At 52.1% G+C, this 135368-nt stretch overlaps 1 protein-coding gene across 1 annotated transcript; it reads left to right on the top strand.

Moving 5' to 3' along the window:
- Positions 1-44957: 44957 nt before the first annotated feature.
- On the top strand, positions 44958-96536 carry SIGLEC1 (sialic acid binding Ig like lectin 1). Its single transcript, XM_045019674.1, has 23 exons — positions 44958-45016; positions 45179-45350; positions 57437-57518; positions 59089-59448; positions 59695-59991; positions 63805-64071; positions 65316-65570; positions 67981-68280; positions 71343-71597; positions 72794-73096; positions 74878-75132; positions 76542-76841; positions 78168-78428; positions 80716-81018; positions 82175-82429; positions 84885-85190; positions 85651-85902; positions 87738-88046; positions 89485-89739; positions 90629-90931; positions 92363-92462; positions 94988-95060; positions 96166-96536. Exons 3-23 carry the CDS (start codon positions 57470-57472, stop codon positions 96193-96195), a joined length of 5088 nt encoding a protein of 1695 aa, XP_044875609.1. The 5' UTR covers positions 44958-45016; positions 45179-45350; positions 57437-57469; the 3' UTR covers positions 96196-96536.
- The last annotated feature ends 38832 nt before the right edge of the window (positions 96537-135368 follow it).

The following is a 135368-nucleotide window of genomic DNA, read 5'->3' as shown; positions in this document are numbered from 1 at the left end:
CGCGCCAGGGCCTCCCCGCAGCCCCTGTGCTGGAGGCCAGCGGCGGGCGGTGGGGGCTCACCGCTCCCTGCCCAGCCCTTTTCCTTCTCCGGTTGAAGGATCTGCTGGGTGCTGCTCCCTGCTCAGAGATCGGCCGGTGAGAAGAGGCTCCCAACACATCCAGTGGGGCCTGGGCAGCACGGAGACGGGTGTGCTGGAAATCGAGGGAGGGATAAAGAGGCTGAGGATCCAAAGTATCCATCCGTCCCCACCCACCTCGATCCATCCCTCTCTCTGTCCCTTCATCCCCGTGCACCTCGATCCATCCCTCCATCCCTCTATCCCTTCATCCCCATGCACCTCTATCCCCATCCCTCTCTCTGTCCCTTCATCCCCGTGCACCTCGATCCCCATCCCTCCATCCCTCTCTCTATCCCTTCATCCCCATGCACCTCGATCCATCCCTCCATCCCTCTCTCTATCCCTTCATCCCCGTGCACCTCGATCCCCATCCCTCCATCCCTCTCTCTGTCCCTTCATCCCCACACACCTCGATCCATCCCTCCATCCCTCTATCCCTTCATCCCCACGCACCTCAATCCATCCCTCCATCCGTCTCTCTATCCCTTCATCCCCATGCACTTCTATCCCCATCCCTCCATCCCTCTCTCTATCCCTTCATTCCCACACACCTCTATCCCCATCCCTCTCTCTATCCCTTCATCCCCATGCACCTCAATCCATCCCTCCATCCCTCTCTCTATCCCTTCATCCCCATGCACCTCTATCCCCATCCCTCCCTTCATCCCTCTATCCCTTCATCCCCATGCACCTCAATCCATCCCTCCATCCCTCTCTCTATCCCTTCATCCCCACACACCTCTATCCCCATCCCTCTCTCTATCCCTTCATCCCCATGCACCTCGATCCATCCCTCCATCCATCTCTCTATCCCTTCATCCCCATGCACCTCTATCCATCCCTCCATCCCTCCCTCCCTCTATCCCTTCATCCCCATGCACCTCTATCCATCCCTCCATCCATCTCTCTATCCCTTCATCCCCATGCACCTCGATCCCCATCCTCCATCCCTCTCTCTATCCCTTCATCCCCATGCACCTCGATCCATCCCTCCATCCCTCTCTCTATCCCTTCATCCCCATGCACCTCTATCCCCATCCCTCCATCCCTCCCTCTATCCCTTCGTCCCCATGCACCTCGATCCATCCCTCCATCTCTCTATCCTTTCATCCCCATGCAGTTCTATCCATCCATCCAAGGAGCTCAATCTATTTGGTTTAGCACAGAGGAGGTTACGGGGTGACTCGATCACAGTCTACAAGTATCTACGTGGGGAACAAATCTTTAACAATGGGTTCTTCAGTCCAGCAGAGAAAGGTCTGACATGAGCCAGTGGCTGGAAGTTGAAGGTAGACAAATTCAGACCGGAAATAAGGGATGCATTTTTAACGGTGAGAGTGAATAGCCATTGGAACAAGTTACCAAGGATCGTGACTCGGTTGATCACATGTTGCTGATACATATATTGAAGAGTGATGGTACCAAGACAGATCCCTGTGGAAGCCTATTGTTCAATAGATGAACGTCTGTTGGTCTGTTCCATTATACGTCTGCCAAACTTACAGCTGGTGGCAATCCGTGCAATGTGGTTCAGCAACATGCCATTTTTGACATTTTCAGAAGCAGGCCATCCTGCCAAACCATGTCTTATTCTGAGGACAGGTCCACAAAGGCGGCTGCTGTTCTGAGCCTGGGTTAGTAGCCGGCTCCGATGTAGCTCATCGGTCTGATTACCTAATCACAGGCGCATTGCCCCAGTTCAAATCCAACTTGTTCTTTCAGGGTGCAGTCCTCAGAGGTGGATGAGAGTCTCTGGAGCAGCATCCTTTCCAAGGGTGTGTACTTTACACGTAGTAATGATATCAGCTGGGAGGCTTTCTGATTCTTGGCTGCTTTCCCTGGTTTCAGGACAGTGGTGATTTTTGCCCGTTGTCCCGTTTCTTGGCCATTTGGCCAAAGGCAGGCACACTGGTAAGGAAGCAGGTCAGACAATAAGCTGACCTAGGGTTTCGGGAAGTTTTGGGAAGATGCCAGCCGCACCTGTAGTCTAGCCAAGTTGGTGCACCCTTTGGCCTTGTCTGCATCTTGTCTAGTGAACGGCTTCGACGGGTTCGACGTTGTTGGGAGGTCGGACAGGGAGCGATGCAGCTTTTTCTTCACTTTCCTTTTGTGATGACGACCTGCTTGGGCCTTGGAATTCCGGAAGGTCTGGGTGGCGATGGCGGTGGCTGGGACACGTGGCACTCTGCTTTGGGCAGGGTGAGCATCGCCCAGATTACGGAGCGGCCTCCAGGCCTTCCTGCTTGAGTGGGTGAAATCGAGGCCCTGCAAAGCTTTTATCCATCGGCGTTCAGTGATTGCAGGTGTGCAGCTGTAGCAGCAGGGTTACCTGATGTTACTCCTTTGGCAGTATCTCTCTGTATGCCACCCAGAAGGGGGCGCTGGCTTTCTGCAGTCACAGGGGATGTTCCTTTTCATGGCCACTTTGAGGAGGCTGATGCCTCTTGTAGTTGGTTACGTTTGTAGGTATTCAGCAAACCCCGGTTTCCATGCAGCCGTTGTCATAATTCCAAGATGTCTGACGGCTAGCGACGTCGCCAACCCATATGGGAGGGTTGCTCCGATTTGGTGGAGCCAGCGTGGGCTGGGTGCAACGTGGTGGCCTATAGACATTGGTGCTCATAAGTTCCCCGATTCTCGTGGTGGTGGCGAGATCGGGTCTCTGGAGCGGACATTCCAGACACAAGACGATGAGGGCATGGATGCCTGTTTTAGCCGTGTGGATGGAGAGGAAAGGCTGGATCTTAGCGGTGGTAGGCAGGACTAATTGGTAAGATTTAGACATAGCCTGGATGTGAGGATCTAGGGAAAGGACTGGCTCCAAGATAACGCCCAGTTTATGAGATAGTAGCAGAGCAAAGTCAGGAACTTTGGTGGCGTTTTACATGGTGGCCTGATTGGTTCAGCAAGGGCCCAATCCAGGAAGGTGCTGAGCACCTCTTGATGGCTAGAAGTCAATGGGAACAGCACTGAGGATGCTCCACTCCCGGTGGGGTTGGCTCCTGAATGACCTGGCTGGACTCTCTTGACAAGGGACATTTAGTCCTGGCCTGATTAGAGAAGGCGGCTGTGGTCTGTGGGCTTCATTGGCACGACATCACCTGCTCGACTCTGATGCCTTTCAGCTGTTGAACCTAGTGAACTTGTGCCGGAAACCCAGGTTTCCTGCCAGGCCTTCCAAGGAACAGCCAGCAACAGTTCCTAATGACCCCTCCCGCAGGAGGTTTGGAGACCTACCCCAGGCTGGCTCCGAGCGCGCTAGCGCACTAAAAATAGCATGCAGCTGGGGCAGTGGCAAGGGCTGGAGGGGCTCCCCCCCCCCGAGCACGTGCTAGGATCTTGGATGGCCCTGGGGGCTAGCCCCTCCCGCTCCTTGCGCTGCCATGGCTACGCTTCTGTAGCTGGTTCAGCGTCAGCGCGGGCACGTCTCCTCGCTGGCACCTTCGCCCCCGGCTAAGGTCAGTGGTTGAAATTGACAAAGACCACGTCTTTGTTGAAGATATCCTCGGACTGACTCCCAGGGCGAGCCGATAAGGACAGAATCCCAGAGTTTCCAGTGGGGATTACTGCTGATTGACTAGTATTGTTTGAATTCCCATCGCACCGAGGAGTCCCAGCCCTGGACCGGGACTCCCTAGCGCTGGGCAGAACAGGAGATGGTCCCTGTCCCAGAGAGCTTGAAATTTCAGCATAAGACAAGAGACAACATGTACATTGGCCAAACCGGACAGTCTCTACGCAAAAGAATAAATGGACACAAATGTGACACCAGGAATCATAACATTCAAAAACCAGTGGGAGAACACTTCAACCTCTCTAACCACTCAGTAACAGACTTCAAGGTGGCAATTTTGCAACAGAAAAGCTTCAAAAACAGACTCCAACTAGAAACTGCTGAACTTGAATTAATATGCAAACTAGATACAATCAACTTAGGCTTGAATAGAGACTGGGAATGGCTGAGCCATTACACACATTGAATCTATTTCCCCATGTTAAGTATCCCCACACCTTCTTGTCAAACTGTCTTAAATGGGCTATTTGATTATCACTACAAAAGTTTTTTTCTCCTGCTGACAACAGTTCATCTTAATGAATTAGCCTCTTAGAGTTGGTATGGCAACTTCCACCTTTTCATGCTCTCTGTATGTGTATACATATCTCCTCACTATATGTTCCATTCTGTGCATCCGATGAAGTGGGCTGTAGCCCACAAAAGCTCATGCTCAAATAAATGTGTTAGTCTCTAAGGTGCCACAAGTACCCCTGTTCTTTTAACAAATAGATCCAGCCCGATGGGGGAGCACAAGGAAATGATGGGACAATATCGGTCAATGGGACAGGCAGTGGTCTCTGCGCACCAGCTGTGGCAAAGGGGTTTGGAGACATCACGGCAAAGGAGGGTTTTAAGGAGGGAATTGGAAGGATTTGTGGATGTTTGTGTGGAGCAGGGGAGAAACCACGAAGGGGCTTGTTTGCAAATGTAACAAGTGGGTGATGGAGGCTGCAGCCAGGGGCTGATCGGAGGCAGGAGCAGACAGCTTGATAGCGAATGAGAGACGGGAGGTCGGCTGGGGATAGAACGCGAAGGCCCTTGAACGTGAAGACGGGCAGCTTGCACTGGATGTGACAGAGAGCGGGGAGCCAGTGGTGGGACTCAAAGAGAGCCAATGCAATGGGCTAGGAAAATGATCTTTGCAGCAGCTACAAGGGCTGAGTGGCTTCAAGGGAGGCAAGATTCCATTAGTGGAGGCTCAGAGCAAAGGACACGACTGCAGGTGAGACGGGAGAGAGGACTAGAGAGGAATGGGGTTTGCATTCCCTGGACTGCCGGGGGAGTTTGCTAAGAATTCAGGCTCTGGCAAGTTCACAAGGCATTGACCAAACTTTCAGATGGATCCCAGAACGTGCCTGTGAGTAGGAAATGACCTCGTATGTGCACACACCGATTCTGCTCCATTACTTAGGACTGCAACGTAGAACTTTAAAAAAAAAACCATCGCCAAGAAGGGTGTGTGGATTTGATGGATCAAGTTCAGGGGTGATCTTAGAGATTCAATTTACCTGCAGGATTGTGGTCACCGTCCGGGGTCTCGTTACCTGGGCAGTGCTTGGGTGACCTGTGGCTCTGAGACAGCTGGGGGGTCATTAAGGGCAGGAAGATTTCACACCCGCTCCCAGTTTTCTCCTCTGTGATTGTATCACTGACCCTGAGCTGGAGGGAGGCTTCCATCTGGAGATTACGCCTATGCTTTCTGCCCTGGCGTCTTGTCAAGAAGTGATGTAGCATCTTCCGGGAGGTGATGAAAGCCCCATAGAAATGACTTGGTGAGAGAGGAAATGCACAGGGAGAATGAAGAATTGAAGAGTGAACGCAGATCGCCAGCCTGGAAGGCTCATATCGAAGGATGCAAAGTTAAAAACCAATCAACCAATCAAACATGGTCACCCAGATGCTGACAGCCTTGTACTGACACCCCCACCCCAGTCCCATGTACTAAGTGTTTGTCAGCAGATCTCTGCATACCCCCAGTGCAGCCAGGGGCGGGACAGCGTTCAGGTATCATTGGGAGCCTGGGGCTGCTACCCTGGGTCAGACTATTGACCCACAGCCTCCTGCATCTAGCAGCGGCCAGTAGCTGATACTTCCAAGGAAGGCAAAATCCTCCATGATGCACCTACCCACTCGTGCAGTATTGAGCATGGGCCGGGAGAAGGGAACTGCTTCTCCCTGACAACTTGATGACTAGATAGATAATGGAGCCATTGCATGGGGGGAGGGGGAATGGACTAGTAAATCAATAATACAATAAAACCCATGCCCGTTTCTCATCTAGTGCTTTTCAGCTGTCAACCTTAACGCACTTTACAACCTGTTTTAAATGGCTTGATCTCTGCACACACCTGGGAGGCGGGGCAGTGCTATCATCCCCATTGTACAGGTGGGGAAACTGAGGCCGAGAGCAGGACTAAGGGACTTGCCCATGGGCACACAGGAAATCCATGGCAGAGTAAGAAATTGACCGGTGCCAGTGCCTGAACCAAAAACTGGACCATCCTCCCTCCCCGTGCAAACACTGTCCAGCCTACAGGTTGGTGGCAAACCATTCAATGCCATCACAGACTATTTGTAGCCGATGTTGTGGGGTTTGTTACCTGACTCACCGACTTTGTGTGAGTGCTGTGCGGGGATTCATGAGCTTTCGCCTTCTGGGACCATTCAATAAATAAAGCCCCCTGCCGTGCTCTACCATCCTGGGGAGCCGCCTGTAATCCACCTACATCCAGAGCATCTCGGCTCAGCAGGGCGGCAGTTCTTAGGGTCTCTGGTCAGCAGTGCTGCATTTTGGGGTGGCCACTGGTAGCAGCATCGCACTGAGTGGCCCAGGGTATGTGTGTGTCAGCAGGATTGTCTTGCAGAGCAGCTTTTGGGGGTAGCGTTGCATGAGAGCGGAGGCAGTGACGCCTCTGCTCTATAAAGGTCGGGACTCACTCTGTCTCATTTGCTAGCCGCAGAGTTTCCTGTTCCCACTATTTCCCCAGCCTTGAATGCCCCCTCAATCGCTCGTCGGCTCCACGCCCAGTCCCAGCGCTCCTGTCACCTTTCTTTTCCCTGCTTAAAACGCGTGTTGCGGGGGAAAAGGCCAAAAGGAGCAGGGAGGATTCCACGGGCTGGAAGCTCAGGGGACTGGTGGGAGTCGTGTGCTTGACCTGCCTGGCAGGTCCCTGCTGGGAGACCTGGGAAGCGCTACAGTGACTGTGGGCGTAATGCCCACATGGCTGGGCCATAAATTCCAGCCGCTGACCCCCCGAGCCAGGCTTCCTGAGCCCCAGCGCTGGGCCTCCCGCTGCCAGCGTACGTGAATTCTGAGCCCAGAGCCGAGCGGGCCGGAACCCCCTGCTTATCGGCAGCCTGGTGCCCGCCCCAGCAGCGGATATTTTTGTTTGCCAGTCTCCCCCCTTGTTCAAAGCCAGCACACAGAGTGCAGCCTGCGACACACCCGGCCTGGGCAGGGCTGTTTCTCTTCCTGTCTCACAATAGAGCCTCGTGTTTACAAGCCACACCGAATGGACTTTTGCTGAACTAGGACAAATAACCAAAGGCCAGACATTTGCATAAGAAGGTCGCCGTGACCACGGTGGGCGGGGACAGTTTTAGAGCCACATTTTTAAAGCTTCCCCTTGTTTGTAAGAATTCCTCGGCCATGTGCGTTTCTTGCACAGCCGGATTAGAACTTTGTTCCGCATTGAACAAATATTGTGCTTTTAAAAATAGTCTGGGGGCTGATTTTCTGTCCTGCGAAAGCCCGTCTATGCCATGCCCTGAGAGTGTAATGGGACTTCCCTAATATTCCCCTGGCTCTCATTTAGATCCGTCATCTGTGTCATGTTGCTGCATGCTGCTAAACAGCTGCCAAACTCCACTCCAGAGGTGGCTGCATTTCTGTGGCAGAAAAAGCACTTCTGGTGCCTGGTTTGCATATCAGCGTCACCTAGTTGGGAAGACACTGGGGCTGACGCACGAGTAAGATCAGCCCAAGACTTTTAAAATGCTGTCCATGCCCACAGCAGAGTCATTTGTGCCTCAGTTTCCTGATCTGGAAAATGAGGATTATGACACTGCCTTCCTTTGTAAAGTGGGTGAAAAGCGCCCTGGAAGCGTTGTTTATTAATACTTATCATCATCCTCCAGGCCGATGGAATTTCCCCAGCCTCCCTGCGTAAAGGCCTGAATAACAGGACTTACTTTCTCTCGCAATATCTCCCATTTATCCCTCTCTTTTTCCTCTCTGTCATTTCTTCTTTGTCTCTCCCCCACTCATCCTCCTTCTGCTTGCTCTCGTTCTCTCATTCCTCCCCCCTCGCCAGATCTGCTCCAGCCCCTCTCCTCAGGCCGGTAATAGACAACGAGGTCGCTGCAGTTCTGAAAGGCTCAGGAATGCTTTTAGGTGGCGGGGTGCCCTGGCCTTGCTATCGCTGTATTTTTGACTCCGTGGTTTAGTTCAAGGCTCCTTCGTCCTGCCGCGTGGCAGGGAGGGGCAGGGAACACATCCTCTGTCTGCCTGATGGGATCGCACACAGCCCGGAGAGGTGTGATCTGCTGGACGGGAGAGGTGGGCGAATTTAAGAGACGCGTCCTTTGCTTAGCCACTGGTATGAACCGCAGGGAAATCGGTCTGTAGCCTCCCCAGGTCCCCACGCCAGGTTCCAATGAACGGAATGGGTGATCGAGGGAGAAAGGCCGTTGGTTACTACACGGCCCCTTCTCGCAGGTGAAGAAAGCCTTGGCAGATACAGAAGCAGCAGGCAGGTCACAGGTCTCCAGCATGTTCTCCTTGGATGGTCCTGGGCTCACGTTCATCTCTGAGTTTTGGTGCTGGACTGAAGCTTCTCTCCACAGAGCACGTCCCTCTCAGACAACCTTCCCGCCTCCCCCCCATGACTCTTTCTCATGGCAAATAGTCTTTATCTGTGGCCAGTCCAGGATCTAGCTCCCCTGGTGACCGTTGAAGGAGGCGGCTCAGATATGGGGGAAGTTCTTATGCTGCGGACACAGGCCGGGGTTTGAGACCCTCCCGTTCGTTGCAAACAGTGCCCCACCCCCCAGGCAGGCAGCAAATGGGGACAGCTCGGGGGTGCTACTGAGCTGGGCTGATGCTGAAATGAAAGGGTCAGTCAGGCATGATGGAGCCAGGAAGGCCCCAGGAAATGATTTCAACCCGTACTCAGCCTGACTTCCAATCAAGCTGTTGATGTCATCAGAAGCTAGATCTGAACCAGACGCCCCCGCGGCACACTCAGCCGCCAGCCCACGGCAGATGCTGGTGCATTCACCCGTCCATACACGGTCCACTCGATCCCACCCGTGTGCAATACACTCCCTGTCCTCCATCCACTGCACGCTACCCCGGCAGATACACGGCCTGCGCTTTGGCACGTGCTCTCCTAACCCTTCTCCCTCTGTGTTCACTAGGGGGCGTGTGTGCGTCCACACTGGCTATACCCATGTGTCCCAACCCAGGCAGAGACCCGTGCATTAGCATCCCTCGATCTAGCCCGCTACAAACAACGGCCTGGACGCTGCGGCACGGGCTGGCCACCCGAGCTCAGACCCAGGTCGCCGAGAGGGTTAGACTCAGGCTGCGTTTCTAAGCCGTGTCCACACCACTAGTTTTACCACGTGAGTTGAGCGCTGCTGGCTCAAGCCTGTTTCTCTGGGCTGGGAAACACGTTCCCAACTGCAGCCTGGGGCATCCCTGGGGCTCTGACGAGGGAGGGGCCAGAGGTGGCTGCGTCTCTATTAGGGGCTCCCTCATGTCTGTCTGCCGGCCTCGGTACTTCTCCCCATGGCTTAAATGAAAGCAGGACACTGGACATTCAGGGGGCCCTGACTCCCCCCCCGCATCATTCAAGCCCTGACATCCCCATAAACATCCCCCTTTTACAGTCACACACCACTCGCTCAGCTCACGTACTGCACACGCCCACAGCCCTCTCACACAGACACACCCACTCACTCCTGACTTCCCCAGGAAATCGCCGCTGAGCTGCCTTCTTCAGTCACGGGACCTTTAATCTCCCCTGGCCACTCTGAGCGCGCTATTGTCCCCAGCACCAGCAGCATGATGCCAGCTTCCTTCCCCCGGCCTCACCTCTTCCCCTCTTGAGCCAACACTGCAACAATGGGTGTGGATGGCTGGGCATTTATCCAAGTGAGGGAGGGCTCTGAACAGACACTCGTCTGTCTTCAGCCACGTTCCCCAAGGCTGATTGGACAGACACAACTAGAGCAGCCGAACTGCTCGGCGTTCTAAAACAGGAGACAGTGTTGTCTAGTGGTTAGCTCAGGAGCATGGAAATCAGGACCGCTGGGTTCTATTCCCAGCTTCGCCTCTCACTTGCTGGGTCACCTTGGTCAAGGCACTTACCTTCTCTGAACCTCAGTTTACCCTCCTGTCAATTAATGGATTTATCCTGCGTTTAACTACATGACACAGACAATGAGAGGCTTAATGTTTATAAAGTGCTTTTGTATCCTCGGGTTACCAGTATCCAAAGGGCAGAGAGAACACATGTTGCCACTACTTAGGGTACGGAGGCTACGTTGGCTTTTTCAAAAGTTTCTGTTTTTCACAACATTTTCCATGACATTAATTGACATTTTTTATCAAAATAGTTTTAAAAAGTTTTCATTTGCAGAAAAGCTAGTTTTGAGCAGGAAACCCTGCTTTGCACTATGTGAAAAAGGTCCGTGACAATTTCTATTAAAAAAAACTGGCAACAATTCTGCGAACAAACATTCAAATCCACGTCCCTGTTTTTCAACCAGCGCCGAACGTCGCAGCGGTGCTGGATCCAGCATCGCACGGTGGGGCCAGAGCGCAGCATGGGCGGGAGGCGTCAGGGAGTAACACTGACAGCGAGTGATTAATGAGTCTGTAGCGGTGGTGGCTGGAGCTCATCAGAGCTCAGTTCCAGACACTAACATCTGGATTGTTATTAAGGTGCAAAGAAAGTAACAATTTGGGGGAGGGGTTAGCTCAGGGGCGGACAAACTTTTTGGCCTGAGGGCTGCATCGGGTTTAGTAAATTGTATGGAGGGTTGGTTAGGGGAGGGGGTCATGGCCCAGCCCCCACCTCCTATCTGCCCCCCTGCCCCAGGACTCCTGCCCCATCCGACCCACCCTGTTCCCTGACAGCCCCCTGGGACCCCTGCCCCATTCACACACTCCCTGCTCCCTGACTGCCCCCGGATCCCTACTGCCCCATCCAACCCCTCCTCTCATTCCTGACAGCCCCCCAGGACCCCTGCCCCATCCACACACCCCCGCTCCCTGTCCCCTGACCGCCCCCAGACCCCCGCCCCGACTGCCCCCCGCTGCCCCATCCAACCCCTCCACTCATTCCTGATGGCCCCCCCCAGGACCCCTGCCCCATCCACACACCCCCGCTCCCTATCCCCTGACCGCCCCCGGGCCCCCATCCCCGCCTCCCCCCGCCACTGCATCCAACCGCTCTCATTCCTGATGGCCCCTCCCGGGACCCCTGCCCCATCCAACCCCCCCTCCTTCCTGATGCCCCCCCAGGAGCCCTGCCCCCATTCAACCCCGTTCCCCCCCGATCACTCTGACCCCTATTCACACTCCCGCCCCCTGACCACCCCCCCAAACTCCCCTGTCCTCTATCCAACCCCCCCTGCTCCCTGCCCCCTTACCGCGCTGCCTGGAGCACCGGTGGCTGGTGCTGCCACAGCCGGGCCACACGGCCGCCACCGCGCAGCTCAGAGACCGGGTCAGGCCGGGCTGCACTGCCCCAGGAGCTCACAGCCCCGCACCCAGAGCCTTGCATTTTAGCAGAGCCCTTTCCTCTGTGGCCCAGGCAGCGTGGGAGACCTGGAATGTGCACTGAACAGTAAGTTATTGGAAGATGATCGAGGCTAGACAACAACCTTAGTCTTACTGGGTTTATGTTTAATGTGTGAGCTCAAGGACGGCCGCAGAGCCGGCTGAAACCCTCCCCTTCAAATCACGGTTTTTAAAATGGCCTTTTTGGATAAAACAACATTTTTTGAAAAAAAAATCTCATTTTTCTCAAAGAGTTTGGGGCTTGTGCCAAAAAAACGAACCCGATGCAGTTCTTGGCCCCAAAAGTGAAACGTTGCAGCTGCCAAAAATGGAAAGTATTGGTGGCTTCCAGGGTTTTAAGGAAACCCACTAACTTTTAGCGGGGAAAAGGGGAAAAAAAGTCATGTCCCAAACAGCTCTGCACTGATTACCCTGGAGACCTCTCTTGAACAAAAGAACAGGACCAGCACGGCCATTGGCATGGGGGCCAGCTTCTCCCAACCCAAGCCCCTTGCCATGAGATCTCAATCCTGTCCTGACGGGACCCCTTTCTAGAGGGCAGAGGAGCCTCTAACACCCATTCAATCATTGGCCTCTCTGCTGAGACTGCCAGGAGCGTGGCTGGTAGTGGTGGTCTCGTGGTGTGGATGCACGGCGACTAAGCCATGCTCGGAGAACCCACCAACTCATGTCATGCCACTATTGCCACCAGCTGTTCTTAAACCTTTGGTGTAAGACACTGATTAGCGATCAAAACTGCCTTCACCAAACAAGGACACTCCACCAAAGAAGCAGATCACATCTTTGAACAGGCGACCTAAATACCCTGAGAGAACCTGCTTCAGTACAGAAATAACGCCCCCCACAGACTGCACACCCCTAGCTGTCTCCTACCCCGCCCCCCACTGGAACCCACACAGGGGTATCATCAAACAACTACGACCCATACTCGATGGGGACCCCATCCTGAAAGAAATATTTCCTGAACCCCCCCTCTTCTGGCCTTCAAACAACTCCCCAGTCTCTCCAAGTCTCATCATAGCTCCCCACAGACCAGGACACGCCAACTCAAAGCGGCACCAGACCTTGCCAGAACAATAGATGTGAAACCTGCAGCCGCATCTTCATTGCTACAATGATCAACACCCCCCACAAAACACCTTTCAAGATCCATGGGATGCCCATCACAACATGTGGCGTACCCTATCCAGTGCACTAAATGCCCCAACAACCACTATGTGGGTGAAACCGGACAATCACTGCACTCTCGAATGAACTCTCACAGGAAATGATAAAAGACAAAAACAACCTATCGCACGAGGGCGAACACTCTTCACCAAGCGATCACTCCGTATCTGACCTCTCAGTCCTCATCTGCAAAAGGAAACCTGCACAGCACTTTCCAAAGACGAGCCTGGGAGCTTAAATTCATTACTCTGCTAGACGCTAAAAATCACAGGCTGACCAGAGACACTGGATTTATGGCTCATTACAACAATCTGTAACCCACTAACCCGCTCTTTTTGTCCTGTGACTACAGGAGTGTTAACGGACCACTTCACCTTCAGTGATCCCTTAGGATATATGCTAACTAGTTATGCTAAACTATCTGTTGGATCTTGCATTTAGCTGCGACACCCGGAGTACCTTTCCCAGACCTGACCGAGCTCGAAAGCTTGATTCTTTCACCAACACAAGTTGGTCCAACAAAAGATACATAGGTGCCAACTCTGTAGGTGCTCCGTGGCTGGAGCTCCCATGGGGGGGAAATGGTGGGGGCTGAGCACCCACCAGCAGCCCCCCTATCAGAAACTTCCCCTCCCCCCAGAGCCTCCTGCCCGCTGGCTGGGCCCTGCGGATCAGCGCCTCCCCCTCACTCCCTGCGCCTCCCGCCCACCACCATCAGCTGTTTGGCGGCATGCAGGAGGCTGGGAGGGAGTGGGGAGGAGCGAGGATGCGGCATGCTGGAGGGAGGGGGCGGAGCAGGGTGGGAAGAGGCGGGTGGGGGTGGGGTCTTGGGGGAAGGGGTGGAGTGGGGGCAGGGCCTGGGGCAGAGCCAGGGGTCGAGTGCCCCCCAGCACATTGGGAAGTCGGCGCCTGTGAAAAGAGACGACCTCCCCCACCTTGTCTCTCAGATTAGCAGCCGACAGCCGGAACTGGCCAAAGCTCCTTCTGGCCCAGGAGATGCTCATGGAAACAATTTGAAGAACAACTCCATCCCCACCAAAGCTGGGGGAGGGGGAAATCAGCTGCCAAACTCAAAGCAGCTCTTCCCCCGTCCCGGCGATGAGACCTTGCACAAAGGGACTGAAGGCAGTTTTGCAGTGGCAAAGGCTGGGGACGGGGGGAGCAGCTGAGGTTTGTTTGCTGCAGAAGGTTAACATTAGTGCTCTCATTTTTGTGTGTGGTGGTATATTACACGCACACTCTGCCTGTCATATTTCCAAGCCAGATCAGGCTGCGTGTCTGGAAAGCATTATCCGAATGGCATTATGCATTAGACATTAATGAAGAGAACATGTGAGCTCTGCTCTCCAGCGCGGAGACTTCAAAACCAGAGCTGGGCTTGCATTAAAACCTACCTCAGTTCCCTCTTGGTTCTCCGCGGCTTGAGTGACAGGTCGGTAAATATTTGCTGAACTGGTTCATCCGGAGTTCTCTCTGGAAACGAAAATAAACCCAGGGAGAGGAACAGTGTTGGGGAGATGGGTTAGGAACATCAGAATGGCGCTCACGTCTGAGACACATACAGCCTGGTGCTTTAGATTATGGGACTGGGAATCAGAACTCCTGGGTTCGCTGTCTCGGCATGTGACCTCGGCCAAGTCCCTCCGTCTCACTGTATCTGGATTTCCCTGTCTCTATCATGGAGATAATAGCACGTCCCACCTCTCAGGAGTGCAGGGAGCTCTCAGAGGGAAGCTGCTATAGAAACACAGGGGGGTTGGTATTTAACTTGGTGTCCTACCTCTGACTTCAGCCAGGGCCTTTTCCTCCTTCCAGAATGAAGTACAAAGCCCCTCTCCATGTCCCTGCTCAAAAAGGCAGCTGGACAATAATGCAACACTTCTCCCACAGGGGAGAAGAACGTTTCCTTCCTGACCCCATCTAGTTCTTAGTTTATGTCCTGAAACATGGGCCAATGGCCCTTGTAATGTTTTCCCTAAGCCCGTTATTGCAGCTACTGTTCCTTATTCACATGTCCAATCCTCTTCTGAGTCTTAATAAAATATCTGCCTCATTAATGTCCTGCAGTGGTGAGTTCCACAGGTTTATTATACTGATGTGGCAGGTGTCAGCAGATGGCGCTGTTACTCACGTTTTTCTTAGCGGGTTTTCTTCTCATAGAATCAGAGAACTGGAAGGGACCTCGAGAGGTCGTGTAGTCCAGTCCCCTGCCCTCAAGGCAGGACTAAATATTCTCTAGACCAGTGGTTCCCAAACTTCAATAACCTGTGAACCCCTTTCACTAAAATGGCAAGTCTCGTGAACCCCCTCCTAAAAATGAATATTCCCAGGGATCTTCTCCTTTACCTGAGTAGAAATGATAAAAGCAGTGATCTTGGACATATAATATTTGTTTTTATGACATTCATATTACACACTATTTATTATTATTTATCATTACAGTATTTTTATTACATTATGAAAATGGCAACACTCTTCCAAGATCTCACTGTCGTAGCTTGTATCACTTGGAAGAAGCCTGTTAGAAGACAAGGCTCCTATGTGTCATCAGGGAGTATCAGATGTGAAACAGCAGGAAGGGATTTAAGAAGCCAACTCAAAGTTCCTCCTACACAAGCATTCAGGTCTTCAGCAGTCCAGGCAAACAATGCACATTACAACAAAGTTTAAACTTGTTCTTCATAATAATTTTAAAAAACAATACTAGCTGCCTATTCAATTTTAAAAACAGCAAAAAATATCCACCTCCCTTTCCGTTTCTTATAGGGAGTCTTGAAGTGTAAATCTCCTCACGGTGATAGAGATGCTTGCTTTGATCTGCTTAGCTCTTGGGAGTCCAGGGGCTCCAGGCTGCTGGCCCCATACTGCCCAGGGTCCCTAGGGGCGGCTCTGTCCGCCATTAGGGAATTTTTTCCTGAGAACCCCATGTAGCATTTCACAAACCCCAGTTTGGGAAGCACTGATCTAGACCATCCCTGACAGGGGTTTGTCCAACCTGATCTTAAAAATCCCCAATGATGGAGATGCCACAACCTCCCTAGGCAATTTATTCCAGTGCTTAACCACCCTGACAGTTAGGAAGTTTTTTCCTAATGTCCAACCTAAACCGCCCTTCCTGCAATTTAAGCCCATTGCTTCTTGTGCTACCTCAGAGGTTAAGAAGAACAATTTTTCATCCTCCTCCTTGTAACAACCTTTTATGTACTTGAAAACGGTCATCATGTCCCCTCTCAGTCTTCTCTTCTCCAGACTAAGCAAACCCAATTTTTTCAATCTTCCCTCATCGGTCATGTTTTCTAGATCTCTAATCATTTTTGCTGCTCTTCTCTGGGCTTTCTCCAATTTGTCCACATCTTTCCTGAAATGTGGCGCCCAGAACTGGACACAATACTCCAGCTGAGGCCGTATCAGTGTGGAGCAGAGCGGAAGAATTACTTCTCGTGTCTTGCTTACAACACTCCTGCTAATACAGCCCAGAATGATGTTCGCTTTGTTTGCAACAGCGTTACACTGTTGACTCATATTTAGCTTGTGATCCACTATGACCCCCAGATCCCTTTCCGCAGTGCTCCTTCCTAGGCAGTCATTGCCCATTCTGTATGTGTGCAACTGATTGTTCCTTCCTAAGTGGAGAACTTTGCATTTGTCCTTATTGAATTTCATCCTATTTACTTCAGACCATTTCTCCAGTTTGTCCAGATCATTTTGAATTTTAGTCCTATCCTCCAAATCTTCTCGTGTCCTTTCCCACTATCATATGATATCACCCAGTCGGTAGCCCTGGCAAGATCTTCCATGGTGCATGGTTCTTCCAGGAGCTCGGTCAACCAACATCATCACATAATCATAGAAATACCAGGCTGGAAGGGACGCTGAGAAGTCATCAAGTCCAGCCCCCTGCACTGCGGCAGGACCAAGTAAACCTAGACCATCCAACTTGTTTTTAAACACTTCCAATGATGGAGACACTCCACAACCTGCTTTGGAAGCCTATTCCAGAGCTTGACAACCCTTAGAGCTAGAAAGTTTGTCCTAAATGTCCCTTGCTGCAGATTAAGCCCATTACTTCTTGTCCTACCTTCAGAGGACTTGAAGAATAATTGATCACCGTCCTCTTTATAGCCACCCGTAATATATTAACATGACATACAAGACAACAACTTAACTCTAAGGTAAAGCTACGGCACCATCTATTGGTGTAGGTGCTGTCTACACTGATCATTATAATGTCAGAAGGGACCATTGTGATTTTCTAGAATGACCTCCTGTCTAACACAGGCCATAGGACTTCCCCAAATTAATCCCTGTTTGAACTAAAGTAGAAGTGGTCAAAGCCTGGACCCTGGGATGTTCAGAGAACTTTCTACGGTTTTGATTGGACTTTCTCTGCCCTGTGCTGATTGGCGGTTTGATCCAGCCCTTCCCCTCCCTCCGTCTCTTCACCTCAGCTTCACTCTCCCCCCCAAAACTGTGGTTCTAACTTAGAGTTGGCTGCCATCCCACAGTTCACTCTGCTCATGTGTTCAACCCCATCCCCACCTGCCCTGTCTATTTAGATGGTAAATATTTATACCCTGTATGGAAGCCCCCTTCTCACCCCGATCTCCTGACACCTCTATCTCAGCAGGGCTTTTCAGTAGCAGATGAGGAGAGCAGAAGTGAATGAGATCCAAAGATCAAGGGGTTGCATCTTCATGCCCATGAGTTACCCCAGCCCAGGACTCTGGGGATGGACTGTGCCACTCCATGGGAACTGAACTGGCACTTAGAATCACAGAATCATAGAATATCAGGGTTGGAAGGGACCTCAGGAGGTATCTAGTCCAACCCCCTGCTCAAAGCAGGACCAGCCCCAACTAAATCATCCCAGCCAGGGCTTTGTCAAGCCTGACCTTAAAAACCTCTAAGGAAGGAGATTCCACCACCTCCCTAGGGAACCCATTCCAGTGCTTCACCACTCTCTGAGTGAAAAAGTTTTTCCTAATATTTGAGCCAGGCCAGGTCTCGAGGGATGGAATTTGCCCTTCCTGCCAATCTGGGTCTGTGGGACAAGGAAAATTCTCACTTCATTGCTTTGTGTTGTGGTGGCACTGGCTGCTGCAACTGAGATCAGGGCCTATTGTGCAAGGGGCTGTATGTGCACATTGAGAGAGGCCCAAGGATCTAAATAGACTTGACAGATGCAGCGTGGGAGGGAAAATTCAGAGAGAAGAATTGACTTGCCCGAGCTCACCAGCTGAGCTGGATGAGAACCCAGGGCTCCTGAGTCCCAGCCCAGTGCCTGACCCGCCACACCACACCACACTGCTTCCCCCTGGGACATTGGCCACTGTTTTGACAGACATTCCTATGGTGTTCAGCCCACAATAGCCACCAGGGAAATGGAGCCTCATGGCCCTACTTGGGGACTAGGGTAAATACGTGTCCATGTCCCATTCAGCTGGGGACAAAGAGTGCACCGCAAGCCATCGGCAGAGCCAGTAACCGTCCTTCCTCCACCAGTCACAGCCCGGCAGCCACGTGTGAATCGATTGGAAACGCGTCCCTCTTCGCTCAGCCGCACTGAACTGACCTGTGATTCTGACCAGCACGAGGTCTTCGGGGCAGCCAGTCCCTGGGGGCGGATTAGAGACCGAAAAGACCAGCACCACCGAGACAGCAAAACCAGCCCGCTGGCAAGCGCGCCGCACAGAGCGAAGGAGCAGGTCGTGTGGCAGGGCCGGTGCGAGGGGCCCCTGGGCTGCTGCCGTTTCCAGGCTAGAACTGCTGTGTTACGTCGCTGCAGAATGACTGGCGTGAAGGGCTGGTGTTTCTCCACCCAGCTGGGCTCCGTTCCTAGCCAGGCCCCAGGCTCGCTCGGGCAAGTCACTTAAACGACTTTGTGCCTCAGTTCCCCCCCACCCCGGTAAAACGAGGATAACAAGACTGGGCGCTGTCGAGCTTTTTCAATACTCAGAGTGTTATATAACTTGTAAGGCTCATTTATCTCCAGACCATCTGTCTAGTTATCCCTCTGGAACCACAGTAATTATTCCTGTTAAGTATCATCACTGCTGCAGCAGCGTCTAAGAGCTGCACTGAGGCTCGGCAATGTACAAACGCAACCCAGAAGCCAGGCCCTGCCCCAAAGACAATCTGCGATGTGAGGGACGGGTCCTCATTTATCTAATCTACCCCTCAGATAGGATTCCACTCACAGGAGATACAGCTGAGATGGGCACAGAAGGATAAGTCACCATCCTGCCCTTGCCAGCCAGATCCCAGGATGGAAAAAACAGGGTGACTGCAGGCAGGTGACCCCCCTTGTACCTGCCCAGGAGCATCTGTCCCCACCCAGGTTTGGGAAGGGCCATCCTAGGGTTTTTAACTCACTGATTGCCAGTTTAAATTAACAGGGCTCACCGCAAGCCGGCTTGCTCAGGAACAAATGCTTGCGGAGAGCTTGTACCAACACGTCAGCAAACTACCCTTACCTGGCGGTCTGTTAAGGAACAAGGGACCCCGTGGTTCCAGCCCTGGCATGGAGATTGAAGTTCAATTCTCTGCTCTGCCACAGATCGTTGTGCACGTCTCTCAGGCTCAGATCCCCAGAGGAGTTGATTCCAAAGGGAGTTAGGTGCCTGAAAATCTCTGAGTGCACTCAAAGCCTCTGTATATTGCTTGTCCCGCAGCCTGTTCCCTGTACTCCAGCCCCACGCCCCTCCATGTGGCCTTGTCACCAATCATGGGCTCCTGCAGGTCATCCAAGCTGTTCCACACGCCCTTTCTCCAGCTGCCCTTCAATGCAAAAAGATCATCTCAGCCCTCAAGGCCGGCTCCAGCTTTTTTGCCACCCCAAGCGACGAAGAAAAAAATAAAACCTGATTGAGCTGCTGCCGAAGTGCCGCCGAAGAAGAAAAAGGGGAGTGAAGGACCCGCCACCGAATTGCCGCCGAAGACCCAGACATGACGCCCCAAGAACGGATGGATGTGCCGCCCCTTGCTATTGGCCACCCCAGGCACCTGCTTCCTTCGCTGGTGCCAGGAGCCGGCCCTGTCAGCCCTGCTCCACCAGAATCCGGGTCCAGCTGGAGTCAGAACACCCAGGCTGCGAGAGTCCATAGAACCTTAACTGATGGGTCTCGGGGGGGCTGGCCCAGTGTGGAGCAAGGATCTGCCCATGTGGCTCCAGCTGCACAATCCGGGCCTGCGTCAGAGGGAACACTGCCCCTACCTCAGACAGGGAGCTCCGGAGGAACCTGTTAATAGCCAGGAAACAAGCTGCTGGCTTTGATAGAAGGCCCCGGTTTAACCCTTCCCCTGCAGCAGCGGAAACAGAGACACGTGGTCTCAATCTGTGGCTCTAACCGCTTTGCCCCAGCCTCAGCAGCACTAAACTGCCCTAAAGAGGCAGCCAGGATCCCCCTGACGGAGACTCCTTGGAGAGCCACCTGCTTCTCCAGCTCTGTGTAGAGGGAGTGGAGGATGCAGGAACAGGCCAGACAGTGCACAGTCCTTGGCCAGCACAGGGATCTGTGTGAGATTGCTGCCGTCCCATAGAGACCACTGTGCTGCTTATGCCCCCAAACCCTGTAGGCTGCTCGAAATTACGCCAGGTGGTCCCAGGCCAATCCAGAACTGACAGAGTACAGAGGTGGCTTAAAGTCACCTCCCCTGACCAGCTCTACTCAGCTACCCCCAGAATTGCAGCCAAGAGTTTAGCCAGGTGAAGAAGGGTCAGAATTGTATTAGTAGCGTCAATTTCACGCTACACGCACAGACTGACAAAAAAATAATTCCATTGATAATAAATCAAAATGCACAGATAGGCAAAGTAAGAAAAATGCTGCTTGAAAACTTGCTAGACGCCAAACGTGGTGATTTACGACTATTAACCAGGCTCGTTACAAATGAACCATCAAAGGGAGAGGCCTTGTTGATTTAAAGATATTTACTTTGCCTACTTTACGTGTGCTGTTTACTGTTACCTGAAAGTGGGCCAGCTGGTGAGCGTAGGGAGGACTAATGACCCACCAGAGTTTGGCAGAAAGCAGCACGTTTATTATACTGAGAGCTAAGCTCAAAAGAAGGGGGTGGGGGTGTCACACACACTCGCATACTCACGCTCTCAGGACAGGCACGGCACTGGAGATGTCAGGATCATTCAAGGTAAGTGTCCCACAGCGCAGCGATGGAGGGTGCGATGGAGGTAAGTCTTCCCGAGGCGCGATGGATTGCAACGTGGCGAGCCACTGGCCAGGCGGTCCAGACGAAGGGCCTTCATGGGAGGTACAAGCTTGTGAGTGCACTGCCGAGCACATGGCCCCTTCCCCTTTTAAGGGCCGGCTCCTCATGGCCTGCGACTAGAGATGACTTGGCCGCGTCTGGTTGGCCACACTCCACCTCAGGCAGTGTCCATGCATTGGGCGTGTGATCACTGCCTAATCAGAGTCCCAGACACCTTGTCTACCTTGGGAGCTTCCAGCTGCTCAAGCAGCCCCTCCACCCCACAAGCATTCCGGGAGGGGGAAAGCCTCTTCAGAGGTATTCAAAGAGGGTGAAGAGACAAAAAGGAGGGGAAAGGTGTGACAGAGCAGGGGGTTGGACTAGATACCTCCTGAGGTCCCTTCCAACCCTGAGATTCTATGATTCTATACCGAGCAGAGTCATTCTTTTAGCCAGGCTGGGTGAGGAATGGTGCCCCTAGCCTCTGTTCATCAGAGGATGGAGATGGACGGCAGGAGAGAGATCACTTGATCATTGCCTGTTAGGTTCACTCCCTCTGGGGCACCTGGCATTGGCCACTGTCGGCAGACAGGACACTGGGCTGGATGGACCTTTGGTCTGACCCAGTCTGGCCGCTCTTATAGTCTCATACAGAGCATACAGATCACTGCTGCTCCTACAACACTTACAACTGGTGTTTTAACGGGTCACAAAGCTTTAACTTTTTGAATTTCAACCTCGACTCTCATTAAGTTATTGTCTCCCCTCCCCCCATTAATTTCCAGCAACTGTGAAAATTTAAATAGCTAAAAAAGGCTGGAAAACACACCTCAGTATGATCCGTCAAAATGAACCAAAACCAAAAATCAAATTCTGCCGAGACGAAGTTTAGTGCTAGGGCGCTGACCAAGAAGTGAAACTAACAAGACCGAGACATTGAAACTGACTTTTTGCCCTGCCCTTTACGAGTCAGGCCCTTGGAAATCATGAGACTGGCTTAACAATCATAAGATTTGGAAGCTAATCAATGGGGAGGGGGGAGAGTCTTTTCATCTGCCCCCCGGTGCTGGAGCCTTTGAGGTTCATGTTTCCAAGCTTTTCTCCGCCCCCCGGAGAGCTAGAGACGAACTTTCTTTTTGAAAACAAAAGGCAAAGTGACCCGACGAACCGGCTGTAGCAGGAGCCGAGCGAACTGGACATTTATTACAATTCTTTTGGTTTCTTAGCAATCTCGGGCGCTATTAGCGAGGCAAAGAAGGCGAGAACTGTGTCTGAGACATCGCCTTGACAGCTGCCCTCCAATGGCGCTTTCAAACACGAAGCTCCTTTTAGGCAGAACATTATCCCCTGGGCTCGCTGCGGAGGGCGCGTCACTCCCGGGCGAGGAGAAATGGAGGCGGCTAAATGCCAGGAGACTGAGCCGAGCAGGGATGAGTTATTGCTCCTTGTGTCGCTGTCACAGAGGTTTAGGCTCCGGGGCTTTGAGAGCCGGGGAGATACAAGTCCCTGCTTTGCTGTGTCTCAGCTCTGCCAGCTGCATAAATGGATGTGGTGTAGCTATTAAGGCAGCTCATGTCGCAGCAAGGCTCTTTGACAATATCATGCACACTGAGTGCTTCTCGGGTGTCTTCGCTCAAGCTCACTTACTCCGCTTCAGCCTTCATGTTATTCTGAGCTATCAGCCGGAGCAGAAGGGACGGTCAGACGGGGGAGGGAGGATTTTCCAACAGAGCAGGCCTGTGCAAAGCCTGGGCACTTTTCATGTGTCCTTAGTTTGCCTTGAATGCTGGGGCTGTATGAAAGGATCAGAGCGAAACTCGGAGGAACTCCCCCAAGAAATTCAGTTCCCCCAGAGCGGCCGGCCCGGCGCCCCGGCAGAGCGAGTCTCAATAACTAGCCTGTCTGAAGAGGAAGAACCGGTTCAAGCAGTGGAGAAATGGGGCTGCTCTTGCTCTGACCAAGAGTCCCACCCCGCCCCTCACATCCATCCAGGACTGGCCCTGGTGTCACTCCCTGATCCCCTCTCTCCACCAGGTCCCCATGATCTTCTGTCCCGGAATTCACCCCAGATCTTCTGCACGGGCTGCGGAAGGAAAAGGCTTAGAGCAGAGGTGGGCAAACCACATCCGGCCCCTGAGCTCGTGTCCCGGGAGGCTCGTCCCCGGCCCCTCCCCTGCCGTCCTCCCTCCCCCGCAGCCTCAGCTCGCTCGCTCTGCTGCCGGCGCAAGGCTCTGGGCGGTGGGGCTGTGAGCTCCTGGGGTAGCGCAGCTGCAGAGCCTGGCCTGACCCAGTCTCTGTGCTGCGCCGTGGCTGCTTGTCCTGGTGCAGCCGTGCCGCCAGCCCCCAGTGCTCCAGGCAGCATGGTAAGGGAGCAGTGGGTGTTGAATAGAGGGCAGGTCAGGGGCCGGGGGTGTGGATAGGGGTGGGGGCAGTCAGAGGATGGGGAACAGGGGGGGTTCAATGGATGTGGGGGTTCCAGGGGCAGTCAGGGAGAAGGGGTGGTTGGATGGGGCAGTGGTGTGGGGGGGCAGTCAGGAAGGGGAGGAGAGGTTGGATGGGGTGGCGGGGCATCTGGGGTGGTCTGGGGACAGAGAGCGGGGGGGGTGGATGGGGCAGGGGTCCCGGGGGGGCATCAGGGGGCAAGAAGCAGGGGGGGTCAGCTAGGGGGCAGGGGCCGGGCCACACCTGGCTGTTTGGGGAGGCACAGCTCCCCCAGCCGGCTCTCCATAAAATTTCTGAAACCCGAGGCAGCCCTCAGGCCAAAATGTTTGCCTGCCCCTGCCTTAGAGGCTGGCCCCAAATACTCTGGGGGTTCAAAGCCCTTCCCTGCGTGTGAGAGGATGGATCGCACAGTAACTGCCCTGTTCTGCTCACTCCCCGTGAAGCACCTGTCATTGGCCACTGTTTCAGTTTTTTACTGAAATGAAAAGAACAAACCAAAAACCCCAGAACATTTTGACCAAAAGGAACATTTTTTTTTTTACAAAAATGCTCATGTTGGTTAAAAAGCCATTTTTCATTGAGAAAAAAAATCTTTTGACCGTATGTAATTTATATATCCAGCAGCACCCTGGCTAGGTGTGTCCAGTCCCCTCTAGTGGACCATTCCCACAGGATGACACCCTACTATTGCCAGCAGCTAATGGAGTTCCTCCCTTAGCTCAGGTGATAGAAAGAGGTACATTGGTGTTAGAGATCCTGGGGAATCCCCTCTGGTGGGGATTATTATACATACGTGTTTGTCAGGCACTTCGATAACCCCAACAATGGGCAGGGTATTGTTATGACAGGTGTCATCAGGTGGCACTGTTACACACAATATTCCAGCTTATTTTTCTTAGCATGCAAGCAAGTTTTGACACCTGGGAAGACATGCTGTGCAGTTGTTAGTTTGGGGTATATAAATGTCTACATTTTGGCAGTTGGGGGAGGGAGGGAGCTGTGTGAGCAGAAGGAGCATTTGCTACCCGCTGTGGGCTCTGATTAGAGTCAGTTCTTGAGGCAGAGCTGCTCCTGGAGAAATAGATGTTAGGCTGAGATTCCCAGGAGAAGGGATTGCCCTGCATGCTGTTTGACCAGCTCTGTTCCAGGACTAGTGTGTGTATAAATAAAGTAAGGAACGCTTAGAACATACCCAGACTCCACCTCACTGATTTCTCCTCTGCTGGGAAGTTGAGGTGGACGGCCCTGGACATCTACTACTGCTCACCAGCAGGGCAACCCTGGTATGAGAACAGGACACTGGTATCGGTAGAAAGGGCAACAATATAACTGCCTAGACAGATGGGCCCCACCTGCTTAGCATATGCCTAATGGAACCCTTGCTTCCAGCTGCCAAAAGCCCATTCCAAATCCTTGTCTATGCTCAGAGTGGCAAACCCCTGAGTGGCTGCTCTGATTTCCATTTACACCAGGCTGATTTGGGTTTCATTTAAGTCGAGTGGAATCAGGTTTAAGCTAATCTCAAATGAGCTGCTTTTAACCCCAAACCAGAGCAGCCCCACAGGGCTTGCACGGGAATGAAACTGGATTTAGAAACTCCCACCTTTAAACGGCTGCAATTCCTGGTCAGGCCCCAGAGACTCTTCCCCTGCCCTCCGAGGAGTTTGCCAGGGTGCCTTGCTTTAAAGGGTTGATTAAGCCGGTGGGTCCCGTTTGGGGCATAGGGGTTGGGAACAGCTCTGTGCTCCCTGGAAACAGCTGGCCTGAGAGGAATGAAGCTAAGATGCCTCCTTTCTCTTTCTGTCTCGCCCTGATTCTCTTGCTCTGCGTCTCTCCCCCCGCCTCTCCACTCCTTTGTTCCCGCCGAGGAGCAGGCCGTGTCTGTCTCTGGCACTGTTACAGGCCTTCAGGAGTGCAGCGACTTGAGCAATAACAAGGTGCAGGTGTAATCAATCTGCCAAGGACAAGAAAGCTTTTAGCCCTGGAAATCTCAGCTGCAGACACATTAGCCGGGCTGACGGCCTCCTGGAGGCGGATTAGGTTTCAGCTCGGTTGTTTGCATATCAGGAGCCCAGCGCTCGCCCAGTTCTGAGCCTTTATTACATGGAAAATGCTTTAACCCCCCTCCACGCGCTTTGGCAAGCGGGGGAGGTCTCGGGGGCTTTAAACAAGGGACAGGAGGGGGATTTTCCTGCTCGGAGAAAGTATGAATTCTCTTAATAAACCACCTTTTGCTCAGCCTCTGTAATGGTGCCAGATCCCACAGCTAGCTGGGAGAGAGACTGGCCAGCAGGATCATGCTACTTCCACAGGAAAAGTTAGCCCCAGAAAGGTTCCTTGTGATGAGCAAGCCGGCTTAGAGAGTGACCAAGGGCTCTGTCCCGAGGGGAAACCGAGGCTACACAACTCCCAGCAGACTGGCTGCCCCAGGCCCCATTGAGAACACGCTGCACATAGACCCAGTCAGCTAGCGAGAGATCAGACAGCAGAGCTGGGACTCGAACACAGGTTTTCTGACTCAAGACCTTGGCTCTGCGCCCAAGGGCCACCTTGCTCTTCCTAGCTAGAGGCTTGGCCAGTGTTATCCTTGTCCTCCATCCCTCCAGTGCTGCGCTAACTGCTTGTGTCTCTTCAGCCCAGGGCCTGTCTTCCAGCCCAATGGGCCCCCCATCTTGGTGGGGGCCCTCTAGGAGCGACCAGGAGCGGTGCCAGGGTTTCTGGCGCCCCAGGCAGAATTTGGGGGGCGGCATTTTGTGCGCTCCCCACAGGGGGCGCGAGAGCTTCTGGTTCCGCTCCCATCGCGCCGCCGAAGAAGGACCCTGTGCCGAAATGCCACAGGCGACAGCGGCAGTCATTGAGCTGCTCAATTGCCTGCCGCTGTTTTCCGCGGCACGTCGGCAGAAGGTTCTTCTTCGGCGGCGTGATGGGAGTGGAACCGGAAGCTCCCGCGCGCCCCGTGGGGAGCGCACAAAATGCTGCCCCCCGAATCCTGGCGCCCTATACAACCGCCTAGGGTTGCCTAATGGAAGCGCCGGCCCTGGGAGCGACTGTGATACAAATATCGAATAATAGCAGCATAGGCTGCCTCCCATCTCAAGATCTCCCAAACTTTATGTACCGTGGTCAGTCTTTTCCATCTACTAAGACCTTGCAATAGGACAGTGGGATAGAATGGACCCCTGTGTTCACACCCTACACACAACTGTAATATTTGTTGTACCAGGCATGTCTTGTAAGTTATCACAGAATCATAGAATATCAGAGTTGGAAGGGACCTCAGGAGGTATCTAGTCCAACCCCCTGCTCAAAGCAGGACCAACCCCAACTAAATCATCCCAGCCAGGGCTTTGTCAAGCCAGACCTTAAAAACCTCTAAGGAAGGAGGTTCCACCACCTCCCTAGGTAACTCATTCCAGTGCTTCACCACCCTACTAGTGAAAAAGTTTTTCCTAATATCCAACCTAAACCTCCCCCACTGCAACTTGAGACCATTGCTCCTTGTTCTGTCATCTGCCACCACTGAGAACAGTCTAGATCCATTAGTCTAGTTACCATTGGCAAACTCATAATTTGCTGGTCAGCATCATCCTGATAAAATGCGTGTGGCAACACTGTATGTAAATCAGTAAGATGTCCCTGTACGGTGGTGTTAACCCCTGTTCCAAACCCCACCGCCCTGCCCAAACTGAGGTCAGCAGACAGGTCTGTCCTACCCAAAGGAACGTGGGCTCTGCTTCATTTGCAGTTAATCAGCAAACACAGTGGCCAGAAGAAAAACAGGAGTACTTGTGGCACCGTAAAGACTAACAAATTTATTTTAGCATGAGCTTTCGTGAGCTAAAGCTCACTTCTTCGGATGCATAGAATGGAACACACAGACAGGAGATATTTATACATACAGAGAACATGAAAAGGTGGAAGTATGCATACCAACAGGCAGAGTCTAATCAATTGAGATGAGCTATCGTTAGCAGGAGGGAAAAAAACTTTTTGAAGTGATAATTAAGATGGCCCATAGAAGGTGTGAGGAGAACTTAACATAGGGAAATAGATTCAGTTGGTGTAATGACCCAACCATTCCCAGTCACTGTTTAGACCACAGTTTGCATATTAATTCAAGTTCAGCAGTTTCTCTTTAGAGTCTGTTTTTGAAGTTTTTTTGTTGCAAAATTGCCACCTTCAAGTCTGTCACTGAGTGGTTAGAGAGGTTGAAGTGTTCTCCCACTGGTTTTTGAATGTTATGATTCCTGATGTCAGATTTGTGTCCATTTATTCTTTTGCGTAGAGACTGTCCGGTTTGGCCAATGTATATGGCAGAGGGGCATTGCTGGCACATGATGGCATATATCACGTTGGTAGATGTGCAGGTGTACGAGCCCCTGATGGTGTGTCTGATGTGATTAGGTCCTGTGATGGTGTCACTTGAATGGATATGTGGACAGAGCTGGCATCGGGCTTTGTTGCAAGGATAGGTTCCTGGGTTAGTGTTTATGTTGTATGGTGTGCGGTTGCTGGTGAGTATTTGCTTCAGGTTGGGAGGCTGTCTGTAAGCGAGGACTGGCCTGTCTCCCAAGATCTGTGAGAGTGAGGGATCATCTTTAAGGATAGGTTGTAAATCTTTGATGATGCGCTGGAGAGGTTTTAGTTGGGGGCTGTAGGTGATGGCTAGTGGTGTTCTGTTATTTTCTTTTTTAGGCCTGTTCTGTAGTAGGTGGCTTCTGGGTACTCTTCTGGCTCTGTCAAGCTGTTTTTTCACTTCAGCAGGTGGGTATTGTAGGTTTAAGAATGCTTGATAGAGATCTGGTAGGTGTTTATCTCTGTCCGAGGGATTGGAGCAAATGCGGTTGTATCTTAGAGCTTGGCTGTAGACAATGGATCGTGTGGTGTGTCCGGGATGGAAGCTGGAGGCATGTAGGTAAGTATAGCGGTCAGTGGGTTTCCGGTATAGGGTGGTATTTATGTGACCATCATTTATTAGCACAGTAGTGTCTAGGAAATGGACCGCTTGTGTGGATTGGTCTAGGCTGAGGTTGATGGTGGGATGGAAATTGTTAAAATCTCGGTGGAATTCCTCGAGGGCTTCTTTTCCATGAGTCCAGATGATGAAGATGTCATCAATGTAGCGCAAGTAGAGTAGGGGTGTTAGGGAACGAGAGTTAAGGAAGCGTTGTTCTAAGTCAGCCATAAAGATGTTGGCAGAAGGGGAACAATGAAAACTCAAACTGGTGAGAAAAGTCTGCAGGGAACATCCTTCCCCACAGACTCTTTGTCTCCTAGTGCCCAGCTGGAAATGTCTTTCAAGAGAGAGGCTGAAACTCTAAAAAGGAGAGACAAACACCCCAAGGTGCACACACCCACCCCCCCATCGCATTCACTGCACCTGAAGTGACAAAGCAGGAACTCACTGGACTCTGGGAGATTGGTCCTGACCTACAGGGTTTGGTCAGCTGCTGAGGGCATGTTGCTTGAATCTGTTATTGTTTGTTAAGTTCGGTATTAGTAACCGTCTTATCGTTATTTGTCTTGTAACCATTTCTGATGTTTATGCCTCGTTACCTGTACGCACTTAAAATCCATCTCGTTATAGTTAAGAAACTTGTTTTACCTAATCCAGTGTGTTTAAACTGGTGTGTCTGAATTACTATTTGAGCTAAAGAGCTGGCATACTATTCCCTGTAAGGAATGATGGAGTTAAACTATTCTGTGCTGTCCAGGAGAAGGCTGGGCAGTACCGGGCCTACATTTCTGGGGGGAAATCTGGGACTGGGCAGGTGCAGGGGTCACTCTGCAGAATAACCCAGGCTGGTGAGAACCAGCGTGGAACCCCAGTGTGGCTGGCAGTTACGCAGACACTCAGGTTGTGGTTTGCAGGCTGCTTGGTTGTTCCGTATGAGGAGAGATGAATAAAACTGGGACTTTTCAGCTTGGAAAAGAGACAACTAAGGGGGGATATGACTGAGGTCTATAAAATCATGAGTGGTGTAGAGAAAGTAGATAAGAAAGTGTTGTTTACTACTTCTCATAACACAAGAACTAGGGGTCACCCAATGACATTAATAGGCAGCAGGTTTAAAACAAACAAAAGGAAGTATTTCTTCACACAACTCAGTCAACCTGTGGAACTCCTTGCCAGAGGAAGTTGTGAAGGCCCAGACCATAACAGGGTTAAAAAAAGACCTAGATAAGTTCATGGAGGACAGGTCCATCAATGGCTATTAGCCAGGACGGGCAGGGATGGTGTCCCCAGCCTCTGTTTGCCAGAAGCTGGGAATGGGCAACAGGGGCTGGATCACTTGATGATTCCCTGTTCTGTTCATTCCCTCTTGGGCACCTGGCATTGGCCACTGTCAGCAGACAGGATCCTGGGCTGGATGGACCTTTGGTCTGACCCAGTAGGGCCATTCTTATGTTCTTATGTTATGTGAGTGGCCCAGGTGGGAGCCACTTCAGCAAGGCATGGTCAGGCAGCCAAGGTTGCAGGACAGAGCTGACACAGCTGCTCATTTCTCTGGATTTTACCCTGGTGTGTCACAGATGGATCTTGGGTACTCTGCATGACAGGAGATTGGGGATCTCCTAGGGAAAAGGTGACCATGTGGCAAAACCCCCACCCCCGTACTGGCTTGCCTTTTGGGATGCTCCACCAGGGATGCCAAAAACTGGACTCCTTCCTCCCCCATTAGCGGTGGCCCCTCTGGGTCAGGATTGCAGGGTGGCACGAGGAAATCTGGCTCTGATACTACCCGTGACCAATGAGGGAGCGTGTATCCCAGCACCAGGCTTGTCACAAGCCCTGAATTCCCTCCAGACACCCCCGATGTGCATCTCTTTCCCAGCCCTGTGACCCCTAGAAAGTATTTCCCCTTCCCCTCTGCTTGCTCAGATTCCCCGCACAGCAAGCGCCAGCGAAGGCAAACGTGTCTGTAACAGCATCTATTTTTCCAGCGGAGGAGGAGAGATGGATTTCAGCCTGGGTCAGACGCCTCCTTCCAAGCAGAATGTTTAGCCTTCAAATTCTTACTGTAAGTGTTATACTCCCTGGATTCCTCAGCCTGTGGGCCTCTCTCATCCCCAGCCCCCCTCCTCAGCTCTGGACCCAGCCGACCGCAGATTTCCTCTCCCACTGCCGTGCGCTGGCTTCTGGGGTTATTTCTTTTAAAGGGACCCTGTCAAGATCAAACCCATATAACTCAAGAACAGCTGGATGGATTTCACTCCCAATAATTGCCCAGTGGACTGAGACCAAACAGGCAAATTCCAGCACAAAAGGAGAATGTTTGGGAGCCACAAGAGAGCCTCCTTACCTGAGGAGGTTGTGAAGGCTAGGACTATAACAATGTTTAAAAGGGGACTGGATAAATTCATGGTGGCTAAGTCCATAAATGGCTATTAGCCAGGATGGGTAAGAATGGTGTCCCTAGCCTCTGTTCGTCAGAGGATGGAGATGGATGGCAGGAGAGAGATCACTTGATCATTGCCTGTTAGGTTCACTCCCCCAGGGGCACCTGGCATTGGCCACTGTCGGTAGACAGATACTGGGCTAGATGGACCTTTGGTCTGACCCGGTACGGCCTTTCTTATGTTCTTATGTTCTTATGAGACAAGAAATCTGTATAGACCCTTAATGACAGAGGCCCAAGAAACTATACTAGTTTAATAACCCATTTTCTTGCCTATGTTATTAACAGCTCTTTAGATTATTAGTAATTATTACAGTAGTTTCTAGCCCCAACCCAGACTGGATTCTCAGTGTTGTTGGCAAAGGAAACAGTCTCATCCCCTCTTACAGATGGGGAACAGAGGCAGGGAGTTTAAGTGACTTGCCCAAGGTCCCATAGGAAGTCTGTGGCAAAGTGAGGCCTTGACCCTGGGTCTGCTGGATCCCAGCTCAGTGCCTTAACCACAAAAGAATGAATCAATGGACATGTTGCAATTTCTGCGGTTCATTTTCAGTCATTCCTAGATTTAAGGCCAGAAGGTTCCATTCTGATCATCCAGCCCGACCGCCTGCTTGATCCAGGCCAGAGACTTCACCCCGTGATCCCTGCATCCAGCCTAACATCTTGTGGCTCAACCAATGTGTCTTTGAGAAAGAGTGCTTTGCATTCCACGCCGCTTTCCCGGGAAACTAACAGAGCTGCTTGGGGAAGTGTCTTATTTCCTGCAAAAAGTGTTAAAGACAAACATGTGTTTTTCATTTTTAATCAACAACAACATGGCAGAATATTTAAAGGTGTTTGTTAAACTCAACCCGCCCTCTACCACACCAAAAAAAATCAAAACATGGTTCTGACCATAGGAAAACAGAAAATATTTTGAGGTTTGGGGTTCCAAAATCAAACACTTCTGGTGTTCCACAACTGAAAAGCTTTCAGGTTTGGAAAGTTGGATGAAACCCCAGTAAATTACCCCCAAAATGAAAATGTTCGTGACAATTTCCACTGTGTCAAAAAACCATTTGGAATCGAGAGGGTTTCGCCGGCAGTTTTTGTGACCGTCTCTTGAAAGGAACGAGAAAGCCAGTCCCGTCGGCATCAGTGCCTCGTTCTAGTCGTTTTCAGCTCTCGAGGGTGAGCGTGTCCGGAGTGGGGGGAGGGGACAGGGGCAGTCTGGCGACGGAGGGTGTCCCTTCCTTTAGCGCTGCAGATGTGAGGAGGTGAAGGAGAGTTGCAACGTTCGTTGGGCTGGGTCAGAATGAAGGCATGTTGGCAGGCTCCTGTGCTGGGCGGGAGAGAAGTTACGTTTACTCTGTGACTCGCTAGCGGAGTTCAGTCTCTGGGGGAGAGGACAAGGAGTGGATTTCAGAAGAGGAGGCATCTGGATCAAGGCGGAGGAGAGTCTGGTAATGAGGGCGCTAGTCTGGGACTTGGTAGGCCCAGGGCTGACGACATTGGGGGGAAGCCGGTACAAATTACCAGGGCCTGGCGATCCAGAAGAGGGCCTGGCGATCCAGAAGAGGGCCTGGCGATCCAGAAGAGGGCCTGGGGCCTGGCTTCGTCGGCCCTGTTTAGCCCGTCCGCCCTTGCAGGTGGGGAGGGGGCGAAAAAAAATTTTCACCAGGGCCCAAACCTGCTCTTGGTGGCCCTGGGTAGGCCTGGTTAAAACTCCCACCTCTGCCACAGTCTCCCTGTGTGACCCTGGGCTTGCTGGAGGATTCTCTGCACCTTGAAGTCTTTAAACCACCATTTGAGGACTTCAGTAGCTCAGACACAGGGCAGGGGTTTGTTACAGGAGCGGGTGGGTGAGATTCTGGGGCCTGCGTTGTGCAGGAGGCCAGACTAGAGGATCATGATGGTCCCTTCTGACCTTAAAGTCTATGAGTCTATGACTTTGCCCCACAGGTGGCTTCAGCTTCAGTCTAGGTCCCCCCCTTCTTCGGACCCACGCGCCTCCACTCGACAGCGGCACTTTTGGAGAGTCAACCCTGTTGTTGTCCAGCGACGCCCTTCGTCTTGGAGCGACACTTGCAACTACCTGTTGACTTTAGACCTTATTCCTTCAGCTGCGAGCGGGCTCGACCCAGGAGAGTCGTGCAGGAGGCTCCGTTTGTGCAGGAGAGGCCGGAGCGGGGGAGCGAGGAATCCCAGTTCACGTGTGGATAAACTGAAAAGGAATTGCTGAAGCTGGCTGCTCTCAGGCAGCGTGTTGATGTCACGTTGGTCACTCGCCTGAAGAGCCAGCTCAGCAATAACCTCCCAGCAGAATCATAGAAATCACAGAATCGTAGGGTTGGAAAGGCCCTCAGGAGGTCATCAAGTCCCGACCCCTGCACGGAAGCAGGACTAGGTATTATCTAGACCATCCCTGACACCCCTGCCCACGCCCGTTGAGTTCCGAGTGCCCAGCACTCCTGAAAATCAAGCCCCAAGCGTGTCAAGTTACGGATCCAAACCCTGAACAGCTCAGATTACCGGACACCTTTCAAAACCTGGGTCCAGGTGACTTGCCAGAGGACACTGTGTAAGAGCCACCATCAGAACTCAGGAGTCCTGCCTCCCGGCCCTGTGCTCAGATCACATCATTTTCCCTTCTCGCGAGGAGGGGAAAACCATAACACACAATGCAGCAATGGCCAAAGTGTGAAATGCCCTTTTTGGTTCAGTTTTCACCAAACAGCTTAGCAGCGATCGGACGACGAACGTAGTGAACATCAATGTAACCGGGGTAGGATCGGAGGCTAAAACAGGGAAAGAACAAGTTAAGAATTACTCAGACAAGTCTTCACTGCTCAGGGGCCAGGCCCCAGCTGTCCCTTCAGCTAATTAACCAACGAGCTTGAGCGACGCTTGGTCAGCTCGGCAGCCTCCCAGAGACCGGGATCTGCCCAGCTGCCAGCGCCAGTCGCCTGCCACCCGCAGAGCGGTTACTCACAGCTGAGTATGTCAGGTCCAGGCAGTGTGTAAGCTCTGCCTATGGGCAGCTCTGGCAAAGCATTGCAAGCTTGGTCTGCCCCTCCCACCCCCACTCTCCCAATCCTGGGCTCCCCCCACCCCCAACACCTCTGCAGATGCCCCTCAATCCATCCCACAACCCTCCTGCTCCGAAGACTGCTCCTGTCCTGGAGCCAGGAGAGCTGCCGTCACTTCTGCCCGGGCCTCAAGAGGAAGAGGCTCAAGAACCACTTTTTCTGGGCTGTCAGGACAGGTAGGTTTTGTCTAGGGATCTACCCACTTCCCGTCTCCTCAGCACCCACAGTGGGCAGCAGCGCCAGGCTGTGGTGTGCCGTGGGGTCTATGCCCTGATGGGAAGGCTACAGCCTCTCCTATCAGCTGCAGGTTCGGAGATACAGGTCCATTCCAGAGACACGCAGGTGATGAAAAGCCTTTTGCAATAAGGAGGGAGAAGCAGGGTGGAATTATCCTCCCTGCCTGTGCTGGGCTTGGGATCAGCGCACCAGGGGCCCTGATTTCTCAGCACAACTTTCCCCCAGAGAGTTGCGATTCAGCACGCCCTCCGCTCTCTCCAAAACCGTACTGCATGCAAACCTCCCAGGGTTCCTCTGCCGAGCGCACGGGAGGGCTCCCAGCCATTTGGCTGCCAAGAAAAATATTTACCCACCCTCAGAGCTCTCCAGGCTGCGCTGCCCTTCCCAGCCCCTGCGGGGTGGGGGGTGTGCGTGGCGGGGAGGTCACATTCCTACAGCTTCATTGTGAGTTTCAGCTTTGAAAAGCTCAAAACAAAAGCTTCAGAGCCACCAAGTTCCAGCTGGTTTTGTGTGGAACCCCTGGCGCAGCCCAGGTGAGCTTGGGAATCCCTGGAAAAATAAGATGTGCAGTGACATGGCTTTAAATAGCAAAGCACGTTTAGGGGAAGGAACCTAGAACCGTAGGAATGGAAAGGACCTTGAGAGGTCATCTAGTCCAGCGGCTCTCAACCTTTCCAGCCTGTCCCCCTTTCAGGAGGCTGGTTTGTCTTGTGTAGCCCCAAGTTCCACCTCACTTCAAAACGACTCGCTCACAAAATCAGACATAAAAATACCGAAGTGTCCCAGCGCATCATTGCCGACTTTCGCATTTGTAACCGTATAATTATAAAATAAATCCATTGAAATATAAGTCTTGTACTTACATTTCAGTGTATAGTACATAGAGCAGTATAAACAAGTCATTGTATGAAATTTTAGTTTGTATTGACTTTGCTGGTGCTTTTGATGTAGCCTGTTGTAAAACTAGGCAAATCTCTAGATGAGTTGATGTCCCCCTGGAAGAGCTCTGCCTGCCCCTGTACCTCTTGTTGAGAACCACTGATCTAGTCTAGTTCAGTCTCCTTGTGGCAGGACTAAGCATTATCTAGACCATCCCTGACAGGGGTTTGTCCAACCGGCTCTTAAAAACCTCCAATGAGGGAGATTCCACAACCTCCCTGGGCAATTTATTCCAGTGCTTAACCACCCTGACAGGAAGTTTTTCCTAATGTCCAACCTAAACCTCCCTTGCTGCAATTTAAGGCCATTGCTTCTTGTCCTGTCCTCAGAGGTTAAGAAGAACAATTTTTCACCCTCCTCCTTGTAACAACCTTTTATGTCAATCTGTCTGTCTATATTCACATAATTAGAGTACCGGAGCCCAGAGGCAGAGATGTGGATGCCATGGGGAAGCTGGCTGCTTGGCAATACTTTGTGGGCGTGTGTGTTGTGTGGGAGTCTGCACATCCATGAGGGTGCTTGTGTATGTTCATACACATGAGGGTGGGGGCTGTGTGTAGAGAGGTGAAGGTCCTGAAAAAAAACCCTGCAAATTTGTGGGGGGGGGGGGGGAACAATTTTTTCTGTGTTTTTACAAGGCCCCCCAAAATTGGAAATTTGGGGGGAAGCTGAAAAGAAACTGCTCTGTGAACTATTTTCTCTCCAAATGAGCAATGAAAGAGGAAGAAAAGAAGGAAAAGCTTCGGCTAGGCTGGCATTTCCAAGAATGCTTTTGTAACTGTTTCAGTTATATTAAGCTGGGAACGGGCGTCGGGATGGATCACTGGATGATTCCCTGCTCTGTTCATTCCCTCTGGGGCACCTTGTATTGGTCCCTGTCGGCAGACAGGACACTGGGCTGGATGGGCCTTTGGTCTGACCCAGGCTGGCCGCTCTTATGTTATGTGAGAGGGCTAGTTTTGACTGCAGCTACAGCACTTACTCTGTCTGATGACAAAGCACTGTTAAAGAGTCTGGTGTTGCTACTCAAAAGTTTGGCTATATACCTGCATTTACTGTTGGTCCTTAATAGAGCGCTCTGTTAACTACATTATTCGGATGCTGATTTTCCGAGCTTTTTCTCTAGAAACATGAGTTTCTTCTGTAGCTGCCTGAGAAAGTCAGGTCAGGTCTATTTACACACCATTTCGGAGCCCAAAGGATATAAACATCCATGTTTACAGCAATAGCGATGCTTCTAATTTCAAGATTTAATATTTTTTTCCTATTTGCCAGCAGGCGAAAAAGAGAAAGGCTCCAAAGTACCTTAGTGTGCAGCTGCAGCCCTATCCCTTATTATTCAAATCAACACTACAGAATGTACACTGATTTATTCCAGAAATGTGCCCCCCTGCCCCGCTCCCCCCTCCTTCCTGGGTTACTGGGGAGCAGGCACCGCTCACCTGTGTGCCCAGGCACCTGACGGAGATCCAGAGGATCCCAGTGGCGAAGTTGGATAGGTGGGAATCCTCTAGCCCACCCCCCACCCCCTTTGCCGCAGTCCCTTTACTTTTATAAAGGGAATTAACCTTGGCAGTGCCTCCACCTGGCTGGGCCCTGTACACTGGGGGGAATAAACCTGAGCTGATCTGTGCTATGGGTCTAAATCAAAAGAACCAATCTACAGCCCATGGCCTCTTGGCTGAGCATTCACACGCCTTGACTTAACTTAGAAAAACATGAGAGCAATGAAAATGTCCCAGCCACTTGGAATCAGGAGCGGGCACTTCAGTAAACCAGCCAGTAAAGGCAGTTCACAGCAGTAAATGAAACTTCACCACGGTCCCTTTACACTGTCACCAGCGTCTCTGGAGTTACACCTGAGGACAAGGGAGCGAACAACCAGCCCCAACCAAGCCATCCGCCCCTCTCCCTTCGGCAAGCCACAGGCCGGCCCCACTCCTCTGGCCACCACCAGCAAGTGGCTTGGTAATCACTGACAGCCTGGCCTGCCTTTCCCTCAGCGAGTCGGCTCTGGTGGGCTTCTCCTCTGGAGCTGGAGAACCAAGGGTCAGTCCTCCCAGAGCCCCCTCCTATTGAGCTGGCCTGGGCTTCCCCCGTTTGAACCTTCCTCCAATCCCAACATGCCTTGCAGCTGCAGCAGGGCGGGATGGCTCCAGCCCACAGCCCCTTCCTGTCTAGTGCGGGGTTTGGGCAGCCTGGCACACTCTTTCAGCTGCTTTACGGGATGTCGCTCTCTCCACTGCCAGGAGGGTGGCTGGCTGCTTTAACTAGAGCAGGATAGCGAAAGCAGCAAAGCTTTTCAGAGCAGACAAGGCCAGAGGTAAACAGCAGGGCTGGCCAGGAAGCAAGAATTCTGGGGATCCCCCATCCCTACACTGATCACTGAGCTATTAGTCATTTTCACCTGCCGGAGCTGCTGCACCTTGTATAAATAATTAGCTAGCCACTGGGCAAGGGAAAGAGAATCAGACCAAGCAGGGGGTTGAACGTGGGTCCCCGCAGTCCCTGAGCATGCCCGAGCCACCAGACTAGTGGCCATTCTTCAGGAACCTCTTCTCCCTCACTGTCGTCGACCAGAGACTCCATCCTGGACCTGAGAAACAAAAATTTCATCCAAACCTCTGGGTTTCCATAAAAGTCCCAGTTCTGACGAATCACCTTTTTCCAATGAAAGGACATTCTGCCGAAAAATTCCCGACCAGCCAGAGCCAACTGGGCCCAGACTCTCCGGATTAGACTGTGAGCGCTTTGGGGCGGAGACTGTCTTTTTGCCCTGGGTTTGTACCTAGTAACTAATACTGGGCTCTAATCGTTTTCATCGCTGGTCTGGAAACCACCTTCATTTCTGCTCTGGCCCTTTGAGACAGGGTGGCTGGAAGGGGACACAGCATCCCAGGTGAAGGCGTCCGAGTGGCCTCCAAACAGTGTCGTCGTTATTATTCTCCTTCGCTGTAAGCGATCAGGGCCTCGGGATTTGTGTCCCCCCCGAGAGGAGCCAGGTTTCTAAGCTACCAGTTATTCCCTCTTCAGCAGAGAATTCCCACAGAGGGAGGGGACCAGGTGCATTTCTGCCATGCAGGATGGAAGCTCTGGTTGATCCTTGTTCTTCTCCAGCACAGATCCCCTCCCCTGAATTCCTGAGACGCTCCCCTTATCGCCGCGGAATGCAAACCCTTCCAAAGGCCACCCAGGAATCAGCAGAAAGCAGCCCTTGCCCCGCCACCTTGCCACATCTCCCCACTGCTCTTATTGCAGCAATAGACTGGGAGTCTCCAGTAGCCGTGGTGTCTTCTCCTAAAGGGCTTCATGAATCCTTCTGCATGAACTGTCACGGCACCTCCCGTCTGTTCACAGTACCGGCACCCTGCTGCTTGCCGCGGTATCTGGGCCACTTTCTCCCGGGCTTCCCCAAACCCCAGCTTCCCAGGCTCCGGCGTAGGCAGCGTGCTGCTGGCCACCTTCGACGAAACACAGACACACCGACTCCAGCAGCAGCTAATTCAGCCCAGCCCTCCCCACATAGCATCGCTGGAGCCAGTCTCTTTCTCCTCCAGCCCCTGAGGATCCATGACTCACGGTGGGACCTTAGCCAAGCCAGTGGTAGAACTTGGGTTGTAACTCAGGGCTCTCCGCTCCCTGCTCCAGCCACCGCATCACCACCACAGCCCGCCCACCTTCCCCTGGTACATCTCTGAAGACCTGCCACCAGATGTTGCTCAGACCCAGAATCCAAAGCCCACTGGACAACAGAGAGTCTGCAGCGCATTAAAAAAACCCTGCACAAATATTCATGGGCAACATCGCAAGGCAGCACATGTTTAATGACTGGGCTAGAAATGGCACCAGGGTTTGGTTGTTGGTTTCATCTCAGTGTCTGGTATTTTCCAAGCACTGCAAGTGCGTTACCCTGGTGTAACTAATCACCCTGTTATACCTTCCTCTGCAGCATCGTGTGTGGGGCACTGTCCGAGATGGGCTACTGGAGTAGACGGCCCGTGGGTGTGAGCCAGTCTGGCAATGTCTGCGTTGCCTACTTGCATGAATTTATCACGAGTCTTGCCATATTTGGTGGGATTTTTTTCCTTAAAGCCCCAGCTCCTGGAATCAGGAGAGTTCAATGAAAGCTGAGATTCCCCCGTAAAAGGAAAAATAATTTCCTAGCCCTGCCCGTTGTGGAGCAAAGGTGGAAAATGTGATCCAAGTGCCCCTGAAGGCTCAGAAACCTGAAGGTAAATAAAGAGACCCCCAAACTCTCATTTTTTAAACCTCGTGATTTTAAGCCAGTCTTCTGATTTGTGGGGTGGGGAACGGACTCAGGATTTTGAGCACTTGGGGTTAGCAACTCTGCTATCCTCATTTTACAGATGGAGAAAGAGGCTCATGAGGAAGCAAAGTGAGTTACCCAGGGCTACCTAGCAAGTCAATGGCAGAGGAAGGACCAGCACTCAGGCCTCCCAGATCCAAGCGTGGCGTTCTAGGCCCCAGTCCCGCTCCCCATGCAGCACTGCGCTTGCAGGATCTGCATCAGGAAACCCAACGCCTGGGTTGAGGCCCAGCAGCCCAAGACGAATGGGAGCTTTGCTTCTGGGATTTAGCCACTTGCTGGAATTCCCGCCGCCTTGAATCACAGCTGCCAGTCGGTCTGTTGTGGTGCAGCGGGTGTGGTCCCCCATGTCTGGCAGGCTCTGCCCTGCCGTGTTCATTCCCTGTCCCCAGAACTTCCTCTTTGCAGCTGGAACAGTCCCTCTGGAATGTGCCCAGAGGGCTCTAGGAAGAGGAACCGGGTGCTGCTGAAGCCCGGAGGCCACTCAGGCGAGACTGTGAGCAATTCCAACTACTGTCCTTTCCTTGCGACACAGGCCACCCGACCCCGTAGTGCCCAACGGGTGCTGTCAGCAACGGAGTCGCGGGCAGTCTGGCCCAGTGGTTGGAGCAAGAGTCAGGCCTCAGTCGAAGGGTTAACCGGACTTCAGTCAGCAGGCATAGCGGAGGGTCAGAGCTGAGGACAGAGGTCAGGAAGGAGCTGGGGGCCGGAGCAGGTGCAGGCTGATGCTGGATGGAGCAAGAGCAACGCTAGAGATGGTGGAGGCAGCGACAGGCCCAGGCCCAGCTGCAGGCTAGAGAGCATTGAGCAGCCAGTATCAACCCACTGATTCCTTCAGCCCATCAGGCTGTCTGGTGCAGACAACCAGCCAGCTTCTCTCAGGGCCAGCTGTGCTCGTCGAGGCGCCAGGAGTCTGAGGCTCCTGACAGATGTGTGGGCTGCAGGACATGGCAGCGCGGGCCTGGGGCAGCTGGAGCCTCCAGGCTCGTCACCACGAGCACGAGCAGCCTCTTGGTGATTAAACGGCACAGCCAGCTAGCTGACCGCACCTGCGGTTCGATATCAAGAATGTTCACGAGACTCAGATAACCACGATCAGTGACGTCGCCGACCCCTCCCAGGCAGTGCAGCCTCCCCGTGTCTTTCCTTCACCTGACCCAGGTGTGTTTCCCAAAGGCCCCCTTAAACTAGCCACCAGGTATTTACAAAGCACCGTTTACGTCACTGTCAACGTAACTAGCCGGCTTGTGCCAGCTTTGTCTTCGGTGCCTCCCTGTACTTTCCCATCTTTTGCCTGAATATTAACTTCCAAATGTCCAGGGCAGGAAGGGGTGTTGCTGCCAACCCAGGGGAAATCTTTATCAGCCCTCGTCTTGACAGGTAAAGAGGAACTGGTCACAGAACCAAATATGAACAGTAGCTTAGGTACAAGTTAGGTACAATAGTGTTCACCACAGGCACCAGCTTCCCCTTTCCCCGGGGGGGCTCAACCCCCGCTTAGCCTCACGCCACACCCCACTCCACCCCTTCCCGCAAGCCCCACCCACGCCTGGCCTCTTCCCTCCCAGTTCCTCCCCCTCCCCCAAGTGCACCCCATCTCCACTCCTCCCCCTCCCTCCCAGCACCTACTGCACCCCCAGAGCAGCTGATTGCAGTGGGCTGGAGGGACTGCTGGGGATGGGTGCTAAGCACCCGCTAAAATGGTGTTCGCATCATACACTTAGAGTTCTGTGAGGTGTTTGACTTGGTACCGCATGACATTTTGATGAAAAAACTAGACCAATATAAAGCTAACATGGCCCACAGGAAATGGGTTAAAAGCGGGTCTCAAAATGTCACTGTAAATGGTGAATCATCATTTCGTGGCTGTGCTTCCCGAGGAGTCCTTCCGGGATCCGTTCTTGGCCCTTTGCTAGTTAACATTTTTATCAAGGACCTGGAAAAAAATATAAAATCATCACTGACAGAGTTTGCAGATAACACAAAACCTGGAGGAGTGGTAAATAACGAAGAGGGCCGGTCACTGCTTTCGAGTGATCTGGATCGCTTGGTACATTGGCACCAGCAAACAACACGCATTTTAATATAACTAAATGTAAATGTCTCCATCTGGGACCAAAGACTGACGGCCTCACTTACAGGATGGGGGGCTCGATCCTGCGGAGCAGGGACTGGGAAAGCGTTGGCGGTCATGGCAGATAATGAGCTGAACAGGAGCTGACACTGTGGCCAACAGAGCGAATGAGATCCCTGGATAGATACACAGGACTCTCCAGCAGGAGCAGAGAGGTCCTTTCCCTCTATTTGGCACTGGTGCGACCCCGGCTGGAATCCTGCATCCAGTTCTGGCGCCCACCATTCAAGAAGGACGTTGATAAATCGGAGAGAGTATTCGAAACCGTCCCTTCCACTGATAGACCCAAAGAGCTCAGGCCATTCTGCTCAACCAAAAGGAAGTTAAGGGGTGACCTGATCCAGGGCCGGCTCTAGGCACCAGCCTAGCAAGCAGGTGCCTGGGGCGACAAAGGGGAAACGTGGCCTTAGGGCGGCACTGCGGTCGCACGCCGGCGGCAGCTCCTCCGGCTCCCTCTTTGGTGGCAGCTTTTTTTTTAACTTGGCTGCTTGGGGCGGCCCTGACTTGATCACAGTCAATTAATGGAACCCTTCTGCCAAGTGGATTCAGCGGACGGGTTCAATATCTCGGGGTTCCTTTTCAACAGTACCACACAGAATCAGCTCGAGCCCCCACCCAGTAACCGGGGACATTTACACAGCACCCCGGGCGCCTCGGAGAGGCAACACTTCCCCTCTCGCAAGCACAGAGTCTGAGTGTGGAAAAGAAACTTTGAATGAAAGGAAGGAAGTCAGCTGACATTCATTAGGGAAAATGCCACAAGCAGGATTTATAAACATAAAACTGAGCAGGACGCCCACCTAGGGTGACCCGATGTCCCGATGTTATAGGGACAGTCCCGATTTTTGGGTCTTTTCTTATATAGGTTCCTATTACCCCTCACCCTGTGTCCCAATATTTCACATTTGCTGTCTGGTCACCCTGCGCCCACCCCAGAGTGCGTGGGGCAGAGCTTTCCGCCGCCTGTCCTTGAGTTCCACAACCAGAAGTTCCTTTTCTGTGCCCCTCTCGGCTCCCTCTCCACACCCCGCTCGTAGTGGGTGTCCTGGGTCAGTGCGGTCCCGGGGTTCAGAGGTGCAGCTGTGTGAGTTCCCCTCCCACCGGGGGAGGGAGAGAGGGAGGCACCTTGCTTGTTCTGCCATCCGAGTACTTGCTCTGGCGTCACCGCCCTGCTGACCAGCCGCTGCTCTGCTCCACTCCGCTGGCCGCCCTGCCAGCCGCTGTGCTGCACCCGGTCACCTCCTGCTGCCACCTGCTTCTCCACTGTGACCTCTGGGGGTCCGTCTCTCGCGGTCCCCCCAGCTCTCAGCGATTGTCAGCTCTTAGTGGGGGAACTTTGCTGAAGCAGGCTGGGAGGAAAGGCTGTCCCACACCAGGCAATTTCAGCTCCAGTGAGCACTGAGCAAAACAGGTTAAACCACGCCTGGGACTCTTAGGGCTGGTCTACACTGGGGGGGTGTCGATGTAAGATACGCAGCTTCAGCTACGGGAATAGCTGAAGTCGACGTATCTTATTTTGACTTACCTCCCGTCCTCACGGCGCGGGATCGACGGCCGTGGCTCCTCCATCGACTCCACTTCCGCCGCTCGCCCTGGTGGAGTTCCGGAGTCGAGGGGAGTGCGTTCGGGGATCGATTTATCGTGTCTAGACGAGATGCAATAAATCGATCCGGCGGGTAGTGTGGACGTACCCTTAGGTAGAGCCCACGCCTCCTGGCAGGGACACCTGTCCCTACCCCCTCTTACCCTTCACAGGGGTCTGGCATCCAAGCCCCCTACTCAGCAAATTCATTTCAGTTGAGGGCGGCCCCCTCCATCAGGACCGGCTAAGTGCAGTTCTGCTCCCCTTTACTCATACAATAAGGCGCTTCCCCAGGGTCACTTCCCCCGTTTCATCCCGGGGCTGCTGGCTTTCCTTTGGCGGTTCCTGTTATAAAGGTGCTGTCCCCGCTGAGCCAATGGTCACGCACCGCGGTTGGCTCAGGGCTCGCTGAAACCCCCCGAACCTGCTCACATTGTTCATAGAAGAGGCAGGTGGAAGGGGAGTTCCCGGAGGTGCGGTTACTCACTCTGCCTGTGCAGTACTTGATTTCAAGCCGCTTGATTCGCTCTCTGCGCTGATGGGCGGCCCGGTGGATTCCCAACGCTGCAAGCTCCTGCAAGATTTCTTTGTACACCCAATCATTTCTTGCACTCTTACTGGAGTCAAATGTCTTGCTTGTCTCGCACTCAGATTTACCAGAATTTGGCTGTGTTCCTATGGCCAGGGAGCAGTGCATTAGGGTCGGGCATCTGTCTGTCCGTGGGTATAGCTGACACAGGAAACTGATCAGTGGATTTTCCGGTGAGGGGATCGGCATGGAAAGGAAGAGTTAAATGCACAGCAGCTGTATTTGAACCAAGTGGGCTTGCTTCTGGACTGGTTCCTGGGAATCAAATGGCAAGTTTTGGGGTGGAAGGGCTCAGATACACAGGCCCAGAGGACTGTGGGACATTGGAGGAATTTCTGGACACGAGCAGGCTTGAGCTGCGTTCACACTGCAAAATGACGGGGCTTGTACCCAAGTCTTGATGGTTCTTGGTCCCACAAGAACTTGGGCTTGGACCCAGCCCTCCGGGTGGATCCTAGGATCCGGGTCCTGAAGGTTTGCAGACCCGATTCAGAAAGATTCATGTGTAGATGCTCTGGGGGGCGGGGGGGGGGGCTCAACTCTGAACCCAGGTTTATAATGCGGTGTAGAGACGCCCTCAGGGCTGCTAGACTCCCCGGCAAATGTTCTGCAAGTCCTCAGAGGCCCAGCTGGAGCAGGCAGCAGCTAGGGCACGCCTGAGAGAGCCAGCTCCAGGGGGGGCTGCAGGAGCTGCCGGGCTCCTTGCCATGGAGCTGCTAGGTGAAATTGACATTATTCTTCTGAATCAGGACAAAAGCAAATAAGAAAATACTGAGACTTGAGGGGACCCCAAATCCTGGCGTTTCGGCCAGCTCTCCTCCCGAGCGGCTCAGGTAGAGATTGGCGTTTGGCTGCAGCCTGGCTGTAGTTTGTGGTTCAGGATTGAGAGCCCCTGGAGAATGAAGATTATGAACAGGGATCAAGTTCAGACCCCAGCTGCCCTGAAATCTTGCAAGACAATCATGCAAGACTGCAGCTCAGCTGAGATCGTCCTCCCCCTCCTGCACGGGATGTTGTGCAAACACAGTGTAAGGGACAGTCCCTGCCCCAGAAAGATCACAGTCTCAACAAATGCAGAGGAATGCGGGGAACCACAGGCAGAGACAAATTAAGAGATTTATGCAAGGTCACAGAGCAGAGCAGTAACAGAACCAAAAATGGAACTTGGGTGTTCTGAATGCCAAGCCAGGGCACCGCCCACTAGACCACACTGCCGTCCTAAAGTCAGGAACAGCATCGCTCCTGGCCTCTGCGGTCCTGGGATGCAGCTTCATTCATTATCGTTTAATAAATGAATATCCTAACTCTGGATTTTCACATCAAGCTCTGGAGCCAGCAGCTTCTCCTTTTAATGCTGGTTCAGCACTCCTGGCCCGTGAAGTCAGCTGACTCAGGTTTGATTCACACCCGACGCCAAGCAGAGGAGCTGCCCAAGATGTTGTAAGTTACTTGCTACGGCTTGGGGCTTGAAAAGGGGGATTTCCCAGACACCCACCCTATTTGCACTGGATTTAGAAGTGAAGTGGAGCCATAGAGTCCAGTAGTATGTGGATTTCCTAGGGAATCCCGCAGGAGAAGTTAATGCCAATTCCCCTTCTCCAGGTATGCGAAAACCCAGCCTATTGAAGCTACGCTCTGAGGAGATGGTCATTGTCTGCCAATCAGCTGTTACCAAAGGCCAAGACCAAAGGCCTGAGCTGTATGAAGAGACAGCCGATCTGCCCAGTCTGCCCTGGTTCCGGATCTAAGTCGGATGAATGGGGAAAACCCAGGGGTAGGTTTGGAAGGACTAATACCTGCTATACCCTAGGCTGGGTTTGGGGGTGACCTTGGGGGAGCTTTCTGGCACGTGTGTGGGTTCTTTTATTGTTTCAATATGCTTTCTCTGCAGTGCTTTTACCATACGAACGAATGTGCTTGCTTAGAAGCCGTTGGGCTGTAACTTGCAGCTGTGGGCGATACGCTGAGTATAACCCTCAAAGAGAAAGCAAAGCACAGGCAGCAGTCTGGCTTGCTGGGGATATCACGGCGCAAGGCAGGGAGGTGTTCCGCTTTAAAATACCCGGTCAGAAGGGAGGGAGATGCGGAGCTCCATCCAGGAGAGGTGCCGGCTGGGAACCAGAAGCCGGAAGTGAGTGCCCTTGGTGAACCATGGAGGGGGAATACAGGCGCATCAAAGAGCAAGGAGAAACAACTGCCCCTGACCATGGAGTGACCTGCTACCCCCCAGGAAAGACCATAGGCCCAGGGGATCAGCCCCCACCTCTCTCACCAGGACCCTGTGCTGGGCATGTCATGCTCCTCTCTGACGGAGCCCAACACGCAGAATCATACCATAGGGTTAGAAGGGACCGCCAGGGTCATCTAGTCTAACCCCCATGTCTAATTCGCCCTGCCAAAAAGGCTCCTTGAATTGCAGTGACCAGGTGTATATTGAGCACTCTTCCCTTAGCCGAGTTAGTGCTTAGTAGTTTCCTGGGGCTGCAGCCATGCCGAGAGCTGGGACAGGACGGGGGTATAACTGCATCTAAGTGCGTCTGATGGAATCTAAGGAGAGGTACGTGTGTGTGAATGCAGCCACAACAGTGTCTAGGGGCCACTGACAGAGACAAGGGATGGTCCAGTGGCAAGAGGAGATTTCCTGTGTGACTTTGGGCAAGTCACTGACCGGCTCTGTGCCTCAGTTTCCCCTCTGTACAATGGGAGGAATAGCAGTGCCCTACCTCCCAGGGGGGTTGTGAGGATAAAGCCACTGAAGTGCGTGGTGCTCAGATAGTGATGGGGCTCGTTAGGAAGACCAAGAAATTTGGCATGTGCCACACGGCCAGTTCACACGCCACCCCTCCAGCCTGGAAGCTGGAACTGCCTCTGCTCAATCTCCTCTGGGCACAGCGGGGCCAGTCTGGAGCCATGCAAGCCCTGCTGTGGCCAAGGGGAGGTTGGGTGCTTGCCAAGGCCATCACACGGGTACCATCCCGATCCCTGCATTAAAATATTGCTAAATATGCAAAGGGCGAAAGTAACAAAACAGCTGACGGCATCAGCCACTTCCCCCAAACCAGAGTCATTACAAACCCAGCAAGGGGAAGTGACACGCTCTCCTGGATTCTTCTCCAGCTCTGGGATTAAATAGCTCTCCTGGAGCCAGCGTGGGCAGACGCCATCTCCTAGGTCCGGGGCTCTGGTCCTCTGGCTGGGGATTTCCGAAGGGAGCAGCTCTCTCCTGGGGACCATTCCACGAGAAGGTAACATTTCCTGCTTCTCCAGGCCATGCCTGAGACCCCTGGCTGCGGGGGATGTAGTGTCCTGAGTGGCAAAGGCAGGGGACACACCTGGGTCTCGGGGCTGGTTGCCTGGGTAAAGGGGGTTTAAAATGCGCCGTGGCCATCTTGACAGATTGGATGCTGACTGGTACCTCGCTGCCGGGGTAGATGCATAGATTCCAGGACAATACAGATCCCACCCAGAGCTGAGCTGAGGGGATGGCATTCACATCTGGATATGGCGTAGGCTCAGGTTTGGATCTGCTAGTGCAGAACTCAAACAAGATGTGATTTCCACCTCCCACCCAACCCAGACCCAGGAAACAGGCTCCCAGCCCTGATCCAGAACCAAAACCCCAGGGTTGGGATCAGACCCAGGGGTTCAAACCCAAACGGCCTCCTCCTGCCCCACCAGGGGACGGGACCAGATGTGGCGTTCCAGGCTGGAGCCAGAGCCAAAGAAAGGCGTCGATAAGACATGAGATTGTGGTTAGATGACACAGGCCTCTGGAAAGGATGTGAGGGGTGGGGCAGACATCTGGGGCGGGTAAGGGACCCCACCCCACACAGACACCTGCAGGACTACAGCACACTGGTGGGACGCGGGAAGGTCGGTGGGGAGCCCACAACCCCCCCCCCCCCCGCCAGGGGCTGGCTCAGTGAGGATGGCCCTGGATGTAGCCAGGCGAGTGGGAAGGGTCTGGTTAGCTATTGGCTTTGTACGGGGCAGGGAGATGCGCACCTTCTGGGGAGCTCGTAGAGCAAATGACACCAGGCCCAGGAGTAGAGCCTGGGGCAAGAGAGTCAGCAGCTGGGTGCCACCTTCCCCAGAGCGGAGCACGTCCCCTGGCCCCTGATACCTTGGCTGCCTCTGCAGGTCTAGGTCACGGGGGAGCAAACTTTTTGGCCCGAGGGCCACATCCGGGTGAGGAAATTGCATCCAGGGCCATGAATGAAGGGCTAGGGCAGGGGGTTGGGGTGTGGGAGGAGTGTGGGGCACAGGAAGGGGCTCAGGACAGGGGGTTGGGGTGTGGGAGGGGTGTGGGGCACAGGAAGGGGCTCAGGGCAGGGGGTTGGGGTGCAGGGAGGGGTGTGGGAGGGGGCTCAGGGCAGGGGGTTGGGGTGCAGGGACGGTTGTGGGAGGGGGTTCAGGACAGGGGATTGGGGTGAAAGAGGGGTGCAGCAGGGGATGGGGTACAGGGTGCAGGAGGGGTTTGGGGTGCGGGCTCCGGCCCAGCGCCGCTTACCTTGAGCAGCTCTGGGGTGGCAGCGGCGCACAGCAGGGTTAAGGCAGGCTCCCTGCCTGCCCTGGCCCCGCGCCGCTCCCGGAAGCAGCCAGCACCATGTCCCCATGGCCCCCGGGAGTTCCGCGTGCTGCCCTCGCCTGCGGGTACCTCCTCCGAAGCTCCCATTGGCAGCAGTTCCCCATTCCTGGCCAATGGGAGCTGTGGGGGGTGGTGCCTGCTGGCAGGGGCGGCTCTAGGCATTTTGCAGCCCCAAGCACGGCAGGCAGGCTGCCTTCAGCGGCTTGCCTGCGGGAGGTCCCCGGTCCCGCGGATTCAGCGTCGTGCCTGCGGGAGGTCCCTGTCCCGCGGATTCAGCGGCGCGCCTGCGGGAGATCCCTGTCCCGCGGATTCAGCGGGGCGCTTGCGGGAGGTCCCTGGTCCCGCGGACTCAGCGTCATGCCTGCGGGAGGTCCCCGGTCCCGCGGACTCAGCGGGGCGCCTGCGGGAGGTCCCCGGTCCCGCGGACTCAGCGGGGCGCCTGCGGGAGGTCCCCGGTCCCGCGGATTCAGCGGCGCGCCTGCGGGAGGTCCCCGGTCCCGCGGATTCAGCGTCGTGCCTGCGGGAGGTCCCTGTCCCGTGGATTCAGCGGGGCGCCTGCGGGAGGTCCCCGGTCCCGCGGACTCAGCGGGGCGCCTGCGGGAGGTCCCCGGTCCCGCGGATTCGGCGGCGCGCCTGCGGGAGGTCCCCGGTCCCGCGGATTCAGCGGGGCGCCTGCGGGAGGTCCCCGGTCCCGCGGATTCAGCGGGGCGCCTGCGGGAGGTCCCCGGTCCCGCGGATTCAGCGGCGCACCTGCGGGAGGTCCCCGGTCCAGCGGACTCAGCGGGGCGCCTGCGGGAGGTCCCCGGTCCCGCGGATTCAGCGGGGCGCCTGCGGGAGGTCCCCGGTCCCGCGGATTCAGCGGGGCGCCTGCGGGAGGTCCCCGGTCCCGCGGATTCAGCGTCGTGCCTGCGGGAGGTCCCTCTCCCGCGGATTCATCGGGGCGCCTGCGGGAGGTCCCCGGTCCCGCGGACTCAGCGGGGCACCTGCGGGAGGTTCCCAGTCCCGCGGATTCAGCGGGGCGCCTGCGGGAGGTCCCCAGTCCCGCGGATTCAGCGGGGCGCCTGCGGGAGGTCCCCGGTCCCGCGGATTCAGCGGGGCGCCTGCGGGAGGTCCCCGGTCCCGCGGATTCAGCGGGGCGCCTGCGGGAGGTCCCCGGTCCAGCGGACTCAGCGGGGCGCCTGCGGGAGGTCCCCGGTCCCGCGGATTCAGCGGGGCGCCTGCGGGAGGTCCCCGGTCCCGCGGATTCAGCGGGGCGCCTGCGGGAGGTCCCCGGTCCCGCGGATTCAGCGTCGTGCCTGCGGGAGGTCCCTGTCCCGCGGATTCAGCGGGGCGCCTGCGGGAGGTCCCCGGTCCCGCGGACTCAGCGGGGCACCTGCGGGAGGTTCCCAGTCCCGCGGATTCAGCGGGGCGCCTGCGGGAGGTCCCCGGTCCCGCGGATTCAGCGGGGCGCCTGCGGGAGGTCCCCGGTCCCGCGGATTCGGCGGGGTGCCTGCGGGAGGTCCCCGGTCCCGCGGATTCGGCGGCGTGCCTGCGGGAGGTCCCTGTCCCGCGGATTCAGCGGGGCACCTGCGGGAGGTCCCCGGTCCCGCGGATTCAGCGGGGCGCCTGCGGGAGGTCCCCGGTCCCGCGGATTCAGCGTCGTGCCTGCGGGAGGTCCCCGGTCCCGCGGATTCGGCGGCGCGCCTGCGGGAGGTCCCCGGTCCCGCGGATTCAGCGGGGCGCCTGCGGGAGGTCCCCGGTCCCGCGGATTCAGCGGGGCGCCTGCGGGAGGTCCCCGGTCCCGCGGATTCAGCGGGGCACCTGCGGGAGGTCCCCGGTCCCGCGGACTCGGCGGCGCGCCTGCGGGAGGTCCCCGGTCCCGCGGACTCGGCGGCGTGCCTGCGGGAGGTCCGCCGAAGCCGCGGGACCAGCAGACCCTCCGCAGGCAAGCCGCGGAAGGCAACCTGCCTGCCGTCCCCGCGGAAGGCAACCTTGCCTGGAGCCGCCCCTGCCTGCTGGTGTGTGAAGCGCATGGAGCCCTCTGCCCCCGGGGCTGCAGGGACATGGTGCTGGCTTCTTCTGGCAGTGGCGGGGGGCCAAGGCAGGCAGGGAGCCTGTCCTAGCCCCACTGCACCATGGGGCTGGCAATCCTGCAGGCTGGATCCAAATCCCGCAGGCCATAGTCTGCCCACCCCTGGTCTATGTGCATCCAATGACAGGCCCACTGGGCATCTTTGCCAGGACCATGGAGAGGAAGTGTCCCCAGATGCGGAAGGAAGGAGATGGGTCCTCCCCTGTCTGACTCAATATAGGATCCTGTCGAAAATCAGGCTCATCCTTCTGCCCTCTTCCAAAAAAACCAGGTTGTCTCTTTGTTGCATTGTTGAGGGCACTGCTTGGCCAGCTGGACAGTGAGACCAGGGCGGATGATTGGACAGGAGGGAGCTTGGTGAATTTAAAAGGCAATGAAACTGATTTGCTGTAATCCACCGGGGAGTGGGTGTTACAGGTGCCCCCTCCCATGCCAATAGCTAGCGGTGATGAGTGACTGCACCGGCTTAGCCTTTAGCTCATGCTTTTTAGCTCTAGACGTTCCAGGTTCAACGCCAGGTGCATCAGCCGAGAGGGCATCTGGCATCCAACTTCTATATGCAAGGTGTGACGAACCTGTGGGACTCCCTGCTGCAGGGATGGGCACTGGACAATTTTCAAATGACCTGAGTATCTGCCACCTTTAGGAAGCCAGTCTTTGGGCGACTGTAGATATGGTTTGCACCTCCCTGCTGTTCTCCCCTGGGGAGCCCTTTACTTGGTCGGTGGGAGGGGAGCTGTTGCCAGAGGGTCCCAGCTCAGGATCCAGTCTAGAGCCCATTGAGGGCATTGGGGTAGGGGGTCTTTCCAATGACTTCGCTGCGCTTTGGGTCAGGTCCTCGGTGTGACCCAGGAGACCACTGGCTAGTCATTGCCTCATAAACCACAGAGCAGCTTGGAGACTGGCTGCTCAGCCCACGACTGGCTCAGGCGTGGGGCTGAGAACCGGCAGCGCCCCCTCTCCCGAAGGAATGGGCTGCCTGGGAGCGGGTCAGTCATACTCACCTCCCCGGGGGCTCCAGGGCCATAGTGATGCATCATGGCAGACGTAGTCCAGCTGGGGAACCCATCCCATAGAGGTGAATGGGGAAGCGAGGCACCTGAACTACAACCCCCAGGATGCACTGCAACAGCATTTCCAAAATGGATGTTTTTCCAGAGCCCAGATTTTTAGTTTTCCCTGGAAAGCAGACACCCTCCCCCACACCAACACACACACTCTTCCCGCCCCGCCCAGTCTGGTTAGTTGAAAACCCCAATTTTCCATCAAAACCCAATTTTGACAGAACGTTTCCAACCAGCCCTCCTTCTTACTCCGTGCCCAGCCCTGTAGCCATGATCCCGCACTAGAACGTGGTCAGATCACCAAGACTTTGCTGGTGAACATGCCCTGTGACCTGTAACGGCCACGAGAGATCAGGGAAACCGAGGTTTCACATCCTCTCCAATCACCGCACCTCCAGCAGCATAGCAACTGCTAGCAGCGCCCTGAGCTCGGCCAGAGAGAAGAGCTCCACCTATCAAATCAGGCTCGGACCTGTGGGTTTGCATTGGCCAGTCTCTATTATGTCACAGCAGCACCAAGAGACCCTAACCCAGATCGGGGCCCATTGTGCGGGGCGCCGCACAGACTCAAACAGAGAGACAGTCCCTGCCCCAGACAGCTCATAATCTAAGGCTGTGCAGTCCAGTGGACAGAGCCTGGCTTGGAACTCAGGAGACCAGGGTTCTGTTGCTGGTCTGCTGGGTGACCTCAGGCAAGTCTGTGCCTCAGTTTCCCCATCTGTAAAATGGGAATATTGGCACTGCCCTCCTTTGTAAAGAGCCTTTAGAGCTTTGGATGAAAAGCACTATAGAAGCAAGCACTAGGTGTAAAACTAAAGAGAAGGCAGGAAGCAGAGGTCAAGGGAATTGTCCAGGGTCACACAGAACGTTATTGGCAGAACTAGGAGTAGTGCCCAGGTCTCCTGCATCTCAGACTAATCCCCTGGATCACAGCCATCAAAACTAGAGATGGGTCAGAACCAGAACCCCAGGTCGAAAAACCCCGGAACCTTGGGCATGTTCAAACCCACATCCAGATCTGAATGTCAGAAACAGCTCCTCTCACTACATACCCCAGGCCTGGGGTGTGCCTCAGAAACCTGATCCAGGATCAGGGGTGAAAGTCACTTACGGGACTTACCACTACTGCCGGAGTCCTGAGGGGGGCGTGGCCTCATCCAGAAGAGGTGGGGCCTCTCAAGATTTAAAGGCCCTGGGGCACCAGCTGTGGCTGGGAGACCCAGGGCCTTTAAATCAACCAGAGGCTCTCAGCTGAAGAGGTGGCTGGGAGCCCCCCGGGGCTCAGGGGCAAATTAAAGGGCCCGGGGCTCCGGCCGCCGGGGGGAACCCGGAGCTTTGCCGCGCTGGGGCCGGGATTTAAAGTGCTCTGGGCTGCCTGCAGCCGCGAGGAGCTCTGAGCCCTTTAAATCCCGGCCCCAGCCTGGCCGCTGGAGCCGCTGCTGGGATTTAAAGGGCTCTGTGCTGCCCTTTAATCCTGCTGTGGAAACCAGTGCGGTCCAGCATGGCATACTGGCTCTTGCCGGTACACCGGCCTGGACCGGACCGGCTTACTTTCACCTCTGTCCAGGATCCATCACTTCACACAGTGACAACAAAACTGTGAAACCAGGGCAGAAGTGCAGGAGAAACGAAACTTAGTGGGGAACCATGTGTGGAAAAGTGACCCCAGGAAACAGATGGGACATTGCAGAGAGACACGGGGATGTTAACTTCCTTCTCAGCCCTGAAGGCTTGCAGTCACCAGAGTTTAGCAGTTATTTTAGGCTCTCTGGCACACCACCAACCTGTTTTAGTTCTGTAATTTGCTGGATATCTTTGGAGCCAAGTTGGGGCAAACATGGACAGCCCTAGGACCTGAGCATGCAGTTCCCAGTGGGATGCCATGTGCTGGAGGGGATCTTCCATTGAGACTTGCTAGATCCAGGAAAGAGTGGACCATTTTGTAGATGGGAGCCCCAGGAGAACAAAGTGATAATGGGAATGGGCTCTTCCCAACCCAAGCACTGCAAGTTTGCACACTGGAGATAGCTGGGAAATGCAGACACTGTTGGGAAACAGTTGTGAAATTTGTTGCAAAAGTGTTCATCAAAATTTCACATTTTTGGAAATTTCTGGCCTGCAAAAAATAAAATAAAAAAAAAATCATGAAAATTTTCCAGAAAAAAATAATAAAAAGTGTGAAAATTGGTAACATTTTTGACCAGCTGCATTTTTCAAGCACTGGGTGGAAGCTTGCGTTCTTGTCCCCTGCAAGCGGTTAGCCTGCACAACACATAAAAGCCTTCACTGACGATCTCGGGGTCTGTCTTTGGTAGGGTCCCAGAGGGGAGGGTATTCGATGGTAGCGGCCCACAGGAGGCCATTTGCCATGTAGACTAATCTAGCTACAGGACTGATACTGCTTCCATTACCATGGCCTCTGAACATCTCACCTCCTTCCTTTCTGTATCTATCCCCACAACACAGGAAACGGGAGGCAAAGCAGGGACTTGCACCTAGCTCTCCCATGTCAGACTAACTCACCTAACTGCTAGAACATCCTTCCCCCAACAACATCTGGGTCCTGCCTCAGCCCAAGGGGCTGGACTAGACCTGTCTAGCAGACATACCAAACCCACGAAAAAACGCAGAAATCGGGCTTGTTTTTGGCTTAACTGGCTTGTGAGTTGCTTGTTGGCTTGTTTTTAGCTTGTAGCCTGTTGGGCTTGTAGCGTCTTTTTTTTGGATCAGCTTCCGGCAAGCAGAGGCAAGGGAGGGAGAGAGTCAGGGGTGCACAGCGGGCGCACCACAGTCCCAGGCTGCTGTCGGAGAAAAACACAGTTCTCACTTTCTGGTTGGGTGCAGCAAAGTCAGATACTTTATTTCGCAAGCAATTGCATAGAGGGAGAGAGTGCACTAGGACACAGGGTTTCCCCCTTCTAGGCAGGTCTCTCTACAGGTAAACAATTATAGCAGCGTTTATACCTTTTGTTACATACACTAATAAGCAACAGCTGCATTTTGTTTATACATAGGTCATCTTGGTATCTTATTTTTCTCACTTCTATTTAGACTCCAGTCTACAGTCCATATTTATCGACACAAGGTGGCAACAACTTCTCCCACAGTTCTTTACCACTCGCCTCACACACTCCTCGCTTCTACAAGTCTCACGTTATTAGGGTTACAGCTAGCCTGACTCTTGCTAAGAGACTGTCATGCATTGAAATCCCCTTCAAATCCTTGTCAGTTCTTTCTCTACTTCCACACTGCAGACCAGGAGGAATCTAGTCACACAGAGTGTTGGAGTTTTTAGGGATTGTCCTGTTTTGGCCTTGTTTTGAAATGGGATTAGCTTGATTTTTGACATATTGATTTTGACACAGTTGCCAACTTATTTACCGCATCAAAGTTGGCAACTGTGCTCTCTAGGCCCCTTCCACCCACAGCCGGCTCCAGGGGTTTTGCTGCCCCAAGCAACCAAAAAAAAAAAAAAGAAAGCCGCGATCGCGATCTGCGGCAATTCAGCGGGAGGTCCTTTGCTCTGACCGCTGAATAGCTGGACGTGCCTCCCCTCTCCGGAGTGGCCGCCCCAAGCACCTGCTTGCTAAGCTGGTGCCTGGAGCCGGCCCTGCTTCCACCCCTACATTTCTACGGTTGGACCTACAAACTTAGGAGTAACACAACAGGTGCTATTCTTCTTGCATGCACTAGGTGGTGCTCTTTTGACAGACTAACTACATACACCAGTGATACTCCGACCTCAGTGGTTCCGGAGCCAAATTAGTGATCAGCGTTGCCGAAACGATAGTGTGAATTCACTGATTCGTTTACTAGAGCGCTAGTCAGATTTAAACAGTATGCCAGGGAAACAGTTAGTGTATTATTCTGTATCTATTATTCTCACAGCAAATACATTAATAACATGCCCAAATAAATGTGTTAGTCCCTAAGGTGCCACAAGGACTCCTCGTTCTTTTTGCTGATACAGACTAACACGGCTGCTCCTCTGAAATTAATAACTTAGTGCAAGTTAATAACTTCATTGGTTAATAACATCGTAAAAGCATCCTGATTGGTTAATAACTTCGATTGGTTACTAGTTACATCACACAGTGTTTTAATATCACGTACTGCAAAGAGCCGCAGGAGACACATTGAAGAGCCTCAGGCTGAGAGTCACTGATACACAGCCTCCCCGATAGCACCCTTTATACACTGGGCTCCTACCACAGACATTTCCCATGGCATGGTTCCTGCCTAGAAGGGCTTACAGCTGGGGATCCCATCCCCACAGTATGTTCAACAGGAGAGGGCCAATAGATAGCCTCTCACCTTCTGCCCATGCTGTGGTTTCACCGAGCTTATGCTGAACGTCCATCAGATCAAAACTGGCCACTGTGGGGAAAATTTTGCTCTGGCTCCGCCAGTGTCATGGTGGAATAACTCCACTGACTCCAACAGGGCTACTCTAGATTGACACTGGATTGACACCGAGGGGTGGGTCTCTTCTCATCCACAAGGAGGCTGCTATTCAAGACTCTCTGCGATGGAATACACCGTGACTATCATCTGTCTATACTCAGTGTCCTTCCAGACTCTCAGGCTTCTCTTCACTCACAGAGGGGTTATGTCAGGTCCACCATATCCCTTATCTCCACAAAGGGCCCATCGCCACTCCCCTGCACTTCAGGGCAGTTTGGGGGTGGATGCTCATTTAATCAGCCTGGAGCTGATCTCTACACATGGCCAAACCAGAATCCTGGAGCTGAGCTGCAGGGAAATTTGGATCCAGATCTTGGATCTCATCTGTCGTTGCAATCTGCACCAACACTCCGGATCTGAACGCCTCCAAACAGGGGGCCCAATGTAATGGTGGGGCTTGCACCCAGCTCGGGGACATCCCATGACCCTCTGCTACCGAACACCACATAAACTCTCTGCATTGCCCCATCAAGCCATTGTGTAGGTCTGAGCTGGGCTCACCTGGCTGAACCCAAGTGCCCTTGCTCCCAGGCAGAGGATGCTGAGAGATGACACCTGGAAAATCCAGACATGCATTTACACTTGTACACAGGCATGCCCAGTGCCCACACGCTTTGCAGAAGATATTTGGGCCTCAGTCTTGCCAAGTTGGCTTGCAAATTTTCCTGTTAATCTGGGAGTTTTTAATCTCAGCTATGGGCTTTCTTCCTTTCCCCACAATCAGCTGTAGGTTACCACATAGTGAAGAGTTTGAAGGGATGTCTTTGACTTTTTGGGGACTGGGGGGGAGCAGCCTTCTTATCCCCTCCCCTTCCAAAAAAATAAAAAGATCTAAATATTCCCAGTGTCTGAGTCTGTGGGGCCAGGACATGGTCCCACAGCTGGAGTCCTTAACCCAGAGACATCAGAGCTTCCAAACAAGCCAAGCAGAATGGTGGTTTTGTCTAAGGTCTCTCATTGGCTGCCCAGAACTAGTGGGTTATCCAATCAAGAGTGGATCATCTCCAACCAGCAGGCAACTAGACGGGGTCTCCAACCAACACTTTCTGTAGAGGTGTCTGGTTTAACAATGCTATGGAGATAGGCTATGCTCATCCCAATGTCCCATGCCCCTGTCCCTGAACCATGGGGAACCAGGTACATGTTTTTGCAGCAGCAACCACATCACTGTACAGAATCGGGTGCACTAGCTGCACTAGTGTGAATCCGGAGTAACACCAAAGGAGTCAGCAAGTAACACCAATAACCGTGGGGTTATTTCACCGTGATACTGGTTCAGTTGAGAGCGAAGTTTATCCCATAGCAATCAAAAGCTGTTTTCATCTGATGGACGCTCAGCATAATCTAGGTGAGATGAGCAGGGTCCCGGCCCGATGCCTAGCTGTAAATGACCACCGGTCCGAGCAGAGGAGCCAAGGACTCGCTGGGCCGTGCAGACTGCACTCATCTTCCACCCTGGTTTGGGTTGCAGCACATTGGCAGGTCAATATGGAGGAAGCCTGCTCTACTGCTACTCATCCTGCCTCAGATCTTTGGTTAAACAGAGGCCTCTAGTCTGCAGGGCCTTTGACTCAGCTCCTTTCGCCAGCACAGCTTCCTTTTCCAAACACTTACTATAAAGACTAACCATCCTGCAAGAGCTTATTGCATGATCCTCTTTTCTCTTCCACCAGGATCTCCCATAACGTTATCCAGTGGGAGCTGTCATGCCCATCTTATTTCAGCTTCTCTTCCTGGCCAGTCATGCCCAGCAAGGTACGGTGCCATGTTTAATCCTAATAATAATGATCAGTGGCGTTCTATTAGCTTCTGCCTGCATGCAACACTCCCTCCACTGCCTCCCTTCAGCATGGCAAAGGGTTTGTACCATTAGGAAATGGATAGAGAATAAGACAGAAAATATCACAATGTCACTACATAAATCCATGGTACACCTGCACCTTGAATACTGCATGCAGTTCTGGTCGGCCCATCTCAAAAAAACCCCTATATTAGAATACGAAAAGGTTCAGAGAAGGGGAACAAAAATGATTAGGGGTATGGAACGGCTTCCGTATGAGGAGAGATTCAAAAGACTGGGACTGTTCAGCTTGGAAAAGAGACAACTAAGACGGGGTATGACTGAGGTCTATACAATCATGACTGGTGTGGAGAAAGTGAATAAGGAAGTGTTGTTTTCTCCTTCACATAACACAAGAACTAGGGGTCACCCAATGACATTAATAGGCAGCAGGTTTAAAACAAACGAAAGGAAGTTCTTCTTCACACAACACACAGTCAACCTGTGGAACTCATTGCCAGGGGATGTTGTGAAGCAGGGGTCAGAAAAGAACTAGATAAGTTCATGGAGGATAGGTCCATCAATGGCTATTAGCCAAGATGGGCAGGGATTCAACCCCATGCTCCGGGGGTCACTACCCTTTGTTTGACAGAACCTGGGAATGGGCGACAGGGATGGATCACTTGATTACCTGTTCTGTTCATTCCCTCTGAATACCTGGCACTGGCCACTTTCAGCAGACAGGACACTGGGCTAGATGGACCACTGGTCTGACCCAGTCTGGTTGTTCTTATGTTCTTACCCAGAGCCTGGAGGATTCTCTCTCCTAGGTTCAGGAGCAATCTCTAACCGACCCCTGTATATTCTCCCAGGGCAGTGCACGCTCCTGTTTTACACCAGTAGGAGTGGGAGTAGGATCAGACACTGAGCATTTACTGGTCCTAAGTCACGGTACAAAAACCAATTGGCCAATCCCTTGGCAGCAGGTGACATTATTTATTTGTATTTCGGTGATGCCTCGGACACAGAACACAGGCAGTGCAGCATTATCCCCATTTTACACGCAGGTAAACTGAGGCACTAAGACAGCAGCCCAAATTTCCAGCATGGCCCCTGATTTTGGATGCCCAGCTTGAGGGCCCAATTTACAGTGGTGACATGCACCAGCTGCTCGCAATAGGACAAATTCTGCTCTGGGATGACTCCACCAACTTGAATGGAGTTACCCCAGAGACCAGTTGGGTTCATTGACTTTAATGGGAATTGCATCTGGTCGGCACTTCTGAAAATCTGGGCCTAAGTGAGATGCTTAAGCCCCTTCCCCCTCTCCCCAGCTCCACACACAGACACAACAGATCAGGAGCAAGGCCAGAAGGGAAGAGAGCTCTGCCCAGGAGCCAGGCCCCGCTGGCTGGCGGAGAGGAGAGAAGCATGTTGCTGATGGAGTCAGCAGATTAGCTCTGTCCTGACTGAGGTTTCTGCTTGTGCCTTGCTCCCTCTGTCTGTTCCCCTCCCCCTCTCTCTGTTCCCCTCTGTCTAATACAGCCTTTGGCTCGTGGGGCGTCAGCTACCCCCTAAGCCTGCACAGTGTAAAGGACTCCTGCGTCCTGATACCCTGCACCTTCAGCTACCCCAGCACAGTGACCTCCACGGGCAGCATTGTGGCCATCTGGTACAAGGATTACGATAGCCAGCGCATTGTGATTTACCATTCGGCCACTCCCAGCGAGGTCGATGGCAGGTTCCAGGGCCGGACCGAGCTGCTGGGCGACCTGGCCGGGCACAACTGCACCCTGCTGCTGAGGGGCGTGAGGAGTGAGGACAGCGGCAAGTACAACTTCAGGTTCGAGATCAACCAGGGCGACCGGTGGTCAGACCTGCGTGGGGTGATGGTGACGGTTACCGGTGAGTATGGAGATGAGCTAGCCAGAGCGTGTAAAAATCACAACTACTCCACTGTGTGTCATGGGCCCTGTAGTGCTGCCAGCCACGGGTGAGTCTCCTGTAGCTCAAGTGCTTGTGCAGCAGCTGAGTTCTATCCCCACTGCTGCCATGAATGTCCAAGGGTACCGTGCCGTGATTGAGGAATAAACTGGAATCGCTATTATCCCATCGCAGATTCCCCAGAATCTCTGTTCTTTCCATCCCTAGATGCCCCCACCAGCCCAGCCATTGCTGCCCCGGAAGATCTAAGGGAGGGTATGAGAGTGAACTTCACCTGCTCCAGTCCATATGCCTGCCCATACGATGGCACCGCTCTGCAGTGGAGGGGCTACAATGCCCTGCTCTCGACCGTGACTGGGACAGTGCAACTGGACACCACTGGAGTGCTCAGCCAGCAGACCCTCGTTACCTCCTTGTCGTGGCAGGACCATTCCAAAAAACTGTTCTGCGAAGTGTCTGTTGGCTCCAAGCAGGCAAACGGGGAAATCGCTCTGAGGGTGAAATGTGAGTAGTGCTGCTTTTCAAACACTGCCCTTGCTGACTGGAGCGAGGACCAGCAGCTACGGCCTCTGTTTCTGCATTGCCCAAGTCACGTCTTTCCAGCCCACGATGCTTCCAGTTCTGCCATGTGATCTCTGACACCCGGCCAGAAATTCATGGCCAGATTCCAACGGACATCTGGCTTCCCTAAATTCTCCTCTGTGATTTTCACTGAACAAAGACTTCTTCTCGCCTTGCAGCCCTATCCTGCTCTGTGGCAGTGCTGGGTGCTGCTTCAGCAGCTGCCCTGTTCCACCCCAGAGGCAGCTGCATTCCTGTGGGGAGCGAATTGGGTCTTGTGTCTTATAGAGCCACACTTGGGGAAAAAAACCTCCTCTGGTTGATTTGATGCTGGGTGCAATTAATTGTGGATGCAAGTGAGAGGATGCAGAGGTCTGACAACCTGCAGAGTTAGACATCTGCATGCTATCGCTGGCAGAGCGCGGGAGTGGAAGGCAGGCTGCCTCTTACCACTTGGTGGTGCTACTGTCAGCTCCAGAAACGTTTCTCATTAAGGCCAACTGCCAGCTGCCCTTCTAATATCACTTCTTCCTTCTCCACCCACCACCGGCTCATGACAGCTCCCCACTTTCCTCTCAGCACGGCCCCTGTGCAGCGTGCCCAGCCCTTCCTCCCCACCCACCGTCTGCCTGGCAAACGGGACTCTCCTCCCAGCCCCGATGGGGATGCTGAGATAGCTGGTAGCCAGACCCCGCCATGTGTCGACGAACTCCAGTGATCCATGGAGCGCAGACCGCTTCCCGCACACACTTTTCAGCCCGAGAACTCTACCCAGGATGCCCTGTTCTTCTGCTCACAGACTCATGCCAGCAGCCACCTCCTGCCCATGCCATTAGCTTGACCATGGGCCAAGACCTTTCCAGCTTCTACCTGCAGAGCTGCCTCCTTTTCCGAAAGCAGAGAAGCCCCAGGCTATGCTGCCCAGGGACCGTGGTTAGGAAGCAGCCCTAAGTCCTGGATCTGGCTTCCTGACTTGCAGGGAACCATCTCTAAGGATGAGAAGCTGGTTCAGGTCCTTTTGCCCACTCAGGCTTTGGTCTCTGACACTGGCAAGGGGGCTAGCTGAGGTGGGGGGTCTTGTGCCCTGTAGGGATGTGTTGGATATACAGACTCCTAGACCCGTAGGGTGAGAAGGGACCGCAAGGGCATCTAGTCTAACCCCCTGCCAAGATGCAGGACTTGTGCAGGACAGGGATTTAAAGGCAGATGATGCCTGGGGTTACTTCAGGTTGAAGTTGCAGGAGTTGTCAGAGGCATGTATCCTGAGAAAGGGAAAACGGCTCGTAGGTAGCAGTTTTAGACCGAGCTGGATGAGCAAGCGTCTTAGAGGGGTGATTAAGAAAAAACAGAAAGCGTACAAGGAGTGGAAAATGGGAGGGATCAGCAAAGAAACCTACCTTATTGAGGTCAGGGGATGTAGGGAAGCAGTGAGAAAGGCAAAGAGCCGGGTGGAGATGGACCTAGCGAAGGGGATTAAAACCAATAGCAAAAGATTTTTTAGCCATATAAATAGGAAGAAAACCAAGAAGGAAGAAATGGGACCGCTTAAAACTTTAAACGGAGTAGAGATTAGGGATAATCTTGGAATGGCACAATATCTGAATGAATATTTTGCCTCGGTCTTTAATGAGGCTAATGAAGGGCTAAGGACTAGTGGTAGAGGGACTGATGGGAATGAAGATATGGGGGTAGACATTACGGTATCTGAGGTGGAAGCCAAACTTGAACAGCTAAACGGAAGTAAATCGGGGGGCCCGGATAATCTTCATCCTAGAATATTAAGGGAATTGGCGAGTGAAATTGCAAGCCCGTTAGCGATGATTTTTAATAAATCTCTAAACTCAGGGGTTGTACCGTTTGACTGGAGAATAGCTAATATAGTTCCTATATTCAAGAAGGGGAAAAAAAGTGACCCAGGTAACTACAGGCCTGTTAGTTTAACATCTGTAGTATGCAAAGTCATGGAAAAAATTTTAAAGGAGAGAGTGGTTACGGAGCATGAGGTCAATGGCAACTGGGACAAATTACAGCATGGTTTTACGAAAGGTAGATCATGCCAAACCAACCTGATCTCCTTCTTTGAGAAAGTAACAGATTTTTTAGACAAGGGAAATGCGGTGGATCTAATATATCTTGATTTCAGTAAGGCGTTTGATACGGTACCGCATGAGGAATTACTGGTTAAATTGGAAAAGATGGGGATCGAAATGAAAATCCAGAGGTGGATAAGGAGCTGGTTAAAGGGGAGACTGCAGAGGGTCGTATTGAAGGGGGAACTGTCGGGTTGGAGGGGGGTTACCAGTGGAGTTCCTCAAGGTTCGGTTTTGGGTCCGATTTTATTTAATCTATTTATCGCTGACCTCGGAACCAAAAGTAGGAGTGGGCTGATAAAGTTTGCGGATGACACCAAGTTGGGAGGTATTGCCAATTCGGAAAAGGATCGGGATATCCTCCAGGGAGATTTGGATGACCTTGTAAACTGGAGTATTAGTAACAGGATGAAATTCAATAGTGAGAAGTGTAAGGTTATGCATTTAGGGATGACTAACAAGAACTTTAGTTATAAGTTGGGGACGCACCAGTTGGAAGTAACGGAGGAGGAGAAGGACCTAGGAGTCCTGGTTGATCGTAGGATGACTATGAGTAGGCAATGTGATGTGGCCGTTAAAAAAGCTAATGCGGTCTTGGGATGCATTAGGCGAGGTATTTCTAGTAGAGATAAGGAGGTGCTAGTCCCGTTATATAAGGCGTTGGTGAGACCTCATTTGGAGTATTGTGTGCAGTTTTGGTCTCCCATGTTTAAGAAGGATGAACTCAAACTGGAACGGGTACAAAGAAGGGCCACTAGAATGATCCGAGGAATGGAAAGCCTGTCGTATGAAAGGAGACTTGAGGAGCTCGGTTTGTTTTCCTTAACCAAAAGAAGGATAAGAGGAGATATGATTGCACTCTTTAAATATATCAGAGGGATAAATACCAGGGAAGGAGAGGAATTATTTCAGCTCAGTGCTAATGTGGACACGAGGACAAACGGATACAAATTGTCAGTCAGGAAATTTAGGCTTGAAATTAGACGAAGGTTTCTAACCATCAGAGGAGTGCAATTCTGGAACAGCCTACCGAGGGAAACAGTGGGGGCGAAGGACCTCCATGACTTTAAGATTAAGCTGGATAAGTTTATGGAGGAGATGGTATGATAGGATAACGGGCTTAGTCAATAGGTCAATTAAGTGCCACACTGGTAATTAGTACAATGGGTCAATGATAGGATATTGTTAGCCTTTTTCTATAGGGTATAGCTGGAGAGTCTTGCCCGCATGCTCGGGGTTCAGCTGACCGCCATATTTGGGGTCGGGAAGGAATTTTCCTCCAGGGTAGATTGGCAGTGGCCCTGGAGGTTTTTCGCCTTCCTCCGAAGCATGGGGCAGGGGTCGCTTGCTTAAGGAGTGGGTGGATCGGCTTATGTGGCCTGCATCTTGCAGGAGGTCAGACTAGATGATCATAATGGTCCCTTCTGGTCTTGAATTCTATGATTCTATGATCATTTCCAAGAGACCACAGAGAGAAGAGCTGTCAGAGGGTCACGAGCAGCACGGACCAGACTGGAGACAGCGACGAACGCCTCTGAGCTAACCTGACTTCCCTAAGTTGGGACCGCTGGCTTCAGCCTCAGCCAGCGATTCCTGGCTGTGGTGGTGCCCACTGGATGCCACCTCCATTCATTGCGTGTCCTTTCTTCCGCTGACTCCCCCGCAGATTCCCCGAAAGGCGCAAAAGTGGTAATCCACCCCTCCACAAAGAACATCCGGGTGGGCGACGCTGTGTCTCTCACGTGCAGCGTGAACAGCACCTTCCCCGAGGTCACCACCTACAAGTGGTACAAGGGCGGGACCGCCTTGCGGGGGAGCCAACAGATTCTGACCCTCCAGAGCGTTGCTCGCGAAGATTATGGCCCATACCACTGTGAAGCGGAAAATTCCGTCGGCACCGGGGTGGCGGAAGCCGTTGTTCTCTATGTTTTTTGTAAGTATGGGGGACGGGGGCCTCAGATGAATCACCAGCCAATAGCACTGTAGCACCAATGCTTCATGGGGACCATGTGCAGTAAAGAAATAAAACCAGTCCTCCGTCTAGGCCAGGACGGCCAAAGGTGGATGCTTCAGCAAAACAATAACGTTCCCTCCACCCTACTGCAACTGACTGTCTGCCTCAGTATTTGTCATTAGAGCGGGCTGGGAATTCTTCAAGGAATGTTTTTTTTTAAATGCTGATTTGTCAAAACCCAAACAGTTTGGAAAGCAGGGTCGGGTTTCAAGGTCTCTCCCGACTCAAAAAATGATCAGAAAACTTTTTTGAAATTGTCAAGTTGGCCGGTTTTGACATTTTAATGTTTCCACTTTTCAAGTCAAAATGACTTTTTGTTTAGAAATGTTAGTCAATTTTGCCTAAAAAAATAGTTAAAGAAAAAAAAGGTCAAAATCAAACTGAAACATGCCATTGACCCAAACCAATTTTTTTTTGCATTCACAAAAATTTGAGATTTTGACTTTTCGTCCCACTTCTGGACAGGAACATTTTTCAGTCTCTCTGATTTATTTTATAAGATGGGAAAATGGTTTCCTACTCAGCTTGATTGATCACCCTCATGTCCGAGTGCCTCACAAGCACTACTGAATCTACCCTTTGGGATAAGGAAGTACTGCTAGCTCTGTTTTACAGATGGGGAAACTGAGGCACAGAGTGACTAAATGACTTGCCCAAACACGGCAAGTCTGCCAGTGTGGTAGAAATTGAATCCCAAAGTTCCCAAGTCCTAGTGCAGTGCTTTAATCACAAACCCAGTCTTTCTCCCCCTTCACTCTTGCATCCTGGAGAGATGGGGCGGGGAGTCTTCTTCAACCCAGAGGGTGTCCCATTCATGTCTTGAAACTCGAAGATCAGTCGCCTTTGAAATCTGGCTTCACCCCATCCTGGGCGCAGGTTATTTGCTAGGATCATGTGGGTGTCTCTCACATATTCAGTTTCCTGCCACTGCAGGGGACTGGAGCCCTGGTACATCTCCTTCCCCCCCAATCTCTGCCCGTGGCACAAAGTAATTGAGTATCCCAAGAGCTGTAACTTTTTGGTCTAATTCTGGTGGATAGGCTTGCTAGGGGGTGGCTGGGTGGTGCTTAGTGGCCTCTTCTATACAGAAGGTCAGCCTGGATGATCTGGTGGTCCCGTCTAGTCTTAATCTCTCTGACTCAATCTGCTGTCATCTCCTTCAGCTGCCGTGGTCTCGGTGAACCCTTCTGCAGAGATACAGGAAGGCGAGATGGTCACTTTGACGTGCGGCATTCCCGGCGAGGAGAACCAGAATCTCGGCTACACCTGGTACAAGAACAACGTCTGGCTCAAGGAAGGCACGGCCCGCTCCCTGGTGTTTCACGAAGTCACCAGCAGCGACACCGGCTATTATTCGTGCAAGGTGCAGAACGACAAAGGGAGTGAGATGTCCCAGGCCATCAGCCTGAGCGTGTTCTGTAAGTGTAGCACAAAACTCACACCTACTACTGCAGGGCACCTTGATCTGAGGTTTTTAAAGGGTTAAGGTATTTAAGGGGGGGTTGTGTGCTGAGCCGGGGGGAGGGAGGGGTGAGGGGGTGGGCTGCTCAGGGAGAAGAGGGGTTTAAAAAGCCAGCTCCTAAGTGACCAGAGGAGCTAGTGAACAGGGGAGTTCTACAAGGGAGTTTAGAGAGGGGGTGCGAGAGGCAGATACACCTAACAACCATTCTCTAAACTTAACCCCCCCACCCCCACCAAAGCAAACCACAAACCACAAAATCCTACAAGAGTAAAAAGAACCCGGCAGAAGCAGCTGAGTGGGGGCGGGGGAGGATATCCAGTTTACTGCACTGAATGCAGCATGTACGGTTGTGTGCAGGTGGCAAACGTGCATTCAGTGCAAACAGCTCCTGACCTTCACAGACCGAGGGCAGGCTCTGGAGACCAGAGGAGCAAAGGGAGACAGAAAGGTGAACCGAGGAGACTTTCAGGGACATGGCAGAGCGGCCCCTCCCCCAGTTTGACAGCCTCTGAGTAATACAGCAGGGGGGGAAGGGGAAATCACAGTTTTGCAGGTATGAGGAAGATAAATATTTAGGGAGTTTTGCCTTGACATGTTTGTCAGTAAAAACTGGGGAAACCGTCCCTGCTCCAGGAAATATCAGCTGCCCCAGAAATATCTGCCAGGGGATCATGGGAGGTTTGATGCAGCAAGGCTGGCAGCATTAATGGGGTTCTGGTACTTGGGTAAATGTGACCGGGTTGCTCCTTGGCTCACAACCACAGCTGTCTCCCCGGTCAGGTGCAACCGACAGAGATTACCTGCAGCAGCCTCACTCAGCAACAGCAGCAGCATCAGTGCTAGCAAATCCAAACCGATAGTCCCGGAGTCACTCTGCAGGCAGCATGTTTAGTCAGTGGCTGCGCCCAGCCAGGTCTCTCCTTCACGGAGTTTGCTCTCCCTCCCTGACCTGAGCTGGGGTCTCCCCCAGTGGTTCTCACCCTGCAGCCCGTGGGCCACCTGTGGCCCTATCAGCACAGAGCTGCAGCCAGGAGCGCCGCCAGCTTTTTTGCCACCCTAGGTGGCAGAAGGTCCCGCCCCCAAAATGCCGCCCCCCACAGAGGCGGCGGAAGGTCCCACCGCTGCGGTCGCGGCTCCCCAAATGTTAGTGCCCTAGGCGACTGCCTAGGTCACCTAATGGGTTGTGCCGGCCGTGGCTGCGGCCCATGTAACATCCTCAGGGCCATACAGGTAGTATTGCATGCGGCCCACATAACACATCATGGGCCACATAAATGGTCCACAGTGGGAAATAGGTTGAGAACCACTGGGCCCTGTCACAGTAAGATCCAGCGCCCCTGGAGGAAACGGCCGGTCAGGGCCCTGGGAAAGGGACACAGGCCCAGATTCTCAAAGGTATTTAGGCACCTAAACTAGGGTCCCCGTATGTCCCATTTTGGCCAGGACAGTCCCCTTTTTCAGCTCTGTCCTGGCCATCCCTACTTGTTTGCCAAAAGTGAGCATTTGCCCCAGCTGCAAAGCAGAGCGGAGAGCAGCGGCTGCTGCCCCGGGGCTCAGCCCCGGCCGCAGGCAGTGCGGCGCTCCAGGGGTCAGCCCCAGCCCTGGCGCATGGGGAGGCAGCTCTGGCGAGCCCCCAGCTGTCCCATTTTTACTTTAAGAAATATGGCCACCCTACCCCCAACTCCCATTGATTTCACTGGGAGTTAGGTGCCTGGTTGCCTCTGAGGATCTGGGCCACAGCTCTTTTCACCTGTAGGGTGCTGGCTGGATCCCGCCCAGGCCTGCAATGTCCAGAAGCCATTCCCACCTAACAGCTGTGTGCTGGCCTGGAGTTGGGAGTGTCATCCCAGTTATTAGTGTAGCAATGAAACCCCAGACCCGAGTTACAATGTATTGGGAAACCCAGGAAAGGGCTGTGTCTGTGAGGCCACTGAGACTTGGCAGTGTTCTTAAAGCCCCGACTACTGGAGTCAAGGGATTAAGTTAAAAAAAAAATCTCGGCTTTCTTTTCTTTTCTTTTTCTTTTTTTTCTTTTAAAGGGCAAGTTTCTAGCACTGCTAGCTGGGGAGAAAAGCTTGTAAACGTGACCTGAGTGTGCTCTAGTGACTCAAAAACTGGAAGGAATAAAAGGAACCCCAAAATTATAATATTTCTAAAATCTCCTGGATGCTATTAAAACCCAGCAGGCACATCTGTTTTCTAAAGCTAGGTGATTTTAATCTGGCCGTCACCTTTTAACCTCTTGCTCTAATCATAAAACCAGTTGTTATTCCTCCCTCCCCCCCCCCCAACTCTCCCCTGGGTTCTTCAATACCTGGCTCATCACACCACCAATGCTCTGTCATTGTCTCCCTTCCACCGCACAGATCCCCCTAGGGGCCTTGCAATCACCTTGTTCCAGGAGACGCAGGAAGGAAAGCTGGCTCTCATTCACTGCACCGTGGATAGCCACCCCCTGTCTGTGCTGGCCCTTTACCGCAACGAGGCCCTCGTCGCCACCACCAGCTCCCATGCGGCCCCCAGCCAGCGGCTCAGCATCACAGCTTCCCGCAACTCCTTGAAACTGGAGATCCGGAACGTGCTGCCGGAGGACGACGGCCGATACCAGTGCACGGCGAGCAACGCATACGGGAATGCGACTGCTGCTAAGCTGTTCCATGCCCAAAGTGAGTAAATGATTTGTGATTACCCCACGGGGTAAGGGGCTGCCACCAATCGGGTCTCCCAGGCCCCCGGACAGATTTTTGGGCATGACGCCTTCTCCGAGCATCATGTTTAATAATACCAACATTCTTCTGCCACCTTCACAATGGAAACCCTGGGCAATGGGGTCTCTCTCGTCACTCCATTTGAGGAGCATTTCACAACTGTCCACTCTGCCATAGCTGCACCATCCTTAGATTAAGGCCTTACAGAAAGGTCGGCTGACTGCTGGGGCACCCTCATGTCTGGGTGCAGCCTAGCAGGCCCTCCTCATCTATCCGCACCCCGCCAACGCCTCGTCTCATGACTCTGCCCAGCTCGCTTTACGTCTCTCCCCAGCTGGGGTAACAAACGTACAACAAAACATTCCAAATTGTCTCCCAACACAAGAGATTCCTCAGCCCCCTCGGGTGCTATTGCTCAGCTTGTCCTCGAGGCGCCGTCTTCAGCCCCACCCTGGGCTCAACAGTCCTGACAGGAAGCATGTACGCCCCTTCCTCAGGGCTGGGAGGGGAACCCTGGTCCGTTCTCCTTCCCTGCAGCCTGCACTTAGCACAGCCTCTCTGCTGGCCCCAGGCGTCTCCCTCGGTCCTCCCAGGGCCGCCTTTCTCTGCTGGAACGCCGACGCCTCAGGACTGCCTCTCCGTGCCTTGGAGGGAGTAATTCCATTCCTGCGGCTTTCTTCAGTCTGCCTCCCCCTGGCCCTTCCCAGAGAGAGGAAACACCCAACCTCCTCTAGGGACAATGTGCCTCTGGCCCCAGCTTCACTGCCCCCGGCCACCAGGTTTCCTCCTGGCTCTGGGCCCTCTGATTTTGGCTCCCAGGCTTCTCTCATCCTTTAGCCCAAGGAAACTCTCAGCTCTCTCTCACCCGGGTCTCCTCCCTTCTTCTGCTCTGTGCTCCTTCCTTTATGAGCACCTGTCTCCTCCCCAGCTGGGCTGGGTAACCAGTTACGCCTGACACCCCTCCAGAAATCACCTGGGGGCCTGTTACACCCAGTCACAGACCTACACTCAATAAAGAAGTTATGGAGATGCTATTTAACGTTCTGATACAGGCAGAGCTGGCTGACAAAACAGAACAAGTTCACTGAACATTTTGAAGTTTCAGAGTTGGTGGCACAATTGGACCCATTTTTCATATTTTTTCAAAAATTTTCATTACATATTTTTTCAACACATTTCAACATTTCATCTCTCTTCCTTCTTTTGGCCAGCCAGTGAAATCATGTGGATAATGTCCCTCCCCCCATACCTTTTCTTTTCCTTGTTTTTCCTTTTTCCACTCAGTGACTTTTCAGATCTTCTCCCGTTTCAGACCAGTTACAGAGCGGCAAAAGGGAAAAAAGAAGAGTAAAGTGGAGGGAGGGGGGGGGGGAGAAACAACCTTGCCAGTTTGCTCATCCAGTTGGATTCAGTGAGAGGGAGGGAATGAGGAGAAAGGAGAAAAACCAAAAAATCTATAGTTTCAAAATTTAAGTAATTTTTAGATTTTTGAAAACCAAAATGAAACAAACATTTCAATGAGAACAAACTGAAAAATGTAATTCCAGTTAGAAGTTTCTGCCTGAAAAATTCCATTGAAAATGACATTTTCCCACAACAAACAACAAAAACAAAAAAATCCTTTTTGACAAATCCCATTTATGCAGTGGGAAAATGTTTTGGTTATTTTTTTTTTTTGACCAGCTGTAACTATAGACAGCTCAGGGACTGCTGATTTCAGCTCACTTTTCTCCCCTCTTCTGGATTGTGCCTTGAAGAAGCTACAGCTGATTAGTAATGCAGACGCTCGGGATGAAGAGAGCGTGTTGTTCCGGTGCTGAAGTTCTGTGAAGTTTCATATAGGCCTGGTGTATCTTTACGAGGACTCTTTGTTTTTAAGCTCTCTCTGGAAGGAAATTGTTTCTTTGATTGGAGAAGCCAGGAGCCTCTCTAATAGAGCTAATCAGAAAATGTTTTTCAGGGTTTTTTTTTCCTTTTTGGAAATTTTGAGTTTTCACCAACATTTTTAGACTTCTTAGCAAAATATTGAAAATCCCAAATTTGTGACAGAAAAATTTCAACTGGAAACCAAAAATATTTCAATTTGGAAATGCAGTGATGGTACTTCATGGGAATTGTAGTTTAGGGTCCTCATATTCCCTTTCTCCTCTATAGTCCCGAATCCCAGGCCAAACCACAATTCCCATGATGCACCATGGCTTCCTTCTTGTTAAGCCACCACAGGTGCATCAAGGGACTCCCTGGTGTAGTGCATCATGGCAAATGTAGTTTGACTAGTCAGCCCATAGAGAAGAGTGCAGGCGGTATGCACCTGAACTACAACTCCCATGAAGCACTGCAGCAGTGATTCCCAAACTGCAGTGTTTCAGCTTTGAGCCAAAAGCCAAAAACTTTTCTGGTTTTGGGTGTTTGGGTTTTGTGACAAAAAGTCATTTTTTCCACACAGAAACCAGAATTCTTTTGTGGAATATTTTGTTTTGCCAAAAAAAAGCAATTTTTCTGCTGAAAAACAGTTTCAACAGGATTTTTTTCAACCCCCCTTCCTCCTTTGGGCCAGCTATCCCAATGTGGTAGGAGAGGCTGAAAGCCATCCTGCCAGTCTTATAAATGGCCTGCATTCCTCCTCTCCCGCCCTCCCCCAAACCGGACACAGTAAAAAAGAACAGCAAACAATAAAGACCCTCAACCTATCCCCTTTCCCAAGCCCATAATACTGCGGTATAGGCAAACCCAAACAAGAGCAGGGCGCTGACTCTCCACGCAGCAGCTGGACTAGAGGCTTGATTTCATGTCCCTGGCTTCATTACATCTCGCCGTACATCACGGGACTCACACAGCCCTTAGCACCAAAGCATATATTTGGCTTGGCAACATGGGCCAGTGTCCAGCGGGGACTACGGAGGCTGCTCAGGCTCACACAGCTCATGTGAGGCCCAGCGGGCAAACCTTGGGTCACTGCCCTACCATGACAAAGATTTAACTCCCCTGCTTCACTGTGTTTCCTTCCCTCCCTCGTTCAGTGGCGAGAGTGTTGATCAGTCCCTCCCCGGAGGTGCGCGAAGGAGATGCAGTCACCCTGACGTGCGTCGCCACCCGAAGCGCAGAGGAAGGGACCAGCTACACCTGGTATAAGAACGCCAGGTGGCTGAAGGAGAGCTCCGAGAACACCCTGGTCCTCCCAGCTGCGAGCAGCAGGGACGCCGGCGCTTTCCAGTGTAAGGCCCAGAATAAGAGAGGCAGCAGCACCTCTCCGGCTGTCACCCTGCGGGTGCTGTGTAAGTATGACCTCCCTTCCACAGGTCCCGGGATAAGGCACAAGGGGGAATTCTTTGTGATTAGGGAACTGGCTAATCCTTAGATCAGCTGGGGGACATCTTGGGGAGGCCACAATTCACATACTAATGGCCAAGTTCTGCCCTCAGCTGCCCCATCGTGAAACTAAAGTGATCCCTGAATCAATGAAGTGACTCCAGATTTACACCAGAGTGACTCCAGATTTACACAAGCCGGTCTGAGAGCAGAATCTGGCCCTGAGAGCCTTTATTAAAGTAAGATGCAAGTCAGTTAATCGGATCAATCTGGCAATACCGTCCTGGTCCTGCAGCTGATGCGACGTAGCTAGCCTCCAGGACCCAGCAACTTTCTAGCTGAGTTCACAATCCAGATTCCACAGCAGGGTGCTAAACTGGTGTGGTGCTGGTGGAGTTATCATCTTGCAGGTGAGATGTAGAGTAGAACTAGTATCCTGACCATTCATGGTCAGGAAAAACAGGCCCAGGCTGGCATTCTTCATAAGAGTATTAACTCTGGTGCCAGGCCCAAATTCCGCCTGCAGTAACTGCTGTTCGTCCTGCCAGTCACTTCTCCCTGTTTTAGGAGGAGACCGTTGTTTTCGCTTCCTGCCCTTAACATGAGTGTAGAGTTGCTGTGCACTGTAAAACAGCTGCTATGTTCCACCCCAGAGCTGCAGGTGCATTTCAGAGGTGGATGCTGTGCTCCCTACCCATAGCTTGTGTATGAGTCTAAATTTCTGGACTCTATCGGGATCCAAGGCTCCATAAAAATGCAAGATCCTTGGGCCAGCTCCTGAATGGGTGTCAATCAGAGTAGTTCCACTGAAAGAAACAGAGCTCTGCGGATTGACACCAGCTGAGGGTCTGGCCCATTGTTATCATCTAAACTCCCAAAGTTCTGCCCCAGAACATACGGTCCGTCATATCAAAGTGAGGCTGGCGGCTCAGGGACCTTCAGTTGCTCCAGATTCCAATTCTGGCCAGATTCCTGTCTTGTCTTTATTGGCCCAGGCCTGTTTGAGCAAAGAAAGAGACTGAAGCAACAGCCTGGCTGCTGGTGCCATCAGAAGGACGCATTAAAGCGCCGGGGAAGCGGGGGGGTTGCGAGGGTTTCTCCTAATCTAGTAAACAATCATATGTCAAATAACATATCGGCCAACACCATTTTAACCCTGCAGTCCCACCGAGATGGCCCCAGATGACCTCCCTACTAGAGACGCAGAACGGGCACCTGGGCATCATCCTCTGCACCACCGACAGCGACCCGCAGTCCGAATTAGCCCTGTACAGAGGAGATGAATTAGTAGCTTCCACCAGTGGCTCCCGCTCGTTGGCCGGCCAGAGGCTCAGTGCGACGCCATCGTACAACAGCCTGAAGGTGGAGATCCGCGAGGTGGTGCTGGAGGACGAAGGGACCTACGTGTGCTCGGCTAGGAACGCCTATGGCAATGCAAGTACCTCCATGGTCTTCAGTGCAGAGAGTGAGTCCCCAGCTGGGTTCCTCTTGTCAAAGGGAACTGGCCTTTCCAGCCGCGTGTGGTGGGAGAGAGACCCAGGCAGGCAGGGAGGGGGCCAGGCCTCTGTGTTGGCGGTAAGGGATGATTCAAGCTAATCCTTCTGCTGTTATAAAAAAAACTAACAACCCAGCAATTCCACTGATCGCAATGGGGATTCACTGGAGGGGCGGGTCGCTCCCACCGACTCCTGTCACGGCCCTGGATTGAATCCTTAGCGAAATGGCTGTTGTGAGGGATCAAATAAGTATCATATCGTTTGGTCACCCTGAGCATCATTCACCACTGGAACAATTTCCCAAACGTTGAGGTGGATTCTCCATCACTGGCAAGTTTTGAATCGAGGTGGGATGTTTGTCTAACAGCTCGGCTCTAGGGATTATTGTGGGGCAGAACTCCAGCCTGGGCTATGCAGGACGTCATCCTAGATCACAGTGGTCCCTTCTGGGCTTGGAATCTATGGGTGATTCACTACTGATCCCACCCTATTAACTCCTGTAGGGGATGCCTCATTGCTTCCTAGGATGGCATCCAAGTTAGTGGGATGGGATCCATAAAGGGAACAAGTTAAAGGGGAGATTCCGCAGTACCCTGTGGAACCACTGAATATTAAATATCATAGATTCATAGAAACCTAGGGCTGGATGAGACCTCATGAGGTCATCTACTCCATCATGAAGGGAGGAAACTGCCTGAAATGTAAGTGTCCAATTTGGGCCTTTTGACAGAGTTTGCTACATAAAACCAAGCTTCTGTGCATGGAGACGCAATACTGGATAAATACGACATGTCACAAATGACTTTAGGCCAGGCACATTTTGCCAGGCACTGGCCATTTGACAGAACTCGAGGATAGCTGTAGGAAAATGGCTGCCAACTGAGGGCAGCATAATGGCCCATTAGTGACATTTGAAACGATTGATTCATTTGCTGCTAAAAAAAAGACAATTGTGAAATTTGCAAAATGTTTCCAAAGTCCCTCAAAGCCGGCGATACTCCAAGAGGCAACGATTCCCATCTGTGGGCCAGTTTCTGCTCTCAGGACCACCAAGCTAAATCCAGAGTCACTCCGCTGAAAGCGATAGAATTATTACGCATTTACACTGGTGTAACTGAGATCAGAATCTGGCTTTGTGTTCAAAATCCCCCTCTCAAAGCATCATACAACTCCGAGGTACAAGCTCATCTAATGTGTGCCGCCCCCAAGGTACAGCCCCTCCCCTCCCCCACACACGGAAAACCTCACACGCACCTTCTGCTGTGCATTCTCCAGGACTTTGCCTACTCCAGTTTTAACTGTCCGTTACAGCTACCACCGCTTCTCTTGAGAACCTGTTCCCCAGCCTAATCGAATCACAGAATCTAGTGACGGAAAAGACCCTCTTCTATGCTCCTAGCACCAAGGGGCCGGACTGCTCCCTCCAGAACATTTTCTAGAGCTCTGTCAAGTCTAATTTTAAATGTCCCACGCAATGGGGCTCCAGGCCGTCTCTTGGGGACAGATTGCACTGGCAGGAAATGTAGTCTAGGATACACAGACTAACTCCCCCTTGGGCTAAGCCCATCCCCTTGCTCCTTCATATACCCCCATGGGCTGCCCTTAACAACCACCTGCCCCCTGGGCCCTCCAGCCCTAGCAGGCCGTTATGTCGGGCCCCGTAATGTACCCAAAGAGACGCATCTTTCATTGCTTCGCTCTTCCCCCGTCGCTCAGTCCCTGAATCCTGTTTTCTCTCCTCCCCCCTCAGCGGCGAGGGTCATCGCCACGCCGGCCTCAGAGGTGCAGGAAGGCCAGAGGGTCAACCTGACCTGCCATGTGAGCAGCAACTCATCGGCCGTGACTAACTACAGCTGGTACCGAAATGGCCAGTTGCTGTCCGAGGGCCTGGCCAATTCCCTGGTGTTCCAGCAGGTGGCCAGTGCAGACGCCGGGGTCTATTACTGCAAGGCAACGAATAACGGAAGAAGCAGAAGCTCCGCCTTGGTCTCGCTGAATGTGCTGTGTAAGTTCCAGACACTTTGAATCTTCATGGCAGTGGCAGGTTCCCACAGGAGCACGTACGCATGGGCCCCAGTGGTGCAGTCAGTCCTGTCCCAACCAACACACCTAACTACACTTGCAGGTGTGCGTCACGGGTGTGTACATGTGAGGGTGCATTTGGCTACATGTCGGTGGCTGCACGTGTGTTCATGTGGGTGCGTGTGTTCATGTAGTGTGCACGTGTATGATTGTGTGGGTGTGTGCATGTGTGAGTGTATGTGCACCTGTGTGCATTGTGTGTGTGCATCTGGGCTCTTGCGTACATGCAGGAGCATGTGTGTGCACCAACACGTATGTGCACATGTAACCCAGGCTTACTCAGGCTGATGCTCTGGCCCCAGTAGTGGCCGAATCACATGGAAGCTGAAGACCCTGTTATGCCCCAAACAGGGACCTGTCTCTAAAAGCACGAGCTCCCGCTGCCTGTGCTAAAATACCCAGGGCTGTGAGCTCAAGGCTGGAGCCAGCCCACCGACCTCTATGTGATCCAACCGCTAGAGGGGGACCATGCGCCACCCTGAGTACAAATGGGTGACACGTGCATCTGTTCCGGAGAGAAGCTACCTGTGAAACATTGTGATCAGATGTGACTTATTGAACTCTGGCGACCAGCCTGCGTGCAGACCCTGTGCTGTAATCTAACACGACTTTAGGATCCAAACTGCTCGCCTGGCTTTTTAAAATTCACTGTCGGTTTCTTCAGGTCAGTCTCAAAACCTCAGAAACTCATTCTCCTGCTTCTGGTCATTAGTACCAGCTTCCGCTCTGCCCTCCACTTGGTCACTGCTGATGAGAGACTGCCTCCTCCGCTGCAGATCTGCCAGCTGGAACGGCCAGCAAGAGTAGATTTGGGGCCAGGCTGTATTCTTTTCAAGGGTCACCATAGGAAGCTAAAACCTGAGCAGAACTGACAATAAATAGCCTGTCTGTAATTAACCGGCTAGTGTGGGTGTTGGTGAGACTGTGTGTGTGTGTGTTAGAACACACATGAGCATGTGTGTGTATTTTAGCAGGCAAGTGAGCATGTGTGTGTTAGAATGTGTGTGAGTGTGTGTATTTTAGCATGTGATCATGTGCCTTCGTGTGTGAGATTCTTTCTACTCTATGGAGTCAGAGCTTTTCTTCTGTGTGTCATAGCCCCAGTACAGCTCACAGCTAATGGTGATTCTCTGCTAGCTCAATCAGTCGAGGAGTTTGAGTTCCATCTCTGTGTCCCCTGTAAGGTTTCTAGTGGCTGTGGTATGCAGCAGAGTGATGATGATGGTGAGGCTCTAGGTGGCCATGGGATGGTCCAAGAGGGATAGGAGGGGTCTTTAAACAAGCCTCAAGACATTTATAACTCAAGGACAATCTTTGCTCCCATCTCTTCAGATGCCCCCAGGAATCCCCGAATGACCTCGTTCCTGGAGGCGGAGATGGGCAGACTGGCCATCATCCGGTGTGTGGTGGACAGCAACCCCCCGGCCCAGCTGTCCCTGTATAAAGGAGACAAACTCGTGGCCTCCACCGGCTCCAGGACTGCAGCTGCCCAACGGATCGGCATCACTGCCTCCCCGAACTCCCTCAGGGTGGAGATCCGGGACATCACGCTGGAGGACGAAGGGAACTATCACTTCACCGCTAGCAATGCCTATGGCACATCTTCCGGCCGCCTGTACTTCCGTGTGCAAAGTGAGTATGGAGGAAACGGTTAGCGGGCGTGTGCAGCACTGCCCTCTGCTGGGTGCACGCAGAACTGCTCATCTGTGTGTCCTAGATCCCGTGCTGCTAGGGTTTGGTGCTGCTAGGTGATTGGCTACAGGTTTCATATGGTCTGTCTGGAGAAACACCTTCAAATTTGGCTACTTCTCCGAATCTTGGACCAGGTTTCCCAGGCTACAAAACCAGGCTGGAAACGTGGTGAGAATGGAGAGTCCTAGTACGCACCCACCTAGAAATACCACGAGATGGGGGAGGGGTTGGCCCTGGGTCTTCTGTGTGTAGCTAGGAAGGGCAGAGGATATGCAGGGAAATGACCTGTAATGAAGGGGATGAGGAGGAATGTAGCTGAGCATCTGAGACCCGTTAAGCAGGGGAGCTGCCCCTAGATGAATAACTCCCGGGAGCATTCGGGTGGGACTTGCCCATCACCCTAGGAGAGGAAGAGCCCTCTCTGCATTCAGGGGTATTTTAATGAGTACTTGGCCTAAGTCCTCTCTGGTGTGTTTATTGGACACCGGAGCCTTCACTTCCTATCCTAACCTGTTATGTAGCATTGCTGCAGAAACAGTTGCCATGTTCCACTGCAGAGGCGGCAGCATAGTAATGGTGGGTGATCCTGATTGTAAAGCACCAACAGGCGCATTTGGGGCTCTGCTATTGATGTAGTACCGAGAGGCGTGCACAGTCCCGCCCAGGCAGGCAGGCAAAGATCCCTGCCCCAAGAAGCTTATAAACCACAGACTAGATCTTGATGTCCTTGCTCAGTCCTTCCTCAGGCAAACGGTCATTGACTTTGTAGTGAGTGAGGCTGGAATGCCGCTGCCAAGACCTGAGCCAGCATGAGGAGGGCGGTGAAGTGCACTGGAGTGGGGTAAACTGAGGCAGGTGGGGATTCTTGAAGGAGGAGAGGAAAAGGCCTTGACGGATGGTGATGGAAATTAGGGTTAGGCCAAAATCAGAACCCCAGACCCAAAGCTTGAGTTTCAGGGAAGTTTGGATCTGGATCCAGAGTCTGCAATTCAAGCCTGTGTCTGTAATGAGCCGACACACTGAATGCAACCTCTGTCCCCCTGGATTTTGTGGGAGCTTTAGAACCATTTCCAGATCTGGATTTCCTGTCTTGGATATAAAAGGCTGAATGAGAACTGCCCAAATAGCAGCCCCTGTATTTTGGATTCAAATCCAAACTTGGCATGTCGGGCCCATCTAGGGTGGGGCCAGAGGTAGGATTCAACTTGCTTCTGAGATCCAAGCTGTTGTTATCTCTCTTTGTGGTGGTTTGTCTCCATCCTCTAGCGGCCAGAGTTCTAATTACACCCTCCACGGACGTGCAGGAAGGGGATGTCGTCTCCCTGACATGTGATGTGACAGGAAATGCTCCAGAGGGCGCCATCTACACCTGGTACAAAAACAGCCACCGGCTTCAAGAGAGCTCAGACAGCTCCCTCGCCTTTCCACACATAACCAGTGGGGATACTGGCTCTTACCACTGCCAAGCTCACAACCCCGAGGGAACCAGCAGCAGCATCTCCCCAGCCGTCAGCTTACACGTCTCTTGTAAGTGACATTGTTTATCCAGGTGGAGGCTGAGCCAGTTCTTATGGAGGTCTGTGGACAGCGTCCCATTGATGTCAGTGGATAGTGGAGCAGACCGTTGCATTGCATCGCTGCTTAACTACGCCCTGGGCTGGGTGCATTGCTTTTCTCCGGAGACCCTGCTGGAGGATGGCTATTCCCGGAGCTGGTTGGAATTTTTCCAAAGGGTGATTTTCCCGGCAGGAAATGCTGATTCACCTAAAGCAAAACGTTTCGCAGAAATGCATCGTCTTTGGTGAAAATTTGTTTTGAAATCAAAAGGTGAAAAGAGCATTTCAATCGGGTCCAATTTTCCATTGCAGCCTTCTCGGACCAGCACGTTTCACTTTTCCGTTTCGACATGACTTTTGGTTTCTGATTTTTTCCCTTTTTATTATAAAATATCACATCAAATGAAAACAAAAAGACAAAATCAGGACAAAAGGTTTCAATGTTGTCAAAACGAAACATTTTGATTGACCTGATATTTTATTTATTTTTTTCTTCAGAATTTTGGCTAGCAGGAAATTACAGAATTCTTTGATTTTGTTCCATTCTGGAACTAAAGACATTTCCAAATCACGAATCTCCCCGTGAACGGAAGATGGCAGTTTCTGCACAGCTCTGCGACTGCCACAGGCCATGGCTGGCTGAGATTCCATGAACCAGGGCCCTGCTCCAGGACAGCCTATCGCTTCTGATGGCTCTAGAGAGAGAGGTTCTGGCACTGATCATGACGAGCCAGAGGCAGGAGCCCATATTGCTTGGTAACATTCACGTTGACCTCAGTAGGAATTTGCCTGAGCAGAGAAGGAACAGGAACCATGGAAGGGGCACAGGTTTCACCCTGCCCCTTGCCAATGTTGTATCAAAGGCTTATTGAGCAGAGCAGGAGACGGTACGGGCCATGCATCCTGGAGAAAGAGTCAGGCCAGGACCCATTTCAGTGGGAGTTAGGCTTTGAAGGTCTGGGCCATAGTTTCTCTGTGCCTTAGTCCCACAACCATAACATGGGGGTCTTACAGACCCCTTGCCTCAGAGGCATGTTGTGAGAATGAATCCACTAACGGCTGTGCAGTGGATAGCACAAGGAAGCAGCTGATGGACATGTCTCCCCGCTGTGCCAGGCCAGCGGTGACCTTTGTAACCAGGCAGCTGGAATCAATTCCAGCCTCTTCCCAGCACCAAACACCAAAATCTCAAAAATTTTCTGCAAACTGAAAAAACAAAAACAAGAAAACCAAACTTCAGGTCCAGATCAATGGAAATATTTTGTTTTGATCATTTCAAAACCATTTTGTTTTGATTTTGAACTTTTCTTTCGTTGTTAACCTTTTTTAAAGGTTTAACTTACTGACTTTTCAAAACAAAGTCATTTTGAACTCGAAAACTGCTGTTTTTTCATTTCAAATCTTTTGCAACTTTTTTTCCCAAACGTTTTTCAAGGCCAGAGATTTGTTGAAACTGACTGTTTCACAAGCAGTTTCATTTTCAATTAATCAAAAAATTGTTGACCCCCAAAAAATTGCATCAAAAATTCTCAACCAGCTCTAGGAACAGAAGCGAACCACAAATATAAATTAAAATGTATTTGCAGTGGACTCTTTAATTTAGATTTTCAAATGGGAATGGGGTGGTCTGATCAGATTCTTCTGGGTGGATCTGCCTTTCCTTCTCCTTCTATTATTTATAGTGTGGTAGTGTCTGCAATGGAGAACTTACAGGGCAAAAGGACTTAAGACAGGGGGTCTCAAACTTCATTACACCGTGACCCCCTGCCGACAACAAAAATTACTACATGACCCCAGGAGGGGGAGCAGAAGCCTGAGCCTGCTCGAGCCTCACTGCCCTGGGAGGGGGGGCAAAACCCGAGCCCCACTGCTCCAGGCAGGGGGTCCAAAGCGGAAACCCAAGAGCTTCAGCCCCAGGCAGGGGGCTCAGGCTTCAGCTTCGGTCCCGGGGATGGGGCTCGGGCTTTGGCCCTGGGCCCCAGCAAGTCTGAGCCAGCCCTGGTGACCCCATTAAAATGGGGTCCTGACCCGCAGTTTGAGAACTGCTGATTTAAGAGATGGAGGGTTGTGAGGGGAGAAGGGATCCAGCACAGACGTTTCAAGCACCTGACTGTGAATGTTGGGCAGGTGAAATAGGCCGGCAGCCCCAGAAACAAATCTTTGCTGATCGAAGAAGGAATCGTGGCATTAAAGGCTCAAGATGAGGCAGATGAAGAGCATGTTCACTGTGCCTTAATGCGAGTGTCTCACCCCACCAGATCCGCCCCGGGAGCCCCAGCTGACCTCCTTCCTGGAGACACCGGATGGCCAGCTGGGCATTCTCCAGTGCACTGTCGATAGTGACCCACAGTCAGAGGTATCTCTGTTCAGAGGAGGCGAACTTGTGGCTTCCACCATGGGCTCCCACCCTGCAGCAGGACAGCGAGTCAGTGTCTCCTCATCACACAACAGCTTGAAGGTGGAGATCCAGGCTGTGGTAATGGAGGATGAAGGAGAGTATGTGTGTTCTGCTAGTAACGCGTACGGCAACGCCACCACCTCACTGAACTTCACTGCAGAGAGTGAGTGCAACATGGGAATTGGATCCATCTACTGCCATGGGAATTGGATCCATCCATCCATCCATCTATCCCCCTACATACTGCTGTATCCAGCCAGCCAGCCACCTACCTACATACCTCTTATAGCTATAGATCCAGCCATGCATACCCCTGTATCCAACCAGCCACCTAAATATCCCCTGTATCTACCTATCCATTCATATATCCCCATACATACCCCATATCCATCCATCCACCTAAATACCCCGTGTATCTATCCATCCCACTACGTACTGCTGTATCCAGCCAGCCAGTCACCTACCTACATACCTCTTATAGCTATAGATCCAGCCATACATACCCCTGTATCCAACCATCCACTTAAATATCCCCTGTATCTACCTATCCATCCATATATCCCCATACATACCCCATATCCATCCATCCACCTAAATACCCCCTGTATCTATCCATCCCCCTATGTACTGCTGTATCCAGCCAGCCAGTCACCTACCTACATACCTCTTATAGCTATAGATCCAGCCATACATACCCCTGTATCCAACCATCCACCTAAATATCCCCTGTATCTATCCATCCATACATACATCCCCATACATACCCCTATATCCATCCATCCACCTAAATACCCCCTGTATCTATCTATCCATCCATCCATCCCCATACATACCCCTATATCCATCCCTTCACCTAAATACCCCTGTATCTATCTATCCATCCATACATCCCCATACATACCCCTATATCCATCCCTCCACCTAAATATCCTCTGTATCTATCTATCTATCCATACATACATCCCCATACATACCCCTATATCCATCCATCCACCTAAATACCCCCTGTATCTATCCATGCATTCCCATACATATCCCTGTATCCATCCATCCATCAATCCCCTTACATACCCCTGTATCTATCTGTCCATCCTTCCCCATACTTATCCCTGTATCTCTCTCTCTCTCTCTCTCTCTCTAATCCTTGCATCCCCATACATATCGCTGTATCCATCCATCCATCCATCCCTCTACATAACCATCATATCCATCTGTCCATCTCCATACATACCCTTCATCTATCCATCTATCCATCCATCCATCCATCCATCCACACCCATAGTATATAAACATTTTCTCACATTAGTCTTTTCTCCCAGCTGCAAGGGTCTGGATCTCTCCTTCGCCGGATGTCCACGAGGGGGATGCTGTTAACCTGACCTGTGCAGTTGACAGTGATGCCCCGGGGATGCCGCACTACACCTGGTATAAGAACAACATATGGTTCAGCGAGGGCCCTGGCAGGTCACTCGTGTTTCCCAAGGTCACCACCGCTGATGCTGCATCCTACCACTGCACGGTGAAGACCCAGGAGAGGGTTAGAAGCTCTTCCCCAGGCACTTTGAACGTCCTCTGTAAGTTCTTTGCACAGTTGAACTGTGCAAGGTTCAGAGAAAAATGCCTCTGTATCCACCAGCGCAGCCCAGAGCCCCCAGCCCACTGGCCTAGACAGGGGGGCTAGATAAGGGACCCCTCCATACATTAGTGGGGAGGGGAGGGCTGCACTGCTGGAGACAAGTCCCCAGAGCTGGTGGACCTATGGTCTGATCTGCAGGGCAAAGCCTATGTCTTTAGAGGAACCCCATTGTAGGAGCATAGTGTGGTCCTCCCCCCGCCCCCTGGTCTTTAGAAAGCAGACAGTGCTCCATGGTTTGTGCCCACTCAAACCACACAGGGGAGAAAAGGCATCCAAACATTAGCAAGAGACGTGTTTGGATTGAGCCTAAAAATATTGAGCCATCCCTTGGGAACTGGGGGTTCGAAGGATCTGGGAATTGTGTCAGGTAACGGGTGGGGCTCAGGGAAGGTTTCCTTGTCCCATCCTGACTCCCTAGAGGGGAAATCCGCCCGTGCTCCTGGGCATGTGCTCCCAGCTGGTTCCCACCCTGGCCATCAGTTTAGGAGTCAGCTGTTAGAGGACATGTCAATGGGTAGCTGTGGAGGGCGTGGACAGCAGGGGGAAGGGTGGGCGGAGCTCATAGTGGGGAAGTAAGGCGGCTGCAAAGGGTCACGTCTAGGTGTGGAAGTGGGATGGACCGTGGTTCAAACTGAGCTAGTTTCAGCCGGAAACCAGGTAAATTCAGAATTTGCCAAATCTCATCTCAAGCCAGAACCACGGCCCTCCTTGTTACCACCAGCCACAGCCTCACCTGGAACTAGATGTGGGTAAAAAATACCAAGCATTTTTTGGCAGAAAGTGTTGATATTTTTTCACATTTTTCAAAATTCCCCAAGAAAAATTTACAAAAAAAGGAAACGGAAAAGTGGTCCATTTTCAAAAACTGTTTTTATTAAACATTTTCTGATTTTTGAAAACGAAAAATTGATTTATTTTTATTGGAAACCATTTTTTTAAACGAAAGCCAAAAAAACATTCTACGGAAACATTTTTGGTTCCCGGTTTTTCTATGTTCATTAAAAAAAGTTTCAATTAAAAATATTTTTCAGAGGTTCATAGATTCCAAGGCCAGAAGGGACCACTGTGATCATCCAGTCTGCTCTCCTGTATAACACAGCCGGAGACCTGCCCCCCAATAATCCCTAGAGCTGAGCTTTTAGAAAACCAGCCCAACCTAATTTAAAAATTGCTAATGATGGAGAATCCACCATGATCCTTGTTAAGTTGTTCCGAGGGTTAATTACTCTCACTGTTAAAAATGCGTCTCTTATTTCAAGTCTGAATTTGTCTAGCTTCAACTTCCAGCCTTTGGATTGTGTTAGACCTTTGTCTGCTAGATTGAAGAGCCCATTATTAAATATTTGTTCCCTGTGTAGGCACGTATCGACTGTGATCAAATCACTTCCTAAGCTTCTCTTTGTTGAGTAAAACAAATTGATCTCCTTGAGTCTGGTGACCAGCACTACTTAACACCCAACCCTACCCTAGGGTTCCCCCAAAACTCAGCCAACAAGTCCAGGGGTCCTCCTCACGCCCCTTATCCTGAGTATCAAGTGCTGAGGCAAGAAAGTGGAGTGAACATTGCTAAATATGGCACATGCCAATGGGTCTGAATTTTGAACTGAGTTCACACTGCCTCCATTCACACTGCCCTGTTTGTGTTTATTTTCCATGAGTATTAGTGTTCCCGGGAAAGAAGTTGCCAAAAGTGGAGAATCTGCAGCTGATTCCAGAGAATACTGATGAAAAGCGAGTTTGCAATTTTTTCCCCCCAGAAACCTGAGTCTTAGAGTCACACTCATCCAATCAGGGAACAGTGACACACCATGTGACACCGTGTTCAATCAACGCAGCTTGAATTTTTGTATTGAATACTCATCACAAACAGCTCATTGTGAACGAGCGACAGGCCAAGAGTCAGTCATAGAAATCCCCTGCCAAGTAATTTTGAATAACGATGGAACTCAAGAAAAAGAGAGGCAAAGTTCACTGAATAAATCATAGAATATCAGGGTTGGAAGGGACCTCAGGAGGTATCTAGTCTAACCCCCTGCTCAAAGCAGGACCAATCCCCAGACAGATTTTTGCTCTAGATCCCTAAATGGCCCCCTCAAGGATTGAACTCACAACCCTGGATTTAGCAGGCCAATGCTCAAACCATTGAGCTATCCCTCCCCTCCATGAACTGCGACAAATTGCTTGTCCAGCTCTAATAATGGATCCTTCATGAAACCTTCCTGGTTCTAGTTCACAGATTCACACAGTCCCAAGCTAGAAGAAGCCATTCAATTATCCAGTCCAATCACCTGTATAGCACAGGGCTGGGAATTTCATCCAGGTACCCAATAATTAGTGAGTCGCTGATGTCACATTAAAGTTCTGAAGTTAAATTAAATCCTCCTTCCTTGTAGATCCTCCCAGGAATCTCTGGGTGAAGTCCTTCCTGGAGACTCAAGATGGGAAGCTAGCCATCATCATCTGTGCTGTTGATAGTAACCCGCAGTCAGAACTGGCCCTGCGCAGAGCTGATGAGCTGGTTGCTTCTGGTTCCTCCCGAGGTGACGGGGCATCCAGACAGAGGTTACGCGTCTCATCCTCTCCTAATACCTTGAAACTGGAGATCAGAAGCGTCACCTTGGAGGATGAAGGGACATATGTGTGCTCTGCAAACAATGCGATCGGCGAAGCCAGCACCTCTGTATACTTCACCATCGAGAGTGAGTATGGAGTTTGTCATTCCCATTGCACTCCAGTGTCGCTTAGAAGGGAATTCGGGGCAGATTCTCTCCCCCACTGCCCTCCCGCTGCAGCAGGGAGTGAAATCTTCCTGTCTATTCTGCTGGGGATTCTCCTGGCCAGGAGACTGCTAACTAAGTGGACAAAGAAGCCACAGAGCCATCTGACCCAAGCATAGGGGGTGTGTAGAGACAGGGAAGCAGATATGGCTGAAACATGCTGCACTCCAGCTATCCCTGGCTGGTGAACGTGGATCATTGCCAGGTGTGTAGGTTAGAGCAGCCCCCATGCTGCTCTAACTTATGCCAGGCCTGGGATAGAACTGGGCAGAGGATCAGAGATCTGTAACACTCTACCAAGCTGACTCCGATTGTTAGTTGTTGGTTTCAAAGGGCTGCTCCAGCTGTATCCATTCCAGCTTTGCTCTGGTTTCTTCCACAGCTGTGAGGGTTGTGATCCAACCGGGTCCCGATGTACGTGAGGGGGACCACATCACACTGACCTGTGAGGATGCCAGTGCCCGGCCGAGCACCATTTACACCTGGTACAAGAACACCAAATGGCTGGCAGAGGGCCCTGGCAGTTCCCTCACGATCCGTGGTGCGGCGGGCACTGATGCTGGCTCGTACTCCTGCACGGCTCACAATGACAGGGGAAGGAGGACATCTCTGCCCACCACCTTGCGCGTGCTCTGTAAGTTGCCTGTGGCTTAGATAATGTTACGTCCTCTCAGATGGAGGCATGCAACCCAATTCCCAGTGCAGGTGACGCCAATCACAAAACCAAGTCTTGTTGGCTGCTTGCCAGGGCTGGCTCCAGGGACAAGAGATCATTGTTTCTCTGGGGAACGGGTGACATTTCCCTGCTGGACACAACCCAAATGGGTCAAATTCTTGAAATGTATTTAGCTTTAAATATCTTAAGTGGAAACATTACCCACACTGGAAAGGGAAGGTCTTTGTCCCCCTCTAGTGGCTGCTCCACATCAGAGGTTAATAAGTCTGCCGTTGCTGCCAGCTAATGAACGGGCTTCGTCCTTTCACTCACGCGTTTAGCTCTGTAAACCCTTGGGTCAAATCCTGCTATTGGCTCAGATGGGGTCAGTTATAGAAACATACTGGGCCAGAACCTGCTTTCAGTGGTGGCAGCCTAAATCCAGAGGAACAGAGTTTCTCCAGAGCAAAGCTACCCCACAGTGATTCAGGGACCAGTGATTCAGGGCCTTCAAAATACCTGAGATAGGAAGAGATTGACTCCAGCAGAGCTACTCTGTGTTTACCCCAGTGTAACGGAGATCAGCATGTGGTGCACTGGATCTGCCCTAGCATTCTGTTACCGGTGGGCACAGCCCCACGGGCTTTCCCCGCATTGCTGCCTGCCTGTGCCTCGGCCTGGCCTGGAGACAGAGGAGAAGCCCATTCGCTGTGGCCCATTCCACCTTCGGCCTCTCTGCTGTGACTGCCAACGGGAGGCAGTCGGCGCCAGTTGTGGTGGCCGCTCCCTAACAACTCAGGTCAGGCTCTGGGTCACGTCACACAGATCGGTGGATAGTCATCAAGTGCCGACGACGTCCAGCCACCACTGAGTTGACCAGGGGCCTAGTGTTATAAGCCTCACGCTAGAACCGACTGGGAATTTTGTAACAAAACGTTTTTTCATTGGAAAACACTGATTCCTCAGAGCCTAAACGCTTCATAGGAAAGGGTCAGTTTCAATTAATTTCCCATTTCAAACCGTTCTGGAAAAGAGAGATTCTAAGTCGTCGAAGCATCCCATTTCGACATTTTCTAAATGTATTTTGGTTCAAACCAATTTCCCATTTAGAAATTTAAGTTAACTCAAAAAAGCGACAAAGAGTCCTGTGGCACCTTATAGACTAACAGACGTATTGGAGCATAAGCTTTCGTGGGTGAATCCCCATTGTGTCTGACGAAGTGGGTATTCACCCACAAAAGCTTGTGCTCCAATAGTAGGGTGACCAGATGTTCCGACTTTACAGGGACAGTCCCGATTTTTGGGTCCTTTTCTTATATAGGCTCCTATTATCCCCCACCCCCTGTCCCAATTTTTCACATTTGCTGTCTGGTCACCCTATCCAATACATCTGTTAGTCTATAAGGTGTCACAGGACCCTGTGTCGCTTTTTACAGATCCAGACTAACACGGCTCCCCCTATGAAAGTTAACTGAAGATACAAAACATGTAAAAAATATGAATCGGTCAACATTGAAACAAAATGTATCCAAAATTATTGAAACAAAATGTTCTGATTGTGATGTTCAAAAACAAATTTCAGATTTTTGGTTTGCGAAAGTTCTTGAGATTTTGATTTTCCATCCTGATTTGGGACAGGGAGAGTTTTTTAAATCTCAAAAATGCTCAAAGAGCAGGAAAACCATTTCCTTTCTAGAGCTACTCCCTACCCCCTGCCCGTCCCCAGAGCCATCTGGCCAAACTGTGCAACCCCCTTCCAGAAGAAAGTCACTGTCTTTGTTTTTTAACTCAAGTACATGTTCTTGTCCCTTCAGACGCCCCAAGGAAGCCCTCACTCAGCTCCTTCCTAGATGCCCAGGATGGGCGCCAGGCCATCATCCAATGCACTGTCGACAGCCACCCACCGTCAGATATAGCCTTGTACAGAGGGGCTGAGCGCACACCCATGGCTTCCACCCAGGGTTCTCAGGGCTCATCCAACCAGCGGCTGAGAGTTCACGTGTCCCACAACTCCCTGAAGGTGGAGATGAAGGATGTCGTGCTGGAGGACGCAGGCCAGTACGTCTGCTCAGCTAACAACACCTACGGCAGTGCCGCAGCATCTGTGCGCTTCGGTGTGGAGAGTGAGTGCAGGTGTCTTTTTAACCCTCCCATGCCGTGCTCTCTCCCATGAGCACCCACAGGCTATGAGGGGATTTGGATTCAGATCCCACGAGGTGGGGCCAAAGCAGGATCTGGATCTTGTGCACCTACAATCTCTGGGGAAACTCAGGTTTAAATCTTGATCTGAGCATCGCAGCAGATTTGGGGGGAATGCTCAGTGCTAGCAGCTGGTGCTAGGCTGACAATGCTCGAGGCTGAGACTGAGATTTGCCAAGTGATCTAGGGCAGTGGTTCTCAACCAGGGGTCCGGGGCCCCTTGGGTTCCGCGAGCAGGTTTCAGGGGTCCCTCCAAGCATGGCTAGCTGGGACCCAGGGCAGAAAGCCGAAGCCGCAGCGCATGGGGGGGAAGCCCAGGGCCCTGAGCCCCACCACCCAGGGCTGAAGCCGAAGCCTGAGCAATGGAGCTTCGTGGGGACCCCTGTGGTGTGGGACCCCAGGCAATTGCCCTGCACTAATGCCAGGTGGGCAGTGGAGTTTTTATAGCATGCTGGGGGCGGCTTCAGAAAGAAAAAAAGGTTGAGAACCCCGGTCTAGGGGATTTAGACACATAGCTGCCAATAATGTCACTGAGACAAGGTGAGTGAGGTAATATCTTTACAGAAGTTGGTTCAATAGAACATATTACATCACCCCCCTTGTCTCTCTAATATCCCGGGACTGACGTAGCTACAACACTGCATACAATAATGTCACTGGGAGATATGTGTCAAAATCCCCTAGACTGCTTTGAAAATCACGTTCCCCCAATGCTATCTTTATCTGCACAAGCAATGGTGGTGTAATATGTCCAACACGTGCTTCTCCATGCCCCAACTCTGGCCTGGAGGGACCACCTCTAGCAATGAGTAGATAGTTCGTTTCTTTGGTCCATTCAAAGGGAGCCAACAAGGGGTCCGATCAGTGCCAATTATGGTGGTGGGTTTTGTGGAGGAGGCATCTGGACTAAGACACACCAAACAGCCATCAGAAGGGTCTAACCTTGGGCTAGATTGGAACTGGAATCCGAGATGACTAGCACTGGTTGGAAAATGGATATTATTTTCTGTCGAAAATGTTAACAAAAAGTAACATTTTTTGTTTTTGTGGACATTTTTTGCAGAATTTTTCCAGTTTTCGTTGAAAAACCCAAAACCTCAAAAGTTGTTGAAAACTTAAAAAAAAGTCATTATTTTTAAACACACATACACGCACACACATATCCCTCCAAAATCAGCAAAAATGGAAATTTTCTTGCAAAAATTTCCGTTCTGTCAAAAAAAAAAATCTGAAAAAAAGAGTTCGGATGAAAAATTTTTAAGCAGCTCTGCTGATGAGTAGCTAATCTCATGAAACATAGAGCTCTGCCGGTTCCCACTAAAATACATTTGGCTGATTCTCCTGATCTCTTCTCCCCATCAGCTGTCAGAATCATGATTGAACCATCTCAGGAAATACACGAAGGAGTCACAGTCAACGTGACCTGCCTGGTTGCCGATTGGCTCGGGGGCGAGACCAACTACACCTGGTATAAGAACAGCAAGTGGCTGCAGGATGGTCCTGTTAGGTCGCTCCACCTCGATAGGGTCTCCAGCACCGACACGGGGTCATACCACTGTCGGGCAGAGGGGAGGAGAGGAAGTGCCACCTCTGCCCTGGTCAGCTTGGATGTGCTCTGTGAGTGTCAAGGGGATTTGGGGGTTGATTTGTTCACACTAAATAAAGGCAACTTGGGATCTCATTGTTGTTATTATCTGTTATTTCCATAGAGCCATAGATGTGCCTTGCGCTCTATGAGAGTAAAATTAAGACACAGGCCCAAGGCAGAGCCCCAGACCCAACCCGCTCTGAACTAGGCGAGCATCTAGAATCCAAAATCAAGACGCAAACGTCCCCTCCCTTTAAATGAACCAAACCAAACAATGATTGAAACAACCTCTTCCTTCTCCTGCAGTCTCCCCTCCTCCTCTCTCCCCTGTCCTTTCACCTCTCACCCTTTGGATACTAAAAGCCTGGCTAACGTGATTTCTTGGCGCTTGTGTAGCACTGTTTTCAGATACACTTTGAAGGTCAATAATAGAGTGAGTCGAACAATTTACAAGGGGACAGTTTTCCTTTGGAAAATGCTGATTTGACAACACTGAAACATTTCCCTGGAATGTATCCATTTCATTGAATTTTTCAAGGGGGAAATCAGTAAAACGTTTTGTTGTGAAAAGATCCAAATGTTTTGTTCCAGTAAGGCTGAAATGCTTCATTTCCTTAATATAACAGAAGAGTGAACACTACACAGTCGAAATGAAACATTCTGATGGTATCCAAAAGAAATTTTTGGATAAGGTTGAGAAGAAATATTCCATTATGCAAAAAATTACGAGATTTCAAAGCAGGACAAATGAAATTTTGAAATCTTGGAATTTCTCATGGGATGGAAAGTCTGTTTTGTGATCTGTTCTAGTAAATAACTGTAGACCACCACTGGCTACTCTTAACCAATCACCTCCTCTTTGTCAGTTGAAGAAGTCCAGCCACCTGATTTAACAGTAATATTGTCTCCTCCATGCAGATGCTCCAAGGAATCCATTGATGAACACCTTCCTGGAGAACCGCAATGCAAGGGTGGGCCTCATCCGATGCACAGCTGATAGCAACCCACGGGCTGAATTAGCCCTGTACAGAGAGGATCAACTAGTGGCTTCCAGCCAAGGCCCACGCTCAGCAGCCAGCCAGAGGGTCAGTGTGTTTCCATCCTACAACACCTTGAGAGTGGAGATCTGGGATGTCACATCAGCGGATTCAGCAGAATACACGTGCATGGCCAGCAATGCCCTGGGAAACGTGACAGCCACCTCCTACTTCAGTGCGCAAAGTGAGTCAGACTGCGAGGGGGCTGTGAGACAGAGGCAGAGCTATCAGCCTCTGCCACGTCCCATCTAATCCATCCCCACAGACAATGTAGGATTGTTCCCTACAGCGTGTTCTCCATCCAGTACCGTTGTACCCAGCAGGGGGCACAGACCCTCCGAGGAGCAGATCTGAATCCATCCAGCAGGGGGCAGTGAGGCACATGTGCAAACACACACACACACAAGAACGGCCACACTGGGTCTGACCAATGGTCCATCCAGCCCAGTGTCCTGTCTGCCGACAGTGGCCAGTGCCAGGTGCCCCAGAGGGAGTGAACAGAACAGGGTGATTATCAAGTGATCCATCCCCTATTGTCCAGTCCCAGCATCTGACAGTCAGAGGCTGAGGGGAGGCCTGAGCATGGGGTTTGCATCTCTGACCATCTTGGTGAATAGCCATCGATGGACCTGTCCTCCATGAATGTATCTGATTCTTTTTTGAACCCAGTTATAGTTTTGGCCTTCACAACATCCCTTGGCAACGACTTCCACAGGGTGACTGTGCGTTGTGTGAAGAAACACTTCCTTTGGTTTGTTTTAAACCTGCTGCCTATCAGCAGGTGACCCCTGGTTCTTGTGTTATACGAAGGAGTAAATAACACCTCCTTATTTACTTTCTCCAAACCAGTCATGATTTTATAGACCTCAGTCATATCCCCCTTAGTCGTCTCTTTCCCATTCTGAACAGTCCCAGCCTTTTGAATCTCTCCTCATACGGAAGCTGTTCCATCCCCCTAATCATTTTTGTTGCCCTTCTCTGTATCTTTTCCAATTCTAATGTAGCTTTTTTGAGATGGGGCGACCAGAACTGCGTATAGAACTGGATTTATATAGAGGCAATATGATTTTTACTGTCTTAGTATCTCTCCCTTTCCTAATGGTTCCCAGCATTCTGTTTGCATGTTTGACGGCCGCTGCACAGTGAGCGGAGGTTTTCAGAGAACCATCCACAATAACGCCGAGATCTCTTGGAGATCTGATCCTACCCAGCAGGGGGCAGTGGGACACACACGCAGGTCGGACCCTGTCCGTTGGGAGGTGAAGGAGCACAGACAATAGCCACAATGCGATGACTGAAACAACATATTGATGACATGAAGACTCGGACGTTGCAGTAGAAGAACACAGCCTCCTGGCTTTGAGCGCTGGGTGTATTGTCAGACCGGACAAACACACGTCACTGCCCCTCCAGGAAGAGGGCTGGCAAGGGAGAGTTTAAATCCAATACATCAGGGAGCCAACTTCACCTTTCCAAAACTCACCGCCTCCTGCCCATGGTTTGCCCCTGTTGGAGTGACTTGAGTCACAGCAGTGTCTGGAAAATTGCTGGGCAGGCAGCTGTTTGTGGTTTTTACACTGGCCGGAATAACCCTCCTCTCCTCTCCCCTCCTCAGCTCTCGCTGACCTGCGCTTGTACAAGATCCTGGCCGGGATGTTCATCGCCGCGCTGGGGGCTATTGTTCTGGCCGTTGCAGTGGTTCTGTTGTGGCCCAGGTAACTTGGCTCTTGCTGCTTTAGTTCGTAGAAGCAGCTTAGGGGTGTCCAATCGGGCTGGCTCACAGGGGCTGGGAAGAGACGGCTTGTTTTGGGGTGGGTGATTTTTATTGATTGTTTATTTGATATTACTAAAGCCAGCCCACAAGGAGGGGTAAGTTTTGACCAGGAAAAAGCCTGAAGCGACGTTTATTTGAACAGCATAAGAGGGAAATCGAGGCAAGCTGCCTATAGGCCATTGAGGCTGCTGGCCTGGTTACAGACTGTGAATCCTTTTGCTGCGGGGTCGCTGGCCAAGCCAGTGGGGAACATGAGTTGTATGACCCACTGCTCAGTGTGTTGTGTCCCGCACTCTGCGTGATCCACAGAGGGTGTCAGGCTATTACAGTTCAACCTGAAGAGCTGGTTTCTATAGCAGATGCTGTAGCGACTGCCACGGTTAGCTCTGGAAGTCCCTGGTTTGGGCCCTGATGGTGCCGTTTGAGAGTTTTTGAGCACTTTGTGCACAATGCCTCGCCAGGTCTCAGGCCAGTTCCAGGTGTTGGCATCACAACTGGCCCCCTCCCTGGCAGTCTAAGTGGAGAGGCCAATGACTGAATGGCCCTAGAGAATGGCAGCCCCTCTTGTATTGAGCATGTGCATTCAGGAGCGTAATAGTCCGATGTTGGGGCCGTGCCCTCTCAGGGGCCGTCGGGAGCCAGGCCGCCTCACTACACGGCCCAAATCAGTCTCTGGGTTCTGAAGGTCTTGGGGGTTCGGCCCCTCAAGCAGGGGCTGAACAGAAGGCACACGGTCAGTGCAGTGAGTCCCAGCCCTCAGTCAGGGCAGGGCAGCGAACCAGTTCTAAGCTCCGGTCCTGGCAGCCGGAGCTGAGCAGTGGCAAAGTCAGTAAGCCCCAAGCCCTAGCTCAGGGCGGGGCAGCACACAAGAGGCAGGGCTCAGACCCTCAGGCAGGGGCTGAGCAGCAGTCTAAGTCTGTAAGCCCCAAGCCCTAGCTCAGGGCGGGGCAGCACACAAGAGGCAGGGCTCAGACCCTCAGGCAGGGGCTGAGCAGCAATAGTAGTTCAGGGCTCAGGTTCTTAAAGCAGGAGCTGAGCAGTAACCAAGTCAAGAAGCCCCAAGCCCTCGATCAGGGCGGGGCACCAAACACAGCAGTTCTAGGCTCAGCTCCTCACAGCAGGGGCTGAGCAACAATAAGAGCTCAGGGGGCAGGTCCTTGCATCAGGAGCTGCCACACTAGTCAGTAAGCCCCAACCCTAGGTCAGGGTGGGGCGACAAACAATAGTCCCAGGGGCTCAGGTCCTTGTTCCAGGAGCTGAGCCACAAGAGTCAGTAAGTCCCAGCCCTAGGTCAGGGTGGGGCAACAAACAATAGTTCAAGGCTCAGGTCCTGGTAGCAGGAGCTGAGCATAAATACCAATTCAGGGCTCAGGTCCTTGTCTCAGGAGCAGAGCAGCGGCATCAGTCTCAGGAAGCTCCGGTAAGTGCAGGCTTTTCTGCCTGCGTGCTGGCAGGAGGGGGAGTCTGCCACCCGTGAGTGGGGTGGCAGGGGGGACACAGGCCCACCCACTCCACTGTGTCCCAGCCCGGGGCCCTAACAGCGGCGTGGATCCGCTACAGTCAGTGGGGATCCTGGCCGCAACACACTGACATGGGCACATCCGTGCCCTCAGCCGGACAGGGTTCGGCTACCCCCGGGCTGCATTCCATCTCCCCCTCCTCGGGTACCTGCTCGTCGCTGGGCTCGGCAGCGGGGTCCCACACCATGGGTTCCTCGGCGTGGTGAAGGCGGTCTAGGTCGGGGTGCTCCTCCGGACTCGGGTCAGGGGGCCGCTCGGGCCGCTCCTCGGGGTACCGGGCTCGGGGCAAGCTCGGCCAGTCCACCTCGGGGTACCTGGCTCGAGGGAGGCTTGGTCGGTCCGCGTCAGGATACCTGGCTCGAGGGAGGCTTGGTCCATCCACGTCCGGGTACCTGGCTCGGGGCAGGCTCGGTCCAGCAGGAGCCCGATCAGGAGCGTCTGTCCTCTCCGGCTGCTGGGCTCCAACTGAGTGCTGAGGCCGGGCTTTTATACTTCCTGTCCCGCCCCTTGACTTCCGGGGGGCGGGAACAGGTGGCAGTGGCTCCGCCCACTGAGGTGGCTGTTCCGGTTCCTCCCTCTCAGGGGCCGTCGGGAGCCAGGCCGCCTCACTACAAGGAGTCGTAGCTGATGGAGGGGGGCATTGGTGATCAGACACCACAATGATGGGCACATGAGAATAACACACTGGCAAACTGTGTGTCAGACCCCTCACTAGTGGTGGGTCCACCACAGGAAAACAGCCTACTACTGCTAACAGGATTGTTCCTTTAACTCAAGCAGCAGAGGTCTGCTCTTCAGCTCTGGGTTCAGATCCTGCTGATGACCCAAGCAAGGGTTTGCGATGTAGGCGGACAGACAGAATAGCGGGCCTGCCGAGTTGGGCTTTTTCTGCTCCTAAAATATCTTCTCTTAAGTGCTAACCACCCTCGCCTCCTCCCCTGCCTAGGATAATGAAGCTGGTGAAGCCGCTAAAAGACGAAAGCTCCATGGAACTGACCGGCACAAGGGACCAATCGCAGGTGCGATTCCGCAGTGTGGCTGGGTTGGTGCCGTGCTTGGGGTTTGGCCTGGGGTCACCAGAGCTGGAGCTCAGGCCCCCAGCTGCTCAAAGGCGTAAAAGACAGTGGGGCCAGCTGAACTGGGAGGCTCTGGCTGCTTTGCTGTTGTCTACAGAGCAGGCCTTGGGTTGGATACTGGGGACATGAGTTCAGGAGAGTGGGACTGATGGGGATGGAGCGGGAAGAGGGGTTAATGCACTGGGGTGCGTAAGGAGCTGAAATCCTGGGCCAGCGTTGGTATCAAACAGGATCTGGGTTGAATTTTTTCCAGCCCACCCTGCCCTGCATATGCTGGCCTATCAAAAAGGCCTGGGCATGAAAACTGCAGGCTCCCCACAGCCTCCCCCATCTCTGTCCCTCCCCCTTCAAGCCTCTCTCACCCTCCAGGTCCGATGAGGTATGGAGAACCCTTCTCTGTGGGCCTGGCTCCCCATTTCCCCCTGCTACGCGCACCCCTCACCTAGGAGCCTAATTCTTTGTGCCTGGCGCATACGGGAAGATGCAGTCCATGCTAGGGTGCAGGGCTTACTTACGGACTAGATCCTCAGCTGGTACAACTCGACTTAGCTCCATTAGCTTCAGGGCACCTGTGGGCATTGACTGGCCCGTTGACGGTGGTGGATCTCTGCCGATCGCTGGGGATCCAGCCTGCTGACATCCATGGAGCTCTGCGGACGGGCACCAGCTGGATGTTGATAATTTAACCCCGCTGGCTAGGAAGAGTGCTGGGCGAGGGTGGGAAATCACACTCCCATTCCCTGGGCTGGCAGAGCTGAGGGCGGACGGGTCCAGGGCCGGGCACTGGGCAGAGGGAGTGCTCAGAATAGAAGAGCGGAGCGACCCCTGCAGGAGGGTCAAAGATAGGCAGGGGGCAGGATTTTAGCTCAGCAAGTCAGTGCTACTGTCTATGGCCCCTGGTCCGTTTCTGGTACCAAAGTTAACAGAGACCCGTGTTTGGTGCGTGGCCAGGGATCGTGCACTTGGGGGCTTCTCCCACGGGCTGATTTGGGGCTCTGGGGGTTTTCCCAGCAAATTCCAACCAGGAGGGATTGTGTAACTTTTCCAGGTTGACGACACCTCCTTGACCAGCAGCTAACCACACCGCCTGGCAGCACCCAGAGCAGCCTGCACGGCAGCCACCCTGAGACCGCCTCTGCCCGGCTGGACCCGGGCAGCGAAGTTGTTCTCACCCAGTGGCACATTTTTAGTGCTCGCCATACTTGGTACGTCGCATGTGTCAAATGCAGGACTGCTGTCAATACCCAGAACTGAGCCCAGGCTGTGAAAAATCCCAGGCTGTCTCCCACCACAAACCCTCCATGAGCACCCTCATCTGCACCCTGTGTCTCCGCCAAGCCCCCACATTTGCAATAACCTCCGGGCGTGCTGCCGAGCATCTCATCAGTCACAAAATAAACCAAAGTGTGGTGTCACAAATGTTGAAAAGTACAACCCCTCTGGGCCTGATCCCGTGTGAGGGGAAGGCAGTGGGGAAGCTCCCCCTTGATAGCACAGATGCAGGATCAGGCCCTTAAACCTAGTCACTCTCAAAGCCTATTCAACCTTCCTGGGGGGGAAGCTGGGGGAGCCCTCGGTATCTAACCATTGAGGGGTGCTACGGGTGGATCTTGGCTCTCAGGTGAGGTGTGCCCAGCAATACAGACTAAGCCCTCACGTATCTGATTTATCTAAGGGCTGCTATGGGAGAGAGTCCATACTGTGTAATGCCCTACGTATGTGCCCAGGATGGGAATTCGTAGATTATACAACTGGGAATGGGCAACGGGGGCTGGATCACTTGATGACTCCCTGTTCTGTTCACTCCCTCTGGGGCACCTGGCACTGGCCACTGTCGACAGACAGAACACTGGGCTGGATGGACCTTTGGTCTGACCCACTATGGCTGTTCCTATGTTTGTCCTGAAGCATCTTTCAAGCGACCATCACTCCTAGGAGGCAGCCGCAAGAGACCCCCAGTGGAGACACCCCCTGGGTCATTTGTGATCTTCCCAGACCTGTGCAGATCTCTGAGGAGCTACGCGCCCGCCCTGGGGATACCCCCCACCCCACCCCACCCCACCCCACCCCACCCCACGAGAACACTAAGGGCCAAAGGCCTGTTCTGTACTATAGGGTCTGTCCGTGAATTGGCCAGGGTGACACCTGGTGGTGAAGTTAGGGAAATGCATGCAGCAGACACTGCTTCTCTGGCTGCTGCATGTTGCTTAAGGAAAAGCTCATGGAATCTAGAACGGGAAGGGAAAGGGTCGTTGCATCCAGTCCCCTGTCTTCACAGCAGGACCAAGTACCAACCCGGACAGATTTGTTACCCCAGATCCCTCAATAGCCCCCTCAAGGACTGAACTCACAACCCTGGGTTTAGCAGGCCAGTGCTCAAACCACTGAGCTATCCCTCCCCCACGAGGTGGAGCAGCCACTGGTCCCACTGAAGAGGCTCTGCTCCTGAGCAGGGGGAGTTGCCTAGCGGAGGATTCCTCTCAGGGTCCTACAGCTCAGTCTGCTGGGTCCCATGGGGCTGGGAGCAGGCACTGCCCTGAGCATGGGGGGCAGCTTGTTTCTCAGGGTTGACTTCAGTGGAGGTTCTCAGCCTCTGGCCCTCCCCTCATCTCCTTCCCCCACCCTTCTCTTCCTGCCTGGTCACTTGCAATTCGAGGCCCACAAAAACCATCAAGTCAGGGCCTCCTGGTGCTGGGTGTCGCACAGACACAGTGAAGGCCAACCCGTCCCCAGAGAGATGACAGTCTAAACAGCCGTGAGAGACAGCCCACAGCAGCGGCTGGGGAACTGAGCAGGGCCGCCCGGACGGGGAGGCAAGTGGGGCAATTTGCCCCGGGCCCCACAGGGCCCTCCACAAGGATATAGTATTCTATAGTATTGCAACTTTTTTTTATGGAAGCGGCCCCCACCGTTGCTTTGCCCCAGGCCCTCTGGGCGGTCCTGGAACTGGGGCACAGAGTGTGACTTGCCTGCTCCTACACACAGCGTCTGCGGAGGAGCTAGGACCCGACCCCACACTTCTGCGATCCCGGTCTCCTGCCTTAACCACTCACTCCCCGCCCATCAGCTCCCCTCTAGTTGTGCAGCCAGCCCTCTGGTCTGACTCCTTTCCCTGCAGCCCCATGGACAATCCAATTCACCACAAGGCCTGGTATCAGAACTGCAGCGTCTGCCCTGATTCCAGCTGCCCGGTGCTCCACTCCCCCTTCTCCCTGCGACACTCCTGGCCTGTGCCGCTCTGTGCATCCTCCCCTTGTATCGGTTGTACTCTCAGTGCGGGGCATTGCGGGAAGGCTCCTGAAAGCCAGCAACAGGCGACATAAGCACCGTGGGGTCCACACTGACCCTGCGTCGACCTAATGACAGCAACCTTGCCCCTGCCCTGCTGGAGAAGGGGGTAGCTGGCGCGTCGGCGGGACTGAAATTGAAGTGTAGACACTTCCTTGGTTAGGTTGACATGGGCTGCCTTGCGTCGAGCTAACTCTGCAGCACAGACCAGGCCCAATTCATGTGCCTGCTGGGTGGGGGCTTAGCTAGCAAGGAGACAGGCACAGAGAGGTACCTCTCCCCTAAGAAAGCCAGCCCCCCTCTTGGCTCCCTTCTCCAAGAATTTGATCCTCCAATCTCCCTGTCCTGGCTCCATCCACCACCACCACCGGCAAAAACTCCTCTTCCAGTCCCTTCCCCACGTGTCCGGGCCCTCCTGGCCCCTCTCGGTGTGTCCTCGCTTGTGCAGCCGGTGCTGGAGCCCATAGGGCAGCACTCTCACTTCTATTTTTAGCAAGGTCGCTAGAGCGCAGCTAGTGGATGGGAGCCACACATCCCGCCCGCACTGCAGTGTAGACGCATCTGCCACCTCGACGGGATTCTGGCTCCCCAGCCAGGTCCCACAGCAGTTATTCATCATGTGACCACGTCCAAAGTGGGCCTCCTTCCGGAAACACGACGCTCACTGCTCGCCAGCTAGGTCGGGGAGGCGGCGGGCCCTAGTGGGCAGAAGTCAGGAGACCTGGGCTTCATTCCTGGCTCTGCCACTGAGCTACGGTGTGACCTTGAGCAAGTCACTTCTCCCATCCGTGCTTCTGTTCCCTTCTCATACTTTGTCTGTCTCTACTGTGAGCTCCTGGGGGCGGGGCCTGTCTCTCGTTAGGGGTATGTACAGCACCTAGCCCATGCAGCCTGATCTCGGCTGGGGGCTTTAAGTGCTGCCTCCTCTCTGCTGCTGCTGATCCCATTGCTTATAATCCCAGGCTCCCAGTCTTGCAAATACAGATCATCAGGCTCCCAAGGGCCTGACCTCAGAGCAGGGTCAGTGGCGGGATAAGCTCCACACCCCCACCCCGCCCCACAGCCTGCCTGCATGCGGAGAGGGCTGCCCATTGTCTATGCCCGCTCCAGCCCTTGGCGGCTGTCGAGCGGTGCCGGGTGCTACTGGCTGCAGCGTGCGTTCCTGGCTGCACAGACCTAGCAAACTCATCTTGCACCGGACCACTGACGAGCCATCAGATGGTAACTTCCTTTGGCTGCCACAGGCCTACGGCCAAATCCTGAGCTCCACACTTGGCAGTTACACGTTCCTGACTTATGCTGAGCTGCCGTGGAAGTCAAGGGGGGCTTGTATCCGGAGGGGCTGGATGCCGTAAGGACCTTGGGCCATTGGGCTGCATTGCCTAGTGGTAAGAGTCACCCCTCCCCCAAACTATTTCCATTCACTCCCTACACAGATGTTCCTGATGATGCTAATTACATGTGTGGCTGCTGCAATAGACCCCTGTTCACTGCAGCTGAGATTCCCTCTCTCCGTGTCGTGCAGGTCGCTAATGAGCCAGCAAATGGCAACAGTTCTGGTTCCCTGCCAGCCATGGCCAGCATGGACCCCGTGATCTCCAGGGGAGGGACTGCATTCCCCCATGGCCAGTCTCCTGACTCCCACTGCTCCCCCCAAACGGCATAATCTGTCATAGTTTACAGCATAAAATGAGATTCTCTATGAATCTGTCTATCCCCATAGATGCCCATCGAGCTAATCCATTCGAGTGGCCCACCAGGGCCGCTGTCATTAAGGTTTAGACCAACTTTCTGTTTAAAGCTCAAGTCTTCTAAGAGCTCCCAGCCCCCCAGGGTTTCTTGGATCGAGCCTTCGTCAGCATGAACAATAGGTGGCGCTGTGAGGCTGCGTCATCACAAAACCTAAACTTAATTTCCCCAACACTAATTTCTCCCTATTGTTCCTCCCACCTTCTTGTCAACTGTCTGTAATGGGCCTCTCTCTTACCACCTCAAAAGTTATTTTTCCTCCCTTGGTATCCTGCTGCTAATTGATGTATCTCGTTAGACTGACCCAACACTTGGTAAAGCAACCCCATCCTTTGATGTATTTATACCTGCTCCTGCATCTTTTACTTCATACATCTGATGAAGCGGGTTCTAGCCCACGAAAGCTTATGTCCAAATACATTTGTTAGTCTCTAAGGTGCCACAAGGACTCCTCGGTTTTTTTGCTGATACAGACTAACACGGCTACCACTGAAATCGGAGCCAGCAGGAATTCACCCATGGGGTGGGGGGGGTTGAACTTGCACAGCACTGTGTGGGAGAAAGGGGCTGTATTTTGTGTAAGGACGTTGGGATCTTTTCTAAACCAGATTGAAATTTCTCCATGGGTTTGTTTTGCTCGCATGGGCCTTACAGCATGTCTTGATCTAGATGGCTGCTATTTTCTCCTGCTTATTTACTGTCCTGAAATAATGTACCATGACTTATCCTGCTGGGAGGAATGTTCTAAAGGAAAAGTATGTTAATCTCTCTGTGTTATGCAGAAGGTCAGATTACATGATCATACTGCTCCCTTCTGTCTTTATAATCTATTTTATTCCTAATGCACTTTGATACTCACGACACTAACTCACACAAAGAGGCTCTTTTCTTGGAGACTAAGAGCCATTCACATTTCTCTGTCCCAGAAATTCCCAGACGACTCCGCCTGGCTGGGATTCGAGCAAAAATATAGACCTGGCCTTGGTTAACACTGGTTCAGCATCTTGACCCATAAATGGGATTAGACATGCAAGGGTTAAAGTGATCCCTCCGTGTCTGTGAAAAACGGTCACGTACCGCTGGCTGGTGTGTTAAAGGAGGCATCCACCCCAGGCTCATGTGAGAGGCTCTTCCATGGTAGTGACCGTCCGTATTCCTGGCATGCCATGGGCACGGCCTCCTTCACAAAGGTGAAGGTCGCCAGCTGGAGAACGTGAGCATGGCCACGCCACATCACTGCAGAGCACCAGGGAGACAACTACAACTGGCCTCTCACAACCTTAGGCACCGAGACCCTTACTCAGTTACTTTGCTAAGGGGTCTGATCATTCCAAGGTGCTGAGCACCCAGCAGCTCCTGGCTGGACCTGGGCTCCCCTGACAAATCAAGTCACTTATTAAAAGTGCCCAAGTGTGGATTTAATGGTCCAGCTCGTGGTAACCAGGGGTGAAAAGTCACAACTGAAAGAGCATTACGCCGCTTGTTCACTTTTCACACTCAGGCTCCTGCCTGCCATGGGTTCACCACGAACAGCCGCGCTGTGCTTCCCAGAGTGCCCCGTGCTAGCCCCACACTCTGGGCCTTGAGTTGCCCCCACACTGCAGGGGAAGGGTCCACCAGGAGCAAAACCCTTCTTGGTGACCCGAAAACAAGACAGGGCACTGCTGTCACACACAGTCCGTTTTGCAACTGGTGGGTCGCCAGGGGGATCACGAAAGGCAATGGGGGGCAGTGTGAGGTGTTGGGAAAATGTTATTGCAACACGAGGCAAAGAAAATCTCACTCCCCCACTTCCCAGCCCATCAAGGTCACGTGTTCTCTGTCAGCTTCTCAAAAACCCCACTGGTCAGTTTTATGGGCTTAGCATTGCTAGCGTCAATAGATTTCCACCACCACCACCCCCTGCCCAACCTCTTACTTTTGGAGGTCATGAAAATGTTTGACTTCAAATAAGGGATCGCCAACCTCAGATGGCCGAGAGACACCAACATAGAGGATAACAGCCTACTACTGCTTTCTAGTGGGGTTACTCCTATAGCACAGGTGGGTGCTGTGTCTCCTGTGGTGCTAACGGTTTCAGGTTCAAACCTCCTGAAATTCTGCGCTGGGGCTTGTTATGCTTATTCATGTGACGTCAAGAAGTTCCCTCCTTGAAATACCACACACCATGGCTAAGCCTGGAGCCATTGCTCCATTGACTCTGGCACCCACTGCTGACAGCCCCCTCAAGCCAGCAGTGCTTTGCCCCTTCTCACAACTCAACCTTCTGGCCAGGTGGCTTATAGTCCCCATCCTTTCCTGGGTAGCCAAGGCTCCAACAAACAAAGTCTAATGGCCTTATGCCCCCACTCTGGACTCAATAGTCTTTGGCCTCCATGCATTGGGAGGGGGCTCTCACATCCATTTCTCTGGTGACAAGAGGGGGACCCAAGCCCTCAGCCAGGGATGCAGCTAAGGTCTGCGTGCTCAGACTCACGGCTGCTTCCCAGCACACCGCTTTCCTGGGCTTTGTCCCTGGAGGTCCCTCGAGCCATTTCCCACCTTTCTTCCTCCTTTAAATATCTAGCCACGACCTTCTGCCTGCTCCCTAGACTCTTCTCCCAGCTGTTGATGGTTCCCCAATTCACCCCAGCGGAGGCGGTATCTACTCTGTCTCTGAGCCCCTCAGGGGCTGCGGCAGGATGGATTCCCCCTCATCCCAGGCTCCACTGATGACCGGGCAGGCCTGGGGACTTTGGGAGAGACGTAGCTCACTGACCAGAAGGAAAATGCCAAGGGCTCTCCTGCAGTCCTCATACAGAGGGATAGAGACTCCTTCTGGGGCTCTGTATTAGAGGGTGCGGGTGTTCCTCTGCCACTGGTGCCAGCTGAGCTTTGGCTGGCACCTCGCACTGTGTCCAAGGCTGCCCCCTTGAAAGCAGCGCCGTGACTCTGGGTATACGCTGGGGTGGCTGAGAGCAGAACCTGGCAGAGAAGGGACAGGACTGGGCCATGACGAATCCAAGAGGAATTCTTCCTTGAGGCGGCTGGACACAGACACACCCTGCCGTTCCCTCTGGCTCCCTAGCTCACAGCCTGTTCTGCTTAGTGTCACCCCAAGGGGTCTGCCTCTGTCCTGGTCCATGGGAGGAATTGCGGACTACCCCGGAACTGGTGTATGTGTGTGTCACCTGGCTACCTGCACCGCCGCCTCTTTGGAGGGGGGTGGGCCAGAGCCAGACCAAAGCCGTGCAGCATCTCCACGGCAACCCCGGCGCAATCAGACACGATGGCATTAGAATACTGTTTACCGTGCTGCATTCAATCAGTTCCCAAACGTACCACTTAGTGTCAGGCAAGCATAGAAATCCCGGCCCGCGTGTTTGGGCGAGGTGGCAGCAATCTCTGTCAGGAAGTGTCACGCTGCACAATGGAGACACCGCACATAATTCCACAGCTCTGTCACATGCAAATCGGGTGCTGCCACACAGACACTCCTATCGCTGGCATCCGGGATCCTGATTTTCCCCCTCCATTGTCATGCAAAGCGCTGCCTAATGCCATGTTGTCCCCAGAGCTGTTGGCAACTCGCCATCCTGCTCTGCAGAGAAAGAACGGGCTCTGGGTCTTGGGGCCTGGGTCTTCAGTCCCCCTCCCCATGGCTTTGCGGAGCCCAGCGTCCGCTGGAGCCAGCAGCCCCTGGCCCAAAGCAGGTGGCACAAGGATAAACTAGGACCACAAGGAAAAGGAAAACAGACTTGGGAAAAGATCAGTGACGGGACTCAGCCCTCAGCCTGTGTAAATCAATAAAGCAGAAGCAGGGAAGGGATAAAATCCCCCTAGCAAGAAGGAATTGTAGCTTTGTGCTGCGTGGAGCAAGACTTACTGAGCATACGCAGAAGATCCCCAGTGCTTAGCCTGGGTTAGCTCTGCAGGGCATGAAGACATTGCTTCTCAGTGAAGCGTCTATGACTTTTTGAAATGTAAGAGTGGAACTCGCCTGTGTGTGTCTCTGTTCACCTGCTTTAACCGTGTAAGTAACGCTCTCCTTTCCTGTGTAATAAATCTGTATATGTTATTGTAGGATTGACTACAAGCGTTGTCTTTGCTGTGAGGTCTAAGTTGCCACTGACTTGGGTTAAATGACTGGGCCTTCGGGACTGGGAGTAACCTGAATAGTGCCGTGAGGGACCATCCATCGCAAAGGCAGCTCACCGGGCAGCGAGACAGATCGGAGAACCCCAGGGACTGGCTGTGACGATACCCGCGGAGTTCACACTTGATGCTCGGTGGATGAACTCGAAGTACAGAACTCACAGCCCATGGGCGGGGGGGGGGGGTGCCCTGCTTCCTAACAGCCTCGCCGGAGGCTGGTCCTTGCGCTCTCGGGTCACTGCAGACAGCTTGACGTGCAGCCCCGAGCGTAAGCGAGGCGACGAGACAGAGCCTGGCTCGTCTGCAGGGTGAGCGGGGCTCTGCCTGTCCCCGTAAATACCTCAGGGCGGGAGAAGAGCGATGGTGGCCCACAACACATGGGGAGAAACATGGGCGGCAAGGGAAGCTTACCCAAGGGAAGGCTAGCGCCCTGTCCCGCCTCTCCTGCCTGAGGCCCCGCCCACACTCCACCCCCACTCTGCCCCAGGCCCTGCCCCCTCCCCGCTCCCTCCTACTCCCCCGCAGCTTCCCAAGGTCCCTCCTCTCCTTCACCCTACTCCGCCCCCCCAGGCGCCCGCCACTCCCACTCTGTGTGTCCCTCCTCTCCACCCATGGAGCGGGGGGGGGGGGTGAGGAGGGGTGCGGCGAGCGGGTGGGGTCTCGTGGAGGAGGGGGGATGCAGTGAGCAGCAGAGACCTCAGGAGAGGGGGGCTGGAGGAGAGGAGGGGCTCCCCAGGCAGTGGGGACCTTGTGGAAGGGGAGGAGGTGAAGAACAGGTGGGGCCACCCAGGCCCAGGCATCCAGCGGCGGGTCGGCGGCGGCTGCACCAGGAGAGGCTTAGCCTCCCTTGGCCTATGATACCCGCCGCCTAGGGGGAGAAACCAGCCAGGAATAAACTGAGGCTGGAAATGAGCAGAAGATTTCTAACCATCAGAGGAGGGAGGTTCTGGCTCAGCCTCGCAATGGGTCCAGGGGGAAGACCGAGCATGCTAAGTCTAGGAACAGGATGATTTGACAGGAGAGGCTGTGTTAGCAGGGACTGGACTTAATGGCCCAGGCATTCCCTTCCCGTCCTAGACCCTAACTACTGCGGGTAGACAAGGCCTCGGCCAGCTAAAGAGAAACAGAGGCACAAGCTCTGCCCGCCGGTCACCGGCAGAGACAGAAACAGAACCGTGGTCTCCTCACAGATACTTTTGAGCCTTAACTCCTAGATCGCACCCGGAAAGCAAACCTGTGACTGCGTCTGCAGGGACGAGCTGCAACAGTCTATTTCTCAGCTTGTCTTCGCTCTCTCCTTTTCCTTTCAGGCTGGAGCAAAGCGTCTTACACCAAATCCTTCTCTAACACGGTTTAAAGGCAACGCGAGTAGCTCACATTAGGTCAGAAGGTAAACTGGAGGGCAGGGATTTACCATCTGGCCAAGTATCTTCTAAAAAAGCACCAGGCCTTCCTCCTCAGATAAATCCACTAGAGTATTCTATTTGACTCACTGTTTATACTAATCCCTGGGATGTTTGAAATGCACATTGATTTGTTGGAGGCAGAGTTTTGGGTTGCTCCTGACCATTGCATAAAGTGCACGGGTTTGAGGTCACAGGGCTACTCCTAAGAGCTGACTTAGGCTTGCTACAGTATGTTATTAATTATTGTTATTGCTGTAATTGGGTTTTGCCTTATGTGGAGCCTTTCATCCTAGGATAGCATCTCAATATGCCTTGCAATGATCTCTCACGTAATACATTAATTAAAGCTCACAACCCTGCCTCCCCCCGGCCGTAGATAACTAAAATAAAATGGGGATAACGCTTATTATATTTGTTTCAAGTGAAATACTAATTAAAAAGACCCCCAGTCCAAGGGTCTAGGAGCCCTAACACATAATTAATGCTACAACACAGCCCCAGCAGCATTCAGACAGGAATTATTAGCTGAACACAAGCTCCCAGTGCAACACGGTGGCCGAAAGAGCTAATGCAATCCTGGGATGCACAGACAGAGGACTCGCAAATAGAGTAGGGAGGTGATTTTACCTCTGTATCTGGCACTGGTGCAACCGCTGCTGGAATCCTGTGTGTCCAGTTCTGCTGCCCACAATTGAAGAAGGATGTGGATACATTGGAGAAGGGTTCAGAGAAGAGCCATGAGAATGCTGAAGGGATCAGAAAACTGCCTTGTAGCGAGAGACTCAAGGAACTCAATCTACACTAGGCCAGGGTTGCTTTGCCTTGATCTGCACCAGCGGATGCATTTGGTATGCCAGCCCAGGGCTGTGTCTGTCTCGTACCCCAGATCCCCAGGAATGGGTGTGCGGATGTGTGTGAGGAATGGTGCACAAGAACATTCACTTTGTATTACTGCTATAGCTGTACGTGGTTCCGAGCTTTGGTGTCTTCATTAATTGTGCTAATACAATTGCAGAGTTTTGCTTTCCCCTCAGAGAGTGTCTTCACGGCGCACGCTGGGATTCCCAGATAGATATTGCATTTAAAAACCTTCAATCTGTTGTGCCTGATTCTGGGATTAGAACCCTGCAGTCCCCCAGCTCTTTCAATCAGAATTAATTGGGAATCACTAATCAATCAATAACCACAAAAGAATCGGGCAACACGCTGTTGCCGTGTTGTTAACGGGAGCTGGGCTGTTCATGCTCGTTTGTTATTGGAATTATGCCTGGTGTAAAATAGTCATGAAAAAACAGGCCAATATTAATATGCCAGTATCATAAAGCCCATTCCCGTAGTTTCCCATTATGTATTTCATAGAACAGAGATCAGAGCCAGAATAGAGTTACGAGATCCCCATACACTCCCTGCCAGGCAGTGCAGGACTGCCTGTGAGACACTGCCTGTGAGACACTGCTTCGTGTTTGCCCAGGCTGGTTTTAAATAGCCCAGACTGGGTGATTACCATCTCTTCCCTTCGGGAAACCGGTGGCCAGCTAAGTTCATCCCATCGGCAGGACACTTCTCCTGAGCTTCAGCCTACGACTATCTTACTTCTATGCCAGCACCCCTAGTTACACCCCCCTTGGGTCAAGGGACTCATCCCTGTCCCTCCAGAGAGCTCACAAAGTTGTAGGATGTTGGCATGGCACACACCCCTGCCCATAGCCGGGCTTTTTCAGTCTTGCCTCCTCAGTCCTTGATCATTACGACTGCAATACAAAGACAGAGTGGACAGAAGTCCTACTGGACCGGGACTCCACAGTGCCAGGTGCTGTACAACCATGGAACAAAGACAAGCGCCTTGGGGCAGGGCCTACAAGCTACATAAATCTTAGTCTGGACACAGGGGTCCCAGTGCAATCCCAGCCTGGCTGTTCAGAAAGAGTCTATTTCCCCCCAAGCTGATTATTACCCCTGCACGTGGCTAGTTGTAGAGCGGGAACAGTTGTTCTTGACTCTGGCAAGTACCTGCCTTCCTGCCAGCTCCTCAAGGCGACCATCACATCCATTCCCTTGGTTTCCCACGGTGGCCTCTGGATGTTTTTTCCTCCTTTTCTGGCTAGCAAGGCCAGGTGGAACAGAGAATCAGGTAGAGTAGAGGGCTGATCCTTAGAGTAGAGTGCTGATCCAGTTCCCACCTGTAGATGGCAGCGGTGGAGCTAAGATTTGCAGTTAAAGACCTTAGCCCAGAGGTAGGCAACCTATGGCACGTGGGCCGATGCCCGCACACAAGCTGATTTTCAGTGGCACTCACACTGCCCGGGTCCTGGCCACCGGTCCGGGGGGCTCTGCGTTTTAATTTAATTTTAAATGAAGCTTCTTAAACATTTTAAAACCCTTATTTACTTTACATACAACAATAGTTTTGTTATATTTTATAGACTTATAGAAAGAGACCTTCTAAAAATGTTAACATGTATGACTGGCATGCAGAACCTTCAATCAGAGTGAATAAATGAAGACTCGGCACAGCTCTTCTGAAAGGTTGCCGACCCCTGCCCAACAGAGACCTCAGCCACAATAATATAGACCAGAAAAATCTTATAAAAGCTACAGCCATTCGTCTAGCTTCTCTCCAGTCCCTCTGGAGCATCCCAGTGTCTTCCCCATTCCCCCAGTCCCTCCACCGCTTCTCAGAGTCCTTGGGCCCTGTGTGCTCGGACTCCCACAGCAAATACAAACTAAGCAGAGTGTAAGAACATCAGAACGGCCAGCCTGGGTCAGACCAATGGCAAATTTAACCCAGTATCCTGTCTGCCGTCAGTGGCTGGTGCAAGTTGCTTCAGACGGAATTAACAGATCAGGGCAATTGGTGAGCAATCCATGTTTGTCCACTCCCAGCTTCGGGCAGTAGGATTAGGGACACCCAGAGCATGGGGCTGCATCCCTAACCATCTTGGCTAATAGCCATTGCTGGACCTATCCTCCATGAACTTGTCCAATTCTTTTTTGAACCCAGTGATACTTTTGGCCTTCACAACATCCCCTGGCAATGAGTTCCACAGGTTGATTGTGCATTGAGTAAGGTAGTACTTCCTTTTGTTTGTTTTAAACCTACTGCCTGTTAATTTGGTTGGGTGGCGCCTGGTTCTTGTGTTATGTGCAGGGGTAAATAACACTTCCTTATTCACTTTCTCCACACCCGTCATGACTGTATAGACCTCTAGCGTATTCCCCCTTAGTCGTCTCTTTTCCAAACTGAGAAGTCCCAGTCCTTTTAATCTCTCCTCATACGGAAGCTGTTCCAATCCCCAATCAGTTTTGTTGCCCTTCTTTGTACTTTTTTAACTTGTATCTTTTTTTGAGATGAGGTTACCAGAACTGCACACAGGATTCAAGTGTGAGCATACTCCGGATTTATATTAAGACATTTTCTGTTTTATTTTCTAGCCTTTTCCTAATGTCTCCTAACATTGCTAGCTTTTTGGACTGCCACAACTATCCACAACTCCAAGTTCTATTTCTTGAGTGGCAACAGCTAATTTAGACCCCACCATTTTGTATGCATAGCTGGGATTATGTTTTCCAATGTGCATTACTTGGCAGATGAAATTCAGTGTTCATAAATGCAATTTTCTTGTCCCAAGACTCAGTTTTGCGAGATCCCTTTGCAACCGTTGACAGTCAGGTTTGGATTTAACTATCTTGAGTCATTTTGTCTCTTCTGCCACATGTGCAGCTTGACTATTGATCCCTTTTCCCAGATCATGTATGTGTTGAACACCATCGGTCCTAACAAAGATCCTTGGGGGATCCCACCATTTACCTCTCCCCATTGTGAAAACTGACCCCCTACTCCTCTTTGTTTTCTATCTTTGACCAGCTACCAATTCATAAGAGAACCTTTCCTCTTATCCCAGGACTCCTTACTTTGCTTAAGAGCCTTTGGTGAGGGACCTTGTCAAAGGCTTTCTGAAAGTCCCAGTACGCTATATCCACTGGATCACTCTTATCCACAGGCTTGTTGACCCCCCTCAAAGAATTCTAGTAGATTTGTAAAGGGAAATCACACCTCACCAAAACTGACCCTTCCCCAGCATATCATGTTCATCTAGGTGTCTTATAATTTTGTTCATTAGTACTAGGCAAATTGACTGAAAATACAATGAAGTTAGGCTCACCAGTCTGTAATTCCCAGGATTGCCTCTGGAACCTTTTTTAAAGATCAGCATCACATTAGCAGCCCTCCAGTCATCTGTTCCAGAGGCTGATGGAAATGAAGGGATACATACCAGGGTTAGTAGTTCTGCGGGTTCATACGGGAGTTCCTTCAGAACTCTTGGGTGAATACCGTCTGGTCCTGGTGACTCCTTTCTGTTTAATTTACCAATTTGCTCCAAAACCTCCTCTAATGACACCTCAATCAGGGACAGTTCCTCAGATTTGCCTCCTTAAAAGAATAGCTCAGGTATGGGAATCTCCATCACATTCTCTGCAGTGAAGACAGATGCAAAGGATTCGTTTAGCTTCTCCACAACAGCCTTCTGTTCCTTGAGTGCTCCTTTGGCACCTCCATCATCCAGCGGCCTGACTGATTGTTTGGCAGATTTCCATCTCTCTGGATGTAAGAGAGCTGTGGTTAAGATGCTCAGTGGGAACTTAAGCCATCTGAGTTCAGTCCCCTGCTCTGCCCAGGGGAAGCTGGCCTCTCTGTGTGCAGTTCCTCAGCTGTAAAGTGAGGAGAATTATTCATCTGTCTTGTCTGTTTTGATGGTCAGCGTGCTGGGGCCGGGACTGTCTCTCACTGAGCGTTCGTAAGGCACCCAACACAATGGAGCCGCGATCTCAAGCGGGGCCTCCAGACTCAGTAGCAATACAATCATCATAGCACAGCTGACAAACTGGGTTTCCCCTCCTGCTGCCCTCCCAGCTCGGGCTGTGCTAAGAACGGAAGCTCTTGTGATCAAGGCTTGAGTCAAAGGTCTCACCCACCCTGGGCCTGTCACTTCATCTTTCTGGGCCTCGTCCGTCCAACAGGGAAGATCATCCTGGCCTGCCTAACATGGCAACAGGGATAATTCATCTAGAGACGGGTCAGCGCTTGGCTGGGAGACCCAGGGATGTCAGGCAGGGTCATCGGCATGTGACACCTTTCTCTCCGGGTCTGTGGAGAACCCCATTTCCCCCCCACACCTCCCACAGTGCCAGCTGGGACTGTCAGGATCTGGCCACTTTTCCCACAACCCCAGTCACGACACTCACCCTCCTCCAGATCTCTCCTAGGAAGAGCAGGTCGAGGGGGAGGTAGGTATGATTGAGCCCTGTCCCCCAGCCTCTGCATGCTGCTTGTCTCCTTGGACTGTCTGCTCCTATGGGCAGGAATGTCTTCCCGAGTGGGTAGCCCCCAGCTCAACGGGGCGGCTGGGTGCTGCTCCAACCCCCTGCCTGATTATTATTAGGGTAGCAATGGCCCAGCCTGAGCACTGTGCCGCTGGAGGCGCGGCCTTTCAGGTGAAACGTGAAGCCACATTCCTGAGTGGTTTAGGTCCTTAAAGGTCCCACCACCCTCTTTGTAGGTGTCATGGGTAATTACATCCTGCTCCTGGTGTCTCCCTTGCTGGTGCAACTGAATATGGAATTCTTCCTCCCTTTCTGCCTGGAACAGTGTGAAACCTCTCCCGAGTGCTGCACTTTAATGGCCGCTCGCTATGGCGCGCTCCTGGATGGGCTGCAGTCCATTTATGGTGATTAGTTTTAAGGTTAACCCTGTCCCCCAAAGCAAAGACTGGAGCCATAGCGTACAAGGCCAGAAGGACCCCAATGATCATCTAGTGAGGCCTCCCGCCTAGCAACCCACTGCTGCCTCGCTGAGTTCATCCTCTTCTCCACAGCCCCCCCCATGCCCCTCCTCCCCTCCACCACCACCACCATCCCCCTCCCTCCCCCGCCCCCGTGAGCCTCCCGCCACTCACCATGTCCCTGCAGGTGGTGGGGGAGCTCGTGGAGGGAGGGGTGGGTGGAAGTGAGGATCACGGGGAGGGGGCTGATCGGGACCAGAGGCGGGGCCTGGGGCGCAGCCGGGGGGAGTGGCAGGGCTGTGGGCGGAAGAGAGGGACAGGGAGCTAGCCTCCCCCAGGAGAAGCTTCAGCCACAGCCCAGAGACCTTCCCTGAATTCATCCCTGTGGAAGCTAGAGGAGATTTTAGGAAAACAGCCCATCTCAATTTTAAAAACAGCCCGCAGTGGAAAATCCACACTCCTTATTAAATCCTTCCCATGGTTAATTCCCCTCACTGTTAACAATTTACCTTCATATCCAGTTGGAATTTGTGTCGCTTCAACTTCCAGCCATTGGCTCATGTTAGACCTTCCTCCGCTAGACTGAAAAGCCCCTTATCGAATTTCTGTTCCCCAAGTAGGTACTTATGGACTGGGATCAAGTCGCCCCTGAACCTTCTCTTTGTTCAGCTAAATAGAGTGAGTTCCTGGAGTCTGTCACTACAAAGCAGGTTTTCCAGCCCTTTAATCATTCTCATGGCTCTTCTGTGAGCCCTCTCCAATTTTGCCAACCAACAGCAAAGCCTGCACAAAAGCCCTACTATAAATTCAGACAGTCACATGCATCTTCACTCCAAATGACTGAAGCAAACAGCAGAACAATGACTAATGGTTATTTTCTTTCATCATTGGGGAAAACACAAATTAGCTGGCATCCCTTTAACATAGCCCATTAAGAGTCATCATTTCAGACTGATGCTTTTTTCCTGGCCTCAGAGAGGTAACTGCAGGAGAATGCTTTGCAGACAACACTGTTTGGTAGAACTAATAGAATCTCCCTCTGCTAGCCCTTCACTGCGACCCTCAAGATGTCAGTGGTGCTACCACACCCCACCACACTGGGGCAGGGGGCACAATGGGGTTTGAACCCAGGAATTTCAGTGCTACAGTTCAGACCTCTGCTACTGGAGCTAAAGTCATAACTGCAGCAGCTGGTAGCACTAGTAGGCTGTTATCCTCTAGTGGACTAGACACAGTGAGTTACAATAGCAAGGTAATAGCATAGAACTTAGAACAGGGGGTCGGGAACCCTGAGAGGGTCATGAGGTTATTACATGGGGGGTCATGAGCTGTCAGCGTCCACCTCAAACCCTGCTTTGCCTCCAGCATTTGTAATGGTGTTAAATATATTTCAAAAAAGTGTTTTTAACTTATATGGGAGGGTTGCACTTAGAGGCTTGCTATGTGAAAGGGGTCACCAGTACAAAAGTCTGAGACCCACTGACTTCGAACCATTGGAGCTAAAGGAGACTCTCTCCAATAATTCCTACAAGTAAAGGGCATTTGACACAGAGTTGAACAGACGGGATCATAGGCAAATAGGACTGGAAGGAACCTCGTGTGCCCCTGAGTCCCGTCTCCTGCTATTACAGGCAACCCAGTCCTACAATTCCATTAATAAATGTATCAAGCTTCATCTACAATCTAGTTAGGTTGTTTGCCCCGCACTGCTTCTATTTGGAGGCTGATCCAGAACCTCCTTCCTCTGATGGTTAGAAACCTTTGTCTATTCCCCCAGTGGCAAGCTGTGATGCACACACTGCGCTTTACGCTTTAGCGGTAGCTGTGGGGATTGTGGCTTGGTTCCCTTCTCCTGGTGTTTTCACTGGTCTGAGTTAGTGTCCACCCCCTACAAGCTGAGCAGGCATGGGCACACCATGCCTGACAGGAACAGAGGGCTTAACTGGTACCAGTTAAGGACTATTTCACTTCAAATCTGGAACTGGTAGAAAATTTCCCCATCAAGAATATTTCTCAACTGAAAACAGACACACACACACCCCACCCCCCCAATGAAACTCTCTCTTTTGAAATTTTCTTGTTTGGGGAACAAAAAAACCAAACCAAATCTGATTTTTCCTGTTTGCTTTCCCTCCCCCTTTCGTACCCCGCCCCCGTCTCGCCTCTGTTTCCAAAGGAGGAGAAAGGACAAATGGGGGGAAGGGAGAGGAGAAAAACTGAAAACAACAAAACCCATCCGTTTGCCAGAGATTTGATTTTTCAAGTCCCCACTTCGGTTTTTCCATCAAAAAACAAACAAACAAAACAACCGTGTTCATAAGACCGTAAAGCGTAACGCCTCACCACCGCCTCATGCCGGGACTCAGCATTACAGGCCACCTTCTCCTCTCGCACCCTCCATTATCTGCCATTCTGGTTCTTCAATGGGCTGCCGCTCCTGCAGCCCAACCCTCCGTCCAGCCTGCCAAGCTGCCCCCTTCCAGGGGAACAAGTGCACACGTCTGCCCTCCTGGGCTTCTCTTCAGCCCTGCTTGTGAGCTCAGTTCTCAGCCCCTTCTGGGCTACCGCTGAGCTCTTCTCTGCTCTGTTATAGAACACGGCTTCCCCGGGCTGCTTTCCCGTCAGTCCCTTTCACTCCCTGCAGGGTCTGGGAGTTGGGGTGACGAGCAGGGAACCCCAGAGTTCCTCCTTTGCTCCCTTAGCTGTGCACTGCCTCCCACAAGACCCTTTTTCCTCCCACTAGCTCCCACCATCCGACAGCCCCTGCCTCAGGGTCTCACTAATCTGTTTCCTGTCATTCCTCTTTTAAGTCCATTCTCCCAGACCTTCTCAGGAGGCCGAGGTGTCCATCAGGCCCTGACCCCAACTAGGTGTTAGTTAGTAACGCCTGACCCCATGTAGTCCTGCTCCCTTGGACTGGGAGGCAGCTAATTATGACTCAAGTGGGGGTGGCCCCCCCATTGCCCCTCCATGGGGCCAGTCACCATGTGATTGAGAAATTTGGGGTTTTAAGTGAATTTTTTTCCCCCAAAAAAATTTCCCCTTCCAAACATTTGTCAGTTTGGAGCCAGCGCTGCTCCTTGCGCAGAGGCCTCATGGGGGATTTATTGTTCCCAGAGGAAATACTGGATCTGTTCCTTTAAAGGGAGGGGCACCCTGCCCAGTGACAATCCACTGGGGCCAGCGGGCCTGGCTCTGACAGAGTTTGCAGCTCAGGATTTGCTGAGTAGGGACCGGAGCCCGAAGGGTTTGAGTTCCGAGGCTCGGCTCGGCTCAGGCACGCCTCGCTGATCACGTGCGCGGCTCAAAGGAGGAGGGTTAGAGAGGACTTGAGGACATTTTAAAGTGAAGTTTTGAATTTTGCCCTCAAAAGCGTGAAAATAAATATAACATTTTTATCACACACACACCTCCCCTTTTATTCCAACCGGCTCTAATCTGAGCTTTATCCAGACTTCCTGAGGCTGCAAAACTATGCCAATAATCTGAGCATCTTGGCCAGCTTCCACTTACTCATTTATATCACCAGAGCACCTAGTGGCCCTACTCATAGGCTACAACCCCTACTTAAATTCCCGTCAGGTGGATGCAGGACTCTTCTACACTTCCCATCCCCATCTGTTGCATAATGCTGTTGTGAGCTGTTAAACTGCTGCTGTGTCCCACCCCAGAGGTGGCTGCTCCTTAGTAGAGGGTGAAATTCCTCCAACAAATATGTAACCCTTCTGCCAGGCCGAATTGATAGCAGCAAGGGCCAGGTTCAGTACATAGGGGTCCCCTCCTTACAACGTAACACAAAACCAGCTTGAGCCCCCACCCAGTGACCTGGGAAAATCTTACACACACCCCTGGGCACCTCGAAGAGGCAACACTGCCCCTCTCGCAAGCACAGAGTCTCAGTGCAGCAGAAACATTTTAACAACATGAGGTAAACGACATCAGCATTCAATTGAGAAACCACCACAACCAGAGTTCATAGACCAAACCATGAGCAAAGACCCACCCCAGCAAATTGGGCCGTGTCCTTTCCCTTTGGTTCTTGAGTTCAACACCCCCAAAGTCTCTTGAGTCCAGCACCCAAGAATCACCCAAAGTCCCAAAAGTCCAACAATCCAAAAGTCTCTGTCCCTGGTCAGTGCAGCTCCAGAGTTCAGAAGTTTATCTGCAGAGTTTACACACACCCAGCCAGGGTGGAAATGGGGGGTTGAAAGGGGCACATGGGGTGTTAAGGGGCACTTACATGGTCCGAGGCCGATTGCCCTGCCTCTCCGTGGGGTTCTGCTGCAGCCTTCACCACGAGCCGCTCCACTCCAGCAGCTGTGCTGTGAGCCGCTCCAGCCATCCCACTAACTGCTCCACTCTGCCAGCCGCGCCAGTCCAGCCGTCCCGCAAACTGCTCCACTCCACTCATCGTCACGTGGGCCACTCCAACCATCCCATGAACTGCTCCGCTCTGCCAGCTGCTCCACTCCACCAGCCGTCCCGTGAGCCAGTCCAGCCATCCCACAAACTGCTCCGCTTCACTCACTGTCACGTGGGCCACTCCAACCGTCCCATGAACTGCTCCGCTCTGCCAGCCGCTCCACTCTACCAGCCGTCCCGTGAGCCACTCCAGCTGTCCTGCAAACTGCTCAGCTCCACTGGCCAGCCTGTAGGCCACTCCAACCATCCCACAAACTGCTCCACTCTGCCAGCTGCTTAGCAATATATCTTCAGGCTTCCACACTAGTTAACACAGCACTCCATGATCTGAGCTCTTAGTGATTTCAGCTTGTAGGAGGAGAGCCCCAGTGCTAGTGCACCATTGGCCTAAAGTGAACTCAGCACAGCAGCCTGTAACAAAACTTACAATGGAATCAAAACTAGCTCTGCTATTCAACAATGGAAAGAGAAAATGCAATTGGTATTTCAGGCTTTTAAAAGGGGGCTCCTACCACCAGATACAAATCCCTATTCCCAGCCTCTCTCAATTCACTGAGTTGTGGAACCCATGTCCCTTGTCTAGCAAGTGCTTCTTAGTTGATGGTGAGTCCCTCTGTCATAAAACAGTTCCACTGGCCTTGATTCACATAATCAGGGTAACAACACTTTATTCTTCCTGCCCCAATAACAGAAAAACTGCAGATCCCACAGCAGCCAAAGTGACCATTTGGGCAGCCGTGGGCTCATGCTAGGCGGGGTGGGTGTGCCTATGCAAACAAGACCAGCCCCTGATGTTCTTTTGCACAACTTGCCACCAGATGTCAGGGTAGAGCTCATCCTGATTCCGCTTACAAATGTATAGTGGACTTATTGTTCAGTGCACCCATCTCTGTTGTCTCTGGTTGCATGCAGGTATCTCACAAACACTACAGCTACTTATACGCACCTGAGAGGCCCTTACTCAGGTGAGTTATCCAACTAAAATCATAGCAACATAGAAAAATAGGAAAATAGATACAGAACTCAAAGGGACCTCCTGGGTCTTCGAGTCCAGTCACTGATATCACAGGCAACCCTATCACAGAATCCCATTAATAGACTAATCACGCTTCATCTTCAGGGCAGTTTGGTTCTGTGCCCCTGATTACTCCTATAGGGAGGCTGTTTCAGAGCCTCCTGCCTCTGATGGGAAGAAACCTGCTTCTAATTTCCACCCTAACTTTACTCCTGGCCAGTTTATCCCTATTTGTTCTTGGGCCACTATTGCCCATTAGCTCTTCTCCCTCCCGGCTGTCCTCTGTACCAGGGTTCACCCACCATTGTGGCACCTCCTTGCAGCTAGCTCTGGGGAGTAACTCTCACCCAGTTTGTCGCTCCATTTAATCACTGCAGAGGTCTCTCATCCCATCCTTCACAGCACCCTCTCCTCATGACTCAGCCCTCTGGCTAGGTCACTAAACACCCCGCCCCCCTCCAGGGTATCAAGGTCTTCCTGGACCCAGCTGTCCCAATGGCACCTCCAACAGCCTTCTGCCACTCCCCAGTGGCTGGTAGGGGAACCCAGATCTTCCTGCTACACTTGGCTCCAGCAGCTTAGGTCTACAGAGTGCCCCACCTTGGTGCTGGTTCCCTGGGCTTCTTCCTACCCTGCCTTCTCAGGGCAAGCTTTCTCCACAACTCCTCCGGGGGTGACCCATCTTCCTGAGGGACGATGCCAAGGCTTTATTCTCCCCTGGGCTTTCACCCTTCCCACCAGTCTGTGCCCAGAGTGACTGCAGACTCTGCCGCTGCCACCCTCCCAATTTCCTTTCCTTATCTTCCTCACCCAGCTGGGCTTCATCAGCCATCAGTATTTATAAATCCCTGGGCCTCACACCAGGTGTGATTGTGAAGGTTAACTGTCCCCTTCTGAGCCACCTTCACCCCTGCAGGGCTGGTGTGGGGGTGGACACCCCATCACAATCCCCCCTGATGCATTTAGAGTGGTTGTATCCCCTCTCAGCCTGCATTTTGCCAGGCTAAAGAAGACAAGCTTTTCTCATCTCCTCTCATAAGATCTGCTTTCCAATCCCCTGATCACCCTAGCAGCCCTTCTCTGCACCTGTTCCAGTCTGAATTCCTCTTTCTTGACTGTAGATGACCAGAATTGGTCACAGGATTCCAGATGAGATCTTCCCAGTGCCTTGCCCAATGGCATTGACACTGCCCTATCTCTGCTGGAAACACCTCACCTGATGCCACCTAAGAGTTCATTGGCTTTTTTTATGGCGGCATCGCATTGGTGGCTCATGGTCATCCTGTGATGGACTAATGCACCCAGCTCTTCCTCCTCCTCTGTCATTTCATAGAATCACAGAACTGGGGGAGACCTTGAGAGGTCAGCTAGTCCAGTCTCCTGCACTCGTGGCAGGGTATTATCTAGACACCCCCCTGCCCCCCGACAAGTGTTTGTCTAACCTGCCCTTAAAAATCCCCAATGATGGAGATTCCACAACCTCCCTGGACAACTTCTTCCAATGCTTAGCCACCCTGACAGTTACAAAGGTTTTCTTAATGTCCAACCTAAACCTCCCTTGCTGCAATTTAAGTCCATTGCTTCTTATCCTGTCCTCAGAGGTTAAGAAAAATATTTTTTCTCCCTCTTCCTTGTAACAACCTTTTATGTACTTGAAAACTGTTATCATGTCCCCTCTCAGTCTTCTCTTCTCCAGACTAAACAAACCCAATTTTTTCAATCTTCCCTCCTAGCTCATGTTTTCTAGACCTTCCATCATTTTTGTTGCTCTTCTCTGGACTTTCTCCAATTTGTCCACATCTTTCCTGAAATGTGGTGCCCAAAACTGGACACAATACTCCTGCGGAGGCCGTATCAGTGTGGTGCAGAGCAGAAGAATTACTTCTCGTGTCTTGCTTACAACACTCCTGCTAATACATCCCAGAATGATGTTTGCTTTTTTTGCAACAGTGTTACCCTGTTGACTCATATTTGGCTTGTGATCCACTATGACCCCCAGATCCCTTTCCGCAGTACTCCTTCCTAGGCAGTCATTGCCCTGTTTGTATGTGTGCAACTGATTGTTCCTTCCTAAGTGGAGGACTTTGCATTTGTCCTTATTGAATTTCATCCTATTTACTTCAGACCATTTCTCCAGATCATTTTGAATTTTAATCCTATCCTCCAAAGCACTTGCAATCCCGCCCAGCTTAGATCGTCTACAAAATTTCCATCAGATGAGCCCCCAGCAAAGCCATTCGGTTTATTCACAGGGGTAGGGGCTACAGGATTGGGCCCTGGGTTAGCTAACGTTTATTACACATCCATAGGGTCATCCGCAGCCGGCATAAACCAGCACCGCTGCAATGAAATCGGCGCCGTCTGAGAGCACTGTCACAACAAGCACCTCACAAAGGAGGCCATTGAGTTCTGCAGGCACTGTTCTCTCCCAGTGTTTGTAGGGCCGTTTCTAAAGCTTGGGAGGGAATTTATTTATAGGCTTTTCTGTGGGGTGCTGGCCCCCCATCATTCATAGATTCCTAGATTCCAAGGCCAGAAGGGACTATGGTGGTTGTCTAGTCTGACCCCTGCATAGCCCAAGCTAGAGACCTGCCCCCAAAGCATTCCTAGAGCAGAGCTTTTAGAAAAACAGCCTCTCGTGACGTTAAAATTGTCAGTGGTGGAGACGCCACCGCAAGACTTGGCAAACCATTCCAAGGGTTAATTACTCTCCCTGTTAAAAACATACCCCTTATTTCCAGTCTGAATTTGTCCATCTTCAACTTCCAGCCACTGGATCATGTTCGATTTTTCTCTGCTAGATTGAAGAGCCCGTTGTTAAATATTTGTTTTCCCTTATGGTGGGGCAACAACTCTCTGGCATGGTGCCTCCTGCTGGTCATCTCAGGAATTAGTTTTTCCAGCCTGGAGCGCCCTCTGCAGGCCAGTGTGTCACCTGCCGCTGGCCCCCATGCCCCTCCCAGACCCCGGTGCCCCTCTACATCAGGGTTCTGCCCCCTGCAGTAACCCACAATCTGGGTCTCCCCACCCAGGGGAACCCCCAACCCTCTATCCCCACCTCGCCTCAGTGGCTACTGCCAGTCACCATCCAGCCCCCGCTCCCTGGGGCAGACGGCAGCCTGTGAACCACTCATCATCGGCAAGGGGGGGTGGACCAGCCGCCTCCGCCTGGCTCTGGGCTGCCTCTCTGCAGCCTCAGTACCTTTTTGTAGTCCTTTAACTCAGGCTGGGGCTTTGCTAGGCCGGAGCTCCCCAGCTCCCTCTGCCCTTCCCCAGCCCTGCTCCACCCTAGGTACCTTCCTGGGCTTCCCAGGCAGCCAGGCTCTTCTCCCTCAGAAAGCTAGAGAGAGAGTGTGTGTCCATGCTAGAGTCTGGCCCCAGCCCTTTTATAGGGCCAGCTGTGGCCTGACTGGGGCATGGCTACTTCCCCCAATCAGCCTGGCTTTCCCCCCACAACAGCCCTCTCCAGGGCTGCTTTAACCCCTTCAGGGCCAGAGCGGGGTGACCACCCCGCTACACCCCTGGAGATATTTACAGACTGTGATCAAGACCTTCCTTAACCTTCTCTTTGTTAAGCTAAATAGATGGAGATCTTTGAGTCTATCGCTATAAAGCAGGTTTGTTAATCCTTTAATCCTCCTTGTGGCTCTTCTCTGACCCCTCGCCAATTTCTCAACACCTTCCTTGAGTTGTGGGCACCAGAACCGGGCCCAGGATTCCAGCAGCGGTTGCACCAGTGCCAGATACAGAGGTAAAATCACCTCCCTGCTCTGACTGGAGAGTCTCCTCTTTAAGCACTCCAGGATCACCTTAGCTCTTCTGACCACAGTGTCCTCCTGGGAGCTCAGGTTCAGCTGAGGATCCACCATGACCCCCAAATCTTTTGCAGAGTCACTGCTCCCCAGGATAGAGCCCCCCGGGGCTGTAAGAATGGCCTGCATTCTGGAGCCCCTCCCCAGTATGAGCTGAGTCCTTGACGCACTTCAAGGGAAGGGTAAATATCATGATCCCATTTTATCAGTGGGGAAACTGAGGCACAACAAGATGTGGTGACTGGTCTAAGCTCACACAGCGGGCCAGGACTAGAACTCAGAGTCCAACTCTAGAGCCACAGCCATGGAGCTGCACTGCCCAACCCTTAATGGACTAGGCCTCACATCCTCTCTGAGACGCGCTCTCTCTGCTTGTCACACCTAGGGGAGCCGAGACACAAGACTGGTCCCAGAGCTGGGATCCAAGTTACAACCATCCTGCCCCCTGGCTGAACTGTGCTATGGCTGTAGGAAGCGGGGACGGAGTGGGAGAGGAAGGAGGCCAGTGGGGGAGCCCCTGGCACTGCAGTGCTGGTTGCTAGCACATAGCAAGAGAGGTGATGGGGGAAGCTGGCTGATGTGGGGAGCGTCTGAGAATCACCCCCCTGCCTGAAATAAGCAACCTGCCTTTTGTGCCTTCCTGGCCCCAGCCACTCTGAACCTCCGAGAAAGGACCAGCTCAGAGACAGCCGGGCCACTTCCATGCTGGGGGAGAGGAGGGCGAGTCTGCAGCAGACTGCATGACACCCTCCATGCAGGCCCTAGAGGGCAGTGCAGAGGCCTCCTCCCAGTCAAGTCAGGAGCTGCAGCCGGAGCCTGGGCACAGCAGCAGACCCATCTGAACCACTAATCACAACCAGGACCTGGCCGCTGCCTTCCTGGGAGCAGCTGAAGATGCTTGAGTGGAGCAGTTTGAGGGGATCCTCTAATAGACACTCTCCACGTTCCCTTCGGTTTGGGTGATTTACTGAAGTGCATTTCAGCCCTACTTCTGCTCCCTAATTAGTTAGAATCTCTCTCTCTAGCTAATTGGCGGGTCTGTATTATCCTGTGTAGATAGGATGTGCTCTGTGAATACAAACGGACAGAGATAGCTAGAGAACAAACTGGGGGCAGGGGGAAGAGAGAGAGAATTCAGGAAATATACATTGAAATTAGATGTATAGGGCGGTGCGCTAATACTGTGTGTTAATTTCATTCAGTAATTTATTCCATGACTTAGCTTCTGTCTGTCCCTCTCCCCTTTTCTCTACATGTAAATGCACACACACACACTGCTTGTTAGTCACCCCCCCACACACACACACTGCTTGCAATTCACCCCCCCCACACACACACTGCTTGCAATTCACCCACTCACCCCCCCACACACACTGCTTGCAATTCACCCCCCCCACACACACACACACTGCGTCCAATTCTCACACTCACACCCCCACACACACACACTGCTAGTTAGTCACACACACACACACACACACACACACACACACACACACACACACTGCTTGCAATTCACCCCACACACACACACACAAACACACACTGAGAGCAATACACCCACTCACCCCACCACACACACACACTGCTTGCAATTCACCCACTCACCCCCCACACACACACTGCTTGCAATTCACCCACCCACACACACACACTCTGCTTGCTAGTCTCCCAACACAAACACACACTGCTTGCAATTCACCCCCCCCACACACACACTGCTTGCAATTCACCCACTCACCCCCCCACACTCACTGCTTGCAATTCACCCCCCCCCACACACACACTGCTTGCAATTCACCCCCACACACACACACTGCTTGCAATTCACCCACTCACCCCCCCACACACACACTGCTTGCAATTCACCCCCCCACACACACACACTCACTGCTTGCTAGTCACCCCCCCACACACACACACACTGCTTGCAATTCACCCCCCCCCACACACACACACTGCTTGCAATTCACCCCCCCCCACACACACACTGCTTGCAATTCACCCACTGACCCCCCCCCCTCCCCACACACACACACACACATTCTATACATTTCTCCCTCCTTCCCATTTCAGCCTTAGCCTCCTGACCCTCGCCTTCAGGATGAAACGCAAGGGAAGCCATTCAAACTGCTGGTAGAAAACCTTGACTTTGTCCCTTGCTAAAGCTGGCTGAACTAAAGCCGGTTTTCTTTTCTACTGGGAATCGGACTTTATTTCTCTGATGTCAAACACTTGAGCCCCACTGGAGTTTGGGATTTCTCTTAGTGTTATTAATCGATGATAATGATGTTAAGAACCTGGCGAGGAAATGGGAGTTCGTTGGGAGCTCTCGATTCCTCCTATTTAGATTCGGGGGAAGGTACCTTTTGACCAGGCTGCAGGTTCTGACAAAGAGCATCGGACATCCTGCTTCGAAACAGACAAGCGAAATCTCAGCGGCCGGTAGCAGCAGCCGGTGCCGAGCATTGTGAAATCTGAAATGACAGAACTAATATTCTGAGCCCCTCTTGCACAGACCAGGCAGTCAATGCAGGGGATCTGATTCCCTCTGATTTTAGAGAGAAATTGTCTCTCCCCCGGCCCGTATTTATTATTTAATCCGAGAGAGAGATCGCTTTCCCCCGCTGTTTATTTTTCTCTCTCTGTATCATCTGACTCTCCAGAGACACAATACAGTTCCACGTTTAGCTCTGCAGCTGAATTGACTCTCAGAAATTCTGTAACTTTCCACCTGGCTGTTTAGTCACCGGCTTGACGCTGGCCAGAACATATGCCCCGGCTTCTTAAAACCCACCAAGCTTTCCCCGCAAACATCCCCGACTGGCACATTTTGCAACAACTAGCGCGGTTTGCTTTTGTTCCGCTTGGTTTCGTTGTTCTTTACAGTATTTTTATTTCAGTGACTTCTTTAGAATTTCCACTTTTCCTTTGATTCTGGCTAGGGGGAAATCTCACATTTCTCAGCGGAGCAAAAACCGGAGCAGCGATTTTACGAATAATGCGGCTTGTGTCGCGCCTTTTAATACTCGTGTTAAAACGACCCTCTTCGGGGATAAATTCGTTTAAGAATGAAAATCTCCATTAATATTTCAAGCGTTTCCACTTCTCACTTAAAGGCATTTGAAGGTGCCCGGTGGATCTGAGAATGGAGACTATTAAGGAGGGAGAAAGGAGCTTTTGAAAACGAACTCCTCGCCTTAGAACGAAACCCTCATCTAACAGCAGCCCTGAAGCGAGTCCCGATCGCCTGCCGTTTCCCTTTGCATCCAGTTATTTGCAAATCAGAATTTTTAACCAAAAAGCATTTTAAGGAAGATGTTGGGTAAATGGATGGATTAAAATTTAACACTCACCCCTGACATTTCTTTGTGAAATTGTAGCAAATGAAGAGTATTAAACTGTTTACTTGAGGAGTACGTGATATTAACAAGGATCTGGGTAGAGCCTTTGCTATTTAATATTTATTGAATGGTCGATTCCTTTTGAAATGTCCACTCCTTTCCTCACAAACACGGGTTCATTCCACCCCTTTCTTCTGATCAAAGCTTTTAGTTAAGAAAATAGCTCATCTATATCCTCCCTTGGCTTGCTATTTTCGATTCATCCATTAAAAATCTATTGGGGGGGGAGAATTGCACAATAATTGATAGAACCCAAATATCCGTGTTTACAAGCGATTTTGTCTCGTTGTCCTCTCCTTTTGTTTGTTTGTTTGGTTTTGTTTACATCAGTGAATCCTTTGTTAGGTCGTTTTCAGGAGACAAAAATCACATTGGTTCAGTTTTAGGAGAGCCAATACAGAACCAGGATTTTTTAAAATTTAAAATATCCTTGTAAACCATCTTTTAGAATCACCCGAAACTAAGAAACATTTTTACAAAAATCCAAACGTGAGAATGAAAGATTCGACTTTTTTCCTTTTGTACATGTTGATTTTTAAAAGAAAGAAAGAAAGAAAGAAAGAAAGAAAGAAAGAAAGAAAGAAAGAAAGAAAGAAAGAAAGAAAGAAAGAAAGAAAGAAAGAAAGAAAGAAAGAAAGAGAAAGCAAGCTACTAAAATAGAATCGGGGTGAGAAGCAGATTCTGGTGTCTGTTTGAGTTCTCCCCCCTGTAATCTCAGCTGTAGGGATGGGAAAACATCTAGTCTGTTTCCAGTATCCTCAGCATCCGATGTTTTGTTTCCTTTTTCTCGAGTTCATTCGGAATTCACATGCTCTGATTTCTCAGAGCGTGTTAGGAAACATCTCAACTTTTTGGCTTTTCAGATTTTAATTCTGTTGTACAAAGAGAGGGCCAATTATTTTCCCCAGGGGCTATTCGGTCCCAGTCCCAGTCACAGAAGGCTTCGGTGAAAGAGGGGGAATATTTGTAAACACACTCAATGATTGTATTCAACAGAGGAAACAAAAAGTGCTTGTGTTAGCCAGGGTCTAGAAAAGCACCTGGAAGAACAGACTCTTTGAAGCAGAGCCAGACTGTCTGCGGTGTGTGTCAACAGCGTCTTTATTTCCCCCAAATATTGATGGGGGGCATTCAAAATTGTATTAACAACGCACATCGCTGAATTGAGGGTAGGGTCAGGAAGGGAACATACTCCTCAAATGAATCTTCTTCGCGGATTTACTTATTCGTTTTTAAATCGGGGAGAGGAGGTTAAATGGGGGTTGAAAGTTGGGTCAGAGAGAGGCCATAACGATCGATCGATCGATCGATAGATAGATAGGGTGGCTGGGGATAGATAGATAGATAGATAGATCCTCCAATCCATGGGAATTATGCCTAAGGATCGCAGATTTGAGCTCTTGGATCTTCTTTGAGATATTGGTGATATTAACCAAAAGATTTAAAATTATTTTTAGGACAAAGACATTCAACGCAACGCACATCCACAAACACCGCTACCCCACGCCCACCAGTGATATTATATAACTGCGTAAGGGACGAGTTTACTACGCAAAATGACCCGAGAGGCATACACCGGAAAGGAGGAATTTTGCCTGAAATACTCCTTTCCATTCTGCCGTAACAGGGCAGAGTCTGAAATTGACGAGACCCTCAACAACCGAGGTTCCAAAAGGTGCTACCCCAAACCCAGGGCAGGTCGGGAAAATCGAAGTCTGCCAGATGAGCGGTGTTTGACCAGAGAGTTACTGAAACCCCCCAGAATGCAGCCAGTTCCAGATTACTGGGGTTTATTGTCTCTGTGGTCCTGCATCCTGGGTTGATTGGTTTGCTTCCTTTTCAGTCTTCAGGTGGAATTTCCCCTCCTCTCTGCTTTGATTTTGCAAAGTGTCTTTGTCCGTATTTGTGAGCCTGGATTTTTCTTTAGAAGCAGCAAAGAATCCTGTGGCACCTTACAGACTAACAGACGTTTTGCAGCAGCATGAGCTTTCGTGGGTGAATACCCACTTCTTCGGATGCAAGCCCGATTTTTCTTGTAAACTAAAAATTGAATCTGATCTAAATCGAAGTTATAGGAGTATAAACCCTGCCACAATAGGTCCCAATGGTCCCACCCCCAGAAGGATTTTACTTTAAATCAAAGGCGACAACTTTAATGATTTCTTCCTTCCCCCACCCCCCGTTTTTTCCTGATCACACGAGTTTTTTATTTTTTATTTTATTTATTTTTTTAAGGAATTTCTCACCCATCCGCACTAATACCCAGAGGAGACAGAAAATGCCCCTGCACAGCCCAAGAAAGATTCCTTCCCCATCCTTGCCTAACACATGCCTTCCTGGGAACCACTGACAATTGAGTATGTTCCCCTAGTGACGATAATATTTCCCTCTGGCGCCTGGCACTTGAATCAAAATGCCCCGGCGTGGCTGATGTATTGAACAATGTGTTTGGGTTTTGGAGTAGCGGTGACCTGTTTAAAATCGAACCCTAGCTCTGGGGCGCTCTGCCCAGCGTGTCATGTGGCGAAAAGAGGGGGCACCTTTGTCCGTTTCACCCTGCCCTCCAGCCAGCCCCCAACGCCCCTCGCCTGGTAGGGACGTGAACAGTGTGGGGCGGAAGGGGCTAGTATGATTTCAAACCGTGGCTGGATCTCGCCTGGTTTGTGCACCTGTGTAATAAATTATCGGTCATTCACGGGGGCTTTGGCTCTGCAGGGGAATGAGCGGATGCACACGGAGAGGTTGTGAGGCCTGCGGCTTCCCCCTGGCCTTGCCGATGTGACGCTGCCTGTCCTCCCGCTCTTCGCAGCCAAAGCCTGGCGAGCAGGCAGGGCTGAGTCCCCCCTCGGGGCGCTGTGCAAAGCGGGGTCCCTTATCAGGAGGGGTGGTTGGAGGAGAGAGGCGTTGTTTTTGGAGCAGGCCCTTGTGGCAAACCCCCCACCCCCACCCCCGGGGTTCCTGTCGTTGGGGCAGATTCCCCAAGCTCCAGTTACGTTTCTTTTCTGGTGTCTGCCCCGATCTCCGCAGGACCCGGCCCACAGAGCCCCAGGGAAACATCTGGGAAGGAAGGGGGGGACTTTGGTCTGTTTTCAGGAGGTTTAGGAGAGCAAAACCACACCCACACGGACAACCTGCACAACACGCACAAAATACACCCATGCACACACCACCTGCACAACACACACATACATACATGCACACACAACGTGCACAACACACACAAAATACACCCATGCACACACAACCTGCACAACACACACATACATACATGCACACACAACGTGCACAAGACACAAAAACACACACTTCCATGCACACACAACCAGCACAACAAACACCAACCATACACATACATCCGTGCATACACAACCTGCACAACACACATACAACAGCTACAAACACATACAACAAAAAATACATACATTCACACTACATACACAGCACATACAAATACCCACTCACAAAACGCACACAGAGAGACCATACATATACACGACACATACACAGACACACAACATATGCACAGAAAACATATATATACACACACAACGTGCATACCACGGAAACCCGCACATAAAACATATCCATGCACAGCACAGCCACACACTCGACATACACACACCACACAGGCCCGTCCCGCTCACACACCAAACAACAAGTGCTAAGGCACAAACTCTTGTCCCCTCTTCAGCTCAGTGGGGCCTGTAACCCTTTGCCCTGTGCTCACTCTGAGCTGCCCTTAGTTCGTGTCACTGCCAGCCTTTGCTACCGCGCCCACACCCGGGGCCTGGCAGACTCGCCCCTTCGTTTCCACCGTCTAGCAAATAAGCGCGCTCGCTCTCTCTCTCAGAGAAATAAGTGTGCCCTGTTCTGGGGCGGGGATGGGGGGGGGATCTCTCTGCTCTTGACCATGAAGAATCTCGGAACACCCCCCCCCCCCCAGCCCAGACTCCACTGAGGATGGCCCCTGGCTGGAAACACCTACCTTTCCCCGGAGCTCCAGCTCCCAGTCTGGCTTGCTGACAAGCACCCTCCCTCTCGTATTCATTCATAACATATGTGAACCGGCTCCCTGAGCTGAGCCCTCTGAGCTCCTCGTTAAGATGCCCCCACCCTGTGCTCTCCCTCCCGCTTGCTACAGGCGCAAAGCCCCCCAGAAATACCCTTTGCTAAACAACCAAGGGATCCCGGAGCGACGCGCACGTGCCAGCTCCGTCCTTTCCCGGGGGCGCGTTGGGTTTCTTGTCTTGCAGGGCTGGAGATCTCTCTGGGCTGGAGCTGTGGGCACGGCTGGACTGTGGGGGTGTGATCGCCCCGGCCACACAGAGCTTGGGGAGCTTGGCAGAGGGGCGTTTGAGGACGGACGGGGATGGGTGTATTCTAGCCGCGTGGCAGGGGTGCTGAAAGGCTGGGTGACTTCGCACAGCCCGGGGGTTAGACAGGGTGACCCCCACGGTCCCTCCAAGCCTGTGATTCTGCCTGTGAAGACTTTATACAACCAGGAGTGGGTGAATCCAAGAGCTTGGAAGCGGAAGTTGGACAGATTCGGACTGTGCACGAGGTGACATTGTTACCCGGGTGGGGGATTAGCCGCGCCGCGGAACAACGTACCCGGGGCCCGGTGAAATCTCCATCACGGGCCAGTTTAAAACCCAGGGTGGCTGGTGTGTGTGTGTGGGGGGGGGGAGTGTTAATAACAGATCTGCTCTCAGTCAGCCAGGCGCTGTCCCGAGCAGGTTCGCTTGGCTGGGCCATGCAGGAGGCCAGAGCAGAGGATCACAGGAGTCCCTGCTGGCCTAACCATATGGATCTGTCCCGCTCACTCCTATAGGTACTTGCTGCCTGGGAGCAGAGCGGGGATTTCCTCTCCCAACGGAGGGAGCATCTAGTGAAGCTGCATTTCGCTGCCCCTGGCCACGCGACAATGGGCCACCTTCCTACTGGCTCGGGGATCGGGCCCCGGGTCTCTGCGGGGACCGTGCCCAGTGGCCCGGAGGTCAGGAGATGAAAGGCGGGATCGGGGGTGTTTCTGTCCTTCGGCGGGGATTGTCTCCTCGGTGTGCAGGGAATGGGGGGGCCCTGGTGAGTGCGTGTCACAGGCTCAGGCCCTGGCGATTTCAGCTCCTGGTCTGGCGCGTGGTTTAATCTACATTTCCCGAGCCGGGGGCTAACCAGGAGTGTGTGGGGGGGGATAAATCTGCACATTGTGAGGGGGCGGCTTGTGCTCGTGGGCTGGGAGTGTCTCGCGCTGGAGGTTCCGGGCTCAGGTCGGTGGGTTCCAGTGGCGGAGGTGGAAGAATCAATCCGGACGCATCTTCCTTGGGCGAGCGCGCCTGGTTTCCCGGCAGGCTGCACAAGCCCAGCCCCCCTGAGTCCCGCCCCCCTTGGGGATGACAGGCCCGCCCCCCCCACCTTGCCCTTTTCACATCCCTGCGCACAGGTCACCTCCAGATCCCTCGGTCGGGGGTCGGACACCCCGCCCCGCTTCCCCTATTAACCCTGCAACAGCAGCAGCAGCAGCAGCAGCAGCAGGGTGGGGGAGGGGGGGACGTTCTGCATTTCACATAGAAAGATAAACAGATAAACCAAAAGTCATGGGGGGGGGAGGGGAAGCGGGACTTTCCCTTGGCTTGTTCACCGCTTCTTCTCCCCCGGCTCTCTGGCTTTAGACACCCCTCCCTCCCCCCCCCCCCTTTCCCGGGCACCGGCGGGCTGCGTCCTCCGCAGAGCTCCCGGGCTTCAGAGGCCGGGTTTGCTGCTTGTCGCTGATTTGCAAACTACAGGTGGCGTTTGGGGGAATCCGCAGCTAGGTCCAGAGACACTCCCCTCCCCTCCCCCCATGCTGGTGCAGTTTCCTGATAGTTTATTTGCAGTTTATATCCCTCTCTCCACACACACACACACACACACACACAACCTGCCCCTTAACACACACACAACCCCCAACACACACACAACCTGCCCCCTAACATACAAACAACCCTCCCCCAATACACACACAACCCCGCAACACACACACAACCCTCCCCAACACACACACAACCTCTCCCAACACACAAACAATCCTCCTCCAATACACACACAACCCCCCAACACACACACAACCCTCCACAACACTCACACAACCTCTCCCAACACACAAACAACCCTCCTCCAATACACACACAACCCCGCAACACACACAAACCCTCCCCAACACACACACAACCTCTCCCAACACACACAACCCTTCCCCAACACACACACATAACCCCCTGCCCCCCCCAACACACACACACTCGCCAGAGAAGTGAAAAGTTTAGGCGCATTAAGTATCACACTGTTGACACTGTTGAGAGTTTGGGTTGATCAGAAAGGTGGGGTGCAGGCGTTTTGGGGGGACACAATCCTTCCTTCCTCACTCAGTTGGACTTTTGCCTGAGTAAAGAGGGCAGGGATCGGGCCCTGCATTTGTATCTGAGTAATGATACTAATTCATTACTAGAATGCACGCCCAGGCCTTCCTTTTGCTGAGCAATGAGTGTCTCGTCAGACCCTGCGGAACGTTCTCTGTTTAAGGGACACCCCCCCCCGCCCCCGCCCCCGCCCAGTGGGGTCAGGAGTTTCAGGATTAGGTGGGAGGCCCGGCGAGGTACAATTTCGAAACCGCCCCCACCCCCCAATTTCAACCCAATTCCCTCCCCGCTTCCTCCACATCTCTTGATATTGGATTTATCCCCAAGAACGGAAATCATTTTTATCTCAATCGCTCCAGATTTTGACTCTGATCTTTGTTCCCCACCATCATGCAGCATTTTTAAATGACAGGCGTGGAAACGAATCGGCTTGTAGGTGGAGCCACGAGAAATCTCTGGTGGCGGAGACACCTTCCGAAAGTTGCAAAGGGGAAACGGATCGCTCTAGAAATCGGAGGTGGACTTTCAGGTACATCGTCTTTCTCCCCCTCCGAGCTGATTTCAGTGTCTGATCTTGAGTCGCTGTTTTATTTTGCTGACACAGCAGCGCGCCTGCTCCACACCTGGGATTTCATAAACTCCGCCAAGCAGACTGAGTTCTGGGATGAACCTTTCAATGTTACACTTCCCCGGATCTCGTTTCTCTTTGCTCCGCCCTGGGCTAGCGGAAAGGCCTTACCGGGTCAGACCAAAGGTCCATCTACCCCAGTATCTGTCTACCGACAGTGGCCAATGTCAGGAGCCCCAGAGGGAGTGAACTAACAGGCAATGATCAAGTGATCTCTCTCCTGCCATCCATCTCCATCCTCTGCCGAACAGAGGCTAGGGACACCATTCTTACCCATCCTGGCTAATAGCCATTTATGGACTTAGCCACCATGAATGTATCCAGTCCCCTTTTAAACACTGTTATAGTCCTGAACTTCACAACCTCCTCAGGTAAGGAGTTCCACAAGTTGACTGTGCGCTGTGTGAAGAACTTCCTTTTATTTGTTTTAAACCTGCTGCCTATTAATTTCATTTGGTGACCCCTAGTTCTTGTATTATGGGAATAAGTAAATAACTTTTCCTTATCCACTTTCTCAACATCACTCATGATTTTATATACCTCTATCATGTCCCCCCTTAGTCTTCTCTTTTCCAAACTGAAGAGTCCTGGCCTCTTTAATCTTTCCTCATATGGGACCCTCTCTAAACCCCTAATCATTTTAGTTGCCCTTTTCTGAACCCTTTCTAGTGCTAGAATATCTTTTTTGAGGTGAGGAGACCACATCTGTACACAGTATTCGAGATGTGGGCGTACCATGGATTTATATAAGGGCAATAATATATTCTCAATCTTATTCTCTATCCCCTTTTTAATTATTCCTAACATCCTGTTTGCTTTTTTGACCGCCTCTGCACACTGCGTGGACATCTTCAGAGAACTATCCCTGGGTCTTCACCACAGATCGACCCAGGGACCTTGTAAAGGTTGTTATGGGATTTATTGAGACCTTCTTCAAAGTTCCCAGACTTAAAAATCAGAATAAAAGCCGTATTTCTCCCCCTTTAAGATGCACCGTGTTCTAGCTCCTAACCCGTTTAGGTCCGTAGAAATAAGCAGGTGAAAAAGATTATGGAAGCCGGGCTCGATGAATGGCAGAACCCAGGCCAGCTGAGTAGGGAATAGAGCCGAGTGTCACTGGAAACTGCGTTTGATTTCCCCACTCACCTGTCCTGTTAAGGAACACACCCTCTAAAGCCACTGTCTCAGAGGGGTGTGTGTGTGTGTGTGTGTGTGTGTGTGTGTGTGTGTGTGTGTGTGTGTGTGTGTGTGTGTGTGTGTGTGTGTGTGTGTGTGTGTGTGTGTGTGTGTGTGTGTGTGTGTGTGTGTGTGTGTGTGTGTGTGTGTGTGTCCATTCTCTGCTCCTTTGATTCCTGAGGGTGCCTTTTCTGAGCTGCAAGAACTCGTGTCTGCAAAGGAGATGCAACATGTCTATGTAGTATCTTCATCTCAGAACCGCGGATGCTGACAAGATTAATTCCAATTTGCCCTCAGACGTTTCTTCCTTCCTGTTAGTTTTAAATCATTACTCCCCGAAAAAGTTTAATTTAATCTATTTTCACCTACTTTTAAAAAAATAAACGATGGATAGTTTCGGCATGATCTCTGGGTTTGTACATCTCGCCAGGTTCCCGACTTTGAGCGATTACAAATTCACTCCTCGCCTTGGTACATGATGAGATGAACATGATCAGAAATGGGGTGGGAGGTGTAAGGAATTTGTCAGATCATTAAATACAGACCCCAGAGGTGCTTTCCTTCAGTCCCTCCAGCACAGTGGTTTCCAAACTTAAACAACTTGTTAACCCCTTTCACTAAAATGTCAAGTCTGGGGAACCCCCTCCTAAAAATGAATATTCCCAGGGATTTTCTCCTTTACCTGAGTATAAATTATAAAAGCAGCGATCTTGGAAATATAAAATTTGTTTTTATGACATTCATATTACACATTATTTATTATTATTTATAATTACAGTATTTTTATTACATTATGAAAACGGCAACACTTCCAAGATCTCACTGTCTTGGCTTGTATCACTTGGAAGAAGCCTGTTAGAAGACAAGGCTCCTATGTGTCATCAGGGAGTATGAGATGTGAAACAGCAGGAAGGGATTTAAGAAGCCAACTCAGAGTTCCTCCTACACAAGCATTCAGGTCTTGAGCAGCGCAGGCAAACAACGCGCGCGTTACAACAAAGCTTAAACTTGTTGTTCCTAATACTTTTAACAACACTAGCTGCCTATTTCGTTTTAAAAACAGCAAAATAATATCCACCTCCCTTTCCATTTCTTATAGGGAGGCTTGAAGTTTAAATCTCCCCAGTGTGACAGAGATGTTGGCTTTGATCGGCTCAGCTCCTGGAAGTCCAGGGACTCCAGCCCGAGCTGCCAGGGGTTCCTAGGGGCGGCTCTGTCCGCCGTTAGGGAATTTTTTCCAGAGACCCCCCTGGAACATTTCATGAACCCCAGTTTGGGAACCACTGCTCCACCCAAAACCTGACTGGTTCCCAGTCGCAGCGACTATCTGCAGACAGACTCCTATGCAGAAGGGGGCGGGGGGGAGTTTGTTACCAATTATTTTTTTGTTGCTGTTATTCTGTTATGACCTGAAAGAAACCAGCCCCGCACCATGCAAAGCCGCCTCGGAAGGGAGAAAGGTGGAGGTGGTGGGGATGGACTCGCTGCTTCAGGCTCTGCACCCTGGGCTGAGAACCTCGTCTGAGGAAACATCCTTTCCCCAGCAGACCTCCAGTAAGGGCCCAGCGCCCCCACCCCCTTCACTTTATTCTGCGTCCCGTCCCTGGGGTTGGCTGGCTGTGGAGAAGAACCTCAGCACGGACACAGGAGCAGGTACCGGAACTGGATCTCCCAGAGTCGGTAAATGGTTTTTGTCGGGGCGGAGGGGGGAGTTGGGGAACACCGCGTATTTTTTTCAATAAATGTGCACCATCCGGGGCCCGATCCTGCGGGAGATTTCCCGGCAGAACTCAAGTGGAAAACTAACCACACTCCCTAGTTCTTACATGCTAAGGCCTCATTTCCCCACGCACAGAATCCGTATAGGCGCATATCTATCTCTATATCTATATATTTAACATCAGAGGATCTTATTTATCCGGGTGATTCCCACAGGAAATCTACCCCGGGATTTAACGTGGGACATGATACAGCTCGGATTTAAATGATAGCTCTATCTGTATTCCAGTCAAGTCCATGTCCACCCCGTCATACACACCGCCCGCCCCACAAAAAATAGCCAAATCAACCAGATTATTCTTTTGCGTCCCAAGCTGTGGTGCTGACACCAGTTAAGCAGAAGACGCCGCCTGTGAAGTTTCAAAGAAAGGCGGGTACATTTCATCGCAAACCTCCCAAAGGTTCCTAGCTTGGGGCTTGCGAGAGAAGCGCGGTCGGTCAGTCGCCAACTGGATTAAAAGCGGGTTTATTTGTTTTGTCCAGAGGAATTGTAACCGAAATCACTTCGGTTTTGAGGCTTTTCCAAATTAAATTGCGCAGTTCCGCGTCTTTTATTTAAAGTTGACTTGATGATGTAAAGAAAGAAAAAATAAATAAAAAAACCCAAGGAAGGTGAGTTAAAAGAAAAAATTGCTTCTGATTTTCCAGTGTATTTTGCATGATCTTACAATGCCAATAACCACAGCTGTTTCTTTACAAAATAACTCAATAAAATCATGTAAAACGCCCACGCCTTTATTTTTACTAACTGAAACGGCTGTAACAAACAATGGGAAGAAACATCCTTAGGAACCCAGTAATAGAACGGATTCTGCGATCCGTTATAGCGGTGTCAATCAACGAGATTATTCCAGATTTGCACCAATCTAACCTGACCTCAAAGGGCAGTTTTGGGGAAGTTGTACGGTCAAGATTTGGGAACTGATTTGCTTTGCGTCAAGCTGCAGAAATGTGCCGCATGGTGTGGAAGTTATAAGCGAAGACGCACCTTGGGTATTCGGTTTTGTTTCGAATAAATCCTGGTCATTGTCTGAAATAATTCCCCCGTTCTTTTTTCTGCGGTCTATATAAACTGTAGGACCCCACGTAGCAGTGAGCGAGAAGGAAGCGAAATGGGTGAATCGATTAACATTTTGGAACCATCAAAAGTAGGTTAGGGCAAAGTTTCAGAACTATCGCAGGGTGACAAGACTCAATCAGGCACCGGATCAGCACCAGTCAAGGTCTGGCGGTCAGTTGCAGGTGCCCCTTTCTGAATCACTC

This window comes from Mauremys mutica, chromosome 5 (assembly GCF_020497125.1).
Source record: "Mauremys mutica isolate MM-2020 ecotype Southern chromosome 5, ASM2049712v1, whole genome shotgun sequence".
In the NCBI taxonomy this organism is placed as follows: Eukaryota; Metazoa; Chordata; order Testudines; family Geoemydidae; genus Mauremys; species Mauremys mutica.
This window is presented reverse-complemented; position numbering and strand designations above follow the sequence as displayed.

What these genes read in the sequence shown, in the direction of transcription:
- SIGLEC1 (XM_045019674.1), top strand. Translation starts at nt 57,470, where the DNA reads ATGCCCATCTTATTTCAGCTTCTCTTCCTGGCCAGTCATGCCCAGCAA. An exon ending in TAAGCTGTTCCATGCCCAAA is followed by an intron (nt 68,281 to 71,342) that starts GTGAGTAAATGA and finishes TCCCTCGTTCAG; the next exon opens with TGGCGAGAGTGTTGATCAGT. An exon ending in GCACAAGGGACCAATCGCAG is followed by an intron (nt 95,061 to 96,165) that starts GTGCGATTCCGC and finishes TAACTTTTCCAG; the next exon opens with GTTGACGACACCTCCTTGAC.